This window comes from Bidens hawaiensis, unplaced genomic scaffold (genome assembly GCF_021521415.1).
Source record: "Bidens hawaiensis isolate Kalapana, Puna unplaced genomic scaffold, B.hawaiensis_p1.1 tig00025204_1, whole genome shotgun sequence".
In the NCBI taxonomy this organism is placed as follows: domain Eukaryota; kingdom Viridiplantae; phylum Streptophyta; class Magnoliopsida; order Asterales; family Asteraceae; genus Bidens; species Bidens hawaiensis.
In genome coordinates, this window is record NW_027494019.1 from 154454 (window position 1) to 298632 (window position 144179).

At 36.9% G+C, this 144179-nt stretch overlaps 5 protein-coding genes, 1 non-coding gene and 1 pseudogene across 9 annotated transcripts; 3 read left to right on the top strand and 4 right to left on the bottom strand.

Annotated features, from left to right (window-relative positions):
• Positions 1 to 15361: 15361 nt before the first annotated feature.
• Positions 15362 to 21012, bottom strand: LOC143571150 (isoleucine--tRNA ligase, chloroplastic/mitochondrial-like; annotated as a pseudogene).
• Positions 21013 to 25766: 4754 nt separating this feature from the next.
• On the bottom strand, positions 25767 to 28174 carry LOC143571155 (uncharacterized). 2 transcript variants are annotated; one of them, XM_077056655.1, is made up of 2 exons: positions 27348 to 28174; positions 25767 to 27203 (listed from the first exon to the last, which is right to left on the bottom strand). In XM_077056655.1, exons 1-2 carry the CDS (start codon positions 27996 to 27998, stop codon positions 25803 to 25805), a joined length of 2052 nt encoding a protein of 683 aa, XP_076912770.1. In that variant the 5' UTR covers positions 27999 to 28174; the 3' UTR covers positions 25767 to 25802. The 2 variants fall into 2 exon arrangements, with proteins under 2 accessions (XP_076912770.1, XP_076912769.1); XM_077056654.1 differs by having other exon boundaries at positions 25767 to 28174.
• A 14400-nt stretch (positions 28175 to 42574) lies between these two features.
• On the top strand, positions 42575 to 48483 carry LOC143571156 (ABC transporter C family member 3-like). 2 transcript variants are annotated; one of them, XM_077056657.1, is made up of 10 exons: positions 42575 to 45045; positions 45118 to 45204; positions 45770 to 46375; positions 46450 to 46614; positions 46690 to 46984; positions 47071 to 47285; positions 47349 to 47654; positions 47723 to 47786; positions 47883 to 48122; positions 48206 to 48483. In XM_077056657.1, exons 1-10 carry the CDS (start codon positions 42607 to 42609, stop codon positions 48325 to 48327), a joined length of 4539 nt encoding a protein of 1512 aa, XP_076912772.1. In that variant the 5' UTR covers positions 42575 to 42606; the 3' UTR covers positions 48328 to 48483. The 2 variants fall into 2 exon arrangements, with proteins under 2 accessions (XP_076912772.1, XP_076912771.1); XM_077056656.1 differs by having other exon boundaries at positions 46450 to 46984.
• Positions 48484 to 49828: 1345 nt separating this feature from the next.
• Positions 49829 to 52973, top strand: LOC143571148 (uncharacterized). Of its 2 annotated transcripts, none has more exons than XM_077056647.1 (9): positions 49829 to 49981; positions 51138 to 51265; positions 51384 to 51556; positions 51657 to 51750; positions 51827 to 51935; positions 52028 to 52119; positions 52216 to 52301; positions 52401 to 52465; positions 52619 to 52973. In XM_077056647.1, exons 1-9 carry the CDS (start codon positions 49933 to 49935, stop codon positions 52726 to 52728), a joined length of 906 nt encoding a protein of 301 aa, XP_076912762.1. In that variant the 5' UTR covers positions 49829 to 49932; the 3' UTR covers positions 52729 to 52973. The 2 variants fall into 2 exon arrangements, with proteins under 2 accessions (XP_076912762.1, XP_076912763.1); XM_077056648.1 differs by having other exon boundaries at positions 51153 to 51265.
• A 934-nt stretch (positions 52974 to 53907) lies between these two features.
• LOC143571149 (uncharacterized) lies at positions 53908 to 55995 on the bottom strand. Its single transcript, XM_077056649.1, has 5 exons — positions 55547 to 55995; positions 54906 to 55012; positions 54669 to 54819; positions 54238 to 54432; positions 53908 to 54144 (listed from the first exon to the last, which is right to left on the bottom strand). The coding sequence occupies exons 1-5, from the start codon at positions 55781 to 55783 to the stop codon at positions 53923 to 53925; spliced, it is 912 nt and encodes a 303-aa protein (XP_076912764.1). The 5' UTR covers positions 55784 to 55995; the 3' UTR covers positions 53908 to 53922.
• An 11518-nt stretch (positions 55996 to 67513) lies between these two features.
• Positions 67514 to 67616, top strand: LOC143571158 (U6 spliceosomal RNA). Its single transcript, XR_013142047.1, has one exon. It is a non-coding gene; the product is annotated as a U6 spliceosomal RNA (small nuclear RNA).
• Positions 67617 to 88915: 21299 nt separating this feature from the next.
• On the bottom strand, positions 88916 to 89479 carry LOC143571157 (uncharacterized). Its single transcript, XM_077056658.1, has one exon. It carries the CDS (start codon positions 89477 to 89479, stop codon positions 88916 to 88918), a length of 564 nt encoding a protein of 187 aa, XP_076912773.1.
• Positions 89480 to 144179: the final 54700 nt, after the last annotated feature.

Consider the following 144179-nt stretch of genomic DNA (forward strand, 5'->3'; position numbering starts at 1 on the left):
ATACGACGCCCCTAAGGGCAAGATAGGGGTTTACGCTTCGTTCTTCATATATGGGAATCTAAGATTCCCATTAACGAAGTTCGTATACCGTGTTTTGGTGAAACACGGTGTTCATTTGACAGAGGTGCACCCAATGGCAATTTCTAAAGTTCGCCATTTCGAATGGGTGTGCCTTATTTTGGATATCGAGCCTCGAGTTGACCGCCTGATGACCTTCTATACTTGGAGGTGCATCCAGGGTTGGTATACCCTTGTCACTAGGATCAAGGGTTTGAATATCTGTACTACTGAGCGTAGTCTTCGTTCTTGGAAGCGTGAATTTTTCTATATTTCCGCTCGTTTCGTTCCCATTGCGATGACGTTCAAGAATGGGAGGGCACTTCCTAATCTTCCGGCTTCCAATTACCAGGAGACGGAGTGGTTCACAAAGATTTCCCAGATTCAGACTCCTGTTTATTGCTTCTCGAAATCTGGGATGGTCATGCTTGGCATGAGTCGCGTGTGGAAGGACGTCGGGTCTGGGACGCCGCAAATACCCATCGTTCTTGAATACGGTTTGAACTATATTCCTTATGGTACGCCCCGTCTTTTGTATTGGTTTAGGGTTTTTCTTCTAACACTGTTATCATTTTTATTTCAGAAGGGAACGACTTACAGTCGCTTTTGCACCCGCGGGAGACTGGTGGTCCAACGCGGTTGGGTACTCGTGATCTTGATGAGAACGAGTTGCCCGTTTTGGAGAAAACTGCGGATAGGTTCATAGAGGTCAACCCGCCAGGCCATGAGATTTTAAGCGCCACTCGGCCAGGTAATGAGTTCTTTAATCCTCGTCCTCTTCATGCTCACACTTCTGCTGGAATTCTTCTGATCTTGTCATCATCTGATGAGGGATCCGCAGATGGGCATTTTGTTGTAAAGAAAAAGAAGGCGGCTAGCGTGAAGGGCAAAACGAAGGTTGCTACCTTCGTTGACTTGGGGGATCAGTCTGATTCCGAGACTGAGAGTGAGGAGGCGGCGAGGAACCTTGGTGGTGGTGACGAGACCATTGTCTCAGAGGTTGAGACAACGAATGTCACTTCCGAGCCGCTAAGCATTGCGAAGGTAACTGGCTTGAAGAGGCCATTTTCGTCGAGTCTATCTCCGCCTAACAGGACTTTCAAGATCAAGAAAACCAGTAAGTGTACTTTTTGTGTACCTTTTCCGCATCTCCTTTCGCCTTCGTTTTTGATATCTTAAGGTTTTTCATTATGCAGAAGTAGACTTATCTGTTTTTGAGGAGAGTGGTGCGGGAGGAGTTGGTTCAGGACCCACGACGATAGGTTTGGTCAACCTATCCGAGGCGATGACTCAGGCGGCTGCGTCAGTTTCTGGTACTGGTTCTGTTGCTTTTACTGTTGAAGCAACTGTTCCGGTTATGACGTCGTCTGTCATGGCTACTGTGCCGACGATGGCGTCCACTTTCGTTGCTGCGTTGAGCAGTTCAACTTCTTCGCCAGCCGTCAGTGCCATATTTACCACGTCATTCACCGGACCGGCGGTGACTTTTTCCATGAGCTCATCTGCGATGAGCTCATCTGCAGCGACTGCAACGGTTATGAGTTCATCTCAAATGAGTTCATCTCCAATGGTCTCTACCTCTGTGACTTCTACGGTGTCACATTCGGCGTCAACGACTACTAAGTCCTTGGCCCGTTCTTCAGGTATGTTTAGAGTTGGGACCTCTAGACTTACCTCTGTTGATGAGGGGGTCCGATCTTTGCCTCCTTCCCATCTCCTTGACCTCTTGGATGGATATCCTTTAGGTTCGGGTGATGGGTTTAGCGGCTATCGGCCTGTTATCGACCCTACAGGTGCGTGGGGTTACTGTGGCCTGTTATCCATCCTTAGTCATTTTTTCTTGACTGTTTTTTGTTGTTACAGTTTCGGATTCCAATGAGGTTTATGCCCCAAGGTGGAATATCCGCCGAGGAACAACTCTCAGGACGGCTGCAGACTGCGTCGATTGGACGCGCCATGCCGCTCCAAGTGGTGCATTGGGGGAGGCAATGGTTAGCTACCAGGAAGGCAGGTTGTCCACCGAGCTCCGAATTCTACTCGCCCGGATGCAGCCGCGTGTCGAATTACTTTGTCGTGAAAACGATAAGTTAAGGACTGCGCGTAGCTTGGAGGGGTCTCAGGTGCGATCGCTGAGGGAAGAAAACAAGAAGCTTGCCGCCATCGCTACTGAGAGAAAAAAGGCCTTCAAGGATCTTGAGGCCGAAATGCAAGCTAGGCATGAGGCCCGTTCCAAGGCTTCTCAAGTTGTTAATGAACAGCTTAGGTTGGCTAAGGAAACTGCGCGTAATGCGATTGAAAGGGCCACAAAAGCTGAAGCTATTGCTGAGCCTCTACGCACTGAGAATGAAGAACTGAAAGCTAAACTGGAGAAGCTTCAGCAGGCTCATGAGGCTTTGGCTTTGGAGGACGCCAAAAAGCTACATGAGCTCTTGGATCAGAGGGGTATGCTTGATCGCACTGAGCGCAAGCTTAAAGGCGTTGAGGAGGCTACTGCCAAGGAAGTGTTGCTTGCCAACCTAAATAAGAATGATGCCGAATGCGCACGCGACCAGGCTCAAGCCACCCTTCAAGAGGCTCTGTCCAATAAGGATTGGCTTCTACGAGAAGCGTTGCCGCAGGTACACATAGCTCAATTATTCTTTGCTTTTTGTTTTTTATACTTAGAAAAGTTTTTTTTTTTGTAGGTTGTGCATCGGATTTTCGCGAACACATCCTATGATGATGCCATGAGCACAGCCCTCAACGCTTCTCATGAGGATGGAGAGAAAGTTGGTTTCTTACTTGGCCTAGGATTTGCAGAGAAAGGTATCTCGCCTTCCAGATTTCTTCTACACGATGTTGATACTGAGGCTGCCTATGACCAAGCTGTGAACCAGTATGCTGCTTTCTCTCATCCGGTCGTGGAAAAGGTGAATGAAGTTGCTGCTGCTGATGACGGGCTAGCTGTTCTCAAAGCTTTCCTTGAACAGCCGCAGCCAACTGATGGTGCGGGTTCAAGTGGGTTTGGAGGGAGTGGTCCCGAAGCCTGAATCTTGAGATTCCTACAACTCGTTAGGATAGATTTACACTTTTTGTAGGCGGGTAGATACCTAGCCATTTTGTAATGTTTGAACAGCTTTTATCGTGAATATAAATGTTTTGTTAATGCCTTGCCTTATAAACATTATATGATTTGATCATGCATATTTTAGTTTATCTTAGCAATTTTCTAAGTGTTTTGAATAAGTTAACCTTTCGACGCGTGTCAGATAATAGGTTAATGTTCTGTTTCCTCTATCATGATTGTGCGGGTAGGACCGTCACTTTCACTTAGTAGGATGACCAAATTTCATCTATATCTGACCTGCGTGAAGGTTTTCCTCGTCTTTTCCTTATAAATTTTTAATGTTTATTTGTGTTTATGCGGGTTGTGTCACTTTCCACACGCAACGACTTACTTCCTCCCTCACTTATTTATGCGGTTAATACCGGCATATCAGTGTGGTCAGATCATAAGTATAAAGGTAAGGCTATCAGCATCAATGTGATAAGGAGAATCATTTCCACTAGAAGTGGCTCTAGGCCTGTTCATTACAAGTTTGGAATTGATCTACATGTAGCATCTGCGTAATTGAGCTCCATTCCATGTTCTTGGGATGGGGGTACCATCGAGCCTTTCGAGCCGGTATGCGCCCTTTCCCATAACTTCTTTAATAATGTATGAACCTTCCCAGACCGGGGCCAGCTTTCGTGGGCGCTCCTGGTTCGAAGCCTCGTTGTTACGCAGTATGTAGTCTCCGACATTGAAGTTGCAGAGTTTCACCCGCGTGTTGTAGTGCTTTTGCATTTGTCGCTTGTAGTTCTCTTCACGCGCTGCGGCGAAGTCTCTGCGCTATTCGGTTAGCATAAGGTCTAACCGTCTTTCCGCATCATTGTCTTCTGGTTAAGTTATTACTCTTGGTGAGGGTAGACCGATCTCGACTGGAACCATGGCTTCAGTGCCATAGGTGAGGTTGAATGGGGTTTCGCCCGTGCTTGTTTTTTTCAGCGTTCTGTTTGCCCAAAGGACATGTGGAACTTCGTCCACCCAGCCGGATCTATGCTCCAAGAGTGTTTTCTTTATGCCATCGACGATACTCTTGTTTGCTGTTTCCACCTCACCATTACCCTGCGGGTGTGCCACTGAGGTAAAGGTGTGGGTGATTTGAAGCTCTTTCAGCCACTTTTGTAGCTTCTGGTCAGCAAAGTTGGTGCCGTTATCGCTCACCAAATTCTGTGGAAGTCCAAAACGACAAATAATAAATTCCCAAATAAATTTTTTGATATGTTTTGCGGTTGTTTGGGCTAGGGGTTTTGCTTCTATCCACTTGGTGAAGTAGTCGATGGCTACCACTAGGAACTGAACGTTCCCTGCTGCTGTGGGAAATGGGCCTGTAACATCGATGGCCCACTTCTGGAATGGCCATGAAGAAGTGACTGGAACAAGTTCGTTCTTCAGGCGATGCGTGTTGGGTGCGTAAAGCTGGCAGGACCTACATTTTCTGATGTAGGCCAGCGCATCCGTGTGCATCCTCGGCCAAAAGTATCCCTCGTTGTTTAGCTTAGCTACAACTGCGCGTGGACCTGCGTGTACTCCACAGATGCCTTCGTGTACTTCCCTTAGGAGGTAGTCGGCATCTTGGTCGTCAACGCATCTGAGGAGTGGGCCAAGGAAATTACGCCTGTAAAGTATGTCATCAACAAGTTGATAGTTCAGTGATTTACAGCGTATCTTTCTTGCCTGTGTCTTTGACTCTGGTAGTACACCCGTCGCAAGGTAATTTATGATTGGCGTCATCCATGTTTCTGTGCCGGTTTGGATGACACAAATTTCCTTGTGCGGGACTGACGGTGCTCCAAGAAGTTCAACGCGGATGTCCTTTCCCAAGTGGGTGAAGGCAAACGATGCAAGCTTGCTTAGGGCATCCGCAGATTTGTTTTCGCTTCGCTTGATGTGCACAACTTTGCAATCGTTGAAATCGCGCATAAGCGTTTTTGCTTGTGCGAGGTATAGGGCCATTGTGTCGTTCACGGCCGTGTACGTCCCGTTTATCTGGTTGGCTACTAGCATGGAATACACGTGGGCTTCCAAGTTTTTTACCCCCATCTTACGCGCAATTCTTAATCCGGCCAAGAATGCTTCGTACTCCGCTTCGTTATTCGTACTTGGGAAATCCAGCCGAATAGCGTAAGTGTATTCTTGGCCTGCTGGTTAGTTAGTTTCAACCCTGCGCCTGAACCTTCGTTGTTTGCTGCTCCATCAGTATAGGGTCGCCAGACATCGTTAATGTCTTGTGCTGGAGAGGGTTGAGCCTCTTCCTGGCACTCTTTTTCCCGCGAAGCGGGGACTTCTACAATAAAGTCGGCCAAGACCTGGCCTTTTATAGCTGGTCTTGGCTTGTACCTTATCGCGTATTCTCCCAACTCAATTGCCCATTTGGCTAGGCGCCCTGACAACTCGGGTTTGCCTAGAACGTTTGCAAGTTTGAAGTTGGTGAGAATGGTGATTGGGTGGCCTTGGAAATATCGTCTTAGCCTGCGTGAAGCCTGTACAAGCGCTAAGACTAATTTTTCCAAGGTGGAGTACCGGGTTTCCACGTCTGTTAAGAAGCGGCTTACATAGTAGATGGGCATCTGGATGCCCTTTCGTTCTACTAGTAAGACTGCCCCAGTTGCTCTGTCTGTGGTGGAGAGGTAGAGAATTAATTCCTCCCCCACTTCTGGTGCTGTGAGTGTTGGGAGTTTGATCAAGCGTGACCGAATCTCTTGAAAGGCTGCTTCCGCTTCTGGTGTCCAGCGGAAGTGCGTTTTCTTCAAACAATTTCTCTATGTTGACACGAATGGGAACGACCTTTCCGCATGGTTTGCCAAAAAGCGGTTAAGTGCGACTAGTCGTCCATTCAGTGTCTGAGCCTGTTTGATGGTAGTAGGTGATTCCATTTTCATAATGGCTTCAACCTTTTCGGGGTTCGCTCTGAAGCCATCTTTGGTAACGATGACTCCTAAGAACTTCCCATCTTCCATCCCAAAGGAACACTTGCTCGGGTTGAGCTTCATGTTTATCTTTCTGAGCGTGTTGAAAGTTTCTGCGATGTCTTTCAACATCGCCTCTGGCTCGAGGCTTTTGATGACCAAGTCATCCATGTAAACTTCCAAGTTCCTCCCGATTTGGGCATGAAACTCTTTGTCCATTAGGCGGTGGTATGTGGATCCGGCGTTCTTTAGTCCAAATGACATCATTTGGTAACAAAATGTGCCATCGGGCGTCCGAAATGCGGTTTTATCCTGATCGTCAACAGCCATGTGGATTTGATGGTACCCTTTATACGCATCAAGAAAGCATTTAAGGCGAAACGGTGCTAATGAATCCACCTTAAGGTTAATTTCGGGTAACGGGTAACAATCCTTGGGGCATGCCTTGTTTAGGTCTTTAAAATCTATGCACATGCGCCATTGTTTGTTGGATTTTGGTACCATGACGGGATTTGCAACCCATGTTTGATATTTACTAACGCGTACGATGCCTGCGTCAAGGAGTTCCTTGACTTGGGTTCTACATGCGTTAGCCTGCTCAGCACCCATTACGTGACGCTTTTGTATGACCGGCGCAAACGCCGGGTCACACTTGAGCTTATGCTCAGCCTTACTTCGAGGTACACAAGTCATGTCAGCTGGTGTCCACGCGAAGATGTCGGCATTTTTTTGCAACAAGCGTTTGAGTAAGGTGCGTGTGGGATTAGTGATCGTTGGGCCAATGGTAACGGCCTGGTCATGGTATTTGCCATTGAAAGCCCATTCTTCTGGCTCAGGGGTGGTTGGTTTAGCCATTTTTGGTTTGGGTTTAGATGAGACAGATGCGATGCATACCTGGGGAATACCCGTGATCATAGCGACGCCCTCAGCTGTTGGCCATCCCATCATACCATGGACCGAAGACACCACGGCATTAAATCTTGCCATCCCATCTCTCCCGAAGAGAATGTCGTATGTGTGGTGTGGCTTCCTCATTACAACGAAGTCCACGTCTTCTGTGCGGGAGTACTTCCCGTCCGTGAGAGTGACGGGGAAATATAGGATTACCAAGGGGGTGTTTGTGCTGCCGTCGAACCCTTCCATCAAGGCGTAAACTGTTTCTAGGAGTTCTTTGTCTTCGTCGTCTAGCTTGTCGAAGAACTGCCTATACATGACCGTTGATGAAGCGCCATTATCAGTAAGGGTGCGGGAGGTGATGTAGTGCCCCAGCTGGCTTTTGATGACTATGGGGCTTTCTTTGTTGGGCCCCCCTGGCACACGCGGGAAGCGCACTTCTGCTTCCTTCCACGCACTTGGCTCTGTTGTTCGTCGTTTTCTTTCTCTGATGTTGCCGTGAACCATGTGAATGCTGATGTCGACGGGCTTCCGTCCATTGCCCTTGTACCGATTGTCTTTCCTCCCTCCGTTATTGATTGACGCCACGAGGTGTGTGAGTTTCCCATCTTTGACGAATGTTCGACGACATCCTTCAAGGATGTGCATTCCTCCGTGGTGTGGCCTTTTGTCCCGTGGAAGTCACAGGATTTGCTCTGATCAGCGTTTTGACGCTGTCGGATTATTAGAGCCTTTGGCCATGGGAGCTTCTCGGTGGCAAATATCTCGGTGACGCTTTTGGTGAGTGGCGTCCATCTGGGATTCCGGTTCGACGACTGCATGTTGTCCCTTCCGCCTAAGAGAGGGCGAGAGCTGGATGAGGTGTCAAAGTTTACCCTTGACTGCCAAATACCAAGCTTCCTCTTTTTGTTTTGTCGGGCGGTACGAACGTTATTTTCTCTTGTTCTCTGGGTGTAGAGGTTTGTGCTCTGGGGGAGATTTCTACCCAGTTGCTTCTCCGTTTCGGCAAAGTGTTTAGCTGCCGTCATGATGGCATCCCATGTGGGTGGCATGCCGTCTTTACCTTTCAACGTGCGGATGAGCTCTGGGTACTCAGCGCCCTGGATAAAAGCGGCACGAACAAGATCTTCGCTAATAGTGGCCAGACTTAGCTTCTTTGAGCTGAAGCGAGTGATGAAGTCTAGCAAAGATTCGTCTTCTTCTCGGATGCAGTTGAGGATCGTCCATTGCTCTTCAGTATATTTTCTTTGTTGACTGAAGTGCTGGCTGAATTTGTGCTGGAAGTCTGCCCAATAGTAGATGTGGTGGACCGGTAGACGATCAAACCACGCTCTGGCTGCCCCGACGAGCGTCATTTGGAACATGTAACACCATGTGGGTTCCGTCCAATTACTGACGGTTGCCCCCGCTATAAATCTGTTCATGTGATCGTCCGGGTCAGATATGCCATCGTAAGTGCCTATGTTGGACATCTGTTTGGCACTCTTTGGAGCGATTGCTTCCGCAATGTCCCTTGAAAATTTGGACGTTCCCGCATTCGCAACAGTTGGTCTGAAAGTTTTGGAGAAGTCACGTGGGTTTTCCCCCGTGTTCTTTGTTTGAAAGTTTCTTCGAAATTTCTTCTCGAGTGGAAGTCTGCTTCTTTACGCTTCCCTTTCGCCTTATGACGTGGGTTTGCGTCACTGTCAGATTCTTCCCAATCTTCATCATCCACATACTCGCAATCATTGCTCATGTTGAGCTGTTGTCGAGTGCTTCCGAATTTGTCATTGGCCTGTTGGAGTGAATGTAAACGTTCGTCCAACTTGGCTTTGAATTATTTCTGACGTGCTTCCGCCCAAGCTTTAACTTGTTCTGGTGTTTGTCGGGGAAGTCTCGTCAGTTGTTTCCCCAACTGGGTATCGATGAATCCCAGGAGAGGATTGTTTACTGCACTTGCCCCGGCTTGGGTAACCGGGGTAGTGTTCGTAACAATCGTGTATTCACCGGTGTTCCCCCCAGTAGCTGGGGTTGTGGTTACCGGAGTTTCTTGGTTACCCGGTGGCTTTGGCATCGAAGTAACCTTAACCATCTTTCCAGAAGTTTGAAAAAACTGAGAAAAAGAAGAGTAAGTTCTAGCTTAATGCACGGATGGCGCCAATGAAGAAACACTAGATGACCCCGACAGATTAAGGATAATCTTAGGGTTAAGTAGATGTTTCCCACGAGGGTTAGGTCCGGCAAAGATGGCTATTCTTCTCAACCTGCAAAACAGACACCGTAAGCTCGTCACTGAGAAGGGGGGTTCCTCCTTGTGACCACCCTCCAGCGTGAGAATCAGACTAGGTTGCTCTGAATATAAGTGTATATAGAGAGAAATAGCTAGAGAGAAGATGATGATACCGTTCCAGGGTGTTGGAGTATTTATAGCCGAAGGTAGGTTTCCAAGCAGGTACGGCCAGCTGTATATAATATTCCTTTTCCACCAACTATGGGCTACGTTCGTGCCATGATGGGAGTTGGTGGGTAGGCAGCGGCTGATAGTGACATTTTGTACTGGAGCGTGCTCCTCCTCGTACTATTGTCAGTGAGCTGTCACCCTGTGATTGGTTCATGGGTTGCTTTTGTCAGATCTTTTCTATTTGTCCATACCTTGGTAGATATAGTACAAAAGATCTTCTAGAAGCGTACGGACTGGCTCTTTTGGGCGGGAATATTCCCGCCCTGCTCATTCCTTCTTCAGGTGACATTACTGAAGTATAAGAGTTAGTGCCTTATACGTGTAGCCTTACTGTTAGTGCGGGTAGCCTTCCTTCTTGGCTTGTACCCACAGCTGCGGGGACAGGCAGGGTACTGTACCAAGGGAGGCTTTCCTGCGGGGACAGCTGACTTACTGCGTGTAAGGTCTTCATCTCTTTGAGCATGGTGGGTCCTGCGGATCCAGTTGGTCTTTGCGTAGACGTACCTCTTCAAGGTAAGTCTTGTGAGTCCAACTGGGCTTTGCGGGAACCTACCTCTTCAATATTGATTATGTGGTTCTAACATAAATGTGTTTATAAAAGTTATTATTTGGTTATAATAGCACCTTTGGCTGTTAGGTAATTATGTGCACACTGATTACGGTTAAGTGGCTCATTTATTAAATTACCTTTTTTTTTCCTTAAAATCCAAATTGTATAAGGAACTAAAAAAAGAGTCAACTAAAAAAAGGTCAACTTGCAAGTTAGAAGAGGCTCAAACATACAATGGAAACGAAAATCTATCGTACCCCATTTAATAATTTTATTGGGAAAGCTTAAATGGTGTTTGGGTTTCCTTATTTTATCTCCTTATAACTTATTAACTTTTATAAGTTAAAATAGTGTTTGGGTAAGATGACTTATTAACATTTTAAAGAAGAAAAAAATGAGTTTTCATAAGTTAGGATGTTGTAACTTATATAAGGAGCTAAAAATAAGGAATCCCAAACACCCCCTTAATAGAGCGACAAAGCGTCGACACCTTAAATAAAAAGAGATTTCTGGTCATGTGGTTTTGTCATTTTTTGCCATTTCTGTCCAAAAGTTTTTTTTGTCCATTTTCATCCCGTTGGTCTCTAAGACTCACTATTTCTGTCCATAATTATTATAGAACCCTTCGAACTTGATATTATCTCTGGATATAATTTATTTAACTTAAAACATATTTTTAACTTATTTTTAGATAAAGAATCAAAGTGTACCGGTTACCAATTAGATAAAGGTTTTCTCCAACTCTCAAACTCTAATCCTCTCCCATAAATACCCACTCATCTCACCCATTTTTATCTGCACATTTTCACCATTCTCTCCCAAATTGTGTGAACTTGCAAGTTGTTCTAACTATTTTTGCTCAAGTTCGACTTTAAAAATCGACGAAACCGAATCTTGCATTTCAATCCGTCTCGGGTATATGTTTTTGTTACTTTCAGTTGTTATAAGTTAATGTATGTTAAGAAAACCATTTCTATCTTTGTTTAAGGTTTTTGGACATTTTAAACACTTACTTTTGCATTTTAGGCCTGTTTGGGTCGTTTTCGAGAAGTTTACTCGCTTAACTCTCTTGTTTGAGTTTAGATATGGAAGTTTTACTTTCTTATTAGTTCTATGGTTTTGGCTATGGTAACCATCCTCGGTCTCATACCGAGTCAAGGGCCGAAACAAAACCGAGCACTCGTTTAAACACTTTAATTAACTTTTGAACAACCATGTTGCATGAAAACATTCTAAATCTGAGTTTTCATCTATATTTTAGTTCTATCGTGTTGGACATGTGGTAACCATCCTCGGTTTCATACCGAGTCAAGGACCGAACAAACCGAACACTCGTTGAAGCATTTTATTTAACTTTTAAACAAAGATATTGTATGAAACACTTTAGATCTAAGTTTTTGTTTATATTTTAGCTATTATATGGTTGATATGGAAGTGTAGAACAGATCTTGGCTTGAACCCAAGTTTCAGGTAAAAACCGAGTAAAACCGAACACTTGTTTTAACAAGTTAGTCAATGTTCAAACCACCAAAAGTTCAAACTATCTTTTTAGTTATGACTTACTTTATATTTCTCATATTACTTAAGATTTTGGAAGTGTTGGAACAAATCTTGGCTTAAACCAAGTTTCGGATAAAAACCGAGTAAAAGTCGAACTACTCGTCTTAACGAGCTAGTCACCGTTCAAACCACCAAAAATCCTCCCAAACCTTTTTAACTCATTTTGTACTTTATATGATTTATATTTGTAAGATTATGGTATGTCGAAACCAAACTTGATCGGGCCGACTTAAACTTACTTAAACCCGAGTTTGGGACTTTAATTGATAAAAATTCTTAAACTCGTTTAAGCTACTAATTTTATTGAAGTCATTCATATATTTAAATGTTTTGGAAAGTTGGATGTGGATTTGTTGCTTTATCAAGTCCTGAACCGACCAAACCGAACAAATCTTTAAAAGTCGGATTTTGATGCTTACATTAGCGGTATCGTGCACACTAGCACTAAACCAACTACCCTATGTAAAACTTAACAAATATTGAGTAAAACTAAACATCAAAGACCCGTTTTCATGTAAAATCCATTTTATGTTATTCTTGCTGTATTTAATCGCATTTTGTAAAATATAATTTAAACTCCCGAAAACCCAAGCCTTGTTTTTATGCACTTTTATATCATTTATTTTCCATCTTTAAGACTCAATATTAACTTAAGATCTTTCAATCTAGGACACGCTAGTTAAACCGCCGGCTCACTTTCTTGAAGATTATTATTATTTTAAGTTTTCTTCATCGACGCCACTTTGTCCGGGTGAGTAATTTTCCCTTTTTCGCTTTTATACTTTGGGGGTACCTAGCATACTTAAACAAAAATGATTTAAGACTTGGATTCTCAGACCACAACTCTAGTTTATCTGTTACTTAGAATAATTGCTCGATTGTGTGTTATATGCCTCATATGATTAATTGTTAAATGTTTATTGCTTTTGTTGGTTGGCCTCATCCTCAATAAGTATGATCATACGCTCCTCCTTGTAATATGGTATTTTTACCTATTAGAAATGAGTCTCATTTATTTATGATTTATATACCGCAATTGTTGCTATTATTTATGGTTTTCACATAAGAATTATGGATTTTGCCTCATATTATATACACAAAAAAATCATGGAATTGTTCACCAACATTTGTGTAGACAAAATATATATGTTATGTAATGTTACAGGTCTGATAAATTATCGGTTGAATGAATGAAGATTTGGACAATTATTTTTATTGAAGACGGGAACAGGATACGGGGACGTTACGGGTACGGGAAACGGCAAAAATATTAAATCCAAGATACGAGTACGGCAAAAAAATAAATAAATATATTAAACAAAGTCTAAAATAGATTTATATTCATATAATGTGCAAACTTCAAAATCTACATCACTTAAATTTCCATGTTCCTCCTGCCGTACCTTGCTTTTCAATTTTAGCTACGTAATTTCACAATGGTAGTTCATCTACCGGAACAGTAGTAGATGATGCTCCTTTTGTTGTCTCTTTAGAAGCCACAAATAATCGATTATGATGAAGTCAGAATCGAGAAGATGATGATGATTAATGAATATTGAATGTATAATGGAGAAGATTATCGAATGATGGTGAATTGGGATTTGTGAGAATTGATAAACAGAGAATGAAAGTCGTTTTAACTTCACGTCGCCATTAGTTGAGTTTAAAATAGTATTTTAGGAATATGAAAAGTTTAATGATAAAACCCTACAATTGTAAAGAAATGTTTCTGAAACTTCAAAAAATTCGTACCCAAGCCCGGAAACGTATTACAACCCGTCCCCGAATTTCAGAAACGGTTGGGGAAACGTTTCGGCGGTGTTTCGCCCGCGTTTCCGTCCCTAACACGTCCCCGGGAGGGGGACTCCACATGGTTTGGTGTTTCGGTGCAACATAGGTTATTGGTGGCTCCTGCAATCTCACGTGTCATCAGTTTTATTACTGTAAAGGTATTGTTTTTTATTTCTAATTAAAAATTATTTTATATTTTAGAATGAACATGTTCCACCATTATTATTATAATTCCATTTTCAGGAGTGAGACTTGTATGAATCAACATACCATTGAAATTCACAGCTTCCGTGGGCACAAGAATACATAGTTTAGCATGTTGGTTTGATGTTTTATTTGATGGCAGGTGATCACATTCTTTTTATGAACGGGTCAATTTGGGTCATGTTTTCTTTTAGTTTGGGTTTATTATCTTTACTAATTAAGTTATGGATTAATTTAAGTTATTTTATAATAATTTATCGACCTACAACATTGTACAAAGATGGTTAACCACGGCTCATTGGTACAAACTACGTTGTGTGTTGTCTCAACCCATATACGTCCAACCATGCCAAGAAATAACGAGTCATCTTCACATGATTGCACAGAAGGCTCAGAGTTATACAATTAAACTAACCATGTCAGGTTAGTCACAACAACATTATAATAATCAGAATCCCCTTATTTTGTTATATAACCTTTTGTGATTTGTTTCGTGTAGCTAAAATGTGGGGTCCGGATGCTGAACAAGGCGGGATATTACAAACGTCAAGTTGCAGGCTCAATCTTAAAGAACCATATTATCGGATGTCTCAACCACAAGCCTACTCAGCAACCCATGATAAGCAGCCGGATCAATTGTTGCAGACAAATGTGGACAAAACTAAAAGTTAGATTGTTTTAGGCTTTTTTGATATATTATGTTAGGTAATCTGGATATTGTTGATGGGAATTTCAGGATAAAAAAGGTTGCTCTTTGGCGGATTTTATCTAACAACTATCTAATGATTCGAGTGACCAAATGAACTGAATGTGTTTTGAGCTGCAGAAGTCTTCCTGACTTGTGATGTTGTATGTACACGCACCCTTGAGATGTCAGGCGAGCTATTTCCACGACCGCCACTTACTCTTGTGTATTGTTTCAATGTCTGTAAATTCGTATGACTTGTTTAGTTGTTTGCACTATTTTCTATTAAAGGAAATGACTAGTAATTTAATCATAACTTCTCGAGGAAGTTTACCTTCGGTTTCAGTGAAGTTGTTGGACCACTTGTTATTTTCACAAAAAAAAAAACACAATGTAATTTACAGGACTGTCAAAATAATTGGACCGGTTAAGGCCAGGCAAAGGTTTTAGGCTAGTTTTGTCTATAAAACATGGAAATATCGACCGAACCGGACTTGGTCTTGCAGCCAATGAACAATGTTAGGTGGTGGAATGAGTGTTAGTATTTTAGTAGAATAGGATTAACCGGTCGAACAATGTAATCATAATAAACATTAAAAAAGTTAGGGATGTGTGGATTGCATGTTTGTTTTAGTTTAACAAACGAGGGTTCGGAGGCAGCACCCCCGGTTAACAGGGCTCCAAGGGGCAGCAGTCCGTGGTATGCTTTAGAAAATGAATTTTATGATAACATAATCATAAGTATTAGCGTGGAGGCAATATTAATTAAAATTTGAATTTCAAAATTAACTTGCATAAGACAGTTTCTGGAAACCCTAATTGCTGATGAGAGAAACGATCGTTTGGTTTCTCTGGTCAACACCAACACCCTGGTCCATCATTTCACAAAATCCATACTAGGTTCTTGATCTCATTCAGCGTTTTATCCAATTAAAGTGTTTACGGAACCACCAAATAAATTTTAATCTGAAAGTTTTCACACGACACTTTGAAAATCCAAGTTGAAATTCCCAAAATCCCCAACAAAAGATTAAAAGTTACTCCTTTGTTGGAAGACATCAAACGAAGAGTCTTCAAAGATATGACCAACAAATTCATGAAATTGGAGAAGATTGGATGGCAGAAGAAAATGCATTTCATGTCAATAAAACACTCCTTTCATATTTATAATTCATAGATTAATGCATTTCATATGAAGAGTGAAAATATGAGTCTTTAACTATGTACTTATTCCCTTTATTTATTGCATACAAATAAAGCACTCCTATTCATATTTATAATTCACAGGTTAATCAATATTGGAACCTTTAACTATGTATTTTTGAAGCTAAAAAATAGTTCATTTTACCTAAAGTGATCAGCTTTAAATCTTAACCATCAATGAGTTGTACTACATGATCAAACCGAAATTCCTGATACTTTCTGATCGATTTAACTTTCCACTTTGTGTGTATTGATTACTTATAGCTCAGCTCAACTGACAGCTGCAAGAGTGGGAAGTGGTTGATCAGCAATAACATCATAGCAACGCTTGCATAGTGTCGGGTGATCAAGAAACGAGCCAACTTGAGGTGAAAAATTCCAGCATCTTTCACATTTTGAACCCTCTGCACGTGACACCCTGATCCATTGTTATTTTCTCCTTGAATTTAATATTCTCCTGAATATGGTATATTTTTGTGGAGGCATCCTCCAATGTAGAAAGAATCTCAACCTGCATTTTGATCAATCAGCTTTCCAAATAACAAATAGAACAAATTACACTTTCCGCCCTAAGTTCATACAGATTTCATCCTTATAACCAAGATGTTTTTAAAAGTTCGTACATTTCATCCTTTGAACTAATGGCCGTCTATTTTAGATGTTAAATAAAGCCATGTGCCCCCCCCCCCCCCCTTCCCCCCCGAATGAGGGCAAAATGGTCCAACACAAAAGGCCATTTTGGGCACATGGTTTCATTTAACGTCTAAAATAGATGGGCGTTAGTCTAAAGGATGAACCGTGCAAACTTTTAAATACATATAAGAGAATTTATGCTATTTCTTTACTTCAAGAACAAAATCTGAAATTTGGTATAAATTCAAAAGACGAAAAGTGTAATTTGTTCTATAAATAATCGAAGTCATATGTTTCATTTGCCTCACTTATTTGTAAAAAGCTAATATTTATAAAAGAAAATTACACAAGTTCGGAACACCTAATGAAATTAGAGTGATTGGAGAAACAACAAAAACGGTGGGACTTTTAAGTAAATTTGATAAGGAAGCTTTTGCGGGTCAAATCAACGCGATTCAACCCATGTTGACCCGTACTGAAAACATGACCCATTTCAACCTAAACCCTTAATAAACATAATACCTGAGATGTTATGAATATGTGACTCAGTGAGTCACATCATTTTTAGCTCACACATATTCCTTAATCTCACACCGAGCCTATCATCAGAGCTATGAAGGTACACCTTTGCCTCCAAACTGGAAGTCTGGAACCAATTAGTTTGCCCGTGCAGGCTGTCTCCAAAGCTTATTAACCTTAGTTCTTAACTACCTTATTCACACAAATTGGTCATAAAATATTCAACCACAAAATAAACGTATTCACGTTATCAAAGTTACCTCAAGTATTTTCCCCCAAATGTCAATTTCTTCCTCGGGAAATGCAAGCCATCGTTCATTAACCGCTGGTCATTTCGACTCAGAAACAAATTTTGCCACGACAGCGTTGTCGATATTATATTCAAACGGCACATATTGCTGCACGTCTTCAGCGAGATGAGGTAGTATTGGAGCAATTACTCTCACTAGTGATAATAGATGAACCGCAAGTACTGCTTGACAACAACTTCTTGTAAAACTTGAAGCCCCCCTGAAACAAAAGCCAACAAGTCAAAGTCTAATTATGTGGATATAAAACTAAAAACCGAATTGAACTTTACATATCGTAAAAACAGTTTTACCCAACATAAAGGCGGTCTTTGGTGACATCAAAATAGAAATTTGAGAGATCACGATAGAAAAACGTTGAACGATCTGAAATGAGCACATACATTTACTATAAGTCTATAAGAGAATTAAAAATATGTATACTTTTATAATAAAATAGTAACCTTTTAAGTTTTACCTGGAATATTTTAAAGAACTGATAGCTTTCATATACATTCCCGCGGTTAATAGCAACTAACAATAACAACAACAACAACAACAACAACAACAAAAACAACAACAATAATAATAATAATAACAATAACAAATGAAAGACCGTTGGAATAGAATTAGGCATGTAAATGAACTACATGCTCAATGAATTGGTTTAGCGGGAAGATCGTTTATGTTCGTTTATTTAGTAAACGAACGAACATGAACAAAACTTTCTGTTTATTTAACTAAACAACAAACATGAACACATGCTTTGTTTGTTCATTTATCTTCACCAATGTACACATACGCTCATTGATCTATGCTCATCCGGTTATGTTCATTTATGTTCGTTAGATTACGTTTTTTTAGTTTGTTCATTTACGCTCATCTATATATTCATTCAAAATAATGATGCTCATTATAATTTATTCCGGTTATATTATTTTTTAGTCCCAACAGATTGATGTTCATGCACACTTTAATTGGTGTTTGCTCGGTTATGTTCGTTCATGTATTTTCCTCCGTTTGTGTCTGTTTACGTTCATCAACTGTTCGTCTATACTATTAACAATTGAACATAAACAAACACAAACATGCTCATGTCCTTAACAAAAAAACACGAACAAGAAAATCCCGTTCGTTTAATTGTTTGTGTTCAATAGTTTGTCCATTTAAACTTAGCGAACGAACACGAACATGTCCCGTTCGTGTTCATTCAGTTCGATTGCAAGCCTAACAAGAATGTGTTCATGGTCAATATACCTTTTGTTGCAACACTGGTCAACAAAGAACTTTGAAACCAACCCCGATGCTGATCTGAACCTTCAACATACAAATCAGCAGGAAAACAGAGGCCATTTCTGTTCTCCAAAACAGCAGCCCATGAAGAACCTGCAATCATTTATTATAGGTCACTTTTAATGTGTAATTGCATGTAAAGTCAGAAATAACACAAGAATTGCTCATGTTTAACTAGCAACTAATATAGTTATATACCTGAATCAAACCAAACATCCATTGTATCAGTTCCTTTCACATAATCCGATGCTTTATCACAATAACTTTCAGGAAGCAATTCTTCTACTGACATGTACCACCATGCATCACTGCCCTTTTGGGAAATGATTGCTGCAAATATAACAATATAAAGGTAAATTTCATTAATATAAGTTCACTTTAACATATGCAGTATGTTATTATTATTATTATTGTTATTATTATTATTATTATTATTATTTTGCATTACACTTGATATGATCGATGGTTTCTTCATTTAACAAAGGTTCCTTTGTCTCTGCATTATAAAATACTGGAATCGGGACACCCCATGTCCTCTGACGCGATATACACCAATCGGAACGGCTTGAAGTCATTGTAGAAATCCTGTTTTCTGCATGAATCACAAAATAATAATAACTATTATTTATTACTATTTATATTTATACACTTGATAATAATAATAATAATAATAACAACAACAACAACGTACCTGAGACGGAGTCCATGTAACTTGATTAATTGCACCCATAGCAGCCTCTCCAAACCCTTCAACAGATGCAAACCATTGTGCAGTTGCCCTAAAAATGGTCGGTTTCTTTGTTCTTCAGTCGTAAGGGTACTTGTGCTCTACAGTTTAAACAACAATACACGTATAAACTAGACTTTCTGATAAACCATTTCATAGAAAACAATTTGGATGAATAATGTGACTTACTGTAAGGTTCCACCATGACAATTGATAAACATTCATCCAAGTGATTAATTACAGCATTATTGCCATCACTTAACACATCAAGCCCGTTAAAGATCGCAGCTTCTTCAGTGAACTTTCCTTCATCATCTACTGTGGATTTTATAGGCAAAATGTATTTTCAGCCCGTTAAATAATCATCCTGCCCATGCCCCGGGGCTGTGTGGACAAGCCCGGTTCCTATTTCCTTTGTGATATAATCTCCACCAATCACAACAGGACATTCTTGGCCACTTATTGGGTGTGCGTATCTACATGTATATAACTAGGTTAATAAGTAATTTTATTACAAAGGAACAAAGTTGATTCAAACATCAAGACATTAGGTACCTGCAATTTTCAAGATCTGAACCTAAAACTGTAATTCTAACAAGCTTCACATTCCATTTCAAAATATACTGCAGGTGATACTAATTTAGGTTAATCACCTGAGCAGCCTCGTACTCTGGATCAAGAGTCAGATAAGGATGATCCCAGTCAGCCCATATCCAAATCTCTGTAAACAGACAGTAAAGTTAATATTATATTAATTTCTAGTATCAATAAAAGTGTATTCATGGATAACAAGTATTTGTTTAAACAAACCTTGAATAACGCCATTTGTGCCTTCACAGTTGCTTTGGCAAATTTAGCTGCTTTTGCTCTCGGTTTAATGGTGTTAGCCCCTTTCGGGCATCTTGGTCCAAGGACTGCAATACTAAGATAATTTAACTAAATAAAACCATCCACAAATTATTACTTGCCTTTCAACTCGATCGGTAGACCATGGCAATCCCAACCAGGAATATAACTAACTTTACAATTTTGAAGAAGCTGTCATAAAAGTAAAAAAGAAGCAAAATTTCATATACGCGTGAATTCAGAAATAACAGCACAAAGTGGATGTTGAAACTATACCTTATACCGGTTAATAATGTCTTTTAAAATCTTGTTTAATGCATGTCCCATATGTAAATCACCATTAGCATATGGAGGGCCATCATGAAGAATAAAGCTTCCCTATTAAAATCATAAGCAATATCAAATAAAACTATAGATATGAACTTTGTAGCATAAAAGAAAAACTTGAATAATCCTCAAAACTGACCCCATCATTCTTTTCAGAAACTTTCTTGGAAACCTGATTTTCATCCCATAATTTCTGGATTTCAGTTTCCTGTACAGCAGAATTCGCTCTCATGCCAAAACTTGTCTTAGGAAGGTCAACAGTATGTTTATACTTTCCATCTCCTTGCTTTGTTCGTAAACAATTAAATACATAAATCAGTTGCAAGTTATCATAATTGCATAGTGTTGTACATGTACATTCGTCTTTTACCGGCTACAGAGCTCAATTAAAGTTGTAATAATGTATGTACCTTTGGATTCTTTCTTGGCAGCCATCACAGGTCCACGAGACCTACGCTTTGACTGAGTGCAAAGAGCACTACTAGAATAAATATAGCAATTTGTAAAACGGAAGAGAAACGAGAGCTCGATGGCAGAACATCTTTGGAAATCAGTTATGCTAAAAGAATAAGACTTTCTAAACGATGAACAGCTTCTCAATGATAGAACCTGAACAGGACTGTAGAGAGATTAGTAAAACATGCCTTTCAACAATTTGAACAAATATCATATGTGAGCCACTAAATAAATTTTCCAAAGAAAGTTTATTAACAACAATTTGTCATAAAAAAAGAAATCAAAATCTCCTTACAACGCCCAATTATAAATTCGTAAACTTGAGTCTCATTAACTGCAGCACTCTTCAAACAGGCATTTAATCAAACAGTTGGCATGCAACTCAATTCATCATACAATTCCCACAATCCATTTAATAAGGTTTATTAACAACAACTTATCATAAAAATTGCTTAGCCCAATTGAAGGTACATTTAGAATTGAACTCTGAAACTGTGGACGCGATATATATGTATAGATACTTACGGTGTGAGAAGTTTGCATCGCCATTGCAGATGGGTTGGTTCTTTTGAAGGCTACAACTGCTTCATTTGAGCTTTGAATATTTGATTATCCAACGGTTTTGTTTGGATAATAAGTGACAAAAGCTGGCCGTTTTTTACAGGCAAAGATCGTCTTAAAAAGTAAGTTTGTTTAGGGGGTGTTTGGGTAGCTTTAAAATTTGCATATTTGCTATTTGTTTGTTGAAAAACAAAAAGTGTTTGGCAGAGCAAATCAAAAAACTTTAAAATGAAGCTTTTCAAAAATTGCTTTTGCTTTTCAAAAAGCAAAAATATAAGCAAAAAGTAAACGAGTCTGATTGTGAGCTTCATTTATCGGATTCGAGCATGCTTAAACAAGTATGTTATATCGACAACTTATTCTTTTAAATAGTATTACTTTTATTGTTAAGCAATGTGGCAAGTGATATTTCAATGGTGTAAGGTTATGTGTAGTGAAGGAGTTACAAATTGGAGCGAATTGCGACACGTGGCGTTCGGTCAGCAAAGGGTATTATTTTGTTTTTGGGGTCCTCGTCTTCGACTTCAACGGAACGATTATCCCACACGTGTTGAACAAAATCCGCCTTAAGTTGGTTATGTATCTCACTTGATGTGAACTCGTGAATGTTTTGCATTCGTTGCTCTTCTGTTGGTTCAGGAAATTGTTCTGGAACGATCCCTGGTATATAGTGTTGTCATATTGCTGCCCTTATATTCTAAAATCATATTATGCAGTATGATATACGTATACGTGGCATCGCTCATTTTTGCCATCGACCATAGACGACATGGATTTTTCACACAATGCCAACGTTTTTTTAGAACCCTGAAACACCTCTCAATATCCTTTCGCGCGGACTCTTGCTTCTTCTTAAAGTATTTTCTTTTTTCTTTGATCGGGTCTTCAAACGTTTTGACGATGATCGAGTACTCCGGATATAACCCATCTCCCAAATAGTATTCGTGACGATAGAAGGTACCGTTGGCATAAAACGGTAAAAAAAAATATGTTACAGCTTATGTAATACTCTAGCACGGGCGACGCGTTGAGAAGTTTATGTCGTTGTTGGACCCGACGGAGCTGAAGTAGGCTGACCAAATCCAAAGGTCGTTTGAACAAATGGCTTGAAGACTAACCGTTGGTACTCCATTGTCACCACGAGTGTATTGACCTCGCTATGCGGTTAGATAGTTTGCCCACTCCCAATGCATGCAATCTATACTCCCGATCATGTCGGGAAAAGAATGTTTGGTTTCGTGTACATCGTATATGCGAGTTAGGTCGTTTGAAGTTGGAATCCTCAAATAACGACCAACGTATAATTGTATTATTCCTATACAAATAAATTATTTAAAAAATATTTATATTAAAAACAATAATTAATATAAACAATTCTACTTTTACCTATGCAAAAATTCTCCAACGAGTCTCGCGCCGTTTTATCAGTCATCTTTAAATACTCGTCGTTGATGCTGGACGTGTTACCGTATGCGAGGATGCATAGAGCCGAAGTACAGTTTTGGATGACGGTGAATCCTACATATCCTCTTGCGTCGGGTTTCTTGTTGAAAATACGCATACTGCTGCTCCAAATCTCCCACGATGCGAATAAACGCCTAGACATCCAAAAACGACGTTAAAACGTAACGTCGTTAAATGTAGGTATGTCTTTGAAGTAATCCTTCATCAAACGATCGTTCGCTTCAATATGATCCCGAATGATATACGATCGCCTACGTTGCAACGAAGAGCTAGTAGAGTCAGGCACTATCTTATTGGCGACGGCCCGTATTACGCTCATGACCTTTCCCCCTCCTCCAACGCTCGTTGCTGCATCTGACGGATTCTCTGAGTCTCCTGAATTACTTGATCCCAAATGTCGGAAGAGTTCGGGGAAACCATTTTGAGAAAGTATGAAATGAAATGGTGAAGAAGTATGAAATGGTGGAAATGATTGAATTGGTTTGGTATTTATATTTGAGTTTGTTTTTAATTTTTTTTAAAACAAATTGACCGTTGGGAATGGTCTAATTTTTGAAATATTATTATTTAAATCAATAACACAGCGAGAATTAGTCCCCCCCTCCTTCTCCCCACAAATCGGCGCCAGGGGGGTGTTTGCGCCCCAACTCGCCGGGAATCGCCTTAAATGTTCGCCCACTACGTTTGGCCTAAGGTTATGTCCTTTTATGCATCCGTCTCTCGTGATGTGCGCCTTAGAGATGTATGAATATACTCGATTCTTGAAACGGAAGGCAAAATTTTTCATGCTATTTACCTTACAATATTTGGTGTATATGGAGGGCTTGGAATGATGTAGTTTAATGTGGGAAACTGGTGTAACTATGTAAGATAGTAGGGAATATAAAAGCTTTGGGTACTTCTAGGTGCGAAATAGATTTAAAAAAATGATGGATAAACATGGGAGACATGTAGGTCACTTTGTTTGTAAGATTGATGCTTTTGTTTTAACATGTAGGTCAAAAATATGTGCTCCTGTCTGGGCAGGCCTGGTTAGTATCTTGCTATACCGTTTTAGTAATCAATAATATTAATATCTTCTGTCGGTCGCCCAAAAAAGTTAATAGTTAAATTACCATGACTGGTAATATATATTGCGTTATAGTGAAAACTAATTATAAATATATTGATTTATCAACAAACAATAAACGATTCAGTCATGCCCAAGAACTAACAAGAATCCCTATTAAGAAAGCCAAGTTAAGTTTAAGTTTTGAATATTGTTTGACACCAAATCAAATGCCGAAATCTTCGCATATATTTATGAATTATTAATATAAAACGTACATACTTGTAAAATTTAGGAAACCCTAATTAGTTAATTAGCCTCATGCGCAAGTAATCATAACACCTATAAATACCACTCAATCACTTCATTCTCTCTCCATTATACACAACACACACACACAACCCTTTACACATTCGACATATTATCGATCGATGGGATTATTCGAGGGTACGATGAACCATACCAACAACTCCAATGGTTACGAATGCAAAACATGCGGGAAGAGGTTTCAAACTTATCAAGCACTCGGCGGCCATCAAGGAATCCACCGAAAGAAGGTTGATGATGAGTTCCGTGACATTAAAGTTACAACCATGTTAAGTCTGAGTATCATGAAGCCGGTGCACCGATGCAAGGTGTGTAACAAGGAGTTTGAGACCGGCCCGGCGTTGGGTGGCCACATGACACGGCACAGGCTGAGAAAAGATATGGAGATCAGCGGTGGTGGTTTGATGGTCCGGTTGGAGGCGGATGGTGAAGGGCAGTGTAAGGCGAGAAGTGAGTTGATCTTGGCGGCAAAAGAGTGGAGAATTTGTATTTGATTTTTATGTTAGAAAAATAATAATTGATTGATTGATTGTTAATTACTTAATTTCGTAAACTTTTTAAAAGGATGTATACATGCATGCATAGATATGTTTGATTTACATATATAGAGGTTTGAATATTAATGTTGGTTTGCAATTTGGTATGATGCAAGTGTTAATTATGGGTGTAAACCTGATCATGTTTAAAACCCTTGATCAGTCTTTGTATGCATTCATTCGTTGTGTTCAAGAACACCATCAATCAAACGCCAGCCTTATCATTACTTCCTAATTATCCGCGGCTCCTATATATTTTCTATCTGGATATAATCAGATTCTGTTTTGATTTTACACTAAATATTTTCTACGGATTTAATTAAAATACGTAATTTTTTTTTTTGAACGACCAACTAAGTAACGCCGGGTACTCCGTACGCGGCCCTCATTGGCTAAAGGTAGCCCGAGCAGGCCACTAGTCCGGACGGACGGAGCCCATAGCGGTCCACCTATTGAGGGATTCCATAGTTGAAATATTTACCAAATCTAATTAAAATAAAAAACAAATTTCAAATAAATATAGAAAAAAGCCCCTGGTAACGCTACTAAAGTCGGTCGTGGAAACCTCCCATAGAATTCCAATTTCTTGTTTCCTTATTTCTTCTTTTCTTTACACGTATCTTTTCCTTGTAAGTGCATTATGGGTCGTTAGTTAATTATCTCAAAACGACTGTTGGCTTGTAAGTTTATTTTTTCTTTTATTAATGTTTAAATAATTGTGTTAGCTCGTCGAGCCATGAGCTAGCTCAAGTTTCGTTCGAGTCGAGCTCGAGCTCAGTGTTTAAATAATTGGGTTTACATGGCCCTGATACGGCAACAGAAGCATAATTTAGTCTCTGGTAAACTGTCAATACGGATCTCTGCTTGGTTTTACATGGTCATGACAGATAAGAATTAATTATGTTTATGTTATAAGTTGTGATAGCTTATATATTAAGGATGTATTGTAATAACAAAAACAAATTTGAATCCATAAAAACTCTTTATTAAACTTGTTTAACCGCACATTGAAAGGAAAAAAAAAACACTTTTACTTGTAACCCTTTACCGGCATTATTTAAACGAATTGTGTTCCTTTGTTTTGTATTTTTCAAACATGCTTGTGTTTGGTTACAAATCAAACAACATTCGTTTTAAACAAAACTTAAATTGTGGTTACGTGTCTTTTAAAATCTACATATATGTTCTTTGATGAAATGGTGATTGCGTCTTTGTAGTATTGTCTGCTCATCCCTGCATACATCATTATATTATACGGTGTACACCGGACAAAGTGACGATAGTTATATTTATACACAAAACAGTACCTAAAATTAATAATCATATATCATTTCAATCGCTAAAGATCAAAAAGCCATTTGATCATCTTGTCAACATTACAAATCCGAAGACCAAACATTCGCCTAAATACACAACCTACATCCAAGAGACCAATGACTGTTACCAACAAGCTTCACGCGATAACTGTACTCTGGAAAATATGTGTCTCTACGTTCCCTGCCACGGTTAATAATATCTCGTGCTTCGCTCGCCGCCTCAAATGATGAAACTTCATCACATCTATCATCTTCATTCACTTGATCCAGACAAACGAAACCCGTTATTCCACAATCCAGATCCATAACATCATGTTTATAAATCGGGTGGTTGTCAACAAGCCACACAGGGTTAGCCACATGTCGGTTATAACCACCATAACTAGCAATCCGTTGTTGTATAAACCGACATCTGCGGACCACGAACCCCCTTGACAGATCACCACTCGCATGAGTTAGTGCAATTATGCAACTATCCCACACCGAAGAACCGAGTGAACTCGTGATCAAACTTAAAATGTCTGAATCATTAACGTCTCGTGTGTCTAATCTATCAACATATAAAACAACATCCGGGGTGTGTTTTCGTGTGAATCTTTTTATATAAGTAAGAACTTTTAGGTTATATGATCGGTCAGAGGAAGAGCATTTGAGGCCCGGTGTGTCAATCACTCTAAGTTGGATCCCGTCTACATTCCCGGTATATTCTTGTATGGTAGTTGAACTTGGGTCAAACGCGCTTGTGACTGCTTTGTTTTCACCGAAGATGGAGTTTATAGTAGCACTTTTGCCTACACCAGTTTTTCCTATAGCTAAAACAGTCAAGTCAAAGTTATAGTTACCGCCTTCTCGGTTGACTTCCGTGGTCAACTTTTCGTTGAGGGCAAGCCTTAAGAACTTTGCACGTACACGTTGCATTTTCGTTAGCATTTGTTCACCGTCTGAATTTGAGATGATTTGCTTATCGACTATTTCTGAATCAATGCCCGGTTCATCTGACTCTGAAAGTTTTGATACAATTTCAGTCTCATTTTTTGAACTTGATACGGTTTGTGCTTCGGTTCTTTCCAAATCAAAGCTCGTTGCATCCGACTCAGAAACCTCATTCAAACACTCAACTTTACATCCCTCGTTTTCAACAGATTCGGTTGTAACAGAACTCAAATGTTTAATCCCACTGTCTGACTGTGAAACATTATGTGTATCGGTTCTTTCCAAGTCAAAGCTCGGTTCATCAGATTCAGAAAGTTTTGTTACAATTTCAATCTCGTTGTTTGAACTGAAAGTTTCCAAATTAAAGCTCGATGCATCCGACTCAGAAAGCTTCGAAACCTCATTTAAACACTCCACTTTACACCCTTCATTTTCAACCGATTCAGTTGCAACAGCATTTAAATTTTCAACCTCACTGTTTGAATTTGAAACAATTTGTGCATCCATCCTTTCCAAGTCAAACCTCGATGCATCCGGCTCAGAAAGCTTCACAACCTCATTCAAACACTCGCCTTCATTTTCAACCGATTCGGTTAGAACAGAATTTAAATGTTCAATCTCACTGTCTGAACTTGAAACAACATGAGCATCGAGTCTTTCTTCAAAGCTCGATGCGTCCGACTCAGAAAGCTTCATAACCTCATTCAAGCACTCAACTTTACAACCCTCGATTTCAACCGATTCAGTTGAAACAAAATTCAGATTCTCAATTCCAATTACCTCACCAGGGACCTGCAACTCATCATTTACATTATCATCTTCTTCATCACCGTTAAAGCTTCTAACTTTAGGGGCCAGAGTAACCTTCTGCACCGTCCCATCCGCCGGAATCCAACCAGAATCCCGACAACCATCGATATAATCACCGTCACTGTCACAATCTCGGGACAACGGCGCGATTGGCACACTCGATCCGCCACCAAAACCACCACTACTAGTTTCTCCACATGGGTTTTTCACAAAAGGTCTAAAACTGGTGAAATCACTTTCTTTCACATAATTATCATCTGGGTATTTCACAAAAGGCCTAATAATCAAAGACTCTTCAACACGAGACCTTTGAATGACAATTTCCTCATCTGGGTATGCTTCAAAAATGCTAGTATGTTCATCACCAAAGCTGCTAATATCAATACTACTGCTAGTGCTGTTAAAACTAGTGGTTGTTGAGTAAGTATGAGTGGTACTGTTAATGGGTGGTAAATAATCTAAGTCGTCATCTGAATCGATAGTAAGGGGAGCTTTAATGGGTACGGAATAACCTGGTAATTGTGTTGAAGCCGATTCCATGGCGGTTGATTGAAGAAGATGTAAAGATTGGATTTTGGAGGGGTGTGTTTGTCATGTAATGATTTTAGGGTTTTGAATTTGGGAGTTGGTGGTGTTTGCGACCGAGGAGGAGTTATGTTTTGTCTGATTTGGTTTGGATAACGAGAAAGGGCTTTGCTTACTTTTTTGTCTTGCTTTGTTTATAATTTGTTAATAATGCATATTTAGCTTCCATAATTTTAGTTGTATATCTACTCATCATTAACAACAAAAATTGCAAATTTGTTCATTTTGATTTATTTTATTTTATTTGACCATGTGTAGTGGACGGAGCCTCTATGGGAGCATTGTGCGACATGTGACGTCACATCAGCATAGGGTTTTTTTTTTGCTAGGATAGATGTAGTGGATGAAACTTCTTCAAATCAATACCCTATTTTTATTTTTTTTATTATTATATATTATTAACAAAATAAACAAAAAACAAACTCACCAATCACATTCCACCATGCCCCCCCTCCAAAGCGCCCCGGAGACGGTGTTCCCGACGCTTTGGGGGCTTTTTGTGTGGGAAAGCACCCTACTACACAAGGTCTTAGCAACTCTTCATAACTTCATATAGTGAGCATCTTACTCTTAAATTTCTCATTCCTAACTTGTTAAATGCATATTTATCTAATTCATAATTTTAATTGTATATTTACCCATCCTAAATTGAAAAAAAAAATTCAAATGCACTCACTTTGTTAAAAAATTTTAGCTAGCTATGAATATAACAAATTTATTTGATAAACATTATATAAATTTGTATAAGTTCAAAAATATACAACTAAACCGATTAAGGCCTGATTCTCATTTCTACGACTCGGTCATGTTTTAACAACATTTGTTAAAACTATAACATGCAAATAGAGAAAAAAATAAGGTTCCACTGAAATATAATTTATATTGAATTTAAGTCGAATACATGGATTGCAAATAAATATTTAAATTAAGAAAAAAAATTGGTTTGACCGGAGAAGGGCATATCTAACATAGATTGAGGGGTCGTCAGCGCCACCCTTCAACTCTCTTAGCGATATTTTTTTGCAATTTTTTTTCTTCTTCGTTTTAAGAATTGGATACCCTTGAACAAATTTTTTTAAACTTATGCCACCTCTCAACTTTTCCTCTAGATCCGTCATTGGATCGGAGTCTATATCTATATATACTAGTCAGTTGCCCGCGCGATGCAGCGGTGTATGCGCAATCGTAACCGGTGTTAGTACGTTTGTAACCTCGCAACGGTATGTGCGTAACCCGAAGGTGATATGCATTTAACGTGGCTTCGGACGTGTAACCAGTGCCAGTAAGCTTGCCACATAATGCCTATACGCGAGCAACCCGGTATGTATAAACAATGTCATCCACGTAACTAATTCTTGAACGCGCGTAAATGGTGGCGACAACAGGTCCGTTTTGACGGACCTGTTCTGACCCGAAAATGTTTTAACCGGAAGCCCGTTTTGACATGAACCCTTTCGATCTAAACTCATCCTAACATGAACTAAATTAACCCTTTTGTTATTAACCAGTTCCAGCCCTAACCCTTTCCAACACCATTAGCCGAACCTGACCGACCTGTTGTCGGTAATAACTGATCACGTAACATGTTAGTTTTTAAAAATTAATAAACTATAGCAATACTATACTCAAATTAAAGAGAACAAAATACTCGTTTTTATGGTGTAATTTTTTAGAAAAAATATTAACGTGTGAAAAAGTTACGGACATTAAAAAGTTGCGGGGTAGGTGGTTTATAATTAGGGGAAAATGTGTAACTATTTAATATATTAACAAAACTTGATTGAAGTTGAAGGACCATTATTGTATATTATTTTGAAATATGCAAAGACTATTTTACCCTTAAATTATTAAATTTATATAACTTGTACTAAATGCAATAAGAGTGGTACCTTTTAAAATTTAGGGGGTCCCTCACTCCTATATTATATATAGTATAGATATAGATATAGATATAGATATGACTTGTACATTGAATGTATTAGTGACTTGTACATTATAAGTAATATCTCATTATTAAACAAAGTTTACGTCAAAACGTCAACAAAAATAAGCACATCGAAAACGTAAGTTCGGTTTTTTTTTTAAAATCACAATATATTTAATGATATAGAAGTAAACAAAAATAATGATAAACTTTGTCAATTATATAATGAAAGATGAGGGATCAAAGTTGTACTTGTTATTTTTATTTACAAATAGGTGACTAAAGTTAAAGGGCTATTACTGTAACTTTTTTAATATACGGTTTATTTTATTGTGTCAAAAGACCACTATGTCCCCTTAACTACCTTTAGACATGCATTAAGTGTTGTAATTTGTGTAATACAATTTGTACCTCTTAAAATTTAAGAGGTCATTGACTCCTCTATTATATATAGTAGCCATATAGACTCTGATCCAATGACGGATCTAGAGGAAAAGTTGAGAGGTGGCATAAGTTAACGTCTTACTAATTAGTTTTCTGTCTATCGCAAGCTTTTAAAATAACAACAATCATAAAGTAAACGATAACAATCATCAAAATGAAAATACAAATGCAAAAGTTTTAATCCATAATGATACCACAAATTAATTCCGGAAAACAACCCAAAATCGACATAACAATATCCAAATATTAAAAGCAAATGCCAAAGTTTTGGTTAGTTCCTTAAAGGTTTTTTGTACTCTTTCCCGTCCCCGTTTACTTGTTGATGTTTGATTTTGAGATGTGTTTTTGCACGTGTTTTTGTTAATGTCCATACTCACCACATCACATCTTTTTTAGCTCATCATTTGGTTTAATTTGATTCTTTCTTGGTCTTTCAGGAGGGCGTTTGATAATAGGTGCATATATCTTCTCCTATTTATCCATTGCTCTTTTGTAGGCATGGGAGCAACTTCTAAATTTAACTTTATCTATAGTGTAGTGAAGTAAAAATCAACAAATCTATCATAGTCTGCATCCCTTATGATAGCAATAAAAGCGGTTGCATGCACACATGAAATACCTTTTACTTGCCAAACCCAACAAGTGCATTTCGCTCATCAAGTACGACCTCCAAACGCTTTCCCGCGTGTTTTACTTCAGCTCTATTTTTACAACTTCTTCATACTTCATATTCATCCAAATTCTATATACAACAAAAAATATTAAAACATGATTTATATTTTAAATAACTAGCACAGTCATATTCTAAATGGATGTACATTGATTAGACCTAACGTAGTGGGGCTTCATGGGCCTCGAAAGCGCCCCATAACGCCGGGAACATCGCCCCTCGGAGCGCTATGGACGCTTTATAATTTTATTTTTTATAAATAATAATAATAATAATAATAATAATAAGATAATGATTGCTGGGCTTCATCCACCACACCCTTTTAGCCAATAGACCCATATGCTAACGTGACGTTACATGTCGCACAACGCTCACAAAGAGACTTCATTCACTACACATGGTCAATTTGTCGCTATTAAGTGAAAGATATTAAAATACAACTATTAAGTCAAGATATTAAAGTGCTATTTTCACTTCAGCTCGATTTATGCACATATTCGAATTAGTATTTTATTGATTCAAAAATATATATTAAGAAAGTTCAAACATATATATAATCTAAAATATACAAAAGGAAGAGAAGTTAACGTACAAATGAAATTAATATGCTAAACTTAAGAATCAAGTAGAGTAATTATATATATAAGTAGAGTAATTATGTAATTACATCATAGAGTAAAATTACCATGTGAAATTATCGTTTTTCTTGAAATATTAGTATACCCTCTACAAGAATTTAGACACTCTTTATATGATGGTGTGGAATTTCCGTAAAAAAACATTTAACACTCTACATCACTTGTAGTCTGTATGTTGAATTTGGCTGAGAACTCATATGATTGTATGAAAATATAACCTCTTTACGATTGTATGAATATTATTATCAAAAACCAAATTCCCACTTATACACACTTATCCTCAGTTTACGCAATGACGCGATATACTATATTGGGTATTATTTAACATGATACAAGATTCCGTCAATTATTTGATTCGACACAAGATTATACCGAACGTAATATATAAACATTGAGCGATAAGATTTTTTCATTTTGATGAGTATCGATGAAACTCCGTAGTTAACTAACAAAAATAGCGTGAGCGATGTCGATTTTTGACGATAATAGTGGCGAATTCTATAACAACATATCAGTGTTTTCAACCTATTGGTGACACAATTCTAAGTCCTACATGATGGTATATAGTCAAAGTGGGGTTGTCACTTAAACCTAAAACCCGGCTTGAGAAAATCAGAACCCGAACTAAACCGACCTGAAAAATCTGAACCCGAGAAAAGGCTAACCCGAACCCAAACCGAAGTAATTCAGGTTGAATCTTGGGTTTGATTTATAGGTTTCGGGTTAACCCGAATAAACTATTACTTTTATAAATATGATATTGTTATTATGTATGCATATCATATACCAAACACTCTACTACACATTCCACTTGTTCCTATTCAATCTATTATGGTTGATCGACTATTTATTGTTTATATATATTTTCTATTTATGGCTAATAACAACCTTAATTGAAAAATATGTTGCTTTACAGGTCATGCTTATTTATTATTTGACTGTTATATCTACTATTATAATAAACAAAAATGATGGTTGAACCACATTACCCCTAATTGATCTAACATTTTGCCATGTGGCACTCTATCTTTGAAGCTTTAGGTCATAAATATTTCTAATTAAATTAAAATAAAGAAACTAAAATCTTTCATATACACAACTAATTAACTAAATGTATTCCTTGACTTTTAATATTTGATTATAGAATTAGTCGTCAACTAATCATAATAGTTGTTTTGAATTCTTTCTTCTACAAAAACAAAATTTTATTATAAATTAATAATTAGTGATTTCCTTTAAGTTACGTATTACTAATTACGTGGACAACTAATATACAATAGCTATTAGTTACCGTAAAATTTGTTTATTTCCATTATTCCTTCAGCAACAATTACGAAAACTAAATTTTTTGGTCTCCTTCATTCCTTAGTACTAAACACCTTTATTTGATAGTGCTCGTACTCACAAACACACCTGAGGAGTCTTTCTTAGCTCTGCTCATCTTCAATCAATTTACCTTAATTACAACAAGTCCTACATCCAATTATGCATTTTATATTGTGCATCATATATTAATATTGTATTCTTCGCACTTTTAAGCATATGTGAATTACATGCATATCAACTAGGTGTCTTCTTGGCTGCCTTTAAAACCATTAAACCGGTCAAACTTACCATCTTGAAATGAAATTCGCCTTTAAATAAGTTGTTTATGTTTATATAGTGTTATACATATATTATATACTTGGGTTATAAACGTCATATTACACGTGGTTTGTATATAAAATTTGTATGTACCTATTGGATAACTTTTTTATAGCTCCCCTAAAAAACATGCATAAAACATTTTATTATTCCATAACTAGATACATATATATAAAATAAAAACTAATTAGGCGTTAAACTAGAATATTAAAATGAAGTTGTTTTTTATAAAAAACGATCGTTCGTCACCAATACAATAAACATAACGGTGGTATCCCACTAAAAATTGTGTAAAATCATGATCAGCAGTTTGGTTTACGATTTTTATAATTATGGGTCGTATAAACCAAACCAGATTGTGGGAGGTGGTTGGTCAATTTTAGTTTTCTTCATGTTGTTTACGCTTTAAATTTATCGTTAATGTTATTTTATACTTCTTCTATCATTCATATGATTCCTTTTTATAAAGAGTTAATGGCCATTTTCGTCCCTGTGGTTTGCTACTTTCGCCACTTCAGTCCAAAGTTTGAAATTTTGTCAATTTAGTCCTCAAAGTTTTAAAGATTAGCCAATTACGTCCTATCTGTCTAACGGCATCCGGCTTTGCCGTTACTTTAAGGGTATTTTTGTCTTTCTTCTTTTTATTTTGAGTTAATGGTCATTTTCGTCCCTGTGGTTTGATACTTTTGTCACTTCAGTCCAAAATTTGAAACTTTATCAATTTAATGTTCAATTTTTTTTCTTTTTGTCTATAACCCTGAAAAGGATAATCCAAGCCCAAAACCAGCGATCATCAACCAAGCAGGTCTGCATTTACACTGTCGACAACAGTAATCATATCCCCAGCCCTCGTATTTAGTTTCTAAACGTTTCCTAACCTCTACCCCATGGTGGAATTTAACGGTAAAGTGGTCAAGACAATTTTCTGAATCCGGAACAAACTAAAACTCGTTTCTTTGATGAATGCATAATAATTAGGGTTTAGAGATTAACATATCATAGCGAACATTTGGGTCGAAATCAACATATGAGTCGAAATCAACTTTTATACATTAATCAAAGAAACAATTTTTAGTTTTTTCTGTATAATTCGGTTTCAAGGAGTTGCCTTGACCACTTTACCGTTGAATTCCACCATGAGGGAGAGTTTAGGAAACGTCTAGAAACTAAATACGGAGGGCATATGATTAATGTTGTCGACAGAGTAATGCAGACCTGTTTGGCTGATGCTCAATGGTGTTGGGCTTGGATTATCCTCTTTAGAGTTATAGACAAGAAAAATAAAAAAAAACTGAATTGAACTGGACATTAAATTAACAAAATTTCAAACTTTGGACTGAAGTGGCAAAAATATTAAACCACAGGGACGAAAATGACCATTAACTCAAAATAAAAGGAAGAAAGACAAAAATACCCTTAAACTAACGGCAAAGTCGGATGCTGTTAGACAGATAGGACGTAATTGGCTAATCTTTAAAACTTTGAGGACTAAATTGACAAAATTTCAAACGTTGGACTGAAGTGGCGAAAGTAGCAAACCACAGGGACGAAAATGGCCATTAACTCTTTTATAAATGTATTTATTTTGTCAAATGATAACGCGATGTCTAAAAGATCAAAAGCTCACCTTATCTTCGGAGAATGATGTTTCTAACAGTAGTTATACAACAAAGTATCATTCTTTTACTTGCTTATATTTAAATTTTATGGGATGTGTGTTTATTTTATATTACAACTAACATATAAAATTATACCTATTTGTTTAATGTTTCAGTTGATGCATCTACAGGTCTGTGTCATACATTTCAAATGGTATTCCATTATTATTTAATTTAACTTGAATTTTAATTTGAAAAATAACAATAGAAAATTAAATCTACCAAACACATTTATTTTAATTCCATCTAAACAGTTATCTTTCTTACAGTCTTTAATACGAACAATGCCTATTTCGGTGTCACTGAAAAAAGAAAACAATGAAAACTCATCCTTAATAAACAGAAACATGGTTATGCCACTTACACCTAATTGGACAATCTTTGTGTCACTTGGCACTCAAGGTTCCAAATAAAACTATATCTCATATCATATTGCTCCAATGAGAAATCAATAAGAAAACTAACATTTATAAAAACAAAGTAGTGCATCCAACTTATTGTTATCATTAACTAGTGCATAAACTATTGTGTACAACTAATCAATTTTAAAAATATTTAATGGTATCCCGATTGTTGTTTTTTTTGTTCTTTTTGCGGTTTCAAAACTGGTTTGCGAACAACCAACCATTTTTTTTATTATTATTGTTTATTTATTTGTCGGTTGAATGACCAATATTGTTCAGTTTCTAAACATTGATTTTATCTCAAATGGGTTAATTAAAGTATTAAATAAGTTGAATTTTATATCTAACAAAAACCAAAAAGAAATATTTGAATATTTATGAATTTTCGACATGTATATATATTTTTCATGATGCTTAATATGTAATTTAATATACCGCATAATACATAATTATATAAACAGTTTAACATATTTTTTTGTATTTCTTATAATGCCGTCGTTTGAATAAATTTATTGCAACACGGGTATGCAACCTAGTTAACATATAAAGAGGAATATGTTGCTTTAGTTTTCACATTATACTTTTTTTTTCTTAGATACTCGATACCTGATTAACCCAACCCAAAAGAACCCAAACCCAAATAACCTGAACCCGAAAAAACTGTGAGAAACTTGGATTGGGGTTCGGGTCTAAAATTAAAACGTTGAAACCCGAAAAACCCGAAACCCAAAAAACAAACTCGAGGAGGTTCTCTGGAGGAGTAGGGTATATATCCTTGAAATTTGCATTCAATTGTTTGCATTCTTGGTTGAATGCTACAGATAAACTACACATAGGAGGTTCTTTGGATGAGTAAGAATAACAATTGCAATAGTAAACAACATTTCATCTACTCTAGTATTTATTCCTCACGCTGAGCGAGCTTTTAAGACCAAAATCATGATCCCTGAAAGAACAAACTCTATCTTCATCTATCTTTCCCATCCCAACGCTTCCGCTTCGTAGTACAGCTTTCCTGGATGCAGACGCTAGTAGTTGGCGGCGGTGGTGTTGATTCAAGTACATTTTCAGTTCTGATTCCGCCATGTTAACGTTTGTGTCTCCGTTGCATGTCCCGGTGGTGGAAATAGATCTAACAAGGGCACTTACCGGGGCTTGGTCATTATCCAATAGCATACTTGTGCTGAAACTCCTAGGTAACCTGTTACACTTGGAGTTGACTTCAGTGACCGAGTAAGGCTTGTTGTAGGCAGTGGTGAAGTTGTTGACGCCTTTAACGTAAAGATCGAGTGCTTTCGATATAACTCTTATGGGCGTTTTAATGATCGTAAATACGGTCATTGGCTTCTTGTGACTCCTCATGATCTTAACTCCTGATTTGAGTTTTCTTTTAGGGAATTGATTAAGCTATGAATGAGAAGAAATAACTTATGGGTAGTTATATATAGGGGGTGACTGATTGGATATACATTTAGTCATCATCAAGATTGGAGGCTCACTTTTAGGTACTCTATTTTTAATAATCTTTCACATGGACATATGTAGTTGATTTATTTGACCCTTCCGAATAAGCAAGAACACCTAATATGACTTTTAGCTAAATAATATTTTTAGGAACCAACTTGGTCATTCAATCTCCGACTACAAACAAAAGTGATGTTTCAAAGAAACTTCGAATCGAGTTTGTCGCTGTCTTTGAGGAAATTACGTATCAGAATTCATGTTTAAACGTGCAAAAATACACAAACATGTATGTCGTCAACAGTTATATCCTTCTGTGGTTTACGGGGTTGGAGGTTTCCTTTTTAAGTTATTTTATTTTAGTATCATATTTTTGAAATAGCTTTTTAAAATAATATACACACTCAGACGCAGACAGTGAGACAGTTAAAATGAAATACAATTTATTATGTTTATTTATTCATACGGTATTAAAAGTTAAATAGTTTATTATAACAAATAATATGGCTATGAGGTAGTGTATGAATGTCATCGTCTTCTCAAATTGACATTGAAGTTTTAGTTGTTTTTAACGTTGATTAGAAAACTGTTGACTAGGCAAAACCCTTAAAGGGGGCTAGTCACATATTTTTTAGGGGTCTAAATAAATTTTACGTAAAACCGGGACATGAATGGTTTTTGACCTTATTCTATTATAAAATAAAATATGAGTGAATCCACCCCTCTTGTTCAAGAAATATGAGATCACCATCTAAGAACAATTTGTTATTTTGTAGATATCGCGGTGGTTATCAATAGTTTAGTATAGAACTAGAACATGTATAAACCGTGTCATATAGAATGAGTGATTGAGTACACATGTATATATCTCGTATGGAGAGGACTACTTTTAAATAAGAAGGGGTGACACTTGACAACGTAAGTGTATATGTCAATGTCTTGGCAATATACAATGATATATATGAGACGAGGAGAACGACATGAGAACATGTCCTTTTGTTTTAGAGTTGGCATTTACATGTGAAGCGAGGCTTCACACCTGACCTTGTTCTTTCTAGTTTGTACTTTATTCTTCATTTAACTATTTAAGTACCCAATGTACCCTTATAAATCATATATTCTAATAATATATGGTTGATTATGGTACTTTAATGAATAATGGACATGTGTAATGTATCTTCTAAAGGCGAAACTTTAAATGTAAAAGTTTTCTATCCTATGAGCACCATTTATATAATATCTCAAACCTCATCCAATTAACTTTGAATAAAGGGAAAATTTCATATATACCTCTATAAACATTAAAAATATTATATATGCCCACGCAAAACTAAAAATATCATATATGTCCTCACAAACTTATCAATATATCGTATATATCCCATTCATTCATTAAAAACAATTAAAAAAAACCATACCTTGGTTCAATTAGATGTGATAAAAGGTTTATATTGTACACCATTTGATGCGATGAACCCTTGAAGGGTTTGCAATTTTGAAGAAAATGATAAGAGACGATTTAGTTGTCGTTAAGGATAAGAAATATCGATCAAAATTAAAATAATAACACATTATATAAATATGTTATGTAATGAAAATGAGTAGAATGATCATTTCCTTAATAAAAGAGCAAATATGAAAGTTAAAAATTTAGAAAAATAACAATAAAGTGATCATTTATTAAATTATTATTTATGAATGAGGATATATATGATACTTTTACTATTATGTTGGGGTATAGATGATATTTTAATTATTTTGTAAGAACACATATAATATTTTAAGTTTTGTTTGGATATATATGATATTTATAATCTTTGTAAGGGTATATATGAAATTAATCCTTAAATTAAGTTTAACTTAGATTTATTAGATTTATACTAAGATATAGCCCATGTGATACACGTGTGGTTAAAAAAATACAACAAAAAGTTAAATTTAATAACATACATAATAACATACCTTATGAATTCATAAAATCATGCATTATTTTCTTAAATACATAGATTGATAAGAATATTTTTTATTTGTATTTTAAAAGAAATTAAAATGGAATGTTGTGAATACATACCAATTATGAAAAAGAGAATGTTAACATCAATTCATCTTAGTTGAGTTGGTAATTCACAAACATTTTAAAAATAGAGTAATGAGATCGTTTCCACAAACATATTTTTCATTTTCATTCGATAAATGGAAATTGTAAAAATAGAAACTTGTACACATAGGTGCACAAAAAACTCAAACTCGGAACCGGACCCGAAAAAATACTCGGAACCAGTTTTTTAATACCCGACCCTACCCGTAGGGTACGAATAGGGTATGCATTTCGGTACCAAAACCCGTACCCGGAACCGGGCCCGATTTATACCCAGTAATATCCAAAAACCGGAACCGGTTCCATACCCGGAACCGGGTTTTTCCAATACCCGAAACGGGTTATTCAAATACCCGATTTATACCTGAAACTACCCGAAAAATACTTGAAAATACCCGAAAATACCCCATAAAAAGTGCAAACCCTTGAATAATCTAATCTATACCCAAAAAATACCTGAAAAAAGTCCCAAAAAACCTGAAAATAAGGTTTTTTAAATACCCAAAAATAAGGTATTCAAATACCCGGTTCTATATCCAACCCGAACCCGATGCATAGGGTATGACTTTTAGAGACAATTCCCAGACGAACCCGACCATGGTATTACCAATACCTGATTTTCCAATACCCGGTCATATTCGAATCTGGTTCCTTACCCGGAACCGGGTATTTAAAAAACCCGATTTATGCACCTATATTTGTACACTTAGCAGTAGAGTTAGTTAAATGACACGTCAAATATCTTAATTTAATTATATACATGTAGGTTGGTTGTTTAAATAACACACCTTATTGGTTATTAGAGAATTGGTGGAGCTAATAAAAAAAGTTAATTTAAAATGAAACCTAATCATTTGGACTATTTTGATGGTTATACGTTTCTCTCTCTTTTTTTTTTGTTCTAATCTAGCACCTAATTAGGGTAAAGTTTAAATATAAAGAGAAACAAAAATAAGAAGTGCGAGAAGGATTTGTGGTCAGATAAAAAAACTCTTAACAAAAAATTCAAAAACAATAATAAAAATAGCATAACTCAAAGTATATTTAAAAAACGAAAAAAAATTAAAAAACCAAAATGTTTCCCCCGTCATTATCGTTCCAAAAAAAAGAAAAAAAAACACAACGAAAAGGCACAATATCGAGAAAAAGACACAATGCCGAAAATGAACAGATGACACAATAATAAATAAAAAAAGACACAATACGTCGCAAAATTTAACATAATGCCGAACGAAATATAACACAATGTTGAGTAATATAACACAATATTAAGAAAAAAAAGACACAATGTCAAGGAAAAAAAAAACAATCAATGACGAAAATAAACACAAAACACAATAATAAATAAAAAAATACACAATACATAGCAAAATTTAACACAATGCCGAACGAAATATAACACAATGTTGAGTAATATATAACACAATATTAAGAAAAAAAAAGACACAATGTCAAGGAAAAAAAACACAATCAATGACGAAAATAAACACAAAACACAATGATAAATAAAAAAATACACAATACATCGCAAAATTTAACACAATGCCGACCGAAATATAACACAATGTTGAGTAATATAACACAATATTAAGAAAAAAAAGACACAATGTCAAGGAAAAAAAAACACAATCAATGACGAAAATAAACACAAAACACAATGATAAATAAAAAAGACACAATAACATTGTGTCTTTCGAGGTTTTTTTTTTGAGAACGAGAAAGACGATGAAAATATTTTTGCATTTTTACATTTTTCAATTTTTTATTAAATTTTGAGTTTTAATTTTTTTTATTAATTTTGAGTTATTTTATAAGGGTTTTTTTTTTTTTTTGTATATCTAGATTTCCTTCTCATCTTTTATTATTTTTTTCCTATTTTTTTTCCTCTTTTGTAGAGTAACTTGACCCTTAGCAATTAGTTAATTTTTTCATGTTTTCAATTAGAACACACCAACACACATCTACACGTGTCAATGTGTTATTGGATGAATATGATGTTCTTTGAAAAATCAATACATCAGCCCACGTATAGTTAATTGAGGATACCCTCGTACACTCTTACTGACACAAACAAGTAACAGCCTATGTTCCTAAGGCTGAGGGGTGTGGGGGGCGCGAGAGGGGGCGCGAGTGGAGGCGCCAGCCAATAATATTGTGACGTGTGGCAGAGAGAGAAAGTTGATAAGATGGGTGTTGGTAGTGGTGCTCGCGCCCCGGGACATGGTGTGGAGGGGCGCGAGTGGTTTTTTTTTTAATTTTTTATAAATGTATTAAAAAACGTATTATTAAAAAAACTGGACTGTGCTTAAACGTATTATTAAAGAATACACACAATTACACACTGGACTGTGTGTAAACTTGTCTTGGCTTGTGCTTAATCTCTTAGGCTTTGTCTTTTTGTGTATGTATATATTATATATATGCAGGTACAATATGTACGTATTATATATATGCAGGTACAATATGTATATATTGTATATATTAATATATATTATATATTATGTGTGTAGCAGGATAAGAAAAGAAGAACAATGAGCCCAACGGCTCTATTTCACTTCCCAAGAACCCTTCACGCCCTTCCCAGCCGCTAGCCCATCCGCGCCTGCCTCTTTTTCCGCGCTCGCGCCCCTCTCGCGCCCCTCTCGCGCCTCGGTGGTGTGGTGCTCGAGCCCCGGGGCGCGAGCGGAAGGGCTTTCGCGCCCCTTCTAGCGCTCCACACCCCTCAGCCTAAGGCTGAGGGGTGTGGGGCGCTAACCGGGGCGCTAGAGCCTCTCCGCTCGCGCCCCGGGGCGCTAACCCCACACCACCGGGGCGCGTGCAGGGGCGCGAGCGGGGCGCGAGCGCGGAAATCCAGGCAGGCGTGAGGCTGGTCGCAGGAGAAGAGAGATAAAAGGTGTCTTGGAGTTCGAAAAAGAGCCGTTGAGGGGTGTGGAATTAATTAAAAAATATATATTAGCTGGAGCCCTTCCACACCAGGGCCAGGGGCTCCAACGGGGGCTCCAACACCCCCCTTATCCAGTTTCTCTCTCTGCCACACGTCATAATATTATTGGCTGGAGCCCCCACTAGAGTCCCCATTAGAGCCCCCACACCCCTTAGCCTAAGGTTGTGCACGCCACATGCTCGACGAAATGACTCAAAGAATATACTCTTTGCATTGGTCCACAAAAGTTGCATTGAATATTGACCCTGCACAATAATGGGTTTCACAATAATCCAATTATTGTGAGAGAGAAAAGGAAAAAGACAAAAAAGATTGGAAATTGAGAATTGTCCATTAATCATCCGTTGGTTATGGCAACAACAATGAAGATAAGAACTATACTAGTTCGAATCCCGCATGCGTTATGCTTTGACTTTTGTGGCGTCACAACTACTATCAAGTGATATAAGGGGAAGAAGCCGAGAACATGGGGATTTGCCCTTCAGGGGAAACTCTCTTGGGTTCCAAACCAAGGTCAGTCACAAGCCGATCTGCAACCACCAAGGCATATCGAATATTATTGTCGTTCTAAAAGAAAATTGCCCATTAATCTTTTTCTGTGTGGAATATGTGAGTGGGTGTCATTGCACTCACACTAGTTTAAAATTGACAAAAAGAAAAAAAAAAGACAAAAGGGAGATGGGGATGGACCAATGGCCACCAATTTTGATCAGATCCCAAGGTTATGATATCACACAAAGTCACTCACTTTATAAACTAAAACATTTAGACATTATTATTGAACCATCATTCATGGGCATAATGCCACTGACTTTGTCTCAGCTTTCAGTTCTTACAATGAATGATGACTTTCTGCTGGTGCATGGGTTTTCTGCTTTAGCACACCTTGCTTTCTTGCTTTTTGTATTCATCACTTATCTCTGCAAAAAAGTCAGTTCCATAGGTCCTAAACAGATGCCCAACAATAAGGTATTGTTATACAAACAGACCCTGTTATCTTGTGTGGTCCTTGTGGTTCTTAATCTTGTTATGTGTTTCTTGAACCTTTTTTATTGGTATAGAAATGGTTGGGTTGAAGAAAACATTATTGGCTTTTCGGATACCGTTGTTAGAACTCTTGTTTGGTTATTCGTTTCGGTTTACTTGCACAACCATGTGTCTAAATCATCAGAATCTAAGTGTCCCTTTGCATTAAGGATTTGGTGGTTTTTGTCTTTCGTAATCTTTTGTTTTTGCCTAGTGTTAGACTGTGTGTTCTATAAACAGATTCATAGTTTAGAACCTCAATTCTTGATGTTAGATGCTTCATCTACTGTTCTTGGTTTATTCCTGTGTTATGTCGGGTTCTCGGTTAAGAATGAAGGTGGTACCATTGCCCATTCCGGGTACCAACCATTGCTGGATGACAGAGATTCCAAACGTGGGGGCGAAACTATAACTCCTTCTGCAACCAGTAATATCTTTAGTCTTCTTACTTTCTTTTGGATTCAATCGTTGATTTCTGTGGGATATAAGAAACGGTTAGATCTTGAGGATGTTCCACAGCTTGACAGTTTAAATAGTGCTAACAGATCGTTTTCGGTTTTAAGAAGTAAACTAGAATTGGATAAGACTAAAAGCAGCCAATTGAGTACTTTTAGTCTGTTCAAGGCTGTGATATTGACAACATGGAAAGACATAATAATTACAGGTCTTCTTTCTTTAGTGTCCACACTAGCTTCATATGTGGGGCCGTTTCTCATAGATACACTTGTTCAGTATCTAAACGGACATCGAGACTTGAATGAAGGCTTTCTTCTAGTTTCTGCATTCAGTGTTGCTAAGATTGTAGAGTGTTTGGCGCAACGACATTGTGATTTTAAGCTGCAACAGGCTGGGATTAATGTCAGAGCTGCTCTTGTTTCGATGATCTACCACAAAGGTTTGACCCTTTCGTCTCACTCAAAGCAGGGACACTCCAATGGTGAGATCATTAATTTCATGGCTGTTGATGCTGAAAGAATTGGTGATTTCTGCAAGTTCATTCACAAACCTTGGCTGGTCATTGTGCAAGTTTGTCTGGCACTAGCAATATTATATAATATTCTCGGGATTTCTTCATTAGCTACCTTTGTTGCAACCGTTTTAGTCATGCTATCTAATCTACCATTAGGGAAGTTACAGGAAAAATTTCTTGAGAAACTGATGAAATGTAAGGATAAAAGAATGAAAACAACTTCTGAAATATTGAAGAATATGAGGATTCTCAAGCTTTATGGATGGGAGATGAAGTTCTTGTCTAGAATTAATGATATCAGGAATAATGAAACACATTGGTTATATACTTATTTATTTACTATTGCTATGACCAATTGTGCATTCTGGGTTGCACCTACATTTGTGGCTATAGCCACATTTGGTACGTGTATGCTTGCTGGCATCCCACTTGACTCAGGGAAGGTATTGTCTGCAGTTGCAACATTTAAGAATCTTCAGGAATCAGTATATAATCTTCCGGATACAATAACTATGATAGTGCAGGCTAAAGTTTCACTTGACCGTATTGCATCATTCCTTAGTTTATCCGAATTAGATTCTGGGCTGGTAGATGTAGTCCCGAGAGGTAGTTCTGACACGTCAGTTGAGATTGTTGATGGGAGTTTCTCATGGGATGCAACATCTTGTAATCCGACATTGATTGATGTAAATTTCAGAGTTTTTAATGGCATGAAAGTTGCTGTTTGTGGTCCTGTTGGATCAGGAAAGTCAAGCTTACTGTCTTGTATACTAGGAGAAATGCCTAAATTGTCAGGAAAAGTCAAAGTTGCCGGAATGAAGGCTTATGTTGGTCAAACACCATGGATACAGAGTGGGACGATAGAACATAATATCTTGTTTGGTAAGGAGATGGACAGAGGACGTTACGAGAGGGTTCTAGAAGCATGTGATTTGAAGAAAGACCTTGAAATTCTCTCTTTTGGTGATCAAACAGTGATAGGGGAAAGGGGAATCAATTTGAGTGGTGGTCAGAAACAGAGAATACAGATAGCACGTGCTCTGTATCAAGATGCCGATATTTATCTGTTTGATGATCCGTTCAGTGCTGTTGATGCTATTACAGGAAACCATCTTTTCAAGGTGAGTTGACCACTAATAAAGTCTCAAATTTTCATTTACGAAGTTTAACTTGTTGAAGTAATTTATGCACAGGAATGTATGATGGATTTCTTGGGATTTAAAACAGTGATTTATGTCACGCATCAGGTGGAGTTTTTACCTGCTGCTGATCTCATCCTGGTAAGCTTTTTAAAGTATTCTTCATAGGCCTAACACAATTTTTTCGGCTGTCAAGTAACCTAATGAACACGAACAAAGCATGTTCGTGTTTCTCTGTTTAACTTTAACCGAACGAATGGGGTTTTCTTGTTCATTTGTTAATAAAATTAACATGTTTGTATTCGTTTAACGATATAAAGAAACGGCTCACAAAAGTAAACGAACGAACATAACTGAACATAGATGAACTGACATTACTGAGCTAAAACTAGTTAAAAGTAATGTGTTAGGCCTAAAAGGTTATTAAAACTAGACTAAGTTGTAATGGGCCAAAAAAATTTAAGGGAATATATAACGAACAGAAACTAACGAACTTAAACAAAGGTAAATTAACGAACATAAATGAATGTATACGGAATTTAAATGAAAGTTCTCAAACATAAATGAATGAACAAGACTTGTGTTCATGTTGGTTCGTTTAACTAAATGAACAAAAATTTTGTTGATGTTCATTCATTACATAAATAAACGAACTTCCCATTGAACGGTTCACGCACCATTCACTGAACGTTCAGTTCGTTTATAGGTCTTGAAGGATGGAAGAATTACACAAGCAGGAAAATATGATGATATTATGAATCTAGGAGGTGACTTTTTAGAACTTGTTGGTGCTCACAAAGAAGCTTTGTTAGAAATTGATTCTGTAGGGCATAGTTTAGAAACTTCTAAAAAGGATATCCAAGACGAGACTATAGAGGGTCAAAATGGTAATTTAGTTCACATGGAGGGGAAGAAAAGGCAGCTTGTGGAAGAAGAAGAAAGACAAAGCGGTAAAGTGGGTGCATCAACATATTGGAAATACCTTACAACTGCTTATAAAGGAGCACTTACTCCTTTGATAATATTAGCGCAAATTATGTTTGAATCATCTCAAATCTCAAGCAATTACTGGTTGGCTTGGGCATCATCTACATCTGAAAGCAATGAAGCGCGTGTTGATAACTTCAAATTCATCGTTGTTTATGTGGCTTTTGGTATTGCATGCTCCTTTTGTATTCTCGCAAGATCATTTTTACTTATGAAAGCTGGATATGAAACAGCTAATCGCCTTTTTGACAAAATGCATTTTTGTATTTTCCGTGCACCTATGTCTTTCTTTGATGCCAACCCATCTGGTAGAATTCTAAATCGAGTAAGTGAATACATTGTTTTCTTGCATTTTGCTTAATGATTAGGTAACTTGATTTTTAGAATCTGTATTTGCAGGTATCTACAGACCAAACTGCAGTGGACTTGAATGTAGCTTATCTTATTGGCCCATTTGCCTATGTGGTCATACAGCTTTTAGGCATTATTTTAGTTATGTCACTAGGTGCTTGGCCTGTATTCCTTGTTTTCTTTCCCGTTGTTGGAATTTGCATCTGGTTACAGGTAACCATACTTGCTGTTAAAACCGTTCATTTTGATGATAATTTTGTGTTTGACATACATTTATTGTGTTTGAAGCAATATTACTTGCCTTCAGCACGAGAACTGTCACGATTGGTTGGAGTTTGTAAAGCACCAGTCATTCAGCATTTTTCTGAAACAATATCTGGATCAACGACTATTAGAAGCTTTGATCAGAAACATAGATTCCAAGATACATGCTTAAAACTGATTGACAATTATTCCAGACCAAAGTTTCATGTTGTTGGTGCATTGACTTGGCTCGGATTACGCTTGGATATGCTGTCATCTTTTATCTTTGCTTACCTTCTGGTGTTTCTAGTCTCTGTTCCTGAAGGAATTATTGATCCAAGTAAGTAAATTTTACAACTCAAAATCAGGATTACAGTTATAACCATAAACAAGTAATATAACTCATCCTCTTCCAACCCGTTGTAGGTACTGCGGGCTTAGCAGTAACATATGGGCTAAATTTGAACATGTTACAAGCTTGGGCTATACAAAAACTTTGCAGAGTGGAAATACAATTTATCTCGGTTGAAAGAATATTTCAGTACAGTCGTATCCCTAGCGAGCCTCCTCTTGTCATAAACTCAAATCGACCCGATCGTCTATGGCCTTCACAAGGAAAAGTTGATATTCACTATCTGCAGGTAATACTTGACTGTTTTTCTTTAAATTAGACTGTTTATTAATCTTTAAATAACGGTAAATAGGTTCGATATGCGCCACACATGCCATTTGTGTTGAGAGGTATCACATGTACTTTCCGTGGAGGTACAAAGACTGGAATTGTAGGGAGAACTGGAAGTGGTAAATCTACTCTTATTCAAACACTCTTTCGTCTCGTTGAACCGACCAGTGGGGAAATATTGATAGATGGGGTAAACATTTCATCAATTGGACTCCATGATTTACGCTCTAGATTAAGCATAATCCCCCAAGATCCCACTATGTTTAATGGAACCGTTAGAAGCAACATGGACCCACTTGAGGAGTATACAGATGATCAGATTTGGGAGGTACATTAGATAGATTTAATATGCTTATGCATATGTATGGCATTAGTTACATTTAGTTGTGATTTCAGGCTCTTGATAAATGCCAGATTGGAGATGAGGTTAGAAATAAGGAAGGCAAGCTTGATGCATCAGGTTCTTGATTACCCAACCATTTTAGTGCATAGTTTTTATTTTAGTTTGCATAAAAATGCAAACTTTTGACAACCCTTGTTTGTAAACTGGCTATAGTTACTGAAAACGGTGAGAACTGGAGCATGGGTCAACGACAACTGATCTGTCTTGGGCGTGTGCTACTGAAGAAAAGGAAGATTTTGGTTCTTGATGAGGCAACTGCATCAGTTGACACAGCAACCGATAACATGATTCAGAAAACACTAAGCCAACACTTTTCAGACTCTACTGTCATTGCAATAGCACATCGAATCACCTCTGTGGTGAAGAGTAACATGGTTTTGGTTTTAAATAATGGTTTGTGTGAGCTCGACCGGTTATTCTGTCTTAATTGATACAGTGTCTTTTGTGCATATAAACTTGGTTTGTGATATATGCAGGTCTTGTTGAAGAATATGATTCTCCTACAACATTGCTTGAAGATACATCATCTTCCTTTTCCCAGCTGGTTGCGGAGTACAACATGAGGTCAAATTCTAGTCATGCAAGTAGCTACATTTGACCGTCAGCCAACGCCAGATTGCAATCATTGTGTTCGGACTGTTCGGTATAGAAAAGAAAGTGTAACTGTACAACAATCACACTCACCACTAATTGACTGTTTCGGATGTATTTCATTGTGGCATTGCTTATAAGAATCATACAATAAGCCGTTATATATAAGGTGATATAATTATCATTTACTGGTAATTTTATTTTGTTCCCTCCATGAGAATATTTTGATGACAATTTTGTTCTTTGTGAATCAAGGCAATACTTACTAGCTATTCTAAGTTTCCAATAAAGCATCATCCGTTATTATTTTATATTAATATTTTATCTAAGCCCTTATTGGGCCAAGTGGCGTCACCAAATTTGTCTACACCATTTTGATTTTCTTTTTTAGTATTGGTAGCAAAACGAATGTAACGAAAACCGATCAAACATTAAAATTTTTTTACGTGACGGAAACAAACTGAATTAGTGTAAACACACTGCATCAATGTCCGGGACTGACAAGGCTCGGTTTTGATGCCATTTGTTTTTTTTTGTTTTAGTTCCGATACCATAACGAACGTAACGAAAACCAACCGCATGCCATTTCTGTTTATGTTTTAATTCGGTACCATAACGAACGAGAAGGAAACCGACCAAATTCGCATAGTGTCACTGCCTTTTGGTTTAGTTTTGGTACCACCGTAACGAAAGCCAACCAACTGCTAATTTTGTTTTAGTTCCGGTACCGTAAGAAACCGACCGAATTCACGTTGACTTATCGTCTTAACGCCCGAGGCCGACAACACTTAAGTTTTATCACCACCTATATTTACCGACCTGCCTGGCGTAACGCGCCGGGTAAAATCCTAGTTTATACTATACATAAACTATCTAATATGACATTAGAGAGGATTAGACTATTTTCATAAATTAAAACGAGTGGACCCATCGAGCTATGAGCTGACTCTAGTTGAATGCAGGCTCATTTAACGAAAACAATCTGTTGATGAAGTTTGATCAGATTTATGTAGTACGTATGTTGAATTTGACTAAGAACTCATATTTCATACAACCTCTATACGATTCTATGAAAATTATTAATATAAAAAACCAAATTCCCATTGTACACATTTATCCTCAGATTACGAAATGATTATTTGACACGATACAAGATTTCGCCAATTATTTAATTCTACACAAGATTCTACCGAATGTAATATACATACATCAAATGATAATTTTTTTTTTCATTTTCAAGTACCGATGAAACCCATTCGTTAACTACCAAAACAATGTGAGCGATGTCGAATTCTGAGTCCTATGCGATTGTATAAGGTCCAAATGATATGCAATAACTGATAACCAAATAACCCGACCCGAGAGTGGGATAGTTGGCGACGTCATAGAAAGAGTGGCGTCAACCAACCAACCAACCATATCCTTGTTCTATTCTATCCTTGAATAATAATAATAATAATAATAATAAATGGGATCAGCAGCAGCAGCTGCATTTTGTATTTCTCCTCCTCCGGCCACCGGACTTTCTCACTTTAAACTACTCTTTTCTTCTTCTTCTTCACGCCACCGGCCTTCTTCAATCTCCTTCGTTATAAATTCTAACCGCTCATCGATGGCATCATCCTCCTCCACTCTCAAAGTTCAGGCTTCATCCTCTACCGGTACCTATTATTATTATTATTATTATTATTATTATTATCTTTCCATTTACTACCTAATTTTCCTTTGGATTTATTATTGACGAAGAATTGCAATCTTAATTTCATTGAATTGCTGCTGTATGCTTATCTTATTTACTTCTCTACTAATCGATTCTGTAACTGTTACGTATTTATTGCAATGCAATCGATTTGAGAGTGTGAATTTTGTATCTAGTAGAATTGGATTCATCATCAGATCAGTTATGGAAATGCATTAGCAGGTTTTCTGTGATTTAAACCCTAGGGTTCATACCTATTTCCATATTACACAATACTACAATTCTTCTATCTCGAAAGTGCAAACACAGTCACTCGAGAAAAATTGTTTAGGCTTGTCAAACCTACCCTATTCAAAGCATTCACATCCCATTCCATATATTTTCCCTATAATTTAGCTAAAAAACACCACCATTCCATAAATTTATCTATCATTTTTCAAAATTATTCCACATTCTATTCCCTATTCATATCCATAAATTAATTCTTTATTATTTTTTTCTCTTTTGTCTTATTATATATTAAATGATGATTGGGAGATATGTGATATATTATATGGTATGGATAAGAAATGAGTCCCTATATTTAGGGATTTACTTTAGTTGCCATATAACTCATCCATATAATAGAGAATGGATTGGATAGGTGATTTTGATGGTTTTCTTAAAATTTACCATAAATTATATGGGTTTGATAACTTTAGAGAATGGGTTGAGAATGCTCTTATAAGTTTTTTTACACTTCTACATATTGATTTCACGCCGCACAACCAAGCTCAAGCCAAGCTTAGTCTTGCTAAATTTTTCTCAAAATATAAAAATAATTAAAAACGTATACAAATTAATATTAAACAATAAACAGGCAGGGCATGAAAAAAGTCTAACTAGCCGAGCTCAGGCTCAGCTCGCTTCGTTTAAACTCCTAAATGGGAGTCAAAGTTTCAGAAAATTAGCTTAAATTTTGAATTACAATCAGATAAAATGTAGGTTTCAAGAACAGTAGCTGCTATGAGATCTGACCTTTTATATCATCATATGTATATAACATGTGCAAGCTTTTATGATCTCAATGATTTTACTTTTCAATATTGTTTATACTCGCCGTTCATTCATGTACAAAGTTCATGATACTGAAGGTGCTGCAAGTCAAGAAGTAGACGGATCGTATTCTGCCAATGTTGGAGCTACGGATCTACTGATTGTTGGTCCAGGTGTTCTTGGTCGTCTAGTTGCAGAAAAGTGGCAGCAGGTTAGATAAAAAGAAACTGTTAACCTTGGCCATACATTATGTTATAAATCTTAAATTAACATTTTGTTATTGGATTATAATGTTAATTCTTTAGCTCATGCTGGCATTCTAATGGCAGGAACACCCAGGATCCCAAATAACAGGGGAGACAGTTACTACTGACCACCACAACGAGCTTATTAATTTGGGGATTAAGCCAACTTTAAAGGGCGTTAAACGGGACCATAAGTTCCCTTATGTCATTTACTGTGCACCACCTTCTAGAAGCTCAGATTATGCTAGTGATGTCGGGTAATGATACATCAAATCTCTCTAGAAGGTTTATAATTGATTTAATCAAAGTATCGACTTATATAAAATTCAATTAATTTTTCTTTGCTTTAACAAACAGGGAAGCTGCATCACTCTGGAATGGTGAAGGGTCTTTTCTGTTTACATCCAGCTCAGCACCATATGACCGATATGACAATGGAGACTGTTATGAGGTGTTACATCTAAACATAAATCATTTTGCTTTTATCAATTATTTTTATAATAACTTTATAGTTTATATAAATACAGGACAGTCCAGTGGTACCGATAGGGAAGAGTCCGAGGACTGATATTCTTCTAAAAGCAGAAAAGAAAGTTCTAGAAGTCGGTGGTTGTGTTGTTAGGTTGGCGGGACTTTACATATCCTTTTGCACCATTTCAAATTTGGTACATTTCTGTATTTTTTTATACATATAAAGGTGTTTGTTGTTCAATCTTTAATTCATTAGCACAAACTAGATAGAGGAATGCACCTCTATTACTTGAAACAAGGAACTATTGAAGCTAATCCTTATCACATTGTTAATCTCATTCATTATGAGGTGATCTTAAATTGTTTTTTTAGTTTTGTTTTGGAGATCTTATTATTATAATTCATATTATTTGATGTATCTGTATGTGTCCAACTGTCCATGCAGGATGCTGCGTCGCTTGCAGTAGCAATTTTGAAAAAGAAACTGCGTGGTCGGTTATTTTTAGGGTGTGACAATCATCCTTTATCCAGGTGTGTTCCAGTAAAAACGGGTCAAAACATTTATAAGTAAACAGGTTGAAATTGCCATTTATTTCAGAATTCATCTTAACCAAATGAAATTGATTGCAGACAAGAAATTATGGACTTGGTTGCTAAGAGTGGGAAATTTGTTAACACGTTCCTAGGGTTTACAGGTAAGTTAACATAACTCGAGATCAATCACGTACTGAGGTTTCACAAGAAGTGTTTTGTTAATTTGAATTTCAATGAAAAGAAAATGATTAATTCCGTGTTGTTTAGTTGAGGTGTGAAAAGTTTTAGTTCTCAAAAACGTTATGCGTGTGCAGGCACGAATGGTGTTTTGGGTAAGAAGTTGAACAACTCAAAAACACGGGAGGAGATAGGGTGGGAACCAAAATATAAAAGCTTTGCTCATTTTCTCGGGGTAGCTGAGTAAAGCCTCTAACGCGCGCACTTTTGATGTGAATGGTTGAATTCTTGAATATGATGAAAATGGGGGAATTTAACAAACGAGTTACTATTTTTCTAATGATTTGTTTGGTTGAGGGTGAAGGTTGTATAGAAGAATCATTGTGGTTACTTGTGTAACATGGTGTGTATACAATTCTTCTGAGGTACTCTAAATTGTGCTAAATTTGTTGGTTTTGGGTTTCTAAATAATGAATAGAGGAAGCTTAAAACATTATCGAGTATCAGCATTGCATGGGTGGTGCAAAACTACTGAAAATATTGAGTTTAAAAAGATTTCAAGTAACTACAAATCATGATTGATACCAACATAGTTATCTACTAATTGGTATAAAAGAAACAGTTTTGGTGTCTAAAATAGTTTTTAGGTCGCTATTATATATAGGTGTCTCTTCAACTAGGTATGGTTCTTTGTACCATGTCCAGCTCCCAGGCTTGTTCCGGGATCTGTTGGTCTGAATTCTTTCATCTCGTATTTTCTATTGTGAGCTTAGGATTGGTAAGACTTCCATGTCTGGCTCCAGTGGTCCAGGATCTGGTGGTTTGAAATCTTTCATCTTGTATTTTTTGTAACGATTGCAAATATGTTTTTCCATAGAAACAGGCCATGTAAACCCTGGTTAAGCATAGCTTGATGAAATCAAAGTTACCTTAATCCATACTTGACCGAAAAGAGTCTTTTTCTTCAATACTTGACCGAAAAGTTAGGGGTTTACAAATGAGGTATCTTTACAATAACAAGTGAGCTCCTTAAGGTTGAGTCAATTCGATCAACTTTAAGGATGTAAGTGAAAAGTAGGTTTACGTCAATAGCGTTCCTAATTGCTTATCATTCCCAAAAGAGATCTTTCAGTCATTTAATATATACAATGATCGAGATTGATGAAATTCCATGTCCATCTCATGGTCCTTGAGTTTTAGTCTGAAAGCTTTCGTGTGTCACACAAGACTAAAACTAAATACTGATTTGTGACATGGTATGTATTTATAACACAAAGAATGTCATAACTTTAAATAGATAATTTTTCTTCTCATTAAAAACAGATTATAATAGTTTTTCTTAAAGAGCAAACCACTCTTACATGAACAGAAACATAAATAAAAAAAACAAGGCAAAAGGCCATCATTCATCATCAGCATGATGGTCTCTCTACACAACCTTCTACTGAGATGCAACAAGTTTGACCATGGTCAACACATCAATGGCCGGCAAATTCAACTGGCAAAAGTTTTGCCACTTCTCCCCGTCCTCCATAACCGCCTTGTAAACCGGCAACACCATACCTCGAGCCGCCTCTCTCGCTTCCGGGAGCCTATCTTTCAACAACTCAGCCGATGTTTGTACCAACGAAACGAGCCCGTATTCTCTCATCTCTCCCGTTTCCTAAAAACATAAAAACAAAACAGTAACTCAGTAATTTTATCTTTGAGAACACAAGTAATAACCAAAAAGAGAGTGATGTTACAATTTGCATACCATTTTGGAGACACAATGAGAGATTGAAACAGCAGCTTTGGCTCTAACCCTCATGTTCGCATGAGTGACATACACTTTGAGCTTGTGAAGCAAAGGAATTGGTGTTGTGGATTCAACCATTTTCTTCAGTGTTCTCTCTGCTTCTTCACACACAAACTTTTTATCTTGAGATGCTTTCAGTAGCAGTTGCAGCATCTGTGGGGGTAATTTCGTCAATTTATGCCAAAATAAGTTACAAAATTTCCGACTCAAACCGAACACGACAATAAAATAACCAGGTTTTGGGTTGACATATCTAATTCATTTAGAAAACGGGTTGTGTTCGGGTTATTAAACGGGTCATGAATGATTCGATTGACACGAATAAAAAAATACGGTTCGTGTTCGGGTTTGAATGATTCGATTGACAACCCTACGATACGAAAGCATACCATTTGGTCAACAGCATCATTAGAGGTAGAGGATTCAAGCAGCTTATCACCAAAAGATTTGAAAACATCAGCAGCAGCCATGATTGAGGTCTTGCATAAAGCACTTCTTGGATTCTTCATTGACTTCACTAAAACCATCACAACCTTTTCCCTGTATAAGTTATAACCAACAATAAACCACACAACTCTTCAAACAAACATCATCATACAAAAAAATAACTGGTTTTGTTAACATACAAGATTGGGAGCAGGAGCTCGGAGTGGAACAATGCCAATTGCCTTACAACGTTCAACGAATCACAAATCTTTAGCCAATCCTTTGACTCCAGTCCTTCCATCAGTCCCTGAGTTCCCAAAAATCAGAAATATTTTAATCAGATTATTTAAAAATTATGAATCCCCAAAAGAATCTTGATAAACATGTGTCATTTCAAGATACTGACATATGGTTACCTCAAACTTAACTTCAAGATCAGAATTTTTTATTTTATTTATTTATTATTTTTTACATTTTAGATGATATATAATCAAAATACACAAAAATCACATGAAAATCAAGACACCAAAAAATCCCAAATAGGGTTTTTAGGGTTTTGAGCTTAGAGTTTAGATCAAAATGGGTTTACAATTTCAAGTGAAAAACAATCAAAAAAGGTTCAAGATTTTCGATGAGATAATAATCAAAATCCACAAAAATCACAAATGGGTCATCAAGAAATCACATCAAAGTCTATTCCAAAAACCCCAAATTGTGTTTTTAGGGTTTCAAGTTTAGGGTTCAGATCAAAATGGGTTTACAAATTCAGATGAAAAACAATCAAAAAACATAAAATCCCAAATGGGTATATAACCAATCACACAAATAAACATCAACTTACCTTGAACTTATCATCCGGGTCCGAAATGGGTTTGAGGTTTTCCGAGGAAATATAATCGATCGAATCAGCTACAGGAGCAGCAACAACAGGATCGAAAGGGAGTTTGTTTTCATCATTAACCTTTGAATCTGCAGGCTGTTTAGGTTTCGATACAGGGATCAAGTTGGCAACTTTGATCGTTTTTTTGGGTCTTTCGGGGGATAACGGTAAGGTGTTGTGGAGAGATCTGAGTGCCATTGATGGAATTGGTGAACAGAGGATTTCAAGACTAGGGTTGTGTGTTTGAAGAAGTGAAATTGGGTGAAAATGTGGTGGATGGAAAGATATTATTATTATGTTGGTGGAATTGGGGGGTAACGGCTTTTAAATTTGAAATGAAAGTAACGGCTGTTTGTATGAACAAAAAGTGTACTGATACCTTTTGTAACGGTTGTATTGAATTTAATATAATGATGACCACATGGGTTTAGTCTACAAGTTTTGGGTCATGCTAATAAGATACTATGCTTCAATATTCATACACCCTCTATATGACTCGTATAGCTTATACGAGTCGTATAGATATCCGTACAATAACAACTACCAGCTTTTTGAAAAAGGTGTTTGACCAAATTATTGTACGAGTCGTATGGCTTATACGAGACATTGCTGGTATCCATACGAGTAGTATAGCCTATACTACTCGTATAATCCTCATACACCCTCTTTACAACTAGTATAGCCTATACGAGTTGTTTTGGATCACCACACACCCTTCTCAGACCGTACAAACCAGCTTTTCAGATGTGTACGCAACTTTTTAGATAATGTTGACTAGACTTAAGACTTATACGAGTAGTATAGTCTATACGACTCGTTAGTTCAGTGTACCATGTCTAGGAAGACCCGTGAATGACCAGTTTTATACAAGTAGTATAGTTTATACGACTCGTACAAGCAGGGTAATTATTTGACACAATATAATATTCTTCCAATTATTTGACACGATATAATATTCTTCCAGTTATTTGACACGATATAATATTCGGTAAATTATTTGACGCGAAACAAGATTCCACCGTTAATTATATGACACGACATAATATTCTAACCAATCAAATATATATAGAGCTTATATAGTTTCACTGCATATAGTATTCTAACATATCAAAAAATTTAATAATAAAAAGACGGGTTAGATATGTCATTTTCTGATTATGACAATTAAGACGATTGTGTTGATGAAACTTCCGACAATATCTCACCATTTTCAACCAACGAGGTATAAAATAATTTTATAAAGTATGTTTCTATTATTTTATATTTGACGACATTAACAAAATGTTAAATTTGTTTTCAGTTGTTTTCGTCTGTCGACGAACTTAAGGACCGGGCGAAAACGATAGGTCGTGAAGTTGGTGTTGTCGTAGTAACCCAGCGGTCGAAGACAAACGCTGGTGGAGAAGTCGTTAAAGTTTTGCTAAAGTGTTATCATGGCGGGTCATACAATTGTACTGCGACGGTTAGGCGTTCTGATACAAATAAAACCGGTTGCAATTTTAGCTTAATTGGCAACTATTTGCGACAATACAATGGTTGGAGGTTGCGGGTGGTTGATGATACACACAACCATGAACTCGTTCAAAATTTTGAGGGTCACGCGTACGCAGGTAGACTTACTCCTGTTCAAAAGGTTATGGTACATGATATGTATCGAAACCGAGAGCCACCACGTGACATTCTATGTAATTTAAAGTAAGGATGAAAGAAATGTGACATGCATCAAAACCGTGTACAATGAAGGGTAAAAGATCCGTAAAGAGGACCGCCGAGGAAGAAGCCCGATGGAAATTCTTTTTAATTTGTTGCAAGACACGACTTATATACACAACCATCGCACAAATTCTTCCACAAATGCCCTGGAGGACTTGTTTTTCGTTCATCCAACATCGTATATGATATATCGTGCATTCCCGCATGTGTTGTTGATAGACACAACATACAATACAAACGTATACAAGATGTCATTTGTACAAATCGTTGGTGTAACTTCAACTAGCAAGACCTTTCATATAGAAATGGCAGCTATATCTAATGAAAAGGAGGATAATTTCACGTGGGTGCTCACGATGCTAAAGACGACATTAGACAACTGCATGATGCCACGTGTGATATTAACAGATTGTGATCTTGCCCTGATGAATGCCTGCAAGACTGTCTTTCCGAATGCTGCCAAACTACTATGTAGATGGCAATCTTTGAAGAGAGTCGTAAGAAGAAAATGAATCACCACCACATACCATTTTTCAACGAGTTACGCCGTCATGTTTCATGTAAAGCTCTAGAAATATTATGGGACGAGCTTAATCGGGTCAACAAGCTAATGGAGTTTGGTAGAGCGTGCGGGTGTCATGTTCGCACAAGTTGTTGTATGCCATGTTCATGTATGATTTCAAAGTATTTGACTTCAGATCATGCCATTCCTTTGGATTCGATAGATATATATTGGAGGAAGTTGGGTTTCTATCCGTTATTTGTTGACAAGGATGAAGGATATCCAATATATTCAGGCGAGTCAGGTTTGGTTTCAAGAATGGATGGTTGAATGGGTCAGATCACAGGGTTTTAACCCCCCCTCCTACTCCTCAGCACCCGGGTCAGCAGCACCATCCATCTTAGTCTTCGGGGTCAGCAGCACCATCCATCTCAGTCTTTGGTTCATCAGCACCAGCCATCTCAGTCTTCGGGTCAGCAACACCATCCCGTTGGGCACCCACGCACAGGGTTTTCATTGGGCAACTTGTTTGTTTATGTGGACTTGTTTTTGTGTTCTCGGTTATGTTTTTATGGTTGTGATGTACTTGATTATGGATGTTCGTAGGGTGAACTCTTATTTTGTATATATGTGGTATGCTATGTTATGTGGTATTGTTACTTCTATTACTATGTTATTTGTATGTGTAATTATAGATTTATAATAATATAGTTAAACATGATAGCATAATATAAATTGAAGATTAATATTACAAGTAACAAAGTCAAATGACACAACTTACAACTAACTTTGGATAACATAAAATAAATAGAGGTACAATATGACGCCAATACAACAAACGCTAAACAAGGTCGGGTTCCACGCGCCACTTATATAATTCATGAGCCATCTGACGTCGGTAGTTAACATGGACAAAAATCACAAATTTGAAACTATTGGACTAAAACCGAAAATTTGAATAAACCAAATGAACGAAAACCGCAGTTTACTCATTAAAAAGTTTGTGCGTTGTTTGTCAAACTCATAAAGACCTTTTGTTTTAGGGAAAATTCCCAAAACAATCTAAAGGAGGAGAGAGAGAAAAAAAAAGATCCTAAATGTGTCTAGATTCCCAAAATAACCCATTAAATATGTACTGGGCCGACACTTTGGTAATATAAACGACGAGATTTTTCAACCAATCAAAAGTTGACATGTGGAAAGCATCTGACATTTTCGACGGGATTTTTAAAAATCTCGGGGTTTCCGTCCATATTTTAAAGTTAAATCATTTTTTAAAAAAAACAGTCTGAAGAGACGGTTTTTTTATGTTTCTTGTCTGATTCGTTCAAATTATTATTATTCTTGATTTCATCTTCAACTTCAACTTCAACTTCATCTTCATCTTCATTAATTCTTCCCAAATTCATAAACCGATCTAAACGAAACTTCCACCACCAAACAACACGCCTTGATTCATCAAGACACACTGAAAATCAAAACTTTAACCAAAATAGTAGAATCTTGAAACCAAGAAAATTGAACAAAACAGTAACTTACATTAAGAACCCTTGAAATCCCAAGTGTTTTAAGCAGCTCTGACCGTGAGGCGTTGTCATAGCTGCCAAGATACAAGAACTCCGGCAATATTTCCGACTGAAAGGCACTAATTTGGACGGTGGTTTTCTCAACTCTGACAGCCGGTGGCCACAAATCCCACAAACTTCACCTTCTTCATACTTGTGATAGTGCCCACAAATCCCACATGGGTTTTCTCTCTCTCGCTTCCTCGTGCTTAAATCTTGAATCTTGATGCAAGTTTTCAAGGGTTTTGATTGAAATTGGTGAACACCCAGATGGGTATGAACTGGGTAAGAGTAGAATAGTAAATAATCATAATATTCACTTTTCTGAAGAAGTAAATCAGAAACAAATATATTCCCTTTTTGGCATTACCGAATGATATTGAGTGAGGGTTTAATTGGGTATTTATTTTGGCAAAAATCTAATCTTCATCTTCTTCATCTTCATCTTCATCTTTTAATTCTCTTCAAATTCATAAACCGATCTTAAAGATGAAAAGGATGATGAAGAAGAAGAAGATGAAGATGAGGATGAAGAAGGTAAAGTTAAGAATAATGATAATTTGAACGGACCAGACGAGATACATAAAAAAACCGTCTGAAGAGACGGTTTTTTAAAAAGTTAATTAAGTTAAAAATATGGTCGGAACAGACGAGATTTTTAAAAATCTCGTATGGTGTTGACTCAGTACATATTTTTTAGATTGTTTTGAGAATCTTGACTTAAATATGATCTTTTTTTTCTCTCTCTCTTCTTTAGGGTCATTTAGGGAATTTTCTCTTTGTTTTAATCTATGAAATAATATAAATAAGTTGATTTTGATAAGTTAGGAGATGGTGACTTATTAACTTATTATTGGTAATTATCCATTATACATTTCAAACCATCAAAACCTATAAACTTTTTAAAAAAGAAAATGTCTTTTTTGTCATTTAGCTTTCCCATTACATAAGCTAATCAAAACACTTTTCTAAAAAAATTCCTTTTAGAAAAGTTATAAGTTAATAAGTTCTTTTAACAAAAAGTAATTTTGGATTTAAATAAGCAATCCCAAACTCACCCCTTATTAAAAGTTTTAATTATGGATATACAAAAGAAAACTAATAGATGTACGTGTTTCATGGTGAGTCGTAATAGCGACTGTACAGAACAACCAAATAATAAGTTTTAGGATATCGTAGGTTGTTGATTCATAATACTGAAAATTGTAACTTGTAATTAGTATATTCACCCTAAAGTGATTGAAGTTCATCAATGGAAAATGGTGATTCTTTCATGTTTCCCTTCACGTATTCTAAATTTCAGTAATCATGTATTGTCATGTCATTTACATTATAAAATATCTGAAAACATCTTATTTGCATACAACAATCCTCTCAACTATATACAATCTTTTTTAATTTAAAAACACAAAAATAACAAAACCTTTATTTAAAGCATTAAAAATTGCATAATTCAAATAAAATAACATAAAAGCCATATATAAAAAATGCATTGAATAAAACTAAACTACTTCTCGTTCGAGTCAAGGTGCGTAATAGATTAAACAAATAAATATAAATCATATATACTAAATAAAATATTAAACAAATTAGGCTTTGGTTTTACACAACCATTGGGCTTTGAGATTAACTGTTAAAAGGCATACTTCATTAACTAGTCACTAGAGGTGTATAAACCGGCGCCTTTTTTAACTGAACCGGTTTGGGTTTTACATGTTCAAAACCGGTTTGACCCAAACCAATTCGGTTTAGAAACCAGTTTAAGCATATAACTAGTCAAACTGATTCGAACCGGTTCAGTTTTAAACCGATTTGACTGTAAAATACCCAAACCACTATACGAACGCCGGTTTGGAAACTGGTTTGGCAGAAACCGATTTTAGAAACAAACTGGTCCGGTTCGATTTTGGGTTAACCGGTCCCAAACCGGTTTTTTTACACCTCTACTAGTTACCAGGTCATCTTCTTCAATTATATCTCAAAATTCCTCCGCTGCTATGGTTTCGCCGGAAAGGACAGTGGACACGAAGTATAATTTTATTATTTATTTAATTGTAACCCCCTCAAACTGTCTTGTTGACCATTTCAACAACTAAATCAAGCGGGTATTATAACCAGATTATGGTACTTGATGTGAAGGCGACAGTGTACACAATGTGGGTAGTGTACATGGGTACCCAATGACGCCCTTCCCCCTCAAAACCACATGCAATAAATACGTGTTTCCGTGGTCACACGTTATTGACCTGCCATTATTCAACACTTAGAGCATCCACAGTAAAACTTTTTTTTGGAGACAGAGGGTGATGTGGATGAGAGAGGGTGTGATATGGAGAAATGGTAAAAGATTAGTTCTTCTACAAAAAAACATCCAAAAACAACTTTGTGAGTGCAAGAAGAGAGAGAGAGAGAGAGAGATGAGAAAATTTGTGTTTTTAAGAGATTATGGATAAGACTATGTGTAGTAGAGGGACTATAAATTGGGCGAATTGCAACACGTGACGCCCAGTCAGCAAATGGTAGGAATTTGTTTTTGGGGTGTAATGGTATTTTAGCCCCTCCAGTGCAACATCACCATTTTTTATTATTTTATTTTGTAATTAAACTAGACAAACAAAACCAATTAAGTTATTGAAATTTATTAAATTAACTAAATAAAAGAAATATAAATTATAACCAAAATAAAAAAACATACCAAAAAACAAAATAAAAAACACATAAAAATACTAATTTATTCATTATCTTCATCCTCGTCCTCGTCTTCATCTTCGTCTTCGTTCTCCTCCTCGTCTTCGTATTCGTCCTCGTCTTCGTCTTCGTATTCGTCCTCGTCTTCTACTTCGACGGGACGATTATCCCACATGTGTTGAACCAAATCCACCTTAAGTTGGTTATGTATCTCACTTGATGTGAGTTCATGAATGTTTTGCGTCTGTTGCTCTGCGGTTGGTTGAGGGAACTGTTTTGGAACGCTTCCTGGTATATAGTGTTGACATATTGCTTTGCCAATGTCCTCTAAAATCATATTATGCAATATGATACACGTATACATAGCATAGCTCATTTTTGCCATCGTCCATACAAGACATGGGTTTTTCACATAATGCCAACGTTTTTTTAGAACCCTGAAACACCTCAAGATATCCTTTCGCGCGAACTCTTGCTTTTTCTTAAAGTATTCTCTTTTTTCTTCGATCGGATTTTGAAACGTTTTGACGATGATCGAGTACTCTAGATATATCCCATCTCCCAAATAGTATCCGTGACGATAGAAGGTATCGTTGGCATAAAACGGTACGACCGGTATGCTATGGCTGATGTAATACTCTAGCATGGGGGGGGGGGGGGCGTTGAGAACGTTTATGTCGTTGTTGGAACCGACGGAGCCGAAGTAGGCCAACCAAATCCAGAGGTCGTGTGAACAAATGGCTTGAAGACAAACCGTTGGTACTCCATGGTCACCACGAGTGTATTGACATTGCCATGCAGTTGGACATTTGCCCCACTCCCAATGCATGCAGTCTATGCTCCCGATTATGCCATGAAAAAAATGTTTGCTTTCGTGTACATCGTATATGCGAGTCAGGTCATTTGAAGTTGGAATCCTCAGATAACGACCGGTATATAATTGTATTATTCATATACAAATAAATTATTAAAAAAATATTTATATTAAAATCAGTAATTAATGTAAACAATTTAAATTTTACCGATGCAAAAATTCTCCAACAAGTCTCGCGTCGTTTTCTTAGCCATCTTTAAATACTCGTCGTTGATGTCGGTCGTGTTGCCATATGCGAGGATGCGTAGCGCCAAAGTACACTTTTGGTTGGCGGTGAATCCTAAATTTCTTATTACATCGGGTTTTTGTTGAAAATACGTATACTCTCGCTCCAAATCTCCCACGATGCGCAAAAATAAACCCTTACACATCTGAAAACGATGTTGAAACATAGCGTCGTTAAATGTAGGTGTGTCATTGAAGTAGTCCTTCATTAAACAATCGTTCGCTTTGGGACGATCCCAATGGATATATGATTGCCTACGTGGCAACGAAGAGCTCGTAGAGCCAGACACTATCTTATTGTCGACGACCCGCATTGCGCTTACGACCACTTTTGTCTCCTCCAACGCTCGTTGTTGCACTTGATAAATTCTCTGACTCTCTTTAATTACTTGATCCCAAATTTCGGAAGAGTTCGGGGTATCCGGGAATCCATTTTGAGATATAATGAAATGAAAATGCGAAGAAGTATGAAATTGTGAAAATGGTTGAATTAGTTTGGTATTTATATTTGAGTTTGTGTATGATATGGTAATAATGGTTGAATTGGTTTGATATTTATATTAAGTTTTTTATTAATTTTTTTTAAATGTGACCGTTCAACGGTCACCTTAATTTATTATTATTATTATTATTATTATTATTATTATTTTCCACTTAACACCGGCGACAAATAGACTGCCCCCCCCCCCCCCATCGGCCACATTTTGGGCCGGGGGAGGGGGGTGTTCTAGCCCCTATCGCTTAAAAATCGCCGGAGGAGGTCGCCCACTACGGGTGGCCTAAGAACACTCTCATTCAAACCCCTATTTTATGTGATGCGTGTTTTTATAATTTAGAGAGTGATTTAGAGTGTTGTGAGTTAATAGTTTTTATATTTTAGAAAGCGTAGTGATTTTTCTGTGTATTTAAAAAACTAATGTTCACCCCTTTAATTTTTAAATATGTTTTGAAGGGATATTAGTTTTTAATACTCCCGACTTTTACCTGTTGGTTGATAACACTCCAAACTTTTAATTTGTTATCCACCACTCCCAACTTTCGCTCTATTTTCTTGTACCACTCCTCGTCTAATATTACACTAACCTTGTTAGTTTTTGGACAACAAACGTCATTCAAATTAGTTGAGGGGGTTAAAAAGAAATATAAATACCACTAACTCTAATATTCAAAACAAAAAAGAAAAATGATCAATATATAAAAACAAAAACAAACTAAATATATAATTGAAACAAACGAGTGATTAACGTGACTTTGAAGCCTTTGACAACTCTCGCCGGAAAGTGTAAGACATGCACAACACCATTACACACCGAAGTGACGTCATGGTACCGGATGCCTTGAACAACTGATCTCATCGGTGAAGATCTTCTCTCCAGAACATTGTCACTAGACTTCCGCCAACCTCTATGCTGCGTCTGTAGAGGAGGAAAGTGATTGTGGTCGGTGATCGGTGAAGGTAAAGAAAGGACTGTGGCGATTCATATGATTCATATCTTTCTCTCCCGCTGAAATCGGGACGCATCGGAGACGTGTTGGTTGTTAAGAATTGAAGATAAGATTTGAGTAAGCATTGGAGAGTTTTTTGATAAACAAATTTAAATTGTGTCGGTTTGTTGTACACGTTCCTGATCGGAGGGAAGGTTTTGGATCCATTTGGCATTGATTCAGTTGTGAATCGGTGTTTTGAATAAAAACTATAAAAGAATAAGATGAAGTTGCAGGTGGAGGTTTGGTTGGTCCTGGAGGAACAAAGGGTAATTAGGGTTTCAAAAGAAACGGGGAAGAAGGTAGGTGGTGCGTCCCACATTAAATATTTTTATTTATATACTAAATATTACAATTTTTTATTTATTAAAGTAAGAGTACTTTGTCTTTTTACAATCACTTAAACAAATTAAATTTCGTTTTCACCCACTCAACTAATTTGAATGACATTTTGTGTCCAAAACACTAACGAGGTTGATATTTAGTTAGACAGGGAGTGATACAAGAAAATAGGGTGAAAGTTGGGAGTGGCGGATAACAAATCAAAAGTTTGGAGTGTTATCTACCAACGAGTGAAAGTTTGGAGTATTAAAAACCAAGAAAATTATTGGTTTTATCATGTCATGCATGACATGTCCAAAATTCGACCTCATGCTGTACTCCGCAACCAGCTGGGAACAAGAAGATGATTTATCTTCAAGCAATGTGTAGGGGAATCATATTCTTCAACAAGATCTGCAAAATTCACATACCAAGTTTATATGCACAAAGGATTTGAATCAATTAAACCAGAATAACAGGTTGAGCACGCACTAAGCGTTATTTAAAACCAAAACCATGTCACTTGTTGGTTATTTTAGTATTATTGGATTAATTTACCGATTGAGGAAATAACGTTAGATATTAAACGAGTTGGGTGAAGCGGGAGTGCGGGCTCGATTTAATTTTAAATGTTATTTGGGCTTTATAATAGGGATATTGGCTTTTAATAATTCAAACTTTGACTTTTGGCCATCATTAGTCCCAACTTAAGAAATTCAACTATGGTATAATGGAATGCCAACTTTCACCATATTATTCTTCACCGAGCTTTTTCCTAACAGAGACTAACCCAGTAAGGCAAAATATGTCATTTCTCCAACTTGATGGAGTAAAACAAAACACATGTTTATTATAAACCAGATTTATTTTTCTTCTTCGACTAAGGGTGCAAACAAGCCGAGCCTGAGCTCGAGCTCGACCCATTTGACAAAATCTCACCAAAGATAATGAAAATATCTTATGTCTTAGTGTTTAAAAGTTAGCATGATGCAGGGTCCGGTCCGTTAAGTCGGCCCGACTCAAATATCTATTTTTATTTATTAATATGATTGTTAGGTCTTTTGTTTATGAAGTTTTTGGTTGAATATTAAATTGAAGAACACTATTCTTGGAACCTTTGGTTCGATTTATCATCTATTATCAATCATGAGTTTCTTGAGCCATTAATCATTTCTAAAACTGCATCAAATGATGCCGAATCCACGACTTTACTCAAATGGCTCACAAAACTCATAGTTTGTTCATAGACTTCATCTAACCGAAAGGATGCTTAGGTAAGTGTTCAGGCTTTTAGTGATGAAATTAGTTATAATTTGAAATTATTTCAACATGGCCAACCTTTCTAAGTAATTCAGGTATCAGGTAAAATTCAAGTGAAACCAGTTTATGGTCGATCGCCCCATACTTTTATAAACCAATTTTTTACAAACTTTTTAACTATTAAATTAGCCAAGAAAAGAAACTTTGCAACTAAAATTTGATACAGTGTTCGGGTCTGTAAAAATGTGTGCATATTTAACTATTGCAGCTAGTCTGTCCATCAAAAAGAGAAGTAATGGTGTTTGGAAGCTTCAAACAACCAGGAACCCTGTTACCAAAAGCATGGGGTTGGCGTACCCCGTTATTATTTGATGAGCTCAGTGAACTTTTACAAAATGGAGCCTTGAGGTTTGCTGCTGTAGTGCACACCCTATTATATGAGTTAGATTTGTATCAAAATATGTAACTATTGTTGAAATAGCATCTAGAGATTCCAGTATTTGTCATGCATTGCTGGAATTAAGAAATTATTACAAGTAACTTGACAATTTTACCCCCTAGATGCTTAACTGTAAGTTGAGTGTTTGCATTAAATTCTTTTACATTTTTGTGTATGTAAGATAGCAGTTGTATGTTTCAATAGAGTGTTTGTTGGCATCTAACCCGTGCGACTTATGGCGACTTTTGACCCATTTGATTAGTGTCAAAACGGATCGAATAAAATATTCATTCTATGTTGTCAAAATATAAAACACTTTAGGCGACTTTTGTTTTGTAACAGACTATTCGTTTTGTTTTTTTTGATTGACATCTAATCCATGCCACATGACAGAGATAATTCTTTTAGTATGAGTCAAAAGCACCACTTAAGCCGGTGTTTGGGGTGAATCAGTTTGGGTGACACGTTAATGAAACGATTAGAAACATGTTTAAACGGGTTCAAACCTCTTAATATGTTTATGACACATAACATGTACTACTTATCGTGTTAAATAGGCTAATAGGACAACACGTGCTTATGGCTTTACTACACAGGGTTGTGATTATAGAAGTATAGTTTATTAGTTAAAATCAAAGCTGGTAATAAACAGTTTCAATTAAAACAAAAAGTTCACTTATAATTAATGCATATATAAATATATAATCAACCTTCAACATATCATTAAACGCTGTTTTCAATTTTATGATAAAAAAGCAAACATACTTAATAAAGTTAGAATACTGTAGCTCGTCCCACATCGCCCAGAAACAAGTTTTCTCTTGTATTTATAATACGCAGGCGAAGAGTATTCCTTGTCCCTTCGGGGACATCCGATAAAATTGGAACGATACAGAGAAGATTAGCATGGCCCCTGCGCAAGGATGACACGCACAAATCGAGAAATGGTCCAAATTTTTTTTCAATCCGTTTTTGGAATTAATCGGTCAAGTGGATATACTGCAGGTAGTCTGAATGTTCTGTTTTTGCTAAATAATGTTTTGGTTTTGCTCTTCGGTTTCTTTTATGTTCTCTGATACGTGTTGACATTTGGTGCTTTACTGGCAAAAGAAGTAGTGCTTACATCGAAATAAAAGACAAGGGGCAACACATTGCGAGAATTGAAACAGATTCCAGTATTTGTCGTGCATTGCTGGAATTAAGAAATGATTACAAGTAACTTTGACAATTTTACCCCTAGATGCTTAAGGACTCTTTGTATTAAAAGTCTTTTACATTTTATGCATGTAAAACTAGCACTTGTGTTTTAGAATAATTTGTTTGTTGACATCTAATCCATGCCATGGGTCGAATCGAATTAGGGTGACTTTTGACCCGTTTGATTTGTGTCAAAACATATTAAAGTGAATATTTCATTTTTTTTGTCCACATATAAAAAGCTTTGGGCGATTTGTGTTCTAGAATCGACCGTTTATCCTTTCATTGACATCTAATCCGCGCCACATAATAGGCATACAGGATACTTCTCTAGTACGGGTCACAATCATGGTGTTTGGGGTGAATGAGACATATCCATCTTTCATTTAAGTCGCACTGTTTTATTGATTACGGTTAAAAATGAATTAACCTGATTTATCATCATTTGATGCTTATTGAGGTGTTAAAGTTGAATCGCCTTCTATCTGAGATGTTCTTAGCAAGACTTGAACTCAATTAGAAATGTCAATGGGATGGGTATTGATAACTTTAATTCCATACGTGGTTTTCAAGCCGTATCCCATACTCGGCCCAATATCCAGCAGCCATACGTCAAGTAATTATTGTTGGTTATCAGTATACCCATTAGTTTGTTAAAAATTCTAATTTTTAGATAATTAACTTAAATATGACAAATTACATGCGTTTCATCACCACTATAAAACGTTTGAAATGTGTATTCATGCTGACATAAATCCCAAGGGATAAGTTAATACTTTACATCATAAAAATATAAAATATATATATATTTATACATATTAGATAGAAAAATTTATATTCCATGTAATGAAACTTGTCATGAACTGTTACTAAATTGATTTTTTTTTTCACATAACGTGCTTGGATTCTCAATTAGAGAAAAGAGAGTTCATATTCTACAATTGCTTAAAAAATATTACACATTATTTCATGACTTTTAATTTTTATGAAACAAAAAAGTAGCGATTACATCAAACCATAAGGTAAACGGAAAATAAGTTGCGCTGTTACCCCTTTTTAAATAGTAAAACCCAATCTTTTAGAAACCATATTGACTGATCTTGGAGTCATAACAATACTATGCATGACCCGTTGAACTCCACAACTTTAGACATGAGGAAACCAAAAGTATCAAGACACGCCTTCTCATACATGTTGGCTGTCAAGACATGCCTTCTCATACCCGATACATTTTTTTAATAAATGTTTTCGTTAATATCATAGAAACATCCCGATACATTAAGAAAAACTGGAAATTAAAAATGGCCATACCGGATACATATAAAATAAAACTGAAAATTATTTTTTTTTTGTCATATGTTTCGGGTAAACCGATACATGTTCTTCTTTTAAAGATACACAGAAGGTTAAAAGGTCATCTCTTTTAAAGTGATTTAGGTTTTTTTTTCTTTTAACAAATATTACTTAGTTTATCTTTCGTCTTTGAAGAAACACAGATCTACTCCTCCTTGACGGGTCTTAGATCCAATGAGTCTACAGGGTAGGATACGGATAATAACCAACTACGATATGAGTACAACTTCCCAAAGTCCAGTGACCGGAACCTGCAAAACAGAAACCGTGAGCTCGTTACGGGAAGGACAAGGGGGGGGGGTCTTCCCATAACCACCCTCCGACGTGAGAATAAGTACAATCCTGATGAAGATAAAGTACTTAAGTATATAGAGAGAGTACAGTGGGATTGAATGAATACCTCATGAAGATTGATAGGGTATTTATAGCCGAAGGGTGTGGGAAGGTGATTGGGCCAGCTGTCCTTTTCAGAAGATGCTCTCATAACCACCTGGACACGTGTCCTCAAATGATAGGTTCAGTTATACGTCGCATGTGCATGTATAACAACCTGGACGCGTGTCCTTATGAGGTAGGATGATAAATACCCCTGGCCATGTGCACGGTTATAACGACTTTGCCAGATATCCTTTATTTATTGGTCGAGAGATCACGTATTGCCCAAGAAAGCATCTTGATAGATCTTCTAGAAAGTAATTAGTTAATTACAGCTGTCCTGAGGCATTACCTCCTTGTCACTTTTGGCGGGTATAAGTATTATCATACGGGTGACGCCTGAGGGTGCCTGGATGCTTCCGCACTATATGGGAATGTTCTTCCTTTTATGATTTATGCGGGTTGATCCATATGTTCCCGCGGGTGGCTTGAAAGAGGCTTTTTGTTGACCCGCGGGTGGTTTCTTCCGCGTGAAGTATTTTATGCGGGTGAAATTTTGGACTTAAGATATCTGGGGGTTTTAAGTCAGTAGAGATATTTTTTGTTGAAACTGTGGATAATCATGAAAAAGGACAAGTTGGCCACTCGCAGGTGCGTGGGCAGACAATGTGACGTTTATACCGGCTGTCACTGTACCCGACCGTACACATTTTTCTCTTTTTCGAATTTCCCGCGTGACGTGGCGCTTATTATAACAACTCGAATTTTCATATAATATATATATCCGACTCGTTTTCGTGATCGGGTTTATTAACGAAGCATCGCATTTAACGAGTCATTAATATTTTATTATTATTATTATTATTATTATTATTATTTTTTTTTTGTATTTATTTATTTGATCAAAATAACTTTTATTCATCTACAAATTACACCCTAAACTATTGTTTTAACAACTTTTGCACCCACACTTAAACTGCAGGGACCTTTTATGCAAATCTGGATAATTAATATATTATAATCCTTTTACCCATTTACCCAAACCCTTATTCAAACCCGTTTACCCGTACCGATGATCCTAATTGATTTCTTGAACCTTAATCCGCGCTCTAAACTTGGAAATTGATTAATGTATATTGTCAACCATTCCTTACTCGACACACCGACGTTTATAATTTTGTTAATTCAATCAAAACGCGTCCGTAATTATTATTTGTTTGGCCGACATCGTTTGATAATCTATTTACACGTTAACAAACATGATATTGCAATTAAAATCATCCTCAGCATCGTATACCCGTCGCGAACCTAACCCTATGTTTAAATGAATAATAACACCCTGCACTCGACAAACAAGATCAAGATTGGCCGCTAGCTTCTCGTCCACCGTTGACCATCGATTCTCAACGATAACTGGTAATTTTTATATGAGTATTGGTCGTTTTTCAGCGCTTAACATTAACCCTAACCTTAATTCATCAATTGTAGATTAGATTGAGCGATTCTATAATATAGGGTTTATAATGAATTTGGGGGTTTCTGGGGGTTTATGTATATAACAAATCGTATCTATCTAATCTCCAACTGTCATACCAGAGCAATTGGTCTGGTGTTTATGTTGTTCCCCTGAACCGGCCGTCTGCCCAGATTCGAATCTGGGCAGAGGCGATTTTTATTGTGATTTTAATTTCTTTTTTTTTAATTGTTTAAAGGATTAATTAATTAATTATAATTAATAAAAATGATTTAATAAATATTAGTTTATTAAACCGACATCTTGGACTTTGTATTTCTTGTCAAAACTCGTAAAAACTTTCATTTACACACATATATACATGTGTGTGTGTATTTTATTTATTTATTTTTTTATAATATTAAATTGACATTACTTTATTTAAAACCGACACCCATATTGGTGTTTTCTCGTCATGGGACGTCCTTATAAAATTATTTATATTTGTTTTAAATATAATACATATATATGTATCATCCTTTAAAAATTATACAAATTGTATTTTAAATGTATTAATAAAACTAGATTTTCGTTCAATAGTCCAAAATGTATGTTGTAGGATAAATATATATTTTAACATTTGTCTTAAATTATTTAATATATTACAAGTTATGTTTGTATAAGTACACATTTATAATTGCGTTATATTTAGTTAAATATTAATTGAATAATCATATAGTTATTCAACTCATATTTAGTTATTTAGACTAATGATTTCGCAATAGCAATAGTAAACAATCGTTCAATCCATAATATTATAGTTCCAAACATAATTCAAATCACATCTGAATCTTTATTCATTAAATCGAGTTATATAATTTATAATTAATTCATATCATTTGACTAGGAATCCTTGACGGTATATCCCGAAGGGTTTACTTTTCTCACATCCGCATTCGTATTTCGTTCCTCTAATCAGGTGGGTAATCACTCCCCTATTTTACTTGTTTTCAAATATTTTGGGGACACTTGCGTACAAATTATCATATTATTTATCTTATTATTTATCAACCGCAAACTGTGATCTTTGTGTTGTGTATCAATTGAATGACTGTTTGTTACTTGCTATTTGATTACTTGCTTACTTGAATCACATTCGGAGAGGTCCAACATAATCTCAATATAGTATGATCATACGACCGTCGTATTGGCCGGAGCCCGATCGCATTGGCAATGGTTTTACCGACACTCATTACTTGCTTCACACTTTCATTGTTTATACTCACAGATAACAGTTTTGCTTATTTTTACTCTATTAATTATATCATTATATATTATCATTTTGTTTGTGTCAAAACTGGTGAATCTACTCACTCAACATGTGTTGTCGACAAATATATATATTTTGTACGCATTTGCAGGTTATAGACTGGATAGCTTATCGAACTGAAGCTCACGTAGAGATGACCTTAGGATGTTAAAACATAAACAAGAATAGTTGGTTTTGTATTGTAATTTCTCTATCTTTGATGTACTTAAATGTTCGTTGACAATTAATAAACTAATTAGATATTGTCGCTTTACAATTGCATGATAGTAACCTTGTGAGCTGTGACAATCAGTTCGCACCCCGACATTTCCGCCGTAGGTTGGGGTGTGACAGATTGGTATCAGAGCCGACGGTTTAAGATAGGTCGTTAGTGGTGCCTTAGTAACATGCTTAGGAACCCCATACGTGCTTATTTGTTTACCTGATGTTTTCTATTTGATTGTTTACAGCTTACGTTATTGCCTTGCTAGACAAGGTACTAATTTAATTGCTTAGTTAATTGTTTATTTTATTGTCATGCACACACACACGACTCCGAAGCTACGCTTCACTCTCAAAATATTTTATTACTCCGAGACTATGTCTCATCCTCAAAATATATTTATAACCTCGAGGCTATGTCTCAAACTTAAATATTTCTATTGAATTTTATTAGATTGCCTTTTATTGTCGGAAACTTTCTTGAGAATTTCTTGCTTCGTATTTTTTGTTTTTGTTTAGAATTTGGGAGTGTGATAAGATTCCCCGCTATTGTGGGAATTGTTAGGCGACCGACACTTTAAGCGTTTAACGTAACCGGCTAAACGGTTACACCCTTTTATTGTGTTTTATTATTTTTAAAATGTCTAGTCGGGTGTAAAACCCATGGGATGCCATGGACACGCCGGCTGTACATTTGCACAATTTGTTGGATTTGCGATATTTTGTTGAAACATTATCATCCATGGTGATACACTAGATGTTTCAACTACTTATGCTTGAGTTCGTTTATTCGTTATTTAGTTTGGTCGGTCAAATCACCATGTAACGCTCATGGGCCGACAAACTTAATTGATTCGTTAATGCGTTAATTGAGTTGGGCCATTCAAATTGCTATGTAACGCTCATGGGAGGCTAACTCACTCATTTGTTTTGGTTTTGGTATGATAATAAGTTGGGGAAACAAAATGCCATGGAAAGCTCATGGGAAACCCAACACCTCGAAGAACATTCGTTAATTGTTTTATTTGTTTAATTTTATACGAAACAATATATTATTTGATTTAACTATTCAATTATCCTATTATTCTATTATTCAATTCCTTATTTACTAAATCATTTTTTGATCAAGATTTATTAATTCGATCTACTCGTAAACTCAAATCATTTTTATTCCCTGATCGGATACAAATTCTTTGTTTATCTGGATTCGGTTATCACGAGCCAAACAAAACAATTTACACTCATTGAAATCGGTTTCACCTATTCATCTTATCACATTATTATAATACCAATACCTCAATTAATTTAAATATTATCGCACAATTTAAGAATCAAATGGATTTCTTATACTCATGGTATGTATAACTTATTAAACATATTTCAAGCATTCAACCTCAAATTCTAATTTGTTAAAAACATATTAAACCTTTATAAAACTTTTATCTCATCAAATCAACTCACTAATTATCAATTTAAATTATAAGTTATCCTTAGGTTGTGAATGAACATCAGCATAACATATTTAAGTTTCATTTTACACAATAACACATATGAAATCTGCACAACTATCCAACCTTCTCATTAAATCACATCTTTATTAATCAAAGAATGTTTTCTCAACATCAAACAACATCAATCATTTATTATATATAACCACTTCACGGCCACATGTTAGTCAAGTAGATAGCTCCTGCGATCCCTAAAATACCAACTCAATTTTCAAAACATAAATGCAACCTTGTTCATTAACCTTTTCGCTAATATATTCAATTTATTTACCCCTACTCATTCTCATAACACACACAAGTCTAAACATCAACTACATGCTGTCAATCAAAATTAATAATCAATCTCAACAAAATCATAGCGTCTCAAACAAGACACGTTACGTCAAATTCCACTTGTTACGCTTCACTTGCAATTATCACTATTCAATTCAATTAAATCCTCATATCGTTTTGTACCCGATGTAATCGTTCGGTTATCTTGTTCATACTTGCCATATACTACAAGACATCCCACAACGGTCTATGTCGTCGACTTAGCTTTATACACCTGTTGCGCATGCCTTCTACAATTATGGAGACCCTATCCGTAACACATTGTTCTTTACTAATTCACGCCGAGTTCAAATTATACCGGCACCGCATACTACCCATGCTCATTTAGCTGAAACCTACCAACCCTATGTCTCTCAGGCTTTCTTCATGTAACAAAGTCGTTCTCGCTTACTCGATTCTAGACTCGCAAGACTTAATTTCATCAAGCTTACCTTAGTCAAACCTCGTTTTCACAAACCTTTTTGAGGTGCCCCAAATCATTCGATCTCAATTATTTAAGTTTTCATAAGCTCAATTAATAAAGGTGTTTTGAATCAAACCAATCGTAGTTAAGTTTTCATAAATAAGATTTTTATCGTCTTCATTTTTTTCGTCTAAACGTATTTTGTATTCAGTTATACCTTAAACGATTAATTATCTAAATTAGTTATTATGGAACAAACCCAACTTGAAAAATCCATCATTTTAAGTATCTTTTTCGCATACAATAAAAACTTTTCTTATATTTTTCAAAAACCAATATCGTTGGTTGCCGTACTTATCTACACGTTTGGTTTTACTTAATCAAAATTTTAGGATTTGGTTCATTAACATTTCTTCAACTGATTAAAATATTTAGATCCTCATAAATCGAAAACAAACTTTTAAAAAAAAAATTTATAAAAAAACACAATTTCGACAGCCAGTTATTAGTTGATTATATTATTCAATTTGCCTTTTCTCATTTACCTTGTTTGCTTATTAAATTATTGACAACGTGTCAATTTCTACTCTCAACTTTGATCTTTTAACATTTTTGTACATCGTGTATTTATTGATCTCTTGCATTACAAGTTACCTTTCATCTTATAAATTTTTATCGTTGAAATTGAAATGTTATAGTTCTATTATTAATTGAACTTGTCTTATATAAACAAAATTATTTCCGCTATGGAATTTTATTTTCCATTATTTAAGTAAAATTTTCACTATTAAAAAAAAATGAATTTCATTGAATTCCCATGGTGATTTAATTGGAATTTTATTATTAATTTTCAATACTATCTAATTATAAAGATTTAATTGAAATAGGACTATATCAGTGATTCGTGAATATCCGCTTCCCAATTTCATCTATTTACAGTTTGTTTGTATATATAAATTTTTGCATTAATATTTCTGCATTTTCAATTACTACTACCAGTACTTTAATATTTTAACTTACATCATCTTAAACACACAATTGCGATATTTCAATGTTTTATAAAGTTCTCTTAAAATTTCATGAGTTTCTCATTTAACGAAATTAAATCCCTCAAGTCTTCGTTTAAGCTTGTTCAAATTTGTACTCTCGATCTTATGAATTCTACCTTGAATGTTGCAATATATATATATATATATTAAAAAAATTTTCACAGGTTATTATTCGTCTACAACTATCAATTAATTCCTTCATAAACTTTTGTTGATGTTGCAATCATAGAATTTTTGGTAAGTTCACGTAAATTTGTTAGTTGGCTCGTATCCCCACTCTCTTTCTTCACAATCGATCTTGTCGACGCATCATATATCCCAACTTCAATGTTTCCGTTTCTTTTAACTTTTAAGTTACTTTAAAATTTTCGCTAATTTCATTAATCAAATTTGAAAGTTCACCTAAGTGCGTTATTAGAAATATTTAATATAATCTTGAGATTTTACACTTATAATAAATCAACTCCCAATGGTCTTATAATATGTTAACACTTTCCTCATATTTATAATAAATTAATAACTTTTCTCACAAAATCATGCCTTTCAAATATTTTGTAAACCACACGATGGGACGAGTTATGTGGACCATCCGACGACCTAAGTAATTATGGAGGCCTACATAATTATCGAAGTCCTCGCATGGAAATCATAATGCGTGCAATTGTGTGTCATAATATATAATTGAAAGTAGTCGGTATAACGGTACAAATGTAGAGAAGATAAGGACGGGTGGATACGCCGCTGGTACATCCTATATATAAGTGCCCTTATCGGATTTTCATTTAGAGCGTTGCTTTAACTATTCAAAGTTCTGTATTATGATTAGTTTTAAAATCATATTTAAACTTTTTACTTTACTTAAAATTTAGTAGTGTTGTTATAGTATTCTTTAATTTCGGGACGAAATTCCCTAAAGTAAGGGAGACTGTAACAACTCGAATTTTCATATAATATATATTCCCAACTCGTTTTCGTTATCGGGTTTATTAACGAAGCATCGCATTTAACGAGTCATTAATATTTTATTATTATTATTATTATTTGTATTTATTTATTTGATCAAAATAACTTTCATTCATCTACAAATTACACCCTAAACTATTGTTTTAACCTCTTTTGCACCCACACTTAAACTGCAGGGACCTTTTATGCAAATCTGGATAATTAATATATTATAATCCTTTTACCCATTTACCCAAACCCTTATTCAAACCCGTTTACCAGTACCGATGATCCTAATTGATTTCTTGAACATTAATCCGCGCTCTAAACTTGGAAATTGATTAATGTATATTGTCAACCATTCCTTACTCGGCACACCGACGTTTATAATTTTGTTAATTCAATCAAAACGCGTCCGTAATTATTATTTGTTTGGCCGACATCGTTTGATAATCTATTTACACGTTAACAAACATGATATTGCAATTAAAATCATCCTCAGCATCGTATACCCGTCGCGAACCTAACCCTATGTTTAAATGAATAATAACACCCTGCACTCGACAAACAAGATCAAGATTGGCCGCTAGCTTCTCGTCCACCGTTGACCATCGATTCTCAACGATAACTGGTAATTTTTATATGAGTATTGGTCGTTTTTCAGCGCTTAACATTAACCCTAACCTTAATTCATCAATTGTAGATTAGATTGAACGATTCTATAATCTAGGGTTTATAATGAATTTGGGGGTTTCTGGGGTTTTTTTTATACAACAAATCGTATCTATCTAATCTCCAACTGTCATACCAGAGCAATTGGTCTGGTGTTTATGTTGTTCCCTTGAACCGGCCGTCTGCCCAGGTTCGAATCTTGGCAGAGGCGGTTTTTATTGTGATTTTAATTTCTTTTTTAATTGTTTAAAGGATTAATTAATTAATTATAATTAATAAAAATGATTTAATAAATATTAGTTTATTAAACCGACATCTTGGAGTTTGTGTTTCTTGTCAAAACTCGTAAAAACTTTCGTTTACACACACACATATATATATATGTGTGTGTGTGTGTGTATTTTATTTATTTATTTTTTTATAATATTAAATTGACATTACTTTATTTAAAACCGACACCCATATTGGTGTTTTCTCGTCATGGGACGTCCTTATAAAATTATTAATAGTTGTTTTAAATATAAAACATATATATGTATCATCCTTTAAAAATTATAGAAATTGTATTTTAAATGTATTAATACTTATATTTATAAAACTAGATTTTCGTTCAATAGTCCAAAACGTATGTTGTAGGATAAATATATATTTTAACTTTTGTCTTAAATTATTTAATATATTACAAGTTATGTTTGTATAAGTACACATTTATAATTGCGTTATATTTAGTTAAATATTAATTGAATAATCATATAGTTATTCAACTCATATTTAGTTATTTAGACTAATGATTTTGCAATAGCAATAGTAAACAATCGTTCAATCCATAATATTATAGTTCCAAACATAATTCAAATCACATCTGAATCTTTATTCATTAAATCGAGTTATATAATTTATAATAAATTCATATCATTTGACTAGGAATCCTTGACGGTATATCCCGAAGGGTTTACTTTTCTCACATCCGCATTCGTATTTCGTTTCTTTAATCAGGTGAGTAATCACTCCCCTATTTTACTTGTTTTCAAATATTTTGGGGACACTTGCGTACCACTTATCATATTATTTATCTTATTATTTATCAACCGCAAACTGTGATATTTGTGTTGTGTATCAATTGAATGACTGTTTGTTACTTGCTATTTGCTTACTTGCTTACTTGAATCGCATTCGAAGAGGTCCAACATAATCTCATTATAGTATGATCATACGACCGTCGTAGTGGCCGGAGCCCGATCACATTGGCAATGGTTTCACCGACACTCATTACTTGCTTCACACTTTCATTGTTTATACTCACAGATAACAGTTTTGCTTATTTTTACTCTATTAATTATATCATTATATATTATCATTTTGTTTGTGTCAAAACTGGTGAATCTACTCACTCAACATGTGTTGTTGACAAATATATATATTTTGTACGCATTTGCAGGTTATAGACTGGATAGCTTATCGAACTGAAGCTCACGTAGAGATAACCTTAGGATGTTAAAACATAAACAAGAATAGTTGGTTTTGTATTATAATTTTCTCTATCTTTGTTTTACTTAAATGTTCGTTGACAATTAATAAATTAATTAGATATTGTCGCTTTACAATTGCATGATAGTAACTTTGTGAGCTGTGACAATCAGTTTGCACCCCGACATTTCCACCGTAGGTTGGGGTGTGACACTTATTTAGTGGGCAACTGTTTTCTCTCTCCATTGTTCATATCCCATCGCATTAATTGCGATGGGTATATATAGTGGAGGTTAACTTCGTTTTGAAGTTTTATCGCCATTGATTTCCAAATATTGTCTATCTTTTTCTCCTTGAACTCTGATTAACTTTGTCAACTGTTTTCACGATTGCTCATTGTTCTGCATTCCTTGCTGAAGTGATGGCCGGCCAATCGTTAATACCTAATATTGACGAAGTGAAGGTCAATTGGGACCGATTTGAGTACGAAGATCTGATCCGTACCTATGGCATCTCACCTGAATGGGAGCCGAAATTCCCTGTCGCCGGATCCATTGCCAATTTGCCACCACTTGGCAAGATGGCCGTATATGCTGACTATTTTGTTTATGGGAATTTTCGTTTTCCCATTACCAAATTTTTCATGAGGGTATTAAGTGCTTATGGGATCCATTTATCCCAGTTACATCTGTAACATTCGTTACTTTTCAAACCCGAAAACCCGACCCATTTTAAATTTTCGGTTTTTATATATAAATGTAAATCAAAGTACGACGATTTATAGATATTATTCGTTCACTTTCTATTTCGTTTAGTTCCAGTAACGAATCTCCGAGCCTTAAAAGTTATTAAAATAATCAAGCTTCAAGCTATTCGAGCATAAAATGTAAACGAACCAAAGATATTAAAGTATGCAAATTTTTATCTAGTTATATATATTTATAAAGTTCAAGGTTTAAAATGTAATTAAAGTTTAAATGCAAACTATAAAGTTACTTATAGTTCAGGGACCAAAGTGTAAATTACATAAAATAATAATAATGAAAACAAGAATGCAGCAGCATTCCCTTCGTCCTCTTCACGACTTTCCGACTACGAGTCCGGCGACCGGATTTTTGGCGTTGGCGATATATAGAACGTCAAAACATGGTTCGTTTCGATCCATTAATCATCCCAATTCCCAAACGATGTCTCCACAACTCCTAAACATTACTATGTAATTTATTTCGTCATTTATTAATCCATTAACTCGTATTAAATATCTAGTCGGCCGGATTATATTAAAACTCTATTAACACGAATTAAACACTATTCAATCCAATTGACACTATTGGCATGACCCTAATAGTCATCTAAACATAATGCAAACATAAAATTACACAACAAAATGTCCATAACCTCGAATCTGTTCATCCAAGTACCATTTCGGCCAAGTCTAGTTCTCCACCAATCCGTAACATTTAGAGGTAATGGTTATATGAAATCTTATTGTTTTTATGCGTATGATAAACCCCCTATCATAAATCGGGCAAACATGAAATGGATTTGAAGGATTGAATCTAGGGTTTGTTAGGATGATGATGAACATGAGAGTGTGTTTATAAATTTTTATTTTCATCTTTCAACAACGAAACTGAAGTGGTCCAGTGGTTGTGTTTGTGTGTTGTGGTCATGGAGACCCGGTTTCGAATCAGTGTCACTGCAACATCTTTTTATATTTTTCAAAACCATGTTTTTTTAGACATAATAAATTATATATATATATATATTTATGAATATGAATTTTTATAAATCCAATAAAAATCATTTTTAATTAAATAAAATTGTTTTAGTTTATGTTATACCCATTTCATCCGAAAACCAAGCTTTTTCCAACCCAAAACGTTTGTTAAAACTCGTGTAATAAATATATAAATGTATATACAATCTCGTTGTAAAACTTTATAAATTCCAAACGACAACGTTTATACTAAACTAAAATATACCGGTAAAATCCCGTAAACATTATTATATTCAAATATAATATTAATCTCATAAGTAGTATTATATTAATAACTATTATTTCGTTAAACTATATATCACGCTAACATAATTATTTTTATTTCAAAACTAAATCCCGTTAAAGTATAATATCGAACTCCATAAAATAATATAATATACATTTAAACACTTCTAATTTCCGGAAAATAGATTTATTTTCTTTTATAAGTGGTTAGTTAATATTTTATTTTGTACATTTCATTTTAGTTGTGACGTTCAATTGCTTCGGCTCCTTTTACACGCTTTCAGTTTTATTTCAAGTTTGTCTTCAACTTCAAGGTGAGTTTCTCACACCCCCTTTTTACCCTTTTTAACTATTTTGGGGGTAACATATATATCTTATCAACAATTCAATTTCGTTTATTCATTATTTACAAACTACAATTCGCTACATGGACTTGTGTGTTTACTTGTTACTTGCTACAAATTACTTGCTCATGGATTACTTCAAGATAGTATGATCATACGCCCCCCTTTGCGCTCAATACATTTGTTGTTATGAGTGGAAAAGGGCATCATTATCCGAGTACGTTGGTGCACAATCCCAACTGGAAAGGACCTTACTTGCGCTTATCTGAGTACGCTGGTGCACAATCCCAGTTGGAAATGACATTACTTGCTCATTTACACTTTTTCATGGAATTGTATGATTTTTATGTATTATATAAAAATGTGTGAACTCACCAACTATTCATTTAGTTGACTTTATTTTATATATATGTTACAGGTACAATTATTAGAGGATGAAACGGAGAAGACACTAGAACTTAGGTATATTAATAAATGGACAAGTTGTTAATTGTTCTTGTATTTTCCTTGTATTTCTTGTTACAAACTTGTGTATTTGATGTTCAAATTAATTAATGATAATATTGTCACTTAATAGTGTCACATGTGTTTTGGGCAATCTGTACGTCACACTCGGGCGTATTCCGCTTTAGCCGGGGTGTTACAACATCCTCGTGCCGTCATGCGAATTCATCATTATGAATTTGTGTGTATGGCACATGAGATGTTGCCTTGACTTGACCAATTTCCTGTTTTTTATCGGATGGCCAACCGAGGTGGTTGGTTCACATGTCAGTCAGTAGCCGACAGGGTTATTGGTCACGTGGTCGAGAAGGGTTCGAAGGACTGGCGCAACAAGTTTTTCTGGATATCCGAGGATGTCGTGCCGGAGGTAATGGTTCGTCGCCCGGCGAACGAGGCTCTTCCGGAAATCGTCACGGCTTCTCATGAAGGTCGAGAGTGGTTCTGCATTCTTGTTTCGGAACCAACTCCAATGCGGACGTTGCCCAAGGAGGCCCTTGTATGGGCGGGTATGAGCCGTCAGTGGCCATCTCCATATTTGGAGCCTGTTTTCATTGGTTTAGACGAGCGTAAGTCACCCTCTTTCTTCTTTTTTTGTTTGAAACTTTGCGATTTACTTTTTATGTTTATATTTCAGGTCCAGGACCTATGCTAAACGCTCTTTTTGAGGATAAGGGTTGTGTGAGGAAGAGTATTCACAATGCGAAATATAAACCTATCCTTGAAAAGACGGCGAACCACTTCCTTTTTCCCGTTAAGGTGCGTTCCGAACCAATTGTTTCGGACGCTACCTTTTAGTCAGGTGCGTATGTTTTAAACCCTCCTCCGCTTAATGCCCTTACTTCTGAAGGGGTGATCGTCATTCTCTCTTCGAGTGATGATTCTGCCACCCAAGAAGAAGGGAGCTCTGATGACACTTCTGAATTTTCATCTGTCTCGCACCTATTGGCAGAGTTGGAGCAAAAGAGGACTCTTAGGTCTTCTCAGGAAAGTGATATAGGCATGAGTTTCACAGATGCTAGAGGCGAACCAGCGGCAAAGAAACAACATACTCATCGTCAAAAGAAGCCGAAGTCCAGTATTGCTGAATGCATGAGGGCGATGACTGGTACGTACTCAACGTTTTGCATTTCGTTTTGATTGGTGGTTAAATGTGGGTTTCTTGTACAGATCTATCGATTGTTGGAGATGTTATATCAGACAAATTACCATCGCCAACGCCTGAGTTTGAGAAACAACCGTCTCCACCTCTGGAGAAGGAGAAAAAAGATAGGTCTCCTACCCCTCCTGCTGAGACAAATGTGGATGAGTCGAATCTCCAATCAGGGGTCAATGACTCCTTGGATTATCTTTTTCAGACAGGGGAGATTTCTGGTTCTCAAGAAAATAATCCTGCTGTGAATGCGGAAGGCTTCAGAACTCAGGAATCCCCACCTCGTCCTCCTCCACAATTTTCTTTCACTTCCTCGCCTCTACCCACGGTTGAGGGAGGTGATTTTCAGTTTGGGCGATCGTTTCATGATGCCGGAGGGGGAACGACACATGGTGCTCCTCAACAGTCTTCCTCTATCCCAGTTCGCCTCCATGCATCAAGTTCTGATTATTATGGAGAGGCGAATCCGGGGGAGGATTACGAACTATTTACTCCCAACTAGGAAATTTTTAATGGGTCCCGGTTCACTTACCCGGATATATGTATGGCTTTCATTAAGCCATGTGTGCCGCCTGCGAAGAGGATTCACCAACGTGGACGCTCCCGCCACGATCTTCACATTGACTTTTCTTCGTCTTTAGCCAACACTTTGGCTTGCAGACAAGAAATACTGCGTGGATGGCGAACAATTAGTGGTAAACTTGGGGAAGCTTCTTGAGCTGTCGAGGAAGCTAAAAAAGACGCTGATGAGCATCGCTCGGTGGCGAATACGGCTAAATGGAAATTATCTGACGCCGAAATTGCTCTACAAAGTGAAAAGGATCGGCATGCCACTTCTGCCCGTCAATGGAAAGAAGCATGCGAGAGGCAAACTTCTGTTCTTGAAGCTGCTCGTGCTGAAACTCAAAAGAAAAAGGATGACTTGGCGCGGGCCCTTGAAGCTAATTCGGCTTTAGAAAACCAGGTAACTCGCCAAGGCAACCGGATCCAGGAACTTGAAACAGAATTGAAGCTACAGAAAGAGCAGTCTGAGCTTAAAGATAAAAACGCTGCTAAAATGCAGGCATCTTATGATTCTTTGCTGCAAGTACGTGAAGAAGCGGAAGCCCGTGCAACTGAAGCTTTAACTGATAAGAAAAAGATGTCTGATGAGTTGCGGGAACTTCTGAAAAGGGCGGAACGTGCTGAGCGAGACCGCCAGTGGTTGTTGGACCGAGGGCTTGACTCTGTAAGTTTCTTTTGCACGACTTTCATTATACATTTGATGTTATTGATGATAAAGAACCATTTTTTCCTTTCTCAGGTCATTCGACACATTAAAGGAAGTTCTGAACTAACTGACAGCTTTGCTAACTTGATGACTACTTCTTCCCAGGCCGGCCGTGTGACGGGCTTTAATGAAGGGATGGTGTATGCTCAAACTGGTCGTTCCTTTCAAGATCATCCGCTTCCCGGTCTCGATGTTAAGCAGGAATACGACATGCGATCAAAGAATATGATGATCTGGTATTTCCGTTGCAAGGTATGCTTCCAGAGTTTGCATCTGCCAGCGATGGTGTGCAACAGCTAAAAGATTATTTGGATGACGAGTCGGATGATAGCCCGCCTGAGGATACATCAATTCCTAATCCTTAGAATAGATTAAGACTTATAATATTTATTCAAATTTTGTAACCGTCTTTGAATGTGAATAAAAAGGAACTTTTTGTCTTTTGTGAATATCTTATTGTACATAAAATTATATCTTCTGTTGGATATTTCGAATTATCCACATTTTGAATTTTTCAAGTGGGATGGTTATGATGATGTGGCGGAAAGATAAATATTAAGAAACAACTGACAAGACGTGCATGACGTCTTTTGACAACCTGTTTTTGCTTTCTCATCTTTCGCGCCTGATGTGTCTCTCATCTAACGGTCCGACTTTTCTCTCTCCTCTAGCAATCAATCGGTCGCACTAATTGCGACGTGTATAAAAGATCACATGTGGTCTCCAATTCATTCCTATCGTCTATTGATTTCTTCTCTTTTATCTCTTGGATAGAAGATTTGAAACTTCTTTGTTTTATCTTTCAATTTCCTAATCCAATGTATTTAGAAAGTGGGTGACAAGAAGAATGCTCCTGCTATTCATGAGGTTGGCGCTAACCTTAAGGAAAAAGATTACAACGATGCTATAAACGTATACGATCTGGCACCGGCATAGGAGGCTGAGCATCCGGCTGACGGCACGGTTGCCACTGCTCCGCCGGCGAATAAAATGGCCGTTTACGTGGACCACTTTGCAACGGGAAATTTCCGATTACCCGTGACAAGGTATGTTCAATCAAATTTGACGACATACAAAATCCACTTATCGCAGATTCATCCTTTCGGGATATTAAGAATTCGACACTTAAAATTCTGTTGTCAAGCTGGCAACTTTGAACCGTCTGTTGGCATGTTTGCCATATTTTACAAGATGACCTACCGCGATGGTTGGTATAGCTTTGCCACAACCGGGAAGGGAGTTATCGGCACTGAGTGGATCCGCAGCCTATAAGGATGGAAGCCGAAGTTCTTTTGGATCCGGGAGGATGTTATTCCTTTTACGATGGTTCATCGTAAATCGGATGATAGAATGCCGGTAATCTCTGCCGCCGCATATGAGGACCTTCCTAGGTTCCTTACGTTGACCAAGACACTGACACCTATGCGTCCCATACATGAGGGGCGATGGTAAGTGTCAAGATGAGCCGATTATGGCCCTTCCCCAATTTGGACCCGTATTACGAGAAACTAGACAAAAGTAAGTATGGAGTTAATTTTGTTCTTAACTTCCTCCTGATTCCTAACTTTCATTCTTGTTAACGCAGGTGAGGATTCCGTCTTTAGTACGCTCTTAGACCACGAGGAGGGTCTGATGGTGCGTCATACAATTGACCCAAAGGAAGCGCCCATTTTGTAGCGTACGCGCAATAATTTCCTTTTTTCTACCGCAATCAGCCCGGAACCGGCGGTTTCTGAGGCAATGTACGCTAAAGGTGAGGAGTTTGTACTGAAAGGTGAGGGCATTTTACAACCCCGACCCATTACTGCTGCCACCTTCGGCGGAGTGATAGTACTTCTTTGGTCTAGCGAGGAGTCGTCACTCTACGAAGGAGGGTTAACAGTTGATTCTACTAAACCCTTGCGTTCGACTGTAGATCTGACCCGCAAGCAAGACTCAAAAGCAACCACCAGCCAGGTGGTGGGTGGTGAAGGCACCGACGCTGCTTCCGAGGGTGATCATCAAATCGTTGATGACGTTAACACCGAGAAGGAGCTTCAGGCTGTTGGCGCGGGTGTTTCCAAAGTAGCTGGCAAATGTAAAGTTCACCTTACCAAGGCTGCTCCGTCAAAAAAGCAGAAACGAGCGAATTTGGAAACACGCCTTCATCAACTTGCTTCCGAAGATATTTCCTTAGGTAAGTTTAACGTTTTTTGAATTTGACTGTTATAATAAATTAAGCATGTGTCTGATGGGCAATTGTCATCTTACAGTAGCCCCGAAAGATTTTTCTAAAGACATTTAGGTCTGAAAAGTTCAACTGTGCCACCACCTCCGCCAACATTACCACCCAACACTGTCCAGGACCCAATTGTTATAACTGATACCTCTTCTATTAAAGAAAAGGAGATTGGTAATTCTGAAGATCCCGTTATGTCCCCCTCCTTTAACGTTCATCATTTCAGAGATCAGGGGGCTAGTGTGTTTGCCTACGGACGTTAAACATCTCTGTCTCCTCATGAAGAGGATGCTGCAGTACATCATCCGCGTTGGTTCTTACGCCAAAATACCACACTTAACGACGCGGATGTGTGTTTTGAGTATTTGCGGGAAATCCTTCCTCCCGCGGAGAAGAAAAGTCAAATCGACCGCATTCGCCAAGAGTTGTTGAAATCTCATTCTTATTGTATGGCGAATGCTGTTTCTACCAGTCAGGAAATATGTCGAGACTGGTTGAGTATGAATGAGGAATGGGATGATCTTGAAGCAAAATTGGCTGAAGCTAAGAAGGAAGCCCTTGGAGCTATGGATGAAGCCAAAGAGAGCCGTCATGCTTTGGAAGTGGAGAAGGCTAACCGTTTGGCTACTGAGGAAGCCAAAGCTGTCTTTCAACAACAACTGGACGAACGTGATGAACTGATAAGAACTTTGCAGGTTGAATCAGCAGCCAAAGATAAACGTTTGACCGACCTTGCCTTCAAGAGGTGGGAGCAAGCCTTGAAATGTGCTGGTCATAAAATGGAGTTAGTCCGAGCCAAAGCGGATAAAAGTGGTTGTTGGCGGAAGGAGTCCCCCAGGTAACTGTACCTCTTTTTATTGTCATCATCGTATGTCAAACATGTTTCTTATTTCTATATTTACCAGGTTATTGCCCATATCCGCGAGGGTGATGAGCTTGGGGACTGTGTTGCCGTGCTTCTGAATGCGTCTAAGCAAGACTGTCGTCAGATAGGCTTCCAGGAAGGCTACAAATTTGCTTCAGAAGCCAGGCTTCCGGAGGAGTTCATCTTGCACGGCCAGAATACTGCCGCAATACTTATCGAAAAAACAAAAACTTATGACAAATTAAAGTTTTCGATTGAGGAGCAAATATCTGAGCTTGCAGAAAAGGAAGATGGAATAGAACAATTAAAAGATCTCCTTGGTCTTGATGAGGAAGGTGAAGAACCTCAAAACGACGTGGAAGGCGAAAAACGGAACAAGAAGGCGCGGCGCCATTGATATATCTTCTTATTTTTGTTGTAATTATTATCTCTTTGTAATCCCTTCTGATGAATAAGAAGTTTTTACTTAGTCCGGTACACTTTGTCTTATACTTCATAATATAAGTGTCTTGTAGGACCTTCGTTGTTGTCAATAAAGGATTACAAACTAAGAAAATTACATATTTGTACGAAGCTATATTTTAGTGAAAATAACAAACTTGTATAAATCAGGCATAAGCCTAGTTGAAATTACAAAGGATGATACTTCAAGACTTTAACTATTCTACTAGGCACGCAGGCCAAAACATGAAAGGAAAACGTACGTACTATATGTAACACTTCTTCAATTGAGCCCCGTTCCAAGTTCTAGGAACCTCAGTTCCGTCCAACTTTTCTAACTTGTATGCACCTTTAGATAACACTTGTTTAACTTTGTAAGGTCCTTCCCAAGTCGGGGCCAACTTGCCTGGAGGTTCCTGTCCGGAAGCCTCATTGTTGCAGAAGACAAAGTCTCCCGCGTCAAATGTGCATTTTTGGACCCGCGAGTTATAATATTTCTACAATTGGCGTTTATAATTATGCTAGCGGATCGATGCCAGTTCCCTTCTTTCTTCGAGGAGGTCAAGATTCATCCGATGTTCATGATCATTATCATTGATTAACAAGACTTTTGCGGATGGAATCCCAATTTCGGCTGGGATCATGACCTCGGTGCCATAGGTTAAGCTAAAGGGCGTCTCAGAATTACTAGAATTCTTTTGGGTGCGGAAGGCCCAAAGTACATGGAGCAATTCGTCAACCCAGCATGTCCATTTAGTTCCTAACCTTACTTTGATCCCTTCCTTGATTGTTCGGCTGGTCCGCTCAACCTGACCGTTTTCTTGCGGATGGGCTACAGATGTAAAGTTTGGAATGACTTGTAGTTCTTTGAGCCATTCTTGTAGTCCGTTGGCCGCAAACTGGGTCCCATTGTCACTTACCAGTTCCTGCGGAAGGCCAAACCGGCAGATAATGAATTCCAAAAGGAATTTCTTAACACTTGATGCCGTGATTGATGCGACTGGTTTGGCTTCCACCCACTTGGTGAAGTAATCAATGGCCACTATCAGAAATTTGACTCGTTCAGGGGCTTTTGGGAAAGGTACCATAATGTCAATAGCCCATTTCTGGAACGGCCATGCGGATGTCACCGAAATTAACTCGTTCGTTGGACGCAAGGTATTGGGAGCATGACGTTGTCAAGAATCACATTTCCTGATTTCTTGCACAACGTCTAAATGTATGCCAGGCCAGTAATACCCCGCATTCACGAGTTTCGCCACATTCATCCTAGGACCTACATGTAGGCCACAAATACCCTTGTGGACTTCTCGTATAAAATAGTTTGCGACTTCCGCATCCACACATCGCAATAGTGATCCTAAAAACGATCTCCGGTACAAAACACCATCATTCATCTGGTAATTCAAGGCTTTGTGTTTTATCTTACGGGCCTCAGCTTTTTCTGTTGGGAGGACCCAGGATGATAGATAAGCCTTGATCGGTGTCATCCATGATTCGACGCCTGTTTGAATTACCAGAACTTGATTTTGCGGAACGGACGGGTGGTCCAGGACTTCAACACGAATATCTTTAGCGAAGTGCTCAAAATTTGTTGAAGCCAACTTACTAAGGGCATCCGCTGACTTTTTCTCTCTCCTCTTGATGTGAATAATGTTGAAAGAGGAAAATTGGCTGATTAAGTCCTTTGCTTGCGACAGATAAGAAGCCATAACATCATTTTTTTGCTTCATAAGTTCCATTAATCTATTCTTCAATCAGCATGGAATCCACCCGTGCTTCCAAATGCTTTACCCTAAGCTTCTTAGCTATCCGCAGGCCTGCCAGAAAGGCTTCATATTCCGTCTCGTTGTTAGTACTTTTAAAGTCCAACTTTATGGCGTATGTGAGTTCATGACCCTCGGAATTAACTAGCCTGAGGCCTGCACCAGATCCCTCACTGCTTGAAGCTCCATCCGTGAACAATGACCAAATCTGTCCTTGTTCAGGAGGTGTTTGGGGTTGTTGCTTAATCAAACATTCTTTCTCTTTGTGTTGCGGAACTTCGGTGACAAAGTCCGCCAGCACCCGTCCTTTAATTGCTGGTCTGGGTTTATATTCTATCGCGTGTTCACCCAGCTCGATGGCCCACTTTGCCAATCGTCCAGACAATTCTGGTTTACTCATGACATTTTTGAGTTTATATCCTGTTAATACGTTGATGGGATGTCCCTGAAAGTACCTGCAGAGACGTCGAGCGGCATAGACCAGAGCTAGGACAAGTTTTTACAGCATTGAATATCTGGTCTCCGGATCTTACAATGTTCTGCTGACGTAATAAATCGACGTTTGAACAGCCTTTCTATTCGTCAGTAATACAGCTCCGATGGCAATATCAGATGCCGATAGGTATAACGTCAGAGGTTCTCCCGCATAAGGTGCTGTCAGTGTGGGCAACTCCATTAAGCATTTTTTTACCTCCACGAATGCTTGTTCAGCTTCCGCGGTCCATTTGAATTGTACATTCTTGAGGCAATTTTGTAATGTTGAAACGAACGGGTAAGATTTGGCTGCATGGTTTGCTAAAAATCGATTCAGTGCAAATAATCTTCCATTGAGTATCTGAACCTCTTTCAGGGAAGAAGGAAAAGGCATGCGGGCAACGGCTTGGACTTTATCGGGATTAGCCTTGAAACCCGCCTCCGTAATAATTACGCCAAGGAATTTTCCCTTTTCCATCCCAAATGAACATTTGGCCGGATTCAACTTCATGTTGATACTTCTCAAGATTTTGAAAGTTTCTTTGATATCTCTTAGCATCTGATCTTCCTCAATGCTTTTGATTACCAAGTCATCCATACAGACTTCCAAGTTTCGACCAATCTGTTGGTTGATCCATTAATCGCTGATACGTGGCGCTCGCGATTTTCAATCCAAAGGGCATCATTTTATAACAAAATGTCCTTGGTCGGTGCGGAATGATGTTTTATCTTCATCGCGAGCCGCCATGCGAATTTGATGATAGCCTTTATAGGCGTCGAGGAAGCATTTAAACTTAAACGGGGCCACAACGTCTACCTTGAGATCAATTACTAGTAGTGGGTAGCAATCCTTTGGGCAAGCTTTGTTCAAGTCTTTAAAGTCTATGCACATTCGCCATGTTCCATTACTCTTTGGAACGATAACCAGATTAGCCACCCATGTCTAATACTTGATTTCCCGGATGATTCAGGCGTGAAGTAAATCTTGCAATTGCTCATTCATGGCTTTCGTCTGTTCCGGACCCATCTTCCGCTTTTTCTGGACAATTGGCGTAAACATCGGGTTCACCCTCAATTTATGTTCCGCAATACTCCGCGGGACACCAGTAATGTCCGCGGGTTGCCAAGCGAAGATGTCCATATTCTTGGTCAACAGCTGCTTTAAGAAAGTCCTCACTATTTCTGACATAGCGGGTCCGATTATGACTGTCTGATCAGGGAACTTTTTATTCAATACCCACTTTTCCGGTTAAGTCCTCTGAGTCTGTTTTGGGACTTTGCTGGGTTTTGAGCTTTCTGTTGCAAAGCAATGTCGGTTGACATGAATGATTGCCACACCGGTGCGGGTTGGAACTCCTACCGCACCGTGGGCTGTTGATGGGTGGGCATTGAAGTCGCCAATAGCTTCCCGCCCCAAAATGATGTCATGTTTGGAAGTTGCTGGTAGGACTAAAAATTCAACTTCCTCAGTTCTTGAATGAATCCGGCCCGTCGCTAACAGTGACCGGGAATGATATAACTCCTCGTGGGTGCATCACCTCTCCTCCAAACCAGATACTGGAGCATGAATAGGTTTTAGCCTTTCCTTGTCTTCATCATCGAGTTGTTCAAAGCACTGTTCGTACATAATGTCAGATGTACTACCAGTGTCAAAGAAGACATAATGCGATCTGTAATGACCAAAGAGAGCGGTGATAATCAAGGTATTTTTATTACTCGGTCCGCCTTTAACTCTTGGGAAGATCACAGGTTCATTTTTCCATTCCTCGTCCAGGAATTCTCTTCTCTTTCCCCAACCTTATGTTCGCCTTGAATCATGTAAACATTTAAATCTTTAACTTGCTTTTTGGATGGGCCCTGGTTATCTCGTGCGGGAGCTTTGCCAGTTCCGGGTTTAGTGCCATTGACCAAATGCTCAAGTTTCCCTGATTTCACAGCTGCTTCAATTTCGTTTTTTAAGGCTACACACTCATTTGTGTTGTGCTCGACATCGTTATGATATGAGTAGTGTTTTTTGTTATCGAGGAACGATCTTTTTGGTAGTGGTTGGGGTTTTCTGAAATTCACATTCTCGGTGGTGAGAATGTCCGATGGAGTTGTGATAATGGAGTCCAAGTGTTGGGGGATCGTGCTCAAAAATTTTGCTTGTTTTTATTACCGATTAAAGATCTTGCGTCAAATGGTTTCGAGGTCTCCGCATTTGGCTGGAGTATACCAAAACCGTTCCTTTCGCTTGTTTATTCGGTCGTGGATTTTGAAATTTCACCTTCAACTTCTTCTTTGAATTGTTATATCCCAAAGTTTTCTCTGTTCTTGCATACAACTTCGCCGCAGTCATAATATCATCTCATTCTTGTGGCATTCCATATCTGCCAGTTATTGTGCGGATCAACACATCACATCTAACATTCTTGCGGAAGGCACCACGAAGCACGTCTTTGCTAATTCCACCGATGTTCAGACTTTCATCGTTGAATCGGGTGATGAAATCTTCCACAGATTCATTATCTCAGCGAGTAACATCCAGAATTTCTGACTGATCACGGGTGTATTTCTTTTACTGACTGAACTGCTGGGAAACTTTTTTCACTAAATCATCCCAGCTAGAAATCTGACCGTCTGGAAGTTTTTCAAACCATTCACGCGCTGCCCCTGTTAGTGTCAATGTGAACATGTGATACCAATAAGGGAGCGTCCATCAGATCACACCGCCTACTGCCACAAAGTTTTGAAGATGATCACTTGGATCAGTCATTCCATTATATTTGTGATGTGTAGTGAAACACACTTACTTTCCTTATGATTTTTATGTTTATTTGTTTATTTTATGAAAGTATTGGGAGGCTAAGTGCAATAATTTACAAAGTTTAAATGTTATTTGATAGTTTATGAAAGATGGTGAAAAAAGAGTCAATTTGGAAGATTCTGGAGGACTTGTTGGTCAAGTTTTAAAGATATAACTCAAGGCCCAACCCAAGCCCACATCTTAGAAGCCTTTTATAATAATATATGAAGTTAATTATGAGAGTTTTCAGTCATTAGAAAGCCAAGAACCCGAAAATAAAAAAGAAACCCTAGACAGCCAACAGTTCCGATCGGAACTCAGCAGGAAAACAAGAAAGAAAAAAAAAGAGAATAAGGCGGCGGCTGAAGTGTTTGTGACGGCTGGAGAGGAAGAAGAACATCAAGGAGGATCTTGTGCAGCTACCAGGAGTCTTATACATCCATTAATTCAGCCATAAACCCTAAGTAATCATCTCTAATCTTTGGTTATTGTTCAAGAACCCTAACTCTGTTAAATTAGTCTTTTACTTTGGATTGTTTTGCAAGTGATTGATAGTTTGACTTGTTATTGATTGTGTTTGAATCTTGAATAAGTTTGATTATGTTTATGATGTTTTTCTTAAGTATACATGGCTGTCCAAAATCTATGAGTAGCTAAACTTGCTTGTTCTACCTAGGATAGATGATTGTTGAATAGTTTAGACTTGTATAATGGATTGTTAATGTTCAAGACTTAAATTATTGATGTAAAGTTTAACTAAACCATAAATTAGATTGTGTGTGATGGCTGTGTTTTATGTTTTATTACTTATAACCCTCTTGCATTAGTTAATTGAATTAGTTTTGATTAATTGATTGCTTGTTAGACTCTTGACTTGGTGTTTAGGGTTTATTTGCGGGGTGTACAACTGTAGGGATAAGTGGGTAATATAAATCATCTAAAATCAGTTAAAATACACCTTCTTTGAGACCGAGAGGTGATAAGAAGTAATATTGTCTCGTTGCTTTTACTTGTTAGAATTAAGACCGCGCGAGAGCGGGTTTTTGTCTTGTCAAGTTTGAGTGTTTATGTGCAATTAGTTGGTTTAATTTAGGTTAAGTTAAATTGTTCCTCTATCCTTGGTGACATAGTATTTGTCTCCATTAGGATAGTGTGTCGATGAGACCGAGAGGAGAGTCGTCATTTGAACACGTTAATAATTGTTTTTCCGGTTTATTCTTTAAAATCAACTAAAACAAGTTAGAGTTTGTTAGAGAGACTGAGAGGTAATTTGACTTTCTTAAACAAGTTTTAGTTGTGTCATCTTTTATAATCGGTGTCGTGAATATTTTCAATCCGTTGTCTTGTTATTTCTATCAACATGATTCATTCCTAGGTAGACGTCTTTATTCATTGAATTTAAACCAAAGTGTTCAAAGTTTTGTCAAAAGTTTTCATTCAGTTAAGTTAAGTAGTTAAAATAAATTCTAAAATAAATTAATTAAATATTTTGGTGAGTCTTGGTTAGAGTTTAGTAATTATAAACGTTTTCACGTGTCTTCGAGTTCGATATCCGGACTTTCCTCATCTTTGCTATACGCGACCGGTACACTTGCCGTTTGTGTGAACTAGGATAGATTGTTTGGTTTTTAAAGCTTAGTTGCGACTTGTGTTTTATTTATATATATATTTTCGCACACCAAGTTTTTGGCGCCGTTGCCGGGGACACGGTTTGAGGCGTATTAAGAACGGCTCGAGTTAGGACTTGCCTTGTTTACTACTTGTCTTTCTTATTTGTTTTGTTTGTTAGTTTAAAATAGTTTAGCTAATTAATATTTCTTTTATTTATTTTAATAGTTGTATGCGACGTACTCGATCTCTAGGATCACCAGAAGTTGAAGGATTTCCCGAACCAGAGAGAGAGCTTCTTGAGAGACGTCGTACAAAACCGTCTTCCAGTTCATCTACATCCGTCGGTAATACGTTCTCTTCTCCTACTTTTTCGTTAAGAGTTGTGATCGTTGCCAGCGTGTCGGCAACATTTCTTCGCGAAACCAAATGCCCCAGAATGCCATTCAAGTTTGTGAGGTTTTTGATATTTGGGGTAATGATTTCATGGGACCGTTTCCATCTTCGCGTGGAAACAAATACATACTCGTGGCCGTCGATTACGTGTCTAAGTGGGTTGAGGCCAAAGCTCTACCCACCAATGATGCCCGAGTGGTAGTCCGTTTTCTGAAAAGTCTATTTTCTCATTTTGGAGTCCCGAAAGCCTTAATCAGTGATCGAGGTACTCACTTTTGCAACTCGCAGATGGATAAGGCGTTGAAGCGTTATGGGGTCACCCATCGGCTTGCGATCGCCTACCACCCACAGACTAGTGGGCAAGTAGAAGTGAGTAATCGGGGAATCAAACGTATTCTTGAGAAAACGGTTGGTTCAAATCGTCGGGATTTGTCCGACAAATTAGATGACGCTCTGTGGGTTTTCCGTACAGCCTACAAGACTCCGACTGGTTCCACACCATTTCGGATGATTTATGGGAAGGCCTGTCATCTTCCTGTTGAATTGGAACACCGCGCTTCATGGGCCCTTCAAAGGGTTAATCTTAATTTACCCGCCGCAGAGGGTAATCGTTTCCATCAATTACATGAATTAGAGGAGCTCCGGGATCACGCATACGCACAATCATTTCGGTATAAGGAGCATACGAAGGAACTGCATGACAGGAAATTGAAGGGTAATAAGCAGTTCAAGTGTGGGGATAAGGTTTTACTGTATAACTCACGGTTGAGGTTATTCCCGGGAAAGTTGAAATCCCGATGGTCGGGACCGTTCACGGTCACTGAGGTTTTCCCGTACGGAACGATTGAGATACAAGATCGAAGCGGGAAGTTTAAGGTGAACGGCCATAGATTGAAGCACTACATAGGAGAGCCGATAACTGATCAGACAGTCGAGGTGTTCTACCTTGACTCATTCACTGAGGAATAGTCGTGATGGATGCATCACTCGGGAGACAGCCCGAGTTGTAGAGTTTGTATTATGATTCTCCTTATTATCTATTTTTATTTGTTTTATTTTTATTTATATTTATAAAAACATAAAAATACAAAAAGAATAAATATTTAATAAAAAGCAAAAAAATAAAAAAAATTAAAAAACACAAAAATATGTTTATTTCTTATGTTTCTGTTTTCTGTTTTGTACGCCGCTACATGCGAGCGAGTTTGAGTTGTTACAGGTATTATTATGCGTATGGTAGCTCTGATAGCGTTTTGGAACTGGTTCACCCGAGGTTGCGGCCGCGAATGAAATGCTATACGGTCGTTCGTTCGAATCATACACAGCTGATGAAGAATTTGCATCTAAACCAGGGGAGTAACCCGTTCTCTATTTTAATTTCTGTTCTTTCAAGTTTTAGTTTTATGCTTTACGTTTTATTTTTATTTTATTTCTTTTCCTTGTTCTCATCGAGGACGATTTCGTTCTAAGTGTGGGGATGGGAATTTATTTTACTTAGTTGTAGAAAAGAAAAAATAATAATAAAAAAAAATTAGAAAAAATTTTAAAAATAAAAATTTTTCACTTTTTTCGTTTTCGTACGTTATTCAAGTTGATGTTTAAAAAAAATGTCCCTTGTTTTTAGCTTCTGTTGCATTAAAGTGGGAGATGATGATATTTATCGGAAATCAGTTTTTCAAACTACTAATAATATGAGATAAATAAAAGAAAACGCACTTAACTTGGGATGTGTCGGTAGGCTCAGCCTTGAAAATGAAAGGACAAATTTGATAAAACAGTTAAACGGAAATCTTTTATGGGTAAAGCGTTTTGTCCGTGGAAAATAAGCAATGAAAGGTCGGGCCATACTCATGCCTCAAATTTTGGTATGAAAAAGTGGAAATATCATGAGTTTTAAAAATTTAAATACGTTATCATATGATGCTTGGGTAGGTTTAACGTTAGAGTATGCCGTGTAGCCTGTGATATAAATCTTAAACTGCTAGTTTAGTGTTTTACACCTCATTGGCGTATGGTTTTATAACCTTAAATCCTGTATTGATGGGATGCTTCGGGTCCGGAGACCATGGGTCTGTATGCAATCTATTTATCTGGGTATTCACAATTCCTAAGTGGGGTTGTGGATATTTAAAATAAAGCCAAAGAGCAAACCCCTATAAGTCTATAAACATGATCATAAAAAGTACAAAAAGTACAAATACACTACAAACTTGATCATTCACGCTGTTAGCCATGTGGGGTCCCCTTGCTCGCGTCTCATTACCATTAAGAAACGGACCACAAGGGACACGCTACATGTAAGCCCTACAGATGAAATTTTGCATACTCACCTATGGTTATGGATTTGGGGTATTGCTTGATAACGGGGGTATGTCATGTTGTGGGGAGCACTAACTATAAATAATTGAACCTTAATCATATCTAATGGCTGCTTGGTAGACTTTGATGCTTAAGCTTAGGTGGATAAACAATACCCTTGATCGTGTTAGCTATTCATGAATATTGAGCAACAAAGTTTTAATTCTGCTAACTTTGAGGTTTAAGTCAAGTTGTGGTGGTCTGGTCCGGTAAAAGCAGAAAATAAGCGGGTCTTAATTGTGTAAACCACTAAGTAATATTATTGTCGGATCTTATTTGTACCGGTAAAAATTAAGGCATGGGTTTAGGTGGACAACAATATCGATGATCACGGTTTTTGCGTTTTTCTGAGCTTTAAAATCTAACCTATATGTTTGATTTAACTTTGATTTTCCGATTCTGATCCAACTGCAGTCAAATCTTTTTCAGGGACGAAAAAGTCTTAAGTGTGAGGATGTTTGATGTGTAGTGAAAGACACTTACTTTCCTTATGGTTTTTATGTTTATTTGTTTATTTTATGAAAGTATTGGGGGCTAAGTGCAATAATTTACAAAGTTTAAATGTTATTTGATAGTTTATGAAAGATGGTGAAAAAAGAGTCAATTTGGAAGATTCTAGAGGACTTGTTGGTCAAGTTTTAAAGATATAACTCAAGGCCCAACCCAAGCCCGCATCTTAGAAGCCTTTTATAATAATATATGAAGTTAATTATGAGAGTTTTCATTCATTAGAAAGCCAAGAACCCGAAAATAAAAAAGAAACCCTAAACAGCCAACAGTTCCGATCGGAACTTAGCAGGAAAACAAGAAAGAAAAAAGAGAATAAGGCGGCGGCTGAAGTGTTTGTGACGGCTGGAGAGGAAGAAGAACATCAAGGAGGATCTTGTACAGCTACTAGGAGTCTTATACATCCATTAATTCAGCCATAAACCCTAAGTAATCATCTCTAATCCTTGGTTATTGTTCAAGAACCCTAACTCTGTTAAATTAGTCTTTTACTTTGGATTGTTTTGTAAGTGATTGATAGTTTGACTTGTTATTGATTGTGTTTGAATCTTGAATGAGTTTGATTATGTTTATGATGATGTTCATGATGTTTTTCTTAAGTATACATGGCTGTCCAAAATCTATGAGTAGCTAAACTTGCTAGTTCTACCTAGGATAGATGATTGTTGAATAGTTTAGACTTGTATAATGGATTATTAATGTTCAAGACTTGAATTATTGATGTAATATAACGAACTAGCTTCAGTTCGTTAAGGGAAAGGATAGCGAATGACCCTCGATTCGCTATAGTTAAAAGATAACGAATTGGAAGGTCCAATTCGTTACATAGACTAGTTCGCTATGGATTGATTCGTTAAGGGTCCAGTTCGTTAGAGGGTTCAATTCGTTACAAGAACCAGTTCGTCATGACAAGTCAATTCGTTAAGGATAAGTAACGAACTAGAAGTTTAACAGAATTGCAGAATGGTCCCTGGACTTAAACAAGAATGATTTAATTACAAAGAAGCCCTTGAACTTTTAAGTTAGCAAATTTATAGTGATTCAAAATTCTAATGAAAAATGTGATAAGACAGTTAATGGAAATGAAATTTTTCCAGCTCGACCCCAGCCAGGGGCTCTGCCCCTTGGACCCTGCTAGGGGCTGCCGCCCCTAGAACCACGCTGCCAGGGGCGCTGCCCCCGGACCCCGTTCGTTGTGGGTTATATAAAGATAGAAATACGATATGAGTAGCGATAGTTAATTAATACATGTAAATATTATACAGTTAGCCGTGCACATCTCAAGAAGGGAATAACTATTAACGGTGAACGTAACCGCATTCAGGTGAGTTTCTAGCCCCATTCCTTGTTATGTTTTCGGGGCTGTGTGCATACTCGATGTGATTAGTTAATACACTTATCCTAAGTGATAAGTGTATGCCATATATGTACTATGTGAAATGTATGAATGCTTTCTTGTCGGTACATGAACGATCTTCGGATATTGCATGTACTGCCAGGTAACAGTTGATGTTATATGTATGTTGTAAGATGACGAATGAATGATGTATGTATGTGCGAAACTTACGACTTCATATATAGGAAGTATGTTAAGGAGGTATGGAAGAAAGGGTACCGGACCCTAATAATATCCGAGGATGAAGGGTGACCGGACCCTAATAATATCCGAGGTATGTAGGGCGAACACTCTTTATAACGTAAGGTTAGTTATGATGTGTATGAAAGATCGACGGACAAGTTAAGTATGTAATGCGTACCTTCGGGCACGTAAATGTGTATGTAAAGTAAGTTATGTGATTAACTAGAACTCACTCAGTGTAGCTGACTTTTAGTATGCACGCAGGCAAATAGATTGAGGCAGTTCGCGTGATTGAAGACACATGGCAAAGAATCGAAGATACTGGCATCTCGAAGAAATGTTGTTATGTTTTAAAGACTATGTTTTGTTTTAAATGATGATGAATGTTTTATAAGACAAGATTTGGAGGTTATGTAAGATATTATGGTTGAAGTTTTATATTCCGCGTAAAGTTTTAATTAACTCTGATTTGTAGAACTGGGTTTATGAGTAAATCTAACACCAAAGTAGGGCTACCGGTAACGGGGCCTTACATTTAACAAAAGCACGGATGGCGCCAATGAAGAAACACGGATCTACTCCCCCTTGACGGGTCTTAGATCCAATGAGTCTACAGGGTAAGATACGGATAATAACCAACTACGATATGAGTACAACTTCCCAAAGTCCAGTGACCAGAACCTGCAAAACAGACACCGTGAGCTCGTTACGGGAAGGACAAGAGGGGGTATTTCCGTAACCACCCTCCGGCGTGAGAGTAAGTATAATCCTGATGAAGATAAAGTACTTAAGTATATAGAGAGAGTACAATGGGATTGAATGAATACCTCATGAAGATTAATAGGGTATTTATAGCTGAAGGGTGTGGGAAGGTGATTGGGCCAACATTCCTTTTCAAAAGATGTTCTCGTAACCACCTGGACACGTGTCCTCAAATGATAGGTTCAGTTATACGTCGCATGTGCATGTATAACAACCTGGACGCGTGTCCTTATGAGGTAGGATGATAAATACCCCTGGCCATGTGCACGGTTATAACGGCTTTGCCAGATGTCCTTTATTCATTGGCCGAGAGAACACGTATTGCCCAAGAAAGCATCTTGGTAGATCTTCTAGAAAGTAATTAGTTAATTACAGTTGTCCTGAGGCATTACCTCCTGGTCACTTTTGCCGGGTATAAGTATTATCATGCGGGTGACGTCTGAGGGTGCCTGGATGCTTCCGCACTATATGGGAATGTTCTTCCTTATATGATTTATGCGGGTTGATCCATATGTCCGTGGGTGGCTCGAAGGAGGCTTCCTGTTGACCCGCGGGTGGTACTTAAGGGTATTTAAGTCTTTTTGGTACCCTACCTCCATAGTCTTCTCTTGTTTTCTTCCATCTTCTTCCTTGAACCATGATTCTACATGAGGAAAAGCTACTAAACATCTTAGTTTTATAAGTTTAAAGGTTCATTATTCTGTTTCAGAGCTTAATGACATCTGCCTTTGTCTGCATACTGATTGCTGGATTAATCCTGTTCGGTCCGGTCAAGAAAAGTTTGGTTACTCTGGTTCAGATCCGAGGTCTTACCTGAACCCGAAGTCTAGAGTATATAGGAACCGAAGACTGACCTGTTTATGGAGCATCGGTTCGGTTTCAGGCAATTTCCAGTTTGGGTCTTGGGTTTTTTGGTTCGACCCAGTTTTAGCACACCCCTAGTTCTCGTTCACCAATTATTGGTTAGCGGTTAGCTATTATTGTATTTGATTTTGTTACTATAATTTTGCTACTTTTATTGTTATAACGTTAAAGCCGTTTAAAAATATTAGGTTATATATTTCATTATTCGTTAGGGCCTATGGGCCTTTTTATTTCAACTCGGCCGATGTATTAATATTCTCAGAGACAACCTGTTTAAGAACCACAAAAAAAAATTTGTTTTTATTTTTTAAAAATTTGGAAGAGCTTCTATACACTTTTAGGAGTATTTTTGCCAAAAAGGTAAATGAATGTGTCAAAGAGAATTTTCTTTATAGAGAAATCGACAAAAATTTACCGTTTTCGCATATTACATGCATTATTTTATAGGGTATTATATATGTAACTCGCGAAAACGGTAATTTTGTTGATTTTTTTTAAAAAAGATCTCGGCATTTTTTTTATGAAAAATACTCTTAAGAGTTAAAACTGTATAGATGTTTATCCAAATTTTTAAAAAAATAAAAACACATGTTTGTTGTTCTCAAAATTCTCACAACTCATAGTGGTTTTCAAAAGCAGGCATACATGCACACGCGTACACACACATACACATGTTCGTCCCAAGGGCGGACCTTTATAGGGGCGGGGAGGGGTCGTGGCCCCGTGTTTTTCGACAAAGACTTTCATTAATATGGGTTTTTAATAGAAGTTGGTTTTTAGGGTTTGATCTTTGATCCCTTGAATCGTTGTGTTTTAGATAACTGATAGTAAGAATAGTATAATGAAAAGAACATGAATTGTTTTCTTACAATGAACAAGGACATTCATGGTTGAGAGGTGTAGTTGCAGAGTGTGAAAGATGAATAAGAAGGAAAGACAAGATTATTATTTTAAATTAAAAAATAAAGAGTTGATGGTTTACTGTTGTTAAATGATTGATGTCGTTGTAGTCTTTTAAATAGTATCTTAACTTCTTTATTTTACTTTGTCATACATATAATGCATAGTAAATTTTTTTTAACTTAGTTTAATATTTATTGAATATGTTTTCAAACAATTTTTAAAAAATTGTAATTATGCTAACTTTTTTTTCTGAACGATGATAATCCTTTTAATTTAATATTTTCTTATTACAAATATATTTTAGAGAAAAATATGGCTTATGCCTTTTATGAACGTCAATCGTTATTCAAGGGGTGTGTTTCAAAGAAAAAAGGTTTGAACAATTTGAATTTAAATGATTTTCTGCGCCCTTAATTTCAAAGTTCAAGTTCCGTCACTGGTTCGTCCTCTGCATTTGCACCATTTCTCAGTGGTTGTTATTTACCTTTAAATAATATTAGAAATCGTCTTTTATGTTCAAAAAATCTTACAGGGTTCGTCCTTCACACTAACGGACATCAAGTGTTTACATAATAATTATTAAACTAATTAAACTAGGAGTGTTCATTGATTCAGACATATTATGACTCTATTTTTTGGGGTTTTCTCTTCTGATTGCTATAGGAAGTGTCGGTACCACACATATACATATAGTGTACTTAACCGATCATTTTTGACTGAATTTCAAATGCGCCCCAATCACGACGTGCAGGTTGAGTTCCACTAGTTTTCCCCAGTTTTAGTTTTAGTGGCTGCAATTAAAATAAAAGTTACTGTTAAATTATAATTATGTTCCATAAAAGTTAATTTCAATTACGACAAAGAGCGTGTGAAAGTGTTGTCTTGTGTTGCTAGCAACTTTCTAAATTATAGTAAAAACTGCTATAAAATGCGGTTACTTATTTATCATTTTCGGTTGAAAACACGAATCAATTTGTAAATTGAAAACATAACTTTTGTATTAAGTGAACGGTCAAGTTATATATCATTTTAAATAAATTGACCAATTTGTAAATAAAAAAATATCCAATATAGACGTTTGATTTGTAAATTGATAAAATCAACAATATAGCCGTTACCCAATGACTACAAAATCAAAAGTCTTTGTTTAACGTGACGTGGATAAGTAATTTCTCTCACTACACATATCTTGTCTTATTTTCAACACTAGTGTGTTACATTCCCTTTCTTTATTAATTTTATGCTCAAGATACGTTTCTGACAAAGTAGTGGAGATCATGTTTGTTGATTATCTGTATTTCAAGTTTTTCCATTTTTCTCCGATATGGTAATCATGAAGAAGAAATCTTGCAACTCGGCCAAAAAAGTCTTTAAAGAAATTAACCGCATATTCATCATTTGATTCATAACAACATCCAGCCTTTTAGAAACGGTATTTTTCGGGTTGATTTGTGTACGCATTGTTATCAAGTTCACTTGGGTATAGATTGTGTTCGAGTGGATTTACGTACAAAATGTTTTCGAGTTGATTTGGGTACACATTGTTTTCGAGTTGACTTGCTTACATAAAGTACCAATCTTTGTTGCTCATTTCTTCTTATTCAATATGATTCGTCCATAGATGATTTTACATGGTCATCGTAGGGACCCAAATAAACGGGAATAAAAATGTGCTCAAGTGTTAAGTTTAATCCCTTAACCTAATTATACAATACTAGTTTCTATCCCCGTATTACAGGGGTTGTTTTTATTGTTTGTTCTAATATTTATTTATTTTTTAAATTTATATTTTTTTATTGTATGAAAGTTATTAATATACTTATGGTTTGATATGATAAATTGTTTCACAAATAAATGAGATGTTATAACCCGGTTTAAAAGCTATATGGGTTTGATGAGACCCAAGACCCATTTATTTTTTTTTACTTTAAAATTGGTTTTTTAATTATAAATAATATTTATGAAAGTTAATAATATACTTATGGTTTGATGAGACCCAAAACCCGATTATTTTTTTTAATATCAAATTGGTTTTTTTAATTTAAATAATATATATATATATTTAAAAATAAATAAGATATTAAGTTTTATTATATCCTATTTTATGATTTTTAAATGAAGGCTTCTCATGCATTTGACCCGAATTCATGGGTATGGGTCTTACCAAACCCAGATATTCCTTAAACGGGTTATAACATCTCATTAAATTAAAAATTACTTTCACCAAATTATTGATGTAAAAATCCTATAAAATAGGATAAAATAAAAATTAATATCTTATTTATTTTAAAAAAGATATATATATATATATATATATACACATATAATAATTTTTAATTTAATGAGATGTTATAACCCGTTTAAGGAATATCTGGGTTTGGTATACCCATGAATTCGGGTCAAATGCATGAGAAGCCTCCATTTAAAAATTAAGCAAATCTGGTGACTGCAAAAAAAGAGGAAGCGACCACATCGCAACACGTAGGATTTTTATATATTCGTTTATATATATTACTAGTTTTTCCCCCGTATTACGGGGGTTGTTTTATATTGTTTGTTCTAATATTTATTTATTTTTTGAATTCGTATTTTTTTATTGTATGAAAGTTAATAATATATTTATGGTTTGATGATAAATTGTTTCACAAATAAATGAGATGTTATAACCCGGTTTAAAAGCTATATGATTTTGATTAGACCCAAGACCCGTTTATTATTTTTACTATAAAATTGGTTTTTTAATTATAAATAATATTTATAAAAGTTAATAATATACTATGGTTTGATGAGACCCAAGACCCGTTTATTTTTTTTACTATAAAATTGGTTTTTTAATTTAAATAATATATATATCTTTTTTAAAATAAATAAGATGTTAATTTTTAGTATATCCTATTTTATAGGTGTTGGACTCGGTCTGCCCAAGAGACATATTAAATTGATGTGGCTGGTACGTTATGATCCAAGTCGGGTCATACCCAATAACAAGCTAGACAAACACCGATAATATTCGTTCATATATGATGTGATCATAACAAATGAATATTAACACTTGAGTTATTTGGAAAGGGATTTCTAAATAAAATGTACTTGTGTAATAAACAAATCATATGGATGATTTATGTTTTATGAAAGAACATTACATAGTGTTATTTAAGTTGGTTAAATAACAATATGTGAATAATAATAACCAAGCATGTCTCTTAACATATAATAGGTTTTATAAGTTATAAGTTATAAACTTATAAAAGTATATATGTATGGATATATATATATATGTTTAAAGTTTTATAAAAGAAATAGATAATAACTCTTTCAAATGTAATATTATTATATGTTTGAGTGGAGACATGCAAGGTGAGTGGAGACATGCAATGGTTATTATTGGTGGAGAGAAAGATGCCTTTATATAAAACCAAGTCTTTCTCTTTCATTCTTTCATAACACACATAATTTCCAAGTAAACTTTTCTCTCTTCCTCTCTTGGGTATTTTCATCCAACATAAGAAAAGAAGAAGAAAATTTCAAGTGCAAATCCTAACTAGAAGTGGTGTGTTGTTGAAGCTTGGGGTATGCTAGCTTGAGGAGCTTCCATATTCAAGTTCTTACCTTTCAATCATCATCTCTTTCACCCGGTTTTGTCATATTGAAAGGTAGTAGTAACATGCATGGACTTATAGTGACATGCATGTATTTGATAGTGTGTAATTCGTATTTGGATCCGGGTTTGGGTTTTGCATGTTGAAAATTGGTTTTATACATATCATATTAACAAGATTTAAAACTTTTATATCCGCTGCGTTTTTGGTAAAATAGGGATTTTATCACTTTGATAATCTTGTTAAAACCCAACAATAGGATTTTTACATTAATAATTTGGTGAGAATAATTTTTTATTTAATGAGATGTTATAACCCGTTTAAGGAATATATGGGTTTGGTAAGACCCATACCTATTAATTCGGGTCAAATGCATGAGAAGCCTCCATTTAAAAATCAAGCAAATCTGGTGACTCCAAAAAAAGAGGGAGCGACCACATCGCGACACGTAGGATTTTTATGTTTTCGTTTATATATATTATAGATAGATAGATAAATATGAATATTGGAATGGAATAACATTCTATCGGATTTATGTTTGGTTGATTAGTGATGGAAATAGAATTGGATTTATTTCCATCAAGTTCCATCAATCAAAATATTTTCACTTCTTATATGCGTAGTGGGTTTTTTTTAACGACCAACTAAGTAACGTCGGGTACTTCGTACGCGGCCCCCATTGGCTAAAGGTAGCCCGAGCCAACCACTAGTCCGGACGAACGAAGCCCCTAGCGGTCCACCTATTGAGGGATTCACCGTATAAAACCCGACCCCCATTCCCGCCAATTGGCACGACAACAAGGAGCCAGTAAAACCGGGTGAGATCAGGACTCGAACCATTGCAAGTCATGGTCATCCCTCATATCTCCCATATAAATTGGTGGTAGTGAGGTTTGAACCCCCTACCTCTCACTAGTAAAGTGAGTGCTCTACCATTGAGCCACAACCAATTTATATATGCGTAGTGGTTTTAACTACTTATCATTTAATTAAGCCAGTTTTAAATCATGTATAGTGGTTTTAACTAATTGCATTTATTACTTAATCATTTTTTAATTTACATATTATTATTATTTAATAACATAATAATACAAATAACAAAACTACAGAATAATATACCAGATACACCATGTAAAAATATCCTCCGCGAAGCAGAAAGTTCCCACCCGCAGATATTCACCCGCATATAGAATACCATCCGCGGAGGAAAGACTTGTCAAGTTATAAGATAATAAACATAGCGGAAGACTCGTCGTGACAAGGCATAAACAGACACGTGGAAAAGAACCCTCAGGTTAAGTATCCTAGCATTGGGTACGAACGCACGTTGGACCAATAAGGTAAGGCCAACGGGGTACCTGCCCAGGACAAAGAATCCTATACCAGACTGTCCAACCAATCAGGAGTTGTTATCATGCACAACCATGAGGATATAAGGTTCCATTGAGTGGGACAACTGGCCCAATCCTTATCCTTCCCTTCGACTATAAATAAAATGTGAGGATTAACGGTAAAAGGATCCACTCTCACTTTTCCGATAAGAATACTTAACTTCTTACCATACTGATTCTCACGCCAGAGGGTGGTTACGAGAAGACCCCTATTCCCCTTCTCGTAACGAGCTCACGGTGTTCGGTTTTGCAAGTCAAGGCAGTCGGAACTCGAAACCATTCGACAATGATACCACCGGAAAATACTAAGCTGAACTTACCCAGGATTGGTCTTAGTATTAATCCATCTTAGGTCGAGATATTTAGGCCTACCAAGGGTTAACCTAGTGTTTCTTCATTGGCGTCATCTGTACCGGCTATAACTGAAATACTTCGTAAAAAATCGTTCGACAGACCTCCTCCGCTAACACCTCAATCTTCCAACCGCGTAGGACCCAACCAAGATGGGTCCTCAGAAGGAAACATAAGGCAACGAGAAGGATTATATCGAGATTGAGAGACCACAACAAGACGCGTCTTTTCGATTAGCAGAAACCCGTTTTCCTCATCAGAAAAGCCCCGTTGTGACGAAAGACGAGGGAGAAGACCCGGTAATGTGGTTGAAAAAAGAATAAGAAAGAATCAGCAGGGAGTTTGAGAAGAAGCTGGAGCAGCAAATGAGAAAATAAGCAAGGAAAGTAACCCCACAGGCCATTGTTTTCTCAGAAAATGACCAAGAATCATCAGACGATGATAGACATCCACGAAGCCGCGGAAGCGAAAGACCACAGGAGTCACATAGACCAGCCAAAAAAACAAGGCAAAAGCCAAGAACAGTCTCCTAACCTTAGCCGAGTAGCTAGGTCAAGAAACACTAGGGAAAGAAGCGTTGAAAACAAATGCGGGAGTGAGGGAGAAAACCCTGGTCCAAGAGATCAAGCTCGGGGGAAAAACACTTAAATTACTACATGGACGTTGACGTGGATTTCTCCAAACCATACAGGCCAAACGCCTTCACTAAAAAATCAAAGTTCGTTCAAAAGATCGCGGAAGGTCTACTACCTTCAAACTCAAAGCTACCGTCCGCCATAAGGAAATACGACATGATGTCAGATCCAAGTGACCATTTGCAAAGTTTTATAGCAGCCGGAGGAGTGGCAGACATTGTGACATTCGTCAATTTTTGAAACCTAAAATCTGACCCGCTTTAAATTCAGTGTAATCTAGATCTTTCTGTTTTAATGAAATGTTGGATGTGTATTTATTTATTTTACTATGATTTATGATACGTAGTTGACCTGATTTTTTTTTATATTCTTGTGTATTCGTGTAATTAATATGGAACTTGTTATAATACTTGCTTTTAATTATACGCTTAAAAGGATTTTTAAAATACAAGTCTAAGGTTAAATAAATAAAAGTCAAGGGGTTGATCTTGCATTTGTTTGATTTTGTATAAATCATTTGATTTCATTAAGTGTAAATAGGGGTGTTCAAAATACCCTAACCCGATTAACCTGACCCGACCCGAACCAGAATAAGCTAATTAGGGTCGGGTTAAATAGTGTCAAAAAGTATTAATCGGGTTATTTGGGTTGACCCGAATAACCCTAATTGTTAATAGGGTCGGGTTTTGGGTTTATTTTTGGAAAATAATCGGGTTTCGGAACCCGATTAGTGATGAAACTTTACTTCAAATACAATAACGAAAGTGTGAAATAAGCACTAAAAAGTCAATACTGAAAGTTTTATAGAGAAGTTAATTATTCTTCTACTTGTTCGTGAACCGTTAGACTGGAAGTTCTTTTAAAATAAACGAACGAACATGAACAGCTGTTTCACTCGTTCATCCATGTTCGTGAAAACTCGTTTATGATCATTCATTTAAGTTTGTGTACGTTATATCATGTCCGTTCACATATTAATAGAAAATTATTAAATATTATTTGCATTTAGAAATTATATCACCATAATATGTTTGTACATTTAAATGCATTCATTTATGTTCGTTTATGTATGTTTGCGTTCGTTAATGTATGTTCATCTTCCTTCAATTTCGTTTATCTTTGTTTAATTGTGTTCATTTATGTTCGTGAACTGTTCGTTTAGATTTTAAATGAACGATCACAAAAAAACACGGACATGCTCATTTTTTAATGAACGAACGAACATGAACACAAATATTTATTTAATTAAGTGTCCGTGATCGTATTCGTTTAAAGTTAAACGAACAACACGGGCATGCCTTTGATCGTGTATGTAATTATAAGATAATTACTTTGAAAATTGAGTGGAATGAGAAATTTGCAACCCACGAGTTACAAATATAAAAATCAACTTCAAATTATAAAGTAACATGGTCAACCCGATTAACCCGACTAACCCGACCTGACTAACCCGAAACCCGAATAACCCGAACCTGACTAACCTGAACCTTAATAGGGTCGGGTTTCGGGTTAGATATTTTTTAAGAAAAACCTGACTAACCTGACCCGATTAACCCAAAACCCGATCGGGTTGACCCAATGAACACCCCTAAGTGTAAACTTGAGGGGCCATTTTGTCAATATTGGAAATTGAAATTTAGAAACCTTCACCGTGCTTCTGTACTACACACATTTTCCGGCCAACACCACTACTATTTTTACAGGAGCATTAAACATCAAATTAGCCATGTAACGATCAAATTGAAATCATGTGTTGACTTGTAACTGTTTCCTGATCATATCGCCGCCATGATTGAATGTTAATTTGGGTTTTAAAACCTCCATTTAACTAAGCGGGAATCACAGAGTTGCCTTATATGGAATACACGTTTTTGGCAATATATAAACCGACCCTCAACTCGTTTCAGTCATTATCTTTCAAATTGTTCTCTGAAATCGTCTTGCTCCCGACGTCGCCGCAATGTTTGAACACCGGCCAAGACCACCTTCATCAAATTGAGCCCGAATATACTATTATAATAAACAAAAATCATTGTTGTGTCACATGACACCTAATTGTCCCATTTTTTTTGCCAAGTGACATCATTATTGTTTAACTTTGAAACTCATAACTATCTAATGAAAACAATTAATAAATATTTTAAACATTTCATATTAGTGATTTATTTATATAATTTTATAGTAGTAAATAAGATAAAAAATAGTTAGAAATAAAAGAATGTATGTAGAACTTTTGAAACTCATTTTAGTATATGTAAATTTGTGTTGTATGTTTTAAGTTTATTAGTGACCGATTCAGAATGTGCCATGATTCGTCTTTACTATGAACAATACGAAAATGGTTCGTCTCATTTGATAATTTTTTACTATTAATTCTATACAATAAACTTTCTTATATGTATTGATAAATTTTGCTAAATTGACATAGTTCAACACTCAAGGATAATAGTAAATTGATGATGGTGTATACATTACTTTTTCTCTCAGATCTAATAATTATATGCATTTTATTTTGTCACATGTTAACTGATAGTGAAATTCATTGTCACAAACTTGCATCATCTAAAGTTTCGGGCTAAGCTGATATAGAAAATGAGTTGTTTTGATCCCTAAAATAAGTGGTGTCATGGTGAGTTTTGTTTGTTTGATGATCTCTATTTATATTCATGAAGCAAAATTCATATTTTTTTGGAAGAGTATCCTGGTGATGATGACATTGTGTTGTCTATTATAGGCACAACACTCATTTATTTTTAAATCTTACAAGTTAAGGCCATAAAATATACTTGACTATTATAAATGATAGGAAAATGGTGTATTTATGGGTGTTGCGACCCATTTAATACAAAATCATTGTAAGAAGTAAGATCATGAGTAGGGTGTTCGAAATCATAATATGTTTCTTTTAAGTTAATAGTTTATTATTATGAGTTTGTGTTTTATCTTCTATACAAGAATCTCAAAACTGTTTGATATATGGAAGTAATGATGGTTTGGTTTTCAGTGAGATATTTATTTGTTGCGAATAAAATATTTGCAACAGTTTTTTACTCTAATTTACATAATATGTCATAACAAGTTTCACTTGAAACAACTTGAAATATTTCGGGCAAGTTCAACTTGTATTCGACCCTTTAAGTAAATGGACAAAATTTGCTATTTGTGTTCTCTTATAGCTGGCAAAAGGGACGGCTCGTGTCAATCGGCGCAACGCATAAAAACCGGTTTGGTCGGTACAAGTTAGTCAAAACTGGTTATTTTAAGATAAATATTACTTTTGGTTTCGAACATGTTTTCTTTATACTTTTTTTTACATTTACACATAAATATAAAACTCACTATAACTGTTTAGTTTCTTATATGTCTTTTAAGTTGAATAAAATGTGTCAAAATCATCTAAAATTAAAAGTTTAATAAGATGACATGTTTGAAACAAAAAAAAAACTGTGATAAAATACCTATAACTTTATTAGTATTACACTTTCTTTGCCGATATTACCAAATATGTGGTTACTATTGCTTTTAATTTTAACCTAATGCATGATTTAAAAAAAAAGACATAAAGTAAGCCACATAAGTTTATTTTTTTGATGGTTATAGATGATTAATAATTTAATATCATTAAACCCTCAATTTGAATCCTTTGGTCATTTTTTTGTCGATGAAAACTCTTGCAACTGTTAGTTCAGTAGCAAAATATGTTGAAACTAACACAACAATATACTAAGAAACAATTTTTTTTCTAGCTCTTGAGACTTTTCAAGAGTTTGATGTGTTTTTTTTACATGATTATTGCAACTTGAAAAACCAAAATCATATAATAAGATAATGAATGAGATTTAATTTTTTAAACCCGTGTAATACAGAAGTTTTTAACCTAGTTAAGGTAATAAATATACTATTCAACTTTGATTTTGAGAAATAAAGATCCTTGACGTGCAAACTAAACTAATGTTGAGGATGGCCCACCACTCCATTTTTCTATCTTTTAATTTTTTTTCTTCTCTTAGTTATGTATTTATTAAACGATTAACAATTTTATATTACGCGTAATGCATCGACATTTTGTTAATTTGTGAATTGACATTTTTATCAATTTATTTTAAGTGTCTAAAATTCTATTTATTGTAAGTGTCTAAACAATAGTTTTTCGAATAGATTTTGTAGGCAAACATTCTTTAAATTTTCGTTTTAAGATCTTTACCCAAACATCTTAAACTCAAACCAAATGGAAAAAAATTGTTCTAAGTCGCAATAATAATTATAGGTTTCGCTTCGTATACTTCTCACACAAGAATTCTTTTTATTGGTTTTGCAACTCTTCAAATAAGCCACCGCGTAACACACGACATTAATAGCATCTGGAATTCCTAGAACATTATAAAGTGAGTTTTCCATAACTCATTTTTAACGCTTTTAATATTTTGGGGTGTAGCATGTCACGATTGTTATCTCGTTAGTTACGCGCTTGTTTACAAGCTGATTCACATTTATCGTTCACGTTAATATTATTCCCGCTTATTGTTTATGACTATACGTGAATTGTGTAACATGTTTACTGTTTTTATGGTGGAAGTTATGCAAATGCATACACATAGTGGGTGGGTCCGACGGGACGTACCCGCGCCACTTAACACTTTCAACTTCGATTGTTACGATTTGATCCCAGTCTCTTCCGCGTGGCCAATTCAAATGTGGACCGTCGATATCATGGGACTATTCCTGAAGCCCCAGGAAGAGTAAAGTTCTTGGTAATCGCAATCGACTATTTCACAAAGTAGGTCAAGGCCAAACCTTTGGCGTCCATTAGCACAATCACCATCAAGAAATTCATTTGAGAATTTATCATATGCCGATTCGGGCTACCGCAAATGATAATTAGTGACAATGGCACCCAATTCACGAATAAGAGCCTCCAAGAATGGCTCGTGTAATAAATTAATATCTAGTAAACAAAATAATATATATACAAAATGATGGTTAAAAAAAAACCTACGTACACAAATTAAAAAAAAGATAAAAATAAACATAAATATAATTTAACACAAAAATGAAATAATAATATTGGAGTACATAATATTAGACAACTTTTTTTTAACTGTAGAAATAAAATTATCCGTGAATTTGATTGCATGTGAACCGAAAGTTTCTAGGCATTTCTATTGTCATTAATTGATCAGGAGTCTCTTTAAATCACATAATAATAATAATAATAATAATAATAATAATAATAGTAATGTATACTTTACGGTGAAAGAAAAAAAAAAAGAAAAGACAATAAAATAAATTCAAATGAAATAACAAACAAAGCAATATGTAAACTCATAAGTGTAATAAAATAAAAATTGAGACTAATGCAAGAAATTAGGGGTGTCAATCATGTCGGGTTGACGGGTTATCAAGTTAATAGGTTCCGGGTTGGCGGGTTGGCGTGTTGAGATTCTTCAACCCTAACCCAACCCATATATTTATTCGTGTCGTGTCGACCCATTTAAATTCGTGTCGTGTTCGGGTTGTGTTTCAGGTCAACCCGTTTACGTTCATTTACGAATATGATTAATATCTAGTGGCTTATTAATAACCTATACAATCAATTACTCTTATTCATATAATATATTTTAATAACTTTGTGATAGATCTAATTATTTTTGTGTATTTATCTCTCATTTTCATTTAACAAACTTAGGTTCACATATTTTGCTTAACATAAGAATAAACTATTGGATATAATAATAGAATAGACGGTTATGACTAATAGAATATAAATACTGGAAAGTGAAGAGTGGATGAAAATATTTAAAAAGTAATTAGTTTAATTTTTAAAAGTTAATAATGTATGAAAAATTATACATCATATTATTTAACCTTAAAATTTAACACTTCTTCTCTAATATCAAAATATTAACTTTTATAAAAGTTTTAAACGGGTTAACAGGTCAACCCACTTTTTGACGGGTCGGGTTCGGGTTGACCCATATTTTTTACGGGCCGGGTTCGGGTTGACCTATTTAAGAAAACGGGTCGTGTCAGCCGACCCAAAACCTATATTTTTTCGTGTCGGGTTTCGGGTCTTGTCAGGAATTGACAGCCCTACAAGAAATGCTTGATTGGACGACACTCTTTTACAAACCTACTACAACTTATTTCTTCCTAGTTTGGTTTGAACCAAATTGCACCACTCATCATCATCACCATTATTTTCTTAAAATAAAATTTATACAACAGAACATGACAAGCCTTTACTATTAACATAATTTCATCCACCTTTCTATTGACTCTAGCTTACAGACTTTCACAAATCAAAACTATTTTCACCAAGTCTTCACGAAATCAGATGAACACATGATTTGAAGCCATCCCTTTAATAATCATACCCTCCTCAGATTTTTTTACAACGTACACTAGGGATACCCCATATAAAAACCCAACCTTAGCTTATCCTATACCTAGAAAAAACCACTAAAACCATCTAATCTCCGACGACTAACATATTTTCCGGTGACCCTTGCCATTTACGGTCACCCTATTTTCATACTCTTAACCCATAGTTGACATCACCGCTCATCATCTCCACTGCGTGCGACCTCCATCAGTCCTAGAAACTCCACAGAAGCCACCAATCACCGCTGCGTATTTCTTTTCCGGCGACATCTGTTGTTGTACGCTGACACCGACGACCTCCGCAGGTAGATTTCGACCCTCGCGTATCTCCGTATAAAAACTTTGTGCTACGAATGGTCTCTATTACGTAAAAGTTATATTTTGATAGGAATCGACTAATTAACATAACCAAATGTTTATAGAAGAGTTTTAAGATAAAATGTACTACATTTTAGAATGTTTATATGAGTTACTGCATTAGGGGGGATGGGGCACCAGGTGATGGAGCTCCCATCACGCGTGATGACCATTGATGTGTGAAAATGTATAATATAAATAAAGAACGAATCACAATTAAGCTTTAAATTTATAAAAACGAAAATCCTATAGAAACCACACAAAACCGGCAAGTGTACCGATCATAAATAGTATAGCATCAAGGAAGTCCGGATGTCGAACTCAAAGACACGTGAAAACGTTTATGATTAAGAAAACTCTAACCAAGACTTACCAAAATAATATTTATTTAATTTTTAAGATTTTATTTAACTACTTAAATTAATTTAACTAAACGAAAACGTTTGACAAAACACTTTTAGAAAACTTTGATTTAAATTCAATATGTAAAAACGTCTACCTAGGAATGAATCATGTTGACAGAAATAACAAGACAATGGATTGAAAATATTCAAGACACCGGTTATAAAAGATGACACAACCAAAACTTGTTTAAGAAAGTCAAATTACCTCTTAGTCTCTCTAACAAACTTTAACTTATTTTAGTTGATTTTTAAAGAACAAACCGGAAAAACAATTATTAACATGTCAAATATCGACTCTCCTCTCGGTCTCCTCGACACACTATCCTAATGGAGACGAATACTACGCAACCAAGGATAGAGGAACAATTTAACTTAACCCAAATTAAACCAACTAATTGCACATAAACACTCAAACTTGACAAGACAAAAACCCGCTCTCGCGCGGTCTTAATTCTAGCAAGTAAAAGCAACGAGACAATATTACTTCTTATCACCTCTCGGTCTAAAAGAAGGTGTATTTTAACTGATTTTAGATGATTATATTACCCACTTATCCCTACGGTTGTACACCCCGCAAATAAACCCTAAACATCAAGTCAAGAGTCTAACAAGCAATCAATTAATCAAAACTAATTCAATTAACTAATGTAAGAGGATTATAAGCAATAAAACATAAATCACAGCCATCACACACAATCTAATTTATGGTTTAGTTAAACTTTACATCAATAATTTAAGTCTTGAACATTAACAATCCATTAAACAAGTTAAAACCATTCAACAATCATCTATCCTAGGTAGAACAAGCAAGTTTAGCTACTCATTAATTTTGGACAGCCACATATACTTAAGAAAAACACCATAAACATCATCATAAACATTATAAAACTCATTCAAGATCCAAACTCAATCAATAACAAGACAAACTATCAAACAATTGCAAAACAATTCAAATCAAAAGACCAAATCAATAGAGTTAGGGTTCTTGAACATAAAGTAAAGTTTATAGATGATTACTTAAGTAATATGGCTGATATTGATGATATATAAAGTCCCTAGCAGCAGCCCCAAGCTTCCTTCTTCCTTCTCCAGCCGCCAAAAGACCACAGCCGCCTTGCTTCTTCCTTTTTTCTTTCTTCTTTGGCCGGCGGCTGCTGTTCCGATCGCAACCCTATGTTAGGGTTTTGGCTTCTTTGATTTTGGGTATATTGGATGAATAATGGCATATTTCCCTTGTTATTATCATAATATAATATAATATAAGGCTTTTAAGATGTGGGCTTAGGTCGGGCCTTGATTAAACTTTGAAACTTTGACACTTAAACCCTCCAAGTTCTCTTTTTCTTGCCTTTTTTCCACATCTTTCCATAACCTACACAAAACATTTCAACTTTGTAAAACTTTGCACTTAACCCCCTAAATTTACATAAATTTGATATTAAATCATTAAACCATTATAAAATTGTAAGGAAATATAAGTGTGTTATTCAACACATCAAACATCCCCACACTTAAGACTTTTTCGTCCCTGAAAAAGATTTTACTGCAGTTGGATCAGAATCGGAAAATCAAAGTCAAATAAAACATATAGGTTAGATTTTAAAGCTCCGAAAAACGCAAAAACCGCGATCATCGATATTGTTGTCCACCTAAACCCATGCCTTAATCTTTACCGGGACAAATAAGATCCGACAATAATATTACTCAGTGGTTTACACAATTAAGACCCGCTTATTTTCTGCTTTTACCGGACCAGACCACCCCAACTTGACTTAAACCTCAAAATTAGCAGAATTAAAACTTTATTGCTCCATATTTATGAATAGTTAAGACGATCAAGGGTATTGTTTATCCACCTAAGCTTAAGCATCAAAGTCTACCAAGCAGCCATTAGATATGATTAAGGTTCAATTATTTATAGCCAGTGCTCCCCACAGCATGACATACCCCCGTTATCAAGCAATACCCCAAATCCATAACCATAGGTGAGTATGCAAAATTTCATCTGTAGGGCTTACATGTAGCGTGTTCCTTGTGGTCCGTTTCTTAATGGTAATGAGACGCGAGCAAGGGGACCCCACATGACTAACAGCGTGGATGATCAAGTCTGTAGTGTATTTGTACTTTCGTACTTTTTGTGATCATGTTTATAGACTTATAAGGGTTTGCTCTTTGGCTTTATTTTAAATATCCATAACCCCACTTAGAAATTGTGAATACCCAACTAAATAGATTGCATACAGACCCATGGTCTCCGGACCCGAAGCATCCCATCAATACAGGATTTAAGGTTATAAAACCATACGCCGATGAGGTGTAAAACACTAAACTATCATTTTAAGATTTATATCACAGGCTACACGGCATACTCTAACGTTAAACCTACCCAAGCATCATATGATAACGTATTCAGATTTTTAAAAACTCATAATATTTCGAATTTTTCATACCAAAATTTGAGGCTTGAGTATGGCCCGACCTTTCATTGCTTATTTTCCACGGACAAAACGCTTTACCCACAAAAGATTTCCGTTTAACCGTTTTATCAAATTTGCCCTTTCATTTTCAAGGCTGAGCCTACCGACACATCCCAAGTTAAGTGCGTTTTCTTTAATTTATCTCATATTATTAGTAGTTTGAAAAACCGATTTCCGAATAAAATCATCATCTCCCACTTTAATGCAAAAGAAACTAGAAACAAGGGACATTTTTATTATTATTATTATTATTATTATTATTATTATTATTATTATTATTATTATTATTATTTTTCAACTTAAACAACGTACGAAAACGAAAAACAAGTGAAAACTTTTTATTATTTTTAAAATTTTTTTTTTAATTTTTTTTTCTTCTACAACTAAGTAAAATAAATTCCCATCCCCACACTTAGAACGAAATCGTCCTCGATGAGAACAAGGAAAAGAAATAAAATAAAAATAAAACGTAAAGCATAAAATTAAAACTTGAAAGAATAGAAATTAAAATAGAGAACGGGTTACTCCCCTGGTTTAGATGCAGATTTTTCATCAGCTGTGTATGATTCGAACGAACGACCGTATAGCATTTCATTCGCGGCCGCAACCTCGGGTGAACCAGTTCCAAAACGCCATCAGAGCTACCATGCGCATAATAATACCTGTAACAACTCAAACTCGCTCGCATGTAGCGGCGTACAAAACAGAAAACAAAAACATAAGAAATAAACATATTTTTATGTTTTTGTAATTTTTTGAAATTTTTTTGGTTTTTTTTATTAAATATTTATTATTTTTTTTTTGTATTTTTTTTTATAAATAGAAATAAAACAAATAAAAACAAAAAGTAAAGGGAATCATAATACAAACTCTACAACTCGGGCTGTCTCCCAAGTGATGCATCCATCACGACTATTCCTCGGTGAATGAGTCAAGGTAGAACACCTCGACTGTCTGATCAGTTATCGGCTCTCCAATGTAGTGCTTCAATCTATGGCCGTTCACCTTAAACTTCCCGCTTCGGTCTTGTATCTCAATCGTGCCATACGGGAAAACCTCAGTGACCGTGAACGGTCCCGACCATCGGGATTTCAACTTTCCCGGGAATAACCTCAACCGTGAATTATACAGTAAAACCTTATCCCCACACTTGAACTGCTTAGTACCCTTCAATTTCCTGTCATGCAGTTCCTTCGTATGCTCCTTATACCGAAATGATTGTGCATATGCGTGATCCCGGAGCTCCTCTAATTCGTGTAATTGATGGAAACGATTACCCTATGCGGCGGGTAAATCCAGATTAACCCTTTGAAGGGCCCATGAAGCACGATGTTCCAATTCAACAGGAAGATGACATGCCTTCCCATAAATCATCTGAAATGGTGTGGAACCAGTCGGAGTCTTGTAGGCTGTACGGAAAGCCCATAGAGCGTCATCTAATTTGTCGGACCAATCCCGACGATTTGAACCAACCGTTTTCTCGAGAATACGTTTGATTCCCCGATTACTCACTTCCACTTGCCCACTAGTTTGTGGGTGGTAGGCGGTCGTAAGCCGATGGGTGACCCCATAACGCTTCAACGCCTTTTCCATCTGCGAGTTGCAAAAGTGAGTACCTCGATCACTGATCAAGGCTTTCGGGACTACAAAACGAGCAAATAGACTTTTTAGAAAACGGACTACCACTCGGGCATCATTGGTGGGTAGAGCTTTGGCCTCAACCCACTTAGACACGTAATCGACGGCCACGAGTATGTATTTGTTTCCACGCGAAGATGGAAACGGTCCCATGAAATCAATACCCCATATATCAAAAACCTCACAAACTTGAATGGCATTCTGGGGCATTTCGTTTCGCGAAGAAATGTTGCCGACACGCTGGCAACGATCGCAACTCTTAACGAACAGGTGAGCATCCTTAAAGATAGACGGCCAGTAAAAACAAGAATCAAAGACTTTCTTTGCCGTAGAACTCACACCGTGGTGACCTCCAGTCGGTCCCACATGACAATGGCTCAAAATTTGCCATCATTCCTTGACATCCACACATCTTCTAATAAGCTGATCAGCACCAATGCGGAAAAGATATGGATCGTCCCCAAGGTAAAATTTAATGTCAGCAAAGAATTTATTCTTTTGCTGGTAAGGCATCTTTGGGAGGTATCCGTCAGCGAGATAATTCGCGAAATCAGCAAACCATGGAAAACCTTCCTCTTGTGCAGTAACGAACATCAGACTCTCCGTCGGAAAACGATCGTCGATCCTAACTCCCGAATCTCCTGAATCAACTCCCTCTAGTCGTGAAAGATGATCAGCCACCACATTCTCGGCCCCCTTTTTATCACGGATCCCTAAATCGAACTCTTGCAGCAACAGGATCCATCGGATAAGACGAGGCTTAGCATCCTGCTTGCTGAAAAGATATCTAATAGCGGCATGATCCGTATAAACAATCGTTTTGGACAAAACCAGATAGGACCTAAATTTGTCGAAAGCGAACACCACAGCTAAAAGCTCTTTTTCGGTGGTGGTATAGCTTTCCTGTGCGCTATTTAAGGTCCGGCTCGCATAATAGATCGGATGGAAATGTTTATCCTTCCGTTGTCCAAGAACCGCTCCGACTGCAAAGTCGCTTGCGTCACACATCAACTCGAATGGTAACGACCAGTCGGGAGCAACCATGATCGGGGCATTAACTAGTTTGTCTTTTAGAAGATCAAACGCCTCGATACACTGCTCAGAAAAAATAAATGGAGTATCCTTCTCCAAGAGTTTGGTCATGGGTCTCGCGATTTTAGAAAAATTTTTGATGAACCGGCGGTAGAACCCAGCATGACCTAGAAAGCTACGAATTGATCTCACAGAAGTAGGCGGGGGGAGATTAGAAATGGTTTCGACCTTTGCCCGGTCAACCTCTATCCCTGCGCTTGAGATTCGATGACCTAGAACAATGCCCTCGCGAACCATGAAATGACATTTCTCCCAGTTAAGGACTAGGTTGGTGTCAACGCAGCAGGACATCATCCTCTCGAGATTTGATAAACAATGATCGAAGGAACTCCCAAATGCGGAAAAATCGTCCATGAACACCTCCATGGAGTCCTCGATCATATCATGGAAAATGGCCACCATACACCTCTGGAATGTGGCCGGAGCGTTACAAAGTCCGAACGGCAAACGTTTGTAAGCAAACGTTCCGTAAGGGCAGGTGAAAGTGGTTTTCTCCTGGTCGTCGGGAGCTATCGGAACCTGGAAGTACCCGGAGAAACCATCTAGGAAGCAGTAGTACTGCTGACCTGCTAAACGCTCTAACATCTGATCAATGAATGGGAGAGGAAAGTGGTCTTTCCTGGTGGCATCATTCAGTCGGCGATAGTCGATGCAGACTCGCCATCCCGTCACAGTCCTCGTGGGAATAAGCTCGTTCCTCTCGTTGGTGACGACAGTCATGCCACCCTTTTTGGGAACCACTTGGACTGGACTCACCCAAGCACTATCAGAAATGGGGAAAATGATCCCCGCATCAAGGAGTTTAATGATCTCCTTCTTTACGACCTCTTGCATTTTCGGATTAAGCCGCCATTGCGGCTGGACGACAGTTTTGAAATTTTCCTCAATGAGGATTTTATGGGTGCAGAACGAAGGGTTGATACCCTTGATATCGATAATCTTCCAAGCAATAGCCTCCTTGTGCTCTCGTAGCACCCTCAACAACTTCTCCTTCTCGACCTCGGTCAACGCAGATGCAATGATAACCGAAAGCTTCCTCTCTTCATATAAAAAAGCATACTCAAGGTGGGAAGGTAAATCCTTAAGCTCTAAGGAAAGAGGAGGACTCTCGACTGAAGGTCGGTCCATCGGATCGTCTCGTACGATCTCATCAGACACGCCAGATTTAGGGGTATGCGACTCGGTGTCGTCATTTAAGGACTGATTGGTTACGGCAACCATTTCAATCTCCGGAATCTCTCTATCGAGAATCTGGGTGTCGGAGACAGATCCTCCACAAATTTCGCTGAAAAACTCCCCGACATGCTCCATGATGGTATCAATGAAGTATAAGGAGTCATCAGCAGACTTGGGGTGTTTCAGTGACTGTCGAAGGTCAAAGGTGACGTTCTCATCCCCAACTCTTAAGATTAATTTACCTTCGCGGACATCGACCAATGCCTGTGCAGTGGCAAGGAATGGCCGGCCCAAGATGAGTGGGACACTATCGTCATCGTTCATGTCCAGGATGACAAAGTCCACCGGGAAGATGAACTCGTCGACACGAACAAGCATGTTCTCGACCACCCCTCGGAGGTATTTCACAGAACGATCAGCAAGCTGGATACTCATACGGGTAGGCCTCGGTTCGCCTAGTCCCAACTTGCGATACACGGAATACGGCATGAGATTAATACTGGCACCAAGATCTGCCAGCGCATGGACGACCGTATTATCACTCAAAATGCAGGGAATTGTGAAACTCTCAGGATCGGACATCTTTTCTGGTAACTTTCTCTGCAAGACTGCAGAGCAACCAGCACTCAGAGGAATGGAAGAGACTTCGGCTAACTTCTCTTTGTTTGAAAGAATATCCTTAAGAAACTTTGCGTATTTGGGCATTTGCGTAAGTGCCTCAAGGAAAGGAATATTAAGATGAAGTTGCTTCAGAATATCAAGAAATTTGGAGTTTTGCTCCTCGTCTCTATCCCTACGGACTCTCCCGGGAAATGGGAGTCTAGTTTTGTAGACTCTCGGTGGTGTGCTGGGTAATGGTTGGTTCTCGGCCTGTGCTGTACTTCCTGGGCTGTGCCTTTGATGCACCCTGGCCGATGGAGACTCCAACTGAATCTCCTCGTCTACCTGCTCCTCTACATCTGCCGCAGGCTCGTTAACAACTCCTCTCGTCACCTCTTGAATCACGGGCTCGCTACGTGCCCCCGTACCACTCCTTGTCGTCACAGCCTTCGCGAACGCCTTCGGATTTTGTTCAGTGTTACTTGGAAGTGTAACTGGCGACCTTTCATTTAGACGACTTGCTATCTCTCCCATCTGACGCTTAAGATTTTGAATTGACGCTCCTTGAATTCTCATGAATGACTCGTGCTCCCGGAATTTCTCTTGAGTTTCTTTGTGACAGGAGTCCTCTCGAGTCATGAGTTGCGACGACATCTGTGTCTGCTGTGCCATCATCTCCTCTAATGTGGGCTTCTTCTCCCCACTACTCGGTCCCTCACCGGAATCCTGGAATAGGCTCTGACGTTGCTGGAAGCCGGACTGATTTCCGTTCCTCCAGTTGGAATTTTGGTTACCTCTCCACCGCGAATTATAAGAATTGAAAGAATGTTGATTTCGGTTTGGATTATTAACGAAGTCGACTGCCTCCTCCTGGAAACCTACGGGGCATTGAACGGTATCATGTCCCCCTCTACAGATCTCGCATAACTTACTTTTCACCTGCAAATCATTCACGATCTTTGCTAACGCTTCAACTTGTGCCGCAAGTGCGGTGCTCGTGTCGACCGAATGCATGCCGCGTGATAGGGAATTGACGGTTTTGGTACTCTTAACTGGTGGTCGCTGGTATCCACTCATGGCTAAACCGTTAAACAAGGCAATGCACTCATCCGTATCTTTCGTTGTTAGTAGGTTACCTCCTGCAGCTGTGTCGAGCATACTCTGAGTTGCGTACGTCACTCCATTGTAGAATTTCTCAACAACCGCCCAGTCTTGTAGGCCGTGGTTTGGACATAATGCGAGTAGATTTTTGAAACTTTCCCACGCCTCGTAGAAGCTCTCGGTGTCCTCCATCTGGAAAGAATGAATCTGGTTACGCAAACGAGCGGCCTTAGCCGGAGGATCGTATTTCTCAAGAAATTGGGTCTGCATGGCAGCCCAAGTAGCAATGGACCCCTGTGGGAGGGACTCAAGCCACAGACTCGCATGATCAACGAGTGAGAACGGAAAGATTCGGAGTTCTATGGCGTCTTCGGATACGCCGGCAAGATGAAACGTGTCGCAGATACGTGCAATACGAGTGAGATGAGAATCCGGGTTCTCGTAAAGCAACCCGTGAAACTGAGCAGAATGAGCAATCGTGTTCAGAACGTTAGATGGAATCTGCCAAGTCGTTTGAACTCCTATAGCTGGTGGAGCAATGCTGGATCTCGCGCCAACATCGATCGGACGGGCCCGGTCTGCAACTGTCCTCCTCGGTAGTGGATTCGCGTCGCCCATAATCCTATCCCTATTGACGGGTTCAGAAAAAGTAGGAGAAGAAAATGTATTACCGACGGATGTAGATGAACTGGAAGACGGTTTTGTACAACGTCTCTCAGCAAGCTCTCTCTCTGGTTCGGGAAATCCTTCAACTTCTGGTAATCCTAGAGATCGAGTACGTCGCATACAACTATTAAAATAAATAAAAGAAATATTAATTAGCTAAACTATTTTAAACTAACAAACAAAACAAATAAGAAAGACAAGTAGTAAACAAGGCAAATCTTAACTCGAGTCGTTCTTGATACGCCTCTAACCGTGTCCCCGGCAACGGCGCCAAAAACTTGATGTGTGAAAATGTATAATATAAATAAAGAACGAATCACAATTAAGCTTTAAATTTATAAAAACGAAAATCCTATAGAAACCACACAAAACCGGCAAGTGTACCGATCATAAATAGTATAGCATCAAGGAAGTCCGGATGTCGAACTCAAAGACACGTGAAAACGTTTATGATTAAGAAAACTCTAACCAAGACTTACTAAAATAATATTTATTTAATTTTTAAGATTTTATTTAACTACTTAAATTAATTTAACTAAACGAAAACGTTTGACAAAACACTTTTAGAAAACTTTGATTTAAATTCTATATGTAAAAAATCTACCTAGGAATGAATCATGTTGACAGAAATAACAAGACAATGGATTGAAAATATTCAAGACACCGGTTATAAAAGATGACACAACCAAAACTTGTTTAAGAAAGTCAAATTACCTCTCAGTCTCTCTAACAAACTTTAACTTATTTTAGTTGATTTTTAAAGAACAAACCGGAAAAACAATTATTAACGTGTCAAATATCGACTCTCCTCTCGGTCTCCTCGACACACTATCCTAATGGAGACGAATACTACGCAACCAAGGATAGAGGAACAATTTAACTTAACCTAAATTAAACCAACTAATTGCACATAAACACTCAAACTTGACAAGACAAAAACCCGCTCTCGCGTGGTCTTAATTCTAACAAGTAAAAGCAACGAGACAATATTACTTCTTATCACCTCTCGGTCTCAATGAAGGTGTATTTTAACTGATTTTAGATGATTATATTACCCACTTATCCCTACGGTTGTACACCCCGCAAATAAACCCTAAACACCAAGTCAAGAGTCTAACAAGCAATCAATTAATCAAAACTAATTCAATTAACTAATGCAAGAGGATTATAAGCAATAAAACATAAATCACAGCCATCACACACAATCTAATTTATGGTTTAGTTAAACTTTACATCAATAATTTAAGTCTTGAACATTAACAATCCATTAAACAAGTTAAAACCATTCAACAATCATCTATCCTAGGTAGAACAAGCAAGTTTAGCTACTCATTAATTTGGACAGCCACATATACTTAAGAAAAACACCATAAACATCATCATAAACATTATAAAACTGATTCAAGATCCAAACTCAATCAATAACAAGACAAACTATCAAACAATTGCAAAACAATTCAAATCAAAAGACCAAATCAATAGAGTTAGGGTTCTTGAACATAAAGTAAAGTTTATAGATGATTACTTAAGTAATATGGCTGATATTGATGATATATAAAGTCCCTAGCAGCAGCCCCAAGCTTCCTTCTTCCTTCTCCAGCCGCCAAAAGAACACCGCCTTGCTTCTTCCTTTTTTCTTTCTTCTTTGGCCGGCGGCTGCTGTTCCGATCGCAACCCTATGTTAGGGTTTTGACTTCTTTGATTTCGGGTATATTGGATGAATAATGGCATATTTCCCTTGTTATTATTATAATATAATATAATATAAGGCTTTTAGGATGTGGGCTTGGGTCGGGCCTTGATTAAACTTTGAAACTTTGACACTTAAACCCTCCAAGTTCTCTTTTTCTTGCCTTTTTTCCACATCTTTCCATAACCTACACAAAACATTTCAACTTTGTAAAACTTTGCACTTAACCCCCTAACTTACATAAATTTGATATTAAATCATTAAAACATTATAAAATTGTTAGGAAATATAAGTGTGTTATTCAACACATCAACCATCTCCACACAGCCGCCGCCCCCTTGTCACGCGGAAAAGAAGTGTTTTGCGTGATGGGTGTCAAGCTTGATGAATGGGTATTTCCAAGGAATGTAGCCGTCGGCTAAGGGGGGGGGGGGGTAAATAAAAAAAAACAATATAAAACCAAAACAAAAACATAAACCAAATCCAAATCAAAACCAAATCCAACTCAAAAACACTCTCAAACTTCCCCTTCATTCACATCAAAAAAATATGGAATTTCCGAAACACTCGATGCCATTAGACACCGATATCTCTTCGTCTTCGGACGATGACATTCTCGAATGGTTCCCGTTGCTATATAAAGAACTTGAAGGCACGAGCCTTCCAAAGAAAAAAGTGTTGGTGCGTGATCGTATACATGCCCACGACGTGCTAATGAACGACTATTTTGTGGAGGAGCCGAAATATAACGACGAGACGTTTAGGGAACGCTTTCGTTTTTCGAAATCTTTATTCTTAAAGACTGTAGGCGACGTCGAAGCAAACGAAGAATGGTTTCAAGAATCTTACGACGCGAGAGGCAAACGAAGTTTTACGGCGCTTCAAAAATGCACATCCGCTATTCGTCAACTAGCGACAGGTAACCGACCCGACCAATTCGATGAATACTTACAAATGTCCGAGAGAACTTCACGTGAATGTTTACAATTCTTTTGTAACGCGATTATAAAATTGTATGCCAAAGAGTTTCTACGAAAACCAACAAGACACGACATTACACGTCTTTACGCCGCACACGAGGCTAGATGGCATTTTCCAGGGATGCTCGGTAGCATCGATTGTACACATAACGAATGGAGGAATTGTCCACGGGAGTTGCGAGGGGCGTATGTTAGGGGTGATATCAAACGACCGACCATCTCACTAGAAGCGGTTACGTCAAATGATTTATGGATTTGGCATTCTTATTTTGGTGTTACCGGCTCAAACTACGACATCACTGTTCTGTACACATCACCGTTGTTTCAGAGCGTAACAGATGGCACCGCACCTTTCTGTCTGTATTTTGTCAACGGGAGATATTACAGACGTGGCTACTATCTCGTCGATGGTATCTACCCGCACTGGTCTGTTTGTGTGCAAGCCTTTTCGTTTCCTGTCGAGACCAATGAAAAGGCGTTCAGGAAGTTGCAAGAATCGTCTTGAAAAGATGTCGAGAGAGCTTTCGGTGTTTTAAAGAGTAGACGGTGCATACTTAGTCGACCAATGCGTGCAATGAAAAAAGCCACGATCTCTAGCTACCTGTATGCATGCATCATATTACTCAATATGTTAATAAAAGAAGATGGAAATGCAATTTCTCCAGATTGGGTACCGGATCCTCCGACTCAAGTTCCCATTCCCGATGATGTCCAATTAGACTTGCGGGATAAAGATATTCACATTCGGTTGAGATGGGATCTAGTTGAGCTTATAGGTTCTTTAGGGTTGGAATTCCCGGATTCAGACAAGGAGTAGACGTTTATTGTAACTTTTAATTTTTTAATTCTAATTTTTAAGTTGAATTATGTTCTAGTAACTATTGTTTTTATTTTTAAGTTCTATTAAATATTGTTTTAATTTTTTAAGTTACAAAAAAAAAATTCCATCACACACCATCACACCACATCACCACCCTTAGTAAAAAACCATTACATATGATGGATTTGAGGTTGGTGATGTGGCACAATTTGATTGGGTGGGGTGTGTGATGAGTGATAACCACCCCTCCCCCTTAGTACTCTAAACCTTGGTTTACACTTTAAATTTTTCAAAGTAAACTTTATGTATAAATACAAGGCCATGAAGTTATAGATATCATGTTTGTTACTAAAGCATAAAGTACGTAGCTTTTAGTGAAGTTATGGCATGCACTTAAACATAAAAAAATGCTTGTCTTTATAACATAATTTTAATAAAACTTACAAACTAATTATAGTCTAATCTTAATACTTTTAATTAACGTAATACAAATACTTGTGTATATCAACTTTGGACAAACCAGCCTACAAGAACTAATGATTTTAACTAAATTATACTATAAAAGATAACCACCATATATATTTACAATTTGCGTCACCAAACTAATACACAAGTGGATATACAACTTTAATATTTATAAGAGTATTAACCTCTACAAACAAACATAAATCACTTGTAGGTTAATACAAACCCCTAAAAGAACAAGTATAACACCGTTTGGACTAATATTTCAAGATACGGATCTTAACTCCATCCTTATTGTTATTATATTCGTTTTTCATAAGCCCTGTTGATATTATATATATATATATACTCCTTTGGAACTCCTAACGTTCTTTGACAACTCGATTCATTTGGCTGTCCATTCGATTCATGTTTCGATTGTGATTTGTTATATGACTTGATAGCATGCGATATATCTTTTATGATACTGTGCTCATTATCGCATGTTCCGATACTAATTATAATGCTATGGTTATTATTTATGGTTTATTTAATATATGTTATGATTGATTTTGCTCTGTTACCCTGAGTTCTAGCTTCTCGTGGAGTGTCCCACGAGCATGTTGTTGTGGCATAAACAACATGTGCTCCTACCGTGACGGAGAGATTAGTTCACGGCGTCTCTTAAGGGCAGGTGTGGCCCATAGCTATTAGGAGGCGTATGGATCGGTCCTAGATATGCTACGGTTTCTGCTACGGGAAATGGTTGTGGGTATGCCAACCCACGCCATTTCGTGTGATTGATATACAAGACTAGCTACATGTATATCGTCACGTATTGTATGTTTCTGTCGGGCTCACGAGTACATCTGTTAGATACGATTTATTTCTTTAAATTACTTTATATTGTATCGTATCACTGATTATGTTTCTGTTACTATTATATTCTGATCATGCTATAGCTTATGTTGTTAATTACAGTTGTCGTTGTTATTTTGAGCCTATTATTCCGTACTGGGCATTCGGCTCATTTCGTAAACTTTTCCTCACACAGGTTTACAGGTTACTTAGGGCGGGATGGAGAGAGTGAAATAAAATAGTAGGATGCTATCTGAAGTTGCTAGTTATCTGTGAAATGTTTAAATAATATGTATTTGGCCCATAATGTTTTGGACTACTGGCTTGTAACTTTGACTTTTAAGTAAATGGAATTATGTCTTATGTTTCTGATTATTGTAAATAGTGACACGTCAGCCCACTCCGGGTTGGGGTGTTACAGCTCGCATAGCTACAAATAAAACAAGTATTCACATCAGTGGCACGTCCACCGGGCAACGTCCAAGTTGAAAGAGCCAACCGTACCATTTTGGAAGGAATAAAGTCCAGATTGGAACTGAAACAAGCCGGATGGGTGGACGAGCTGTCACATGTCCTATGGGCGTACAGGACCCTAAAAAGACAAGCCACGAAGAGACCCTGTTCAGTCTCACCTATGGAACCGAGGCAATGATACCCGCAGAAATTGAACTTCCATCCGCGAGAGTATTATTAGTCGAAGAAGACAACGATGCAAAACTATGCCTAAACCTAGATCTGTTGGAAGAAAGAAGAGAGTTGGCAGCAAATACAAAAAGATTAGACAAAATAAAATAAAAGGACTTATTTATTAATATAAAAGCGGACCTAACAGTCTGTGGTAACAAGTTCATAAAAAAGGAACAAGCGGAACATCGAAGTCCGCGTCCACAAATTCTAGTCCATCGCCATCACATGCTTACATTCAACAAAACAAAAATAAAATAAACATTATGAACTTAGTCATAATCCACCATCTCCTCCTCCTCGTGCTCCTCTTCGTCATCACCATCTCTACCATCGTCATCATGACCTCCACCAGAAGACTCGCCAAGCCCAGTAAAAGCAGCTTCAATCGATCAAACCTATCGGGTCTCTCGGCCAGCTTGGAAACAGTCTTAACTACACCAAATGATAAGTTGTAGTACTTCGCCTACAGATCATTGTAAATCTGGTCACAGTCAATATCATGCAAGGGGAAGTCAGTTAACGGGCCATCCGCAGCGGCAAGACGATGAGCCTTATCAATCCAACTTTCCGTACAGATTCACGTGAGACAGCCAAAAGCTCTGCGACACAGTCGGTCAACTCAGAACCATCCTTGACCCGCTCAACAATCTGAACAATAGTCCAAGCTTAACAAATATAAGAGGAAAATTAAAAATATATACATATACAGAAGTCATAACTTGCAGACGAAATCAGTCATGAGCCACTTTTGATCCTCCTGAAGGGTTTGTACCCTGAGGTCACTCATACGAAGCTGATCCGCTTGGCCATCCCTAACAGCTTGAAGAATAGTGTTGTCACTAGCAAGGTTCTCAATCAGAGCGTCCTTGGTGGCCACTCCTGCCTTTAACTCATCAAGTGTAGACCGCAGACGGGCAATCTCTTCGTCCTTCTCTTGAATAACCTCGTCCCGGCCGGTCAAGGACTAGGTGAAGTCCGAAATAAAAGAGTCTTTCTCCTGTAACACACCATCATGAGCCGCAACTTGCTCTCGCAAAGCAGCAAGGGAGGAACTAGAAACTTCCAACTCGACCTCCGCTTTCTGGATCTTCTCTTAAGCACCCAGAAACTTGGCATTCTCACGCTGTCAGGAATCTTCCCCAAAGTGTAACAGCTTCACTATGCTTTGCCTGGGCACATGCTAATTCCTGGAGAGCAGTGGCTAGATTCCTTTCAGTGGTATGAGCCTCTTGTCGGTGCTCCTCGGCTCTCCTCAATAATCTCTCCCAATAAGAATTTAATGCAACCCGGTCATCTTTCATGGCCACCCACTCACAGACTACCTCATTAGTCGTAGAGAGAGATAGAGTGGTTCCGTGGATATAATCATCATAGAGGTTACCCGGGCACGGCCACGCTGGTACTCAACTTCCGCAGGATGGAAACAATGATTGAGAAAATCTTGGCAAACACCGAGGTCTTGTAATCGAGATTGCAGAGTAAGACGCCAAAACGGGACATAATACTCACTGTCATCACGGGGAAGAGGACCAAAGAAAGAGCCTCCCCCTCCATCCCCACCATCACCATCAGGACCTCCACCACCTCCGCTTCCCCACCACCACCTGCAGGATGATCAAGTTGTTGAACGAAAGGGAGGGATCTTGAAAAATTGAATGTGGTGGAGTAGGTGGGAGATTACTATAATGTTAACATCAGCATCCTGAACAATCTCCACATGTTTTTCCTTAATCTCCGCATCCTTCACCGGAGAAGACGAACGAGAAGGCAACTCAACAGATCGCCCGCCTTCAAAAGTCGGATGAGGAGAAGAACGTAGAGGAGATTTTTCCTTCAAACGAGTCCGCTGGAGGACCCGCCAACAGTCTTCGTCAAAGAACCTACCAAAGACAAGATAAAATAAATATACCTAAAAATATCAAAACAACTAAGAACATGGGAAATACCTGCGTAAGATGGTAACTTCTCCGACAGCTTCTCACTAAGCTTAGCATTTTTTCAAATGGGAGAAAGAAGGTCAAGATTAAGTGAACTTTTAGAAGCAGTAGGCTCGAAGGAAGTCTTAGTGGTCTCACCTTGCGCAAGATCAATAGTAACAGTCCCTCGGCGTTTCTTCTTCTTATTAGAAATAGTTTTCTTGCCTAAAGAGCGGGTAAGATCAGCAATATCTCATGGAGGAGTACCTACCAAATGTAAATCATTAGAACTAGAGGACTGGCGTAATGATTCCTTAGACTCTTCACTAGTCGAAAGGATCACTTGTACACCATTCTCAACCATAGCAGTTAGAGGACGACGATTAAGAGGTGGCTCACTAGCTCTCTCAGCACCAACGAAGGGAAAAACAAAGTTCTCACGTGTCTCATCCAGAATAAGGACTTCTCCACCAAGCAAGTCTCGGCGGGTCATACTATCAGGCTTGCCCTCAAAGATAGAAAGTAAAACACTTCCCATAGCTAACAAAGCAAGAAATGACTCAGTAAAAAATGAACAAACAAAGTAAAACATAAGGAACACTTACACATGCCATCGCGACCATTGATTGTAGTCTTGCTGGGCCGAGACCAGGTCCGACTCATTCCAACAACAACCAGGGCAAATTCATCGATAAAGAAAATGAGACATCTCCTATGCAATCAAAGTCTTATACCAATACTGATCCTCGTAATCACGCGGAGGCTCATCCTCGATGGGACAGACGTATCTCGATAATTCATAGGGATATGAATAGCATTGATATTGATAAAAAAGAAACTTTGCTTCCATTCATGAAGGCTCCCCGGAGCCTCCCCAACAAACGTCACTTCCTTGTCACGAAGGTGGAACCCATACCGACTACCCTTGGTATGCATCTTATAAAAGACCGAAAATTTATCAACAGAAGGAACAATAAGTTGGCCACAACAACAAAACTCAAAATGACGCAGACGCATCATACCCAATGATGAACTTGAGTAATATGCAGACCATAATGCAACAAAATATCATGGAAAAAAGTGGTTATAGGAAGACAAAAGTTCCCATGGTTCAAAAACTTAGAGTATAAGGTCAGCTTACCAGGGTGGGCATCCATGGCGGTGCTACCTTCCGATGGTAATTCCGGCTCCCATTCCATGGAAATATGATATGCTAAAATCAGAGTTTCAAAGTCAGATCTCCTCCATTTGATAACGACGTCGTGGATCGTAGAACCACCAGCCTTTTTCCCTCTCTTCTTCTTACCAAATTTCTTTCTAGCCGACGACGATTCCATGAAAGTATAGCAAAAGAAAGTTGGTATCGAAAATAAATGAAAAATCTTGAAAGTATGAAAAGAGAAGAACAGATTGGAATGAGAAAAAAAAGAATGCAATCGACCTATTTATACTAATAGTGGGTGGAAGTTAGGGTTAAAATCGAGAATTTTGAAAAAAGTGGAGGTCCAATGAGAAATCGACACGTCATGCGGGAATTCAAAAAATCTCAATTAAGTGTGCGCGTCGGTCACACGCGAGCACAATTGAAAAGACAATGTTGTAACAAGCGCCGTGTGATGTTTGGAAAATCAGGGCCACTTGTGGTAAAATCTTGTCCACATCAAATGATCCGGTTACTATCTAGTTACCACTTGGTAAAAATTATTTCACGCAACGGATAACCCGCAAAAAGAGACCGCGGAAGAATGTATCTAAATATAACATAATATATTAAGTGTGTCAGGAGTAGCGCGGAACACAGGAGCAAAGACGCTTGACAGGGATGAAGCCTGGTCTGAAAGCACTGCCATGGTTAAAAAATGTAATCCCATATCAGGTGATGATTTTTGACCATGCGACACATTAGTCAAAACAATCAATTGCAAAAAAGTTAACACCCGAAAAGGGGAAGATATAATAAGGAATGGAAATATCAAAAGTGGAATGAATAGAATGAGATATTCATCATCTATTTATACCCACATAAGTAAATGTGGTTGTTGGTCCGCTGGAGATCCGACATCTGAACACCCAAATAGGAAATGACACGAGGCGTGAAAGTAGAAAAGTTAAGGCGACAGCATGCAAAAACATTAATACCCACCTGAATTAGATGACAGTCAGGGCAATACGTGCGACGATGTCATTACAGCTAAACACATGTGGGTTAGTCAGATGCTACCCTCATAAGTACATTCATAAATAACGATCATAATCAAGCAACGAACGAAAGATAAAGTCCAATATTCTACCCGCGGAGTCAATCGCGGAAGAAACAATGGACTGGGGAGACTTGCGGAGGTAGGGTACCAAATACACCATGTTAAAAAATCCTCCATGAAGCGGAAGGTTCCCACCCGCGGATATTCAGCCACATAAAGAATACCTTCCGCGGAGGAAAGACTTGTCAAGTATAAGATAATAAACATAGCGGAAGACTCGTCGTGACAAGGCATAAACAGACATGTGACAAATAACCACTGGTTAAGAATCTTGGAACTGGGTACGAACACACATTGAACCAATAAGAAAAGGCCAACGCGGTACCTGCCCAGGATAAAGAATCCTATACGGCCATTATCATGCACAACCATGAGAATATAAGGTTCCATTAAGTGAGACAGCTAACCCTATCCTTCTCCTTCCCTTCGACTATAAATACAACGTGAGGATTAAGGGTAAAAGGATCCACTCTCTCACTTTTCCGATAAGAATACTTACTACTTATCATACTGATTCTCACGCCAGAGGGTGTTTACGAGAAGACCCCTCCTATTCCCCTTCTCGTAACGAGCTCACAATGTTCGGTTTTGCAGGTCACGACAGTCGGAACTCGAAACCATTTGACAGTAATACCATCGGAAAATACTAAGATGAACTTACCCATGATTGGTCTTCGTATTAATTCATCTTCGGTCGAGGTATTAGATTAAGCCTACCAACGGTTAACATAGAGTTTCTTCAAAAAATTATAAGCAAGTAAGAATAGAAAGTGACACTTGATTTAAGAAAAAAAAAGAAGGATACTTGAAAAAAAACATAAAGATAGTAAAACATTAAAAAAAACATTAAAAAAAACTACTCGTTAGCACAATATTTGTCACGGATTTTGTTCTTCCTTTGCTTGAGAATATAGCATGATCTTCTGGCATTGATTGAGATGAGAAGAAGTCGGGTCTTGGTTGTAGTTCGGTCTCCCATATGCATTGAGAAGGGAATAAACAATCGTGCTCTTGTTGTGAGGTTACGAGTAGAGGTCTCGAATGTGGGTTAGGAGTAGAGGTTGGTACACGATTTCGTTCGTGGTTGCGTTGAAGTGGCCACGGGTTGTTGGGATCTTTCGCAACACGTATGTTCATATAAAACGGGTTGTTTGGGTCGAGAGCGTTTGTTACATGGATGTTCTGGTTCATGATTGCAAGAAAGAGATTTAGAGAACATAGAGTTGGATTTTTTTGGTGTGGTGAAAATGATTAAAATTGTTGGTTTATATTATCTAAAAATTATAACTGATAGCGCCATATTTGTGTTAAATGAGCAACACTTGTGGGCTAAAGGGTGGTTCGGTTTTATCTCAAAGGGGTGGCTTGGAGGAGATCATAACTAAAGGGACTTAAAAGAAAACTTATCCACCAAGTATGACTTAGTTTTCTTTTGCCTCGTCGAAAGATTCCGGTTCGATTTCTTTATTCTCCACAGTTGCCACATTGGCATACCGAGGATTTGGTTCTCTTTGACGAGTCGATCACCTTAATCCATGCGCTTCGGAACTCGATAATTCGAATTGGTGGGCCGAGGGACTTCGGCCAGTTTGCCATGGGCCTTGGTTTGAACTTCGGCTTTGTGCAGAGTCCATCGAATCTTCAGTTTCGACTGGCCCGATGTTCTTGAAATGGTCCGACCCATATTTCTCATTTTCAGATTCTACTTCTCCAAGATTGAAAGTTACTTCGGTTTCAAGCTTCTCTTTCAATTTTTCAGAATCTGGTAACACTTCTCGATTTCGGGACCACCATGACGACATCTCGTCAAAAACAACATGTCGAGATACATAAACTCTCCCGGTATCTGGGTTGCAACATCGCCACCCTTTTCGTTCCGGATCATACCCAACAAAGATGCACCTTGTTGCTTTCTTTTCCATCTTGTGTCTAAGATGGCTCGGTATGAATACATAGCACACACACCCGAACACCTTCATATGACTAACCTCCGGTTTAAGTTTGAACAACTTTTCAAATGGTGATATATTCTTCATGTTTTGTTGTGGTAAGCGGTTAGATATATAGGCTGCGGTTTGCATAGCTTCAGCCCAAAACCGACCTGGTACATTTTTGTCGTGAATCATGCTACCTGGAGCTCGGTTAGGGTTCGGTTCTTTCTTTCGGAGACTCCGTTTTGTTGCGGAGTATTTGAGCAAGTTAATTGGCGTTTAATCTTGCACTCTTTGAGATATTCATTGAACTCCTTCGATGTATACTCGCCTCCGTTATCGGATCGGAGGCACTCGATCTTGATCTTAGTCTCCCTTTCCGCCACGCTTTTAGATTCTTTGAATTTCATAAAAGCTTCCGATTTTTCTTTCATAAAATATAACCAAAGGTATCTAGAAAAATCATCAATGAACGTAATCATATACTTCATACCCATTATTGAAGCCTGTTTCACCGGACCGAACACATCGGTATGAATTAGCTCCATGGGTTTCGTGGCTCGATAACTTGAGCTTTCAAACGGTTGTGCGTAAGCCTTACCGAATTGGCAACCGGCGCACACCACGCCTGTTCGGACATCCATCTTCAGTATTCCGGCTACAAGAGACTTTTCGATCATTAAGACAAGCCTATCGTACCCAACGTGACCAAGACGTTGGTGCCAAAGATCAATGTTTTGGACCGTCTTGGTTTTCTCCACATAAGCCGTTCCTGCGGAAAGAACGTACACAGTCTCGTTTTTCTTTCCTTGCATTATGGCTTTGGAGGAGGTTTCGAACTTATCGAACACCTTGACATCATTTGGACCAAATAAAACGTACCAGCCCGTAGACGTAATTTGAGGGACCGATAGTAGATTCTTTTTCACACCCGGAACATGGTACACATCATTTAATACAAACTCACCTTGTTTATGAGGTTTGAATCGTATGTCACCAACGTGTGCGATTTTGTGTCGCGAGTTGTCAGCTATTACAATGACCCGATTACCTTCATATTTGACCGGGTTTCTTAGCTTCGCCTTTTCTCCGGTCATGTGGTTCGAACATCCGGAATCAACAATCCAATCATCCAAAGAATTGTCTTCGGTTTTGGTGTTCGCGGTTAAGGCCATCACATGTTATTCGGCTGTAAAGTAGGCTTCGGCATCCCAAGCTATTTCTTCTCAAACTGTGGCGGTATTCCCTTCATCAGCCGACTTCCCCGGGAAATCTTTGGACATGTGTCCACGTTTGCCACAATTATAACACTTTTGGAAATCGCTTACCAAATTTTCCCGACTTCTTGTCGTTCACTGGTTCTCGCTGATTTGAGCTTTGTCCGGATTTATAGTTATCCGACTTCTTGTATCGGTCATTCCATTTTCGTCCTTGATTCCTGTTTGGTCGAAATTTTCCCTTCCCCCGATCGGCATACAAGGCTTCAGTCTCGATCTTCGGGCTTGAAATCGAGATGTCACCGATTTGTTTAGCCATGTCTTCTTGGCTCGCGAGAAGATTCTCGAATTCGACCAAAGATGGCTGTTTCGGCCATCCTTGAACTGCGGCTACGAAACTTCGATACTCGGTTCTTAAACCGTGTATTAAGATTCGTTTCATTCTAGCATCTCCAACTCTTGCTTCCGGATCAAACTCCCCAATCTCACGACACAAGGTCTTAACCTTGTGAAAATATTGTGGAATCGTGAGATCTTTTGAGTGATTGTCAGAAGCTCGTTTTCAAGAAGCTGAAGCTTCGCGTCATTTTTCTTGGAGAAAAGTGCCGCCAAAGCATCCCATGCTTCTTTTGGCGTTGCTAGGTCTCGGACGTGATCCAAAAGCTCTTCCTCGATCGTTGTTTTCAACGCGAACATAGATTTTCCGACCTTTACTTTCCACTTGTTGATCGCCCCATTGGTGTCGATTCTCGGTTGGGTGGTGTCTGACCCTTGAACAACTTCCCACATATCCTGACCCTGTAGATACGAACTCATACAGGTTGACCACGTGTTGTAGTTTTGATTGTTCAATTTCTTCACGCCTCCAACAACTTGAAAATCAGCCATGTTTAATGGGTTGTCTCTGATACCACTTGTTACGTTTTAAACAAGTGAAACAGTAAACAAATCCAAGACCCAATACACGATCGAACAATATTTGCTCAAACACACGAGCGTTTTCTTATTATGTGAAAACAAGAAAAGAGAGATATAAGACAAACTTATACTCAATACAAGACACACTTGATATATTTTACAACTAAACCATACAAGCCTTATATAGGCAAACAAAAACTTAAGGAGTAAGGAAACTTATCTAGCCAATCCTTATCCTTATCCTTATCATATTGAAATATGGAAACTTATCTACTAGCTAGACTTATCCATAATGGATAAGACTTTTTAGTATGGATAAGTCTTACTAATATCCATAATGGATAAGTCTTTTTATGGATAAGTCTAGCTAGTAGATAAGTTTCCTTATTTCAATATGATAAGGATAAGGATAAGGATTGGCTAGATAAGTTTTTGTTTGCCTATATAAGGCTTGTATGGTTTAGTTGTAAAATATATCAAGTGTGTCTTGTATTGAGTATAAGTTTGTCTTATATCTCTCTTTTCTTGTTTTCACATAATAAGAAAATGCTCGTGTGTTTGAGCAAATATTGTTCGATCGTGTATTGGGTCTTGGATTTGTTTACTGCTTCACTTGTTTAAAACGTAACAATTTAGAGGTAGTGTAATGGAGTGTTTAGCGAAGGATTATCATCCACATCATCAAGCTTGGCGCCCTTCTAATTCCACTACGTGCAGTCTAATGATGAAATTATAAACATTTTGTTAATGTGTTTGTAGATTACCAAAAAAAAACCCTCTTAACTTTTCACCTACTCCTATTCTTTTGCTTGCCTAGTTTTAAAATTCTAAAATCAGTTATATAGACCAAAGAAAAAAAACCATTATTAAATAAATAACGAAGCGAAGAACAAACAATTACCCAAATCAATCACCAAAATCACACAAAAATCAAACTTGATGAACCCGATGAAACCAGAAAATAGATGCTAAAATTACAATGCAGTTTTAGACTTATTGATAATAATGGAGGCTAATAATTATTGAAATTAATATGCAGGCTGTGTGGTGATTGCCAAGTTTAAAATGAATGAATTTCATGTAGATGGATGGATTTTGCGAAGATGGTGACGATTAATGTTGTTGTGGGGTGGGACTAATTCTGTTAATTAATTTTCTCAGATATAATTCTTTTCAAGACTTTACAAACCAAACACGATACATGCAAATTTTCAAAAAAATTAATTCAAATTTCATCAAATTCCAATTCCTTTAAAACATTTCAATTCCTATGAAAATATCCTGCGAATCGAACGACCCCTTAGAGTTCCAGCCTTGAATCTTCAATGACATTAGGAGGCTCATTGGCCGCCAATAATTTGAACCCATTACTCGATATCATGTTTTTAGAATAAGAGCCATCACAAACAACCATCAATATCTCAAGTTTTTAGCATTAACTATTTTTTATAATGAAAACAAATCAATTTTAAAATCCCCTTAGTCCTTGAAAGGTTGAATCGATTAGGTATTTGATAATAAGTTATTAACTAATAAACATTATTTAAACAAATCTAAAACTAATAAAATAAAAATTGATATAGAAAAAGTAACTCTAGAAACCCATAGTACACTAACAGAAATTTATTTATAATGGATGCGGCTAAACATACCGCTCCTTATTCTATTTTCACTAAATATACTCCCCCTGAACTTATTACATAAATTACAATTAGCTCTTAATATTATTTATATACATATTAGTTCCTACAACATTACTTTCATTTGATAACCTCCACTACATATATCAAATTAAAAACTATCAAGTATTACTATTAATTTATTTTTTTAATATTAATATTTTTAATATTAATATTATAAATATTTATAATATCTTTTTTTTAATTTTAATAGTATATGTATTTATAATATCCTTATTTTACCACTTTATCTTTTACAAAATAAAACAAAAACCCTAAACCCAAAACCCTAACCCCTAACCCCTAAACCCTAAACCCTATAATCTAATCCCTAAACCCGAAATCGAACCCTAAACCCGAAACCCGAAACCAAACCCTAAACCCTAAAACAGAGACCCTAAACCCTAAACCCGAAACCGAACCCTAAACCCGAACCCTAAACCCTAAAACCGAAATCGAACCCTAAACCCTAAAACCGAAACCCAAAACCCTAAACTCGAAATCATAAAAAGAAAACGCAACTTGTAAGAAAAATAATATTAAATCCTTACAAGCAACCAGGGGTACATTTAGCCTAACCCATTTAAAATTCGTCCTCGACTCATTAAAAACAAGCTAGCCAAAAATAGAAAGTAAACTGCTTATCCAAAAGACCAAAAGAATAGATTAGTTTATTAACTCTTTTTGACTTGATTTGAAAGTGGACTGAGTACTTTATTTTCACGAGCTTTACTTTTTGGACTCTTTGTTAGTGCATGCTTTATAATTGGTTCAAGACTTCTTATAGTCTGAAAAGATTCGTATAATAAGTTAAGTTCTCACATATGGCATTAATCAATTGACACTAATTATAAGTTGTTTAGCAAGTCAGAGGAGTCATGATCATTGGCATCAGTCATAATCATGATTTATAATGATTTTGATAGATTTTGATTTTCTTTATTAATATTTAATTATTTGTTAATTACATACGATTAATTATATCCTTTTGACATGGGTAAACATAAACCATTATATGTTGGTTCAATCATAAAAATGAAATTAGATATATATATCATAATAATAGAACTTGTAGAATTCAAGATCATAAAGAAGGAATAAAATGTCATGAGAATATATTTCTGATTCGGTTCTGTTATGATGTCGCTGGTTGATGGAAATCTTGAAGAGAAAGTAATTGGTGTACTTTTTTAATGTTTTCTAATTGTTATGTGACATTTAAAGGAAACTTTATTTGATTAAATATGTTATTTATCTTATGGGCCCAGTTAAAATATTTGATTAATTATAATTATTTAAATGGTAATGATGTCACATTATTAGGCTTTGTGTGACACCTACTTGTGCCATGGATGAGTATGAGTTAGTACCGAAGAGAAATTTTGTAGAACCCGCCCATGAAGGACAACATATCAAACTGTTTTATTGCTTTAACCGCATATTGCTTTTACCACAAGGATGAGATTACATTGAGATGTTACTCTTTCATGAATAGATTCTTCAAAATTATATAGATGTTGCCCAATCATGTATGACAAATTTCACTTCACAACTATCCCCCCAGGGATACAATTTTTAAGACCAAGATGCATATCAGCCCTAATTGGTGGCAATCCTATTTGTGTAAGATGTTCAAGAAAACATCTAAAGTTATATTGGAACTTAATTTCATAAAATCTATAATATATATAAACGAAAGCTCAAAAATCTTACGTGTCACGATGTGGTCGCTCCCCCTATTATGGAAGTCACCAGATTGCTTGATTTTTAAATAGAGACTTCTCATGCATTTGACCCGAATTCACGGGTATGGGTTTTACCAAACCCAGATAGTCCTTAAACAAGTTATAACATCTCATTAATTAAAAATATATCTCATCAAATATTTGATATGAAAATCCAATAAAATAGGGATATACTAAAAATTAATATTTAGTTTTTTTTAAAGTATGATTTATAATTAGAAAACAATTTTATATTAAAAAAATGCGGGTCATGGGTTTTACCAAACCCATATAACTTTTAAACCGGGTTATAACATATAATTTTTTTGTGAAACAATTTTTATCATCAAATTCTAAGTATATAGTTATTAACTTACTACAATACATAAAATTAAAATCAAATATATATATATATGTATATATATATATATTAAAAACGAGTAATATAAAATAACCACTTAATACGAACGAAACCTTTAATATCCTACGTGTCGCGCTCTGGTCACTCCCCGCCCACTCTCAAGCCACCGGATTGCTTCATTTGTAAATGAAGTCTTTTTATGTGTTTGAACCGCTTTGACGGGTATGGGGCTTTTAGTGAAACCCGGATAGCCCACGGGTCATAACAACTAATATTAACATTTTACTCTTTCCTCTGCTTGTGAGACCTAACTCACACCCACCTTATCGCTGGTGTGGATTGAAACAGGGAGAAGACTGAGCGAAGGTCATGGTGGATTGAAAGTCTTTTTCTATCTTCACAATTGCAAAACCTTACCTTTCAATCAACGATTCCATGGTGCGATTTCATCGCTTCAGCAACACATTAATTGCACACTAATTTTGAATCCTTTTTTTTGCAGGCGTCTTTTTCTTATTATGTTAATTTCAAATCGAATTCAATAAGTAAGTTGTATCATTGCCCCTAATCTATATGTATACATAAAACTGATTGGCTTTTGTTCTATATTTAAGATCGGCCTTTGTTAACTATTAAATATTCATAGTTCTTTATTAATTAGGTTTTTTCGTTAATTTTTTAAAGGTTTTATGATATATATTATTATTATTATTGTATTCAATTTCATAAGATTATTTCCATTAGTGTTATGATTAGGGTTATTTTTCGTTATGTCTTTGTTAGTTATTGAAGATCATTTGAGCTTTATGATCCCGATAACAAAAGTATGACTGGATAAGTTGTTGGAACTTTACACCCTTATAATCATGTACATTTATTATTATTATTATTTTGTATATGATTGGAGCGGTTTGTTACAATGGAACTCTAATTGATCTATTAGAAAACCATCGCTGCTATTCATCGTTGTTAAAAGATCTGATTGCTACAACTAATATGTTTTACAACTATTGATATTTGTTTCTATAGGTTTGACCACATCCATATTCGTCTTGATTTTATGTTAGATGCTTTACTGATAAACTCCAAAATTGTGATCTACAAATTTATGTTTAATTTTAAACAGAGGCTTCAAGCTGAAGTGAATTAGCTTTTGTTTACTTTCAAATCTAAAGTATCATATTATTGAATATGATAGCTTTAATGTTTTGGGCTAAACACCTCAGTAGGGTATTCTGGTGGAGTTTGACTTTAATGATCAAACAATTATTTTAAAATTTAATTTCATGTTGATTGGTTTTAATTTACTTAAGTACTTCAGTGGGGTATTGTAGTCAACTTTGGGTTTCATGGTCAACTAATTTCTTTAATGCAGATTGGATATAACTTATTTTAAGTATTTGTAAATTGTTTTATCACCTGATTTATTTGTAGATTAGAACTCACTTTAGTTTATATGTTTATTTAATTTTCAACATTTTTTTTTCACATCAGTTTGTTTTTTGGATTTATATGGTTATGTTTAATAATATATTTTTTAGATAACAATATTGTTGGTGTTTGAAACTTCACTTTCAACTCAATATAACTACATGTGTTACTTATTTGTAAGTTTAAGTATCTAAATTGAACGAAAGTGTTATCTGCAGTTTTGCACATAAATAAATAAATAATATAATTTCTTCTATTACAATCGGAGAATTGTTCTTGCAACTTGAGTTGTGTGCTATTTCTTTGAAGTAACAATCTCATGAGAGTGTTTTGGTACTACACTCAAGGTCAATTGTTTCTACTCTATATGTAATATGTTTTTATGATATGCTCTTGGGTATGTGTCTGCCTTTGTATGTTGGTAATAGGTAGTTTAAAACTTTTTTTTTACATTAATATTTTAATAATTGTAGTGTTAAACGTGTGTTTTTTTTTCCAGCGAAGTTCGTAAAAAATGAGCAAAGAATACATTTTTGTGAGACAAGACATGTTTTATGAGACGGGAATGAAGTTTCTATAATTAGGTAAAAAGAAAAGGTATGCAACTTTGTTTTACCTTTGATAATTATTTTTGTTATAACAATAGTATGAGCATTATCATAATCTGTTTATTAAAAAACTAAAAAAAAGAAAATAATCACTTGTAGGTAATACCAACTTTCTATTGCAAAAAAATCCCCAATGTTGAAGAATTTGACAAAATCTTATTTCAAGAACATTGCTGATGTTGTTTGGGTAGCGAGTAGCAACTTACTGATATTTTATCATCAGATATCAAGCATGTTGAAAACAAGATCAATCCTGGAATAAATATCTTCATGCATCAATACAACACGTTCAGAAAGTTAAACTTTAAGGTGTTGGTTTCTTTCTCAATTGATGCGGGTCATAAATCATAAACGGTCCAGTGTTAACAAGAAGCGTATTTGATTGAGATTCGGTCATAATGGAGGTTACATATTTTGTTTACATCTAGACCAAAATATTTAGCTCATTCTTTCAGAAAATGGGAAACACTAGGCCGTTGGTATAATGAAATCATTGGTATTCCAAGGTACTTTATCATTACTCTGGTCATGTTAGTTCATAAAAAATAAGGGCATGTCCGTATGCATTCATGTTCATTCATTTAAAATATAAATGAACAGTTTGCAATGGAAATGAACAAGTCTAATACATCACAATTTATCCATAAAACACATCTAAATTAGTGGCTTAAATGTACCTCATTCATATATATATATATATATAACTACTTAGATGGTTATAAAACATAAACGAAAAAAATACATCCACGTAAATAAATGAACATAATCCGGATGCTCACGAACATAAATGAACAAACAAAATGCATGTTCATGTTTGTTCATTTTTTAAATAAACGAAGATGAACTTCCAGCTGAACAGTTCGTTAATGTTCGATTCTTTTATAGGCTTAAATTAGCATGTAAGCTGATTGGAAATACATTTAGATGTTATAATAAATAGCGTATATTTTTAGAGTAGTTACTATAGATATATTCATATAAACACTTTCAGAAAACTTTCTACATTTACAAGCTCTAATTAGCACTACTTGAATAAAGAATAAAACA

Excerpts from the sequence above, each read along its gene's own strand:
- LOC143571156 (XM_077056656.1), top strand. The coding sequence starts at position 42,607 with ATGGGGATGGACCAATGGCCACCAATTTTGATCAGATCCCAAGGTTAT. Across the intron at positions 45,205-45,769 it reads CTGCTGCTGATCTCATCCTG|GTCTTGAAGGATGGAAGAAT; the intron begins GTAAGCTTTTTA and ends GTTCGTTTATAG. Across the intron at positions 48,123-48,205 it reads GGTTTTGGTTTTAAATAATG|GTCTTGTTGAAGAATATGAT; the intron begins GTTTGTGTGAGC and ends TGATATATGCAG.
- LOC143571155 (XM_077056654.1), bottom strand. The coding sequence starts at position 27,998 with ATGGAATCGGCTTCAACACAATTACCAGGTTATTCCGTACCCATTAAA.
- LOC143571157 (XM_077056658.1), bottom strand. The coding sequence starts at position 89,479 with ATGGAACTTATGAAGCAAAAAAATGATGTTATGGCTTCTTATCTGTCG.
- LOC143571148 (XM_077056647.1), top strand. The coding sequence starts at position 49,933 with ATGGCATCATCCTCCTCCACTCTCAAAGTTCAGGCTTCATCCTCTACC. Across the intron at positions 52,120-52,215 it reads TTAATCTCATTCATTATGAG|GATGCTGCGTCGCTTGCAGT; the intron begins GTGATCTTAAAT and ends CTGTCCATGCAG. Across the intron at positions 52,302-52,400 it reads GACAATCATCCTTTATCCAG|ACAAGAAATTATGGACTTGG; the intron begins GTGTGTTCCAGT and ends AATTGATTGCAG.
- LOC143571149 (XM_077056649.1), bottom strand. The coding sequence starts at position 55,783 with ATGGCACTCAGATCTCTCCACAACACCTTACCGTTATCCCCCGAAAGA. Across the intron at positions 55,013-55,546 it reads ACCCGGATGATAAGTTCAAG|GGACTGATGGAAGGACTGGA; the intron begins GTAAGTTGATGT and ends TTGGGAACTCAG. Across the intron at positions 54,820-54,905 it reads GAGCTCCTGCTCCCAATCTT|GGAAAAGGTTGTGATGGTTT; the intron begins GTATGTTAACAA and ends TAACTTATACAG.